This window comes from Carcharodon carcharias, chromosome 2, assembly GCF_017639515.1.
Source record: "Carcharodon carcharias isolate sCarCar2 chromosome 2, sCarCar2.pri, whole genome shotgun sequence".
NCBI classification, from domain to species: Eukaryota; Metazoa; Chordata; class Chondrichthyes; order Lamniformes; family Lamnidae; genus Carcharodon; species Carcharodon carcharias.
In genome coordinates, this window is record NC_054468.1 from 223,240,837 (window position 1) to 223,385,015 (window position 144,179).

The 144,179-nt window shown below is 44.9% G+C and overlaps 2 protein-coding genes across 6 annotated transcripts; one reads left to right on the forward strand and one right to left on the reverse strand.

Annotated features, from left to right (window-relative positions):
- Window positions 1-22,612: 22,612 nt before the first annotated feature.
- On the reverse strand, window positions 22,613-80,409 carry fam120b (family with sequence similarity 120B). 5 transcript variants are annotated; one of them, XM_041217279.1, is made up of 11 exons: window positions 80,343-80,409; window positions 63,398-64,455; window positions 59,482-59,662; window positions 57,150-57,263; window positions 55,044-55,219; window positions 53,424-53,516; window positions 37,850-38,056; window positions 35,045-35,147; window positions 34,583-34,738; window positions 27,268-27,343; window positions 22,613-22,832 (listed from the first exon to the last, which is right to left on the reverse strand). In XM_041217279.1, the coding sequence occupies exons 2-11, from the start codon at window positions 64,409-64,411 to the stop codon at window positions 22,829-22,831; spliced, it is 2,124 nt and encodes a 707-aa protein (XP_041073213.1). In that variant the 5' UTR covers window positions 64,412-64,455; window positions 80,343-80,409; the 3' UTR covers window positions 22,613-22,828. The 5 variants fall into 5 exon arrangements, 4 of the variants coding, with proteins under 4 accessions (XP_041073213.1, XP_041073231.1, XP_041073222.1 ...); XM_041217297.1 differs by lacking the exon at window positions 80,343-80,409 and having other exon boundaries at window positions 27,268-27,325; XR_005946628.1 differs by lacking the exons at window positions 22,613-22,832; window positions 27,268-27,343; window positions 80,343-80,409 and adding exons at window positions 28,205-28,440; window positions 31,560-32,395.
- Window positions 80,410-95,633: 15,224 nt separating this feature from the next.
- dld (deltaD) lies at window positions 95,634-102,200 on the forward strand. The gene is made up of 11 exons (XM_041177598.1): window positions 95,634-95,746; window positions 95,921-96,214; window positions 96,709-96,769; window positions 96,895-97,152; window positions 98,152-98,212; window positions 99,240-99,370; window positions 99,500-99,669; window positions 99,781-99,997; window positions 100,481-101,273; window positions 101,384-101,498; window positions 101,683-102,200. Exons 1-11 carry the CDS (start codon window positions 95,672-95,674, stop codon window positions 101,686-101,688), a joined length of 2,181 nt encoding a protein of 726 aa, XP_041033532.1. The 5' UTR covers window positions 95,634-95,671; the 3' UTR covers window positions 101,689-102,200.
- The last annotated feature ends 41,979 nt before the right edge of the window (window positions 102,201-144,179 follow it).

Below are 144,179 nucleotides of genomic sequence, written 5' to 3' on the forward strand. Positions count from 1 at the left end.
GGCTGGGGCCTATACAGATTGGGAGTGAGTGATAGGCTGGTGCTGAGGCTGGTCAGAGAGTGAAAGGCTCAGGACATGAACAACAGGGAAGGCCAAGCTTCGCAGAGAAAGGCTCAGGTGGCCATGGTGACAATGGCCATGTACATCTTTCCTAGTTTCCTACTGGCTGTTTTTTATGAGGTATGATTGGAGGCATCAGAGCAAAGAAATTGCAAGAATCCCTTTTAGCGTCAATCAGAAACATAACATTCCTGTAGTCGCTTATTCTCGGTTCCAGGTTTGTCCTTGCCCTTAGCCTCTTAAAAGCTGCTGTTGTCTTACTTAAGTCCTGTATTACTGCCTGCTCCTATAAACACTATCAGTAGCAAGACATTTAGAGATTTCTGCACATCTCGTGAATAGGGTCCTTTCAGAACAGCATGCCAATGTTTATATAACACTTGCTGATTTGGTGGAGGATCTTGCCATGATACCTTCAGCATCAATAATAACTTGTGTTTATAATGTGAATTTATTGTATGGAGGCACTACAAGGAGGTGAAGCAAATATTGGGCAGTTGTAGGAGAGAAGGGAATTCACCTGACCTCAGCATTCATTCCTTTGGTATTCTACACTTGCCAATGAGACCAGTTACTTTTGTGTGGTTATTCCTGTTTGTTTCCAATGCGCTACAATCAATTTCACCCCTAGTTCTAGATTCCCCTATGAGATGAAACATCCTCATGGATCTACCCTGTCAAGCCCCATCAGAATCTCACATGTTTCAATAAGATAACCTCTCATTCTTCTTTTCTCCAATGAGTTTAGGCCCAACCTGCTCAATCTTTCCTCATAAGACAACCTCTTCATCCTAAGAATCAATCTATTGAATTTGAACTGCCTCCAATGCAAATATATCCCTCCTTAAATAAGGAGACCAAAACTGTACACAGTACTCTAGGTGTGGTCTCACCAAAGCCTTGTACAGTTTAACAAGACATCCCCACATTTAAACTCCATCCCCCTTGCAATAAAAGCCAACATTCCATTTGCTTTGTCTTTAGCCAGAGAGTGGTGAATCTATGGAATTCATTGCCACAGAAGGCTGTGGAGGCCAGGTCATTGAGTGTATTAAAGACCGAGATAGATAGGTTCTTGATTGGTAAGGGGATCAAAGGTTACGGAGAGAAGGCGGGAGAATGGGGTTGAGAAACTTATCAGCCATGATTGAATGGCGGAGCAGACTCGATGGGCCGATTGGCCTAATTTCTGCTCCTATGTCTTATGGTCTTATGCTTTCTGAAATACTTGCTATACCTGCACAAGGCTGACCCTGTCCTGATATTTTTACATGTGCAGGGATGACTGGACACTGATTATGAAATATGAAATATGATTGAGTGTTTCATTAGCCCAATGTTGTCCAATACATTAACTACTAGCCACATGTGGCTAATTGAAAACCTGGATGTGGCTAATCATAGTTCTCATTAGTAAACTGAAATGTTAGTAACTCCTGAGCTTGAGATCTCGATACTGATATTCATAGGGCACATGCGTGTGAATTTTAACCTTTTTGTGTGTTTGTTGGTAAGAGGAGAACCAGACTGTATGAGTCTTTTTTGATTGTTGTGTGCGATTTACAGCCTTGTTTACTGAATGCTGAAAGTTGTTTGTTCAGTTAATAGACATGTGAAGTACATTACCTCTCTAAATCCTGTGCTCCAATGTCCTATGTTCTTAAACTGGTTTAATCCACCAGGCCTCAATTTTAGTTTTAAAATTGCCCTCATTAACCCTCTCTGTTAACTCTTCAAAAATACTCCAGCAAGTTGAACAGATTTTTGATAGACAAGGGAGTCAAGGGTTGTGGGGGGCAGACAGGAAAGTGGAGTTGAGGCCACAACCAGATCAGCCATGATCTTATTACATGGCGGAGAAGGCTCAAAGGGCTGATTGTGTCTCTATTGTGTCTGTATTAAAGTGTCTTCTTGAAACTTAAATTAAGGCCTGTTAAGCTCTGACAGTTTAACCTAGGCCAGCCCCCGGTCTGACTCAGGCTCCTGACATCACCGTCCGAAGGAAGCCACATGTGATGAAAGTTTCTAGTTTTATTTTGAGTATTATTAATTTAGCAAATAGGTATGTGTGAAGTACATTACCTCCAATGTGTATTAAGGTGTATTTTAAAACTAAAATTGAGGCCTGGTGGATTAAACCAGTTTAAGAACATAGGACATTGGAGCACAGGATTTAGGAGCAGGAGTAGGCCATTCAGCCCTTTGAGCCTTCTCCGCCATGTAATAAGATCATGGCTGATCTGGTTGTGGCCTCAACTCCACTTTCCTGTCTGCCCCTTGACTCCCTTGTCTATCAAAAATCTGTTCAACTTGCTGGAGTTTTTTTGAAGAGTTAACAGAGAGGGTTAATGAGGGCAATGTAATTGATGTGGTGTACATGGACTTCCAAAAGGCTTTTGATACAGTGCACCAGAACAGATTTGGTGAGCAAAGTTATAGCTCATGGAATAAATAGAACAGTAGCAACACGGATATGGAATTGGCTGAGTGACAGGAATGTAGTCAATGGATCTTTTTTAGGCTGGAGGAAGTGGAGATCCCCAGGGGTCAGTGTTGGGACTCTTGCTTTTCCTTATATATATTAATGCCATGGACTTTGGTCTCCAGGGCACAGTTTCAAAGCTTGCGAATGATACAAAACTTGGAAGCCTTGTGAACTGTGATGAGGGTAGTGTAGAACTTCAAAAGGGCATCGATAATTTGGCGCAATGGGCAGACAGGTGGCAGATGGAGCTCAATGCGGAGAAATATGACATGCTTCATTTTGGTAGGAAGAACATGGGGAGACAATATAAAATAAAAAGTACAATTCTAAAGGGTGTGCAGGAGCAGGGGGTTCTGGGTGTATATGTGCATAAGTCATTGAAGGTGACAGGACAGGTTGAGAACACAGTTAATAAAGCATACAGTATCCTAAGCTTTATTAATAGGGACATTGAGTACAAGAGCAAGGAAGTTATGCTGAACTTGTATAAGGCACTAGTTTGGCCTCAGCTGGAGCACTGCATCCAGTTCTGGTCACCGCGCTTTCGGTAGATTGTGAAGGCATTGGAGAGAGTGCAGAAAGGATTCACGAGAATGTTTCCAGGGATGAGGAACTTCGGTTATAAAGATAGATTGGAGAAGTTGGGACCGTTCTCTGTAGAGAAAAGAAAGCTGAGAGGAGATTTCATAGAAGTATTCAAAATGATGAGGGATCTGGTCAAAGTAGATGGGGAGAAACTGTTCCCACTCGTGAAAGGATCGAAAATGAGGCCAATGTTTTCTGTCCGACATGTAAAATGGCGAGCAGTGACATCGGGCGTGCGTCCCGACATCGCTGCGTGTCATTCCGATCTTTCATTTGGCGGGCATGGACCGGAATGGGCTGAGTGCCCACTGAACTGTCAAAGGCCTGTCAAGGCCATTTAAAAACCAATTCGCCTTATTGAGGAAGCTGCCCGTCTGACCTTAAGGTTGGCGGGGGTGGGGGGCAGGTGAAGAGCCCAGGCAGCCTTCACATTTTTCATGGAACCTCATCCATGGGGGGGATGAGGTTTCATGAAGGTTTTATAAATTAAAGAAAACTTTTAATGAAAATTCATAAACATGTCCCAGCTCATGTGACACTGTTGCATGAGGGGACACGTCTAAATAATTTTATTTTTTAAATTTTTTGCAGCTTTAAAACTGAACTTAATCTCCCTGAGGCATGCGCGAGAAAGCACAGGCCCCGGCTCTCCCTCCCCTCCCCCCCCACCGCCCACACAGGTAGCGCTGAACGCTACCGGGCGCCTGTTATGCTGGGCAGGCATGGTGGTATGCAGCCAATCGCGGGCAGCAATTGGCTCTGCACCCGCCCCTTCCCAACCAGCCCGCCCGACAGGGACAAAATTCTCCCCCGAGAGGGCACAGATTGAAAGTTATCGGCAAGAGAGGCAAAAGCGATATGAGAAAAAAACCTTTCAGTTGAAGCATTCAAAGGGGAATTAGACTGCGATCTGAAATGGAATGTGCAGGGGCTATGGGGGAATGGCGCTGGGGGAATTGCTCATTTGGAGAGCAGGTGCAGACACGATGGGCCGAATGGCCTTCTTCTGCACTGTGACAATTCTGTGATTCTGTGGATTAAAATGGCATTGTCATAGCCACACCCTGTGGCCTCATCAGCAATTTGATTGGGCAACACAAGTCAGGGGCACTGAGGCCAATTGTCTTGCTCCTACTGACACTACAGCTGGATCCAGAAAAAAAAATCTGACTCAGAATTGAACCTGGGACTTGTTGCTCCATAAAGTGCAGTGTTACATTAGGGAAGTTATTTAGCTTCCTAAGCCATTGGGAGAACTCATGCTCCTTACGTGTTTGGGATTTATCATAAACAATTTGGCACTGTATCCTATTTCTGGTCAACTTTATTCAGCATACTCACAAAATAATTGATATACCTTTATTAGGATAGAGTATGGTAATGAACTCACTGAAACTTTCAGTCACATGGTATCAACTGCTAACCAACACAAACCAAAACAGATTTTCCAATCTTTGCTTCATCTTACTGCGAAATACTGGAGCGTGTAAGGATTGACATCCTTGTTCATTAGCATTCAGGTTTTGTGGGAAATTTAAGATCAGGAGCTGGCCATTCAGCCCCGTCTTTCAGTTAGATCAAGGCTGATCTGTATTTTAACTCCGCCTACCCATCTTGGTTCCATAGCGATTAATGCCCCTGCCTCGCAAAAAAAAAAATCAATCTCAGTTTTGAAATTTTCAATTGACATCAATGGCCGGGTTGTTTTTGGAGGCTGTGGGAAGGTCGAAACAGGAACCTTCCTGACCTGGCAGATCCTCTCCGCCATATATTTTTGTTGGGGAGGTGGGATGGAGACGGGCTCACCATCAGGTCAGTTGGCTAGAACATCGGTGTCCATTTACTGGAGCATCAGCCCAGTTTTAATGATGAATGTCAGGCCCTCAGATTCCCACTGCTCACCCCTTCCCACCCCCACATGCCCCTCTGTGCCCTCTCGTATTCCCCATGTCCCCTCCTTGCCCCTTCCTACTCCCACGCCCCTGCCATGCCCCCTCATATTCCCCATGGCACCTCCAATGACCTCCATGTATCCTCCATAGCCACTCAGCCAGTATCCACAATGGGAAGACTACGGGATCCATGTCTTTGAAACGGACGTGAAAGGAATTAAACTTCTAACAATTTAATAGAGCTCCCAATCAAACACATTTCATACTGAAGAAACTCTCTTTCATGAAACCCATTCAATAAATTTAAATCCCCTCAAGTGGCCAATCTGTTGTAAAAATAAGCATCTACTACACTAACCACATCAAGGACATATAATCCTTTAATAACCTCTTAAAACTGTCAATCAAAATGTGAACACAGGCCCCTGCTGAAATAAATGGTTCTGGACCTTTTGAAACTCTGCCAAGCATTCATAACCAGCTCAGCTATAAAAACAACCCTTGGTAAATGTAGACAATGGAGTCTGTTGAAAGTGAAAAAACCCTAAGCTACACCAGATGTCTTGTTAAGCTAAGCAGTCCAGAAACAGGTAGAGGCGTTTTTGTTCTCTTAAGCGAAAGCTGCAAAAGTTTGCTTCATTTTAGAAGGACTCCAAGAATTTAAATCACTTCAGAATATTACGTCAGAGATGCCAAGCAGTGTTTAGCCATATAATCAGCTACTTTGGTAAAAAAAAACCTAATTTACAATACAGCATCCAACTATTCAAACTGAAAGAACAGAATTTTTTTTGTATTTCAAAGCCTGCCAATGAAAGAATTCCAGGAGCAGGTGGCTGTTTTTTTCTGTTTGATGCTCCTTCACGGTTCACAGCTCCTCTGAGGTGCCGTGAAACACGTCTCCTAACAAAACGTGCCTGACTCCATGAAAATAGCAGTTGTCTAAAATGTCCACCTCTGCAACCGAGTAGGCAAGGGCGGGATTGCTGAGTGCGGGCTCACTATCTGCACCCTTATCATGGGAACATAAAAGTCCCACATGCTGGGAGTGTGGGGCTCAGGGTGGGGGTGTAGTCCTGGAATTGGGTCCCACCTGCTATTTTTAAACACCCTCCCCCACCACCACCCCCCACCCCATGCTCGCCTCCGTTCTGACATGGACAGAGACATGGAAATCCAGGCACCTCAATAGTGTCAACAACTTTTGGTGGGGGAGGATTCCAGAGAGTTCCACTAGCCTTCACGTAAAGAGGTGCTTCCTGACATCACCCCTGAAAGGCCTAAGCTCTCATTTTAATGTTACGGCCTGAAGTAAGATATTTTTCTGAGAGGTTTGATGGATTGCAACCTGTCACCACGCAAACTAGCATGTTTCACTCGAGAGTACAGTCTCAATGATGGCGGGCGCTACGCATTAAATTGTTTTAAACGTGCCCCATGCTATCTGCCTCACCATTCTGTATGACAGCCAGTTTCACATCCGGTGAATCATATGGTATCAGCCCATTGGAAACCATTGAGTTGTATGCTTTGTGACTCAGGGAACCTGTTTCAGTAAGTGCTGCGATCTGATTATCATGTTTACATCCTATTAAGCAATTGAGTCTCTGCCTGAGTGCTTCCCTGAGGCACGCCAGTCCTGGCTTGAGAGGGAAAAGAAAGCAAAGAGGGCAATGCACGGAGATCAGCATCCTTCTTTGGGACCATTCGGAAGAAGTCCTGGAAAAGCGTCTGTAGACGGTTCGGAGGAGCTGAATTTCCCCTCCGTAATGTTCATTATCGGCAAGGGACGGTGCAGCCTTGTAGAGAGGGTTAGATACATATGCGGCTTGTCATTGTGTTGTTTGAGAGCAAACACTAGAGGGGATGTTCCTACCGCACAAAAAAAAATGATATAATTTACTGTCATTCCGCTGCACTGAATGAGAAAAAGTGAAATCTGACCATAAAATGCTTTCAGTGCCATTGCACTCGGCGGCTCAGTTCCCATAGCAACCAGAGCACTTAATCAACTTGGTAAACAGATGGTCAGTGTGCAACAGGCAGCATATGTGACAATAAAGGCCTGACATCACCACAGATGGAGGGTGGAGAGAAGGCTGGTGCAGAAACATAACCTGATATTTCCTCCTCATTTGGTGCTGCATTGTAATCTCTCACACATGTAGATTAGCAGGGCCTTTTCATGCAGAAAGAGAGAAGGGAGAATGCAGCAGAAAATCTGCTTTTATAAACAGACTTCCACCAACTCACTGTTCACAGCAATTACTTAACCACGTTAAGGGGAGAGGGGGAGACCACGGGCCACTGACCCTGGACACAGGGCACTTGGGTCACTGAAAACCTTTCTGCTATCAAAAATATTATAAACATGATCAAGGCTCTGAACCTTTGGTCCCCTTTTCCAATTCCCCATTTCCCTCACCTCCTCCAAAGGCAACTGGTCTTTCGCTGAAGTGTTAATAGGAACTTGACTTGACTTCGCTGCATGTCAAACCGAGGACCTTCCTCATCTCCGATGTCCTTGACCCTCGCTAAATTTTTTAGTCTCTCCCATCTTTGACATTCCCCCCTCGCTTCTCTGTTTCGGGACCAACCCCGTCGCTCCCTAGTTCTGGAATCCCCTACAGCCCCACTGCTAGCCCACAAACCCTCCGTTCCTCTCAATCTGTTCTTCCCCATTTCCCTCACTTCACCTTGAGGTGTCTCAGTCTGAAGCTCTGGAATTCCCTCCCTATAAATCTCTCTGCTTCTACATCTTCCCATCGTCCTCGAGACCCTCCTCGAAACCAATGTCTTTGACGAAGCTTTTGTCACCATTCCTAACACCTCCTCCTTTGGGCTCGGCATCAATTGTTTTCCTGATGCTTTGTGGAGGTCAAATGTCAGCCATGGCTCCATGGGCCGCACTCCATCAGGTTGAAGATGCTGCCTTTCAGGTGAGGTGTTAAAATGTTACCCTCTCAGCCGGATGTAAAAACGTCCCTCGGCACTATTTGAAGGATAGCGGAGGAGTTCTCCCCAGTGTCCTCGCTGATATTTATCTCTGAACAACAAACCGCTACCCAATCAAGGGAGGGAATTCTGAGCCATAGGGCCTTTGCTGCTGAAGGCACAGCGCATTGATGTGAGATTTTAACTGGCATTTTTGTCACATTCATTTTATTGTGCACAGGCCATTAGAGTCCGTACCAGTCCTTTCCTTTCTCACTGTGAATGGTTACATAGTGCGGTGGTACCGGCGCACCCCCACTCCTCTCCTCAGAACCTTGAGCCGTTTTTGACAGGGCCAGTCTACCCCTGCGCGTGTATTTGCACACAGGGAGGGGGAAACCTTGTTACCTGATGTCAATGAAAGGTTTTTATTTATACATCACCTTTCCCGCAGCTTCAGGATAACCCAAGGCGATTTAGTCAATTTAGTTTTTTTTTGGAAGCGTGTTGTAGTGTAGAAAACACAGCAGCCAATTTACTCACAGCAAGCTCCTAGCAACATAATGGCCAGATAAGAGGAATAAATATTGGTCAGGACACTGGGAAGAACTTGCCTGTTCTTCTTCAAAGTAACACCAAGGAATCTTTTAACATTCACCTAAGGAGGCAGATGGTTTAACATCTCTTTAAGTCGTAACTCCAGCTGTGTACTGCACCCTCAGTTCTACGCGGGGAGTGTCAGTCTAGAGTTGGCGATCAAGTTTCTGGAACTTTCACATCTTCTGCCTCAGCAGCAAGTGTCCTACCCACTGAGCTACAGCTGGACAATGGATACCTTGTGCCGTTCACCTTGTCCAGTTCTCCGTCTGTACTCCAGTACCAGTTAACCAGAAGTGCGTTTACATGATCTGGGCTGTGACAACGATTTCTTTATTTGTTAAAAGCCAACAGCTGCCACCATGTCGTGTGTGTTATACTGATGTAAAGACACCAATTGCTCATCAGGGATTGGGTAAACACGTTTGGGTTCGCTTATTAAGAACAGGCACATGTGAACAGATCTACACAGACAGAAAGCTTGAGGACATCAGAGCTGCAGAGCTGTGTGTCTGTGCTCCGTCCAGGACAAAGTGAGACTGAGATCACATGACACACTTCCCTGAAAGTGATGGCATGCTGCTATCCCTTAAAGGCATATTACAACGAAAGGGGAATGTATGTGAGGGGCGGTGGGACACAGGAATGAAGTGTTCGCGATACTCTGCACCTCAAAGTGGTGAAGGTGTTAACTGGAAATCTGGAGCTTGTCTACTTGAAAGAAGCGAGAATTTCACCTCTGACTGCTCCGACAGTGCTGCTCTGAAACCAACCATTTACCTGGCTTTTCACTTCTAGATGTTAGTGCCTAGGGAACCAATATAGAAAGAGATTAGAGAATTTATCTCAATATTGGCCAAGTGCAAATAATCACACTTCACCTGCTCTATATCTAGAGCTCTGAACTGATAAGTTTTTTTACTCTCAATTTTTATCTGTTCTCACCTTAAGGCACTGACATTTTGGTGGGTATTAGTTCAATGGCAGCGAGTTACAGTTTGGTGCTTTGCCCAAATGGCCATTCATCATGGATGAACGTTGGTAAGGAGTGCCATTAGAGAATTTCTGGAGGCTTTATAATCTCACCTTCTCCTGTTCTTACTCCATGCCTGCACAAGTATATCTTTGCAGCAAAAGATACTGCGGGTGACTGGGGAGAAGGGGAGAACTGGGTGATTTTCAACTCCCTATGTCTAAGTGCATAGTGAACACTTGCAGGTCCTCATAACCACTGCACATCTAAGATGAGGCTAACTCAGTAAGGACTGAGAGTTACAGCTTGTACCGGTTAATCCATGTAGCTATGTGTTACTGCCTTCTTAACCAGTTGAGGCAGCAGGGGGCTTGACTTCAGTTTTTTTAAATAAACTTCACAAAGTTGAAGGTGTCTAACAGAGGCTTTTATTCTGCCATGCAATGTTACTACATTTCTCGGTTCACAAACCTCCACTGGGTCAACAATGGCCCTTTTAAGCCTTCTCTGGATGACTGATGAACAGACTGCTGGCTGTACAACTGAGAACAGGCTCAAATCCTGGCCCTGCATTCAATTAAAAGCTTGCCAGTGCTGCTGGGGGTGGAGGGGGAAGAGACTTTAATTGGATGCCTGTCTCGGTCAGTTCCCTGCGTTTCGTTAAGAGATGATGCAGAGCACGTCGCAAGCAAGGCTAATTTAGGATCTTCCACTTTTCTCCAACACACACACACGCACGCAAAGATCCACTTTTCCACTAAAATAATGAACACACGTCCGTCAATAAGGAAACATTTCAACTCCCCCTTGGCTGGAAAAGCTGTGCAGCATATAATTAGAGAAAAGCACTGAAGCGCAGGATAAAGTGTAAACACTTTACATTAGCAGTTGTAAATGTGTACACATTGTGACTGTGTGCTTAATACAATACTGCCATGGAAACCTGCACCTGTTTTCTGGGAGATCTGTATTATGTGCACTGACTATAGTGCTCATTAATCCCTGATAAGATAATGATAGGAATGAAATTTCTGGCTGCTGCTCTGGCTGTTGCAGTAGAACCCCTTTAGGAAGCTGGCACACACACACAGCTTTGCCCTCCAACTTGATTTCTGCTGAGGCGTACTGCATTGTAAAAGCCTCCTTCTGGGTTTTTGTTTTCTTCTTCCACACATGTCGATGCCTTCGCCTAACTCGACGAGGTTTAAAGTTAAGGGACCACCGTCCTGCCAAAGCGCCTCGAAAACCTGTCAAGCCCTCTAATTGCTGTAAATGAAAGGCCTCCTGCGGCTCTGGGTTATTTATCATGGTTGTGCCAAAGGTGATACGTGTGTGGAATATGCCCCGCTTTCTGTAGGCCCTTGACACATACTGCTTTAGTATGGAGGCGTTACTTCCATAATTTGAATATGAACTGGAAGTGGCAAAGTAGCACCTACACGCTTTCATCTTGCACCATCCTGTGGGAAACCTTCTTCACTATTAATCTGTGAAGACCATAAACTTGTTCCAAAAGGCATCTGTGGCCTCTACCATCCGGGTTTTGAAATAGGCACATTTGTTCACTAACTGTTTCTCCAAACCCTGGAAAAATTCACTTAGAATTGAACCTCGCCATTTCAGTGAGACCTTTGCACACCCGGGAAGATGTTTCTTTTTGTTAATTCTTGCATGGGATGTGGGAGTCACCGAGGACAGCATTTATTGCCCGTCCCTAATTACCCTTGAGCCTTTTGAACCGCTGCTGCAGTCCATGTGATGTAGGTACACCCACAGTGCCGTTAAGAAGGGAGTTTGATGATTTTGACCCAGCGGCAGTGAAGAAACGTGCCAGGATGGTGTACGGCTTGGAGGGGAACTTTGCAGCTGGTGATGTTCCCGTGTACCTGCTGCCCTTGTCCTTCTAGGTGGTAGAGGTTGAAGGTTTAGAAGGTGTTGCTGAAGGAGCCTTGACAAGTTGCTGCAGTGGATTTTATATATGGTGCATTTAGTATAAGGCTCTGACACAGGAAGGGTTAATGTGGGACTTGGTACAGCAGCACCCACAGTGTGATGTAAAGGAACACATGAACCAAGTCTAGAGGGCAGGGTACTGGACAGAGATGTGTGTAGATGCAAGCATGGAGGCAGCTCCTAGCTTAGAACTTATACTGTATATAGTTACAAGTAGTTAACTTATTACTTATTACTGTTAAACTATACAAGACTCAGAATCTCTTCATGAGACCTACCAAGCTACACAAAGCTTACAACAGTTCACACTCCTGCCACAAAGCGTCGATGGTGGAGGGAGGGAATGTTTAGAATGGTGGATGTAGTGCCAATCAAGCGGGCTGCTTTGAGCTGGACCGTGTCAAGCTTCTTGACTGTTGTTGAAGCTGCACTGATCCAGGCAAGTGGAGAGTATTCCATCACACTCCTGACTTGTGCCTTGTAGATTGTGGACAGGCTGTGGGAAGTCAGGAAATGAGTTACTCATCTCAGAATTCCCTCTCTCTGACCTGCTCTTATAGCCACAGTATTTATATTAGCTGGTCCAGTTCAGTTTCTGGTTACTGATGACCCTCAGGATGTTGATGATGGGGTATTCAGCGATGATAATGCTGTTACTGTGAAATGGAAATTGTTAGGTTCTCTCTTGTTGGAGATGGTCATTGCTGGGCACTTGAGTGGCACAGTTGCCGCTTATCAGCGCAAGTCTGACTGTTGTCCAGGTCTTGCTGCATGTGAACACTAGAAACAAAATACTTACAAGTCATACAGCACAGAGGAGGTCATTTGACCCATCATGCCGATACCAGCCCTCTAAAAGAGGGCTACTCAATTAATTCCACTCTCCTGCTTTTTCCACATAGCCCTGCACTTGTTTCATTTTTAAGTATACATTTAATTCGCAGAATCACAGTGCAGAAGAGGCCCTTCAGCCCATCGAGTCTGCGCTGACCCGTGAGAAATACCTGACCTACCTACCTAATCCCATTTACCAGCACTTGGCCCATAGCCTTGAACGTTATGAAGTGCCAAGTGCTCATCCATGTACTTTTTAAAGGATGTGAGGCAACCTGCCTCCACCACCGTCCCAGGCAGTGCATTCCAGACCATCATCACCCTCTGGGTAAAAAGTTTATCCTCACATCCCCCCTAAACCTCCTGCCCCTCACCTTGAACTCATGTCCCCTTGTGACTGACCCTTCAACTAAGGGGAACAGCTGCTCCCTATCCACCTTGTCCATGCCCCTCAAAATCTTGTACACCTCGATCAGGTCACCCCTCAGTCTTCTCTGCTCCAACGAAAACAACCTAAGACTATCCAACCTCTCTTCATAACTTAAATGTTTCATCCCAGGCAACATCCTGGTGAATCTCCTCTGCACCCCCTCCAGTGCAAACACATCCTTCCTCAATGTGTGGACAGAACTGCACACAGTACTCCAGCTGTGGCCTCACCAAGGTTTTATACAACTCCAACATTACCTCCCTACTTTTGTAATCTATGCCTCGATTGATAAAGGCAAGTGTCCCTTATGCCTTTTTCACCATCCCACAAACATGCCCCTCCACCTTCAGAGATCTATGGACACACATGCCAAGGTCCCTTTGTTCCTCAGAACTTCCTAGTGCCTTGCCGTTCATTGAATACTTGCTTGTCAAATTACTCCTTCCAAAGTGTGTCACCTCACACTTTTCAGGGTTAAATTCCATCTGCCATTTATCTGCGCATTTGACTATCCCATCTATATCTTCCTTTGGCCCAAGACACTCAACCTCACTGTTAACCACCCGGCCAATCTTTGTGTCATCCACAAACTTACTAATCCTACCCCCAACATAGTCTTCTATGTTGTTTATATAAATGACAAATAATAGGGGACCCAGCACAGATCCCTGTGGTAGGCCACTGGACACTGGCTTCCAGTCATTAAAGCATCCTTCTGTCATCACCCTCTACCTCCTACAACTAAGCCAATTTTGAATCCACCTTATCAAATTATCCTGTATCCCACGTGCATTTGCCTTCTTTATAAGTCTCCCATGTGGGACCTTGTCAAAGGCTTTGCTGAAATCCACATAAACTACATCAACTGCACTACCCTCATCTACACACCTGGTCACCTCCTCAAAAAATTCAATCAAATTCGTTAGGCATGACCTCCCTCTGATAAAGCCATGCTGATTATCCCTGATCAAACCTTACTTCTCCAAGTGGAGCTAGATTCTCTCCTTCAGAACTTTCTCCAATAGTTTCCCTGCCACTGACGTGAGACTCACTGGCCTGTAGTTCCCTGGCTTATCTCTACAACCCTTCTTAAACAGCGGAACCACATCAACTGTTCTCCAGTCCTCTGGCACCTCCTCCGTGGCCAGAGAGGAATTAAAAATTTGGGTCAGAGCCCCTGCGATCTCCTCCCTTGCCTCCCTCAGCAGTCTGGGACACAAATCATCCAGACCTGGAGATTTGTCCATTTTAAAGCCTGCCAACACCTCCAATACCTTGACCCTCCCTATATCAATTTGCTCAAGAACCTCGCAGTTTCTCTCTTCCCTTTTGGAAATTACCATTACATCTGTTTCTGCCACCCTTGCAAGGCAGTGTATTTCTGATCATAAGTGCTCCCTGAACAAAAACATTTTCATCTCCCTCCTGGCTTCTTTGCCAAATTGCTTAAACATAAGAAGCACCGTTGGGAGTTTATTTCTGTTATGCCGCTGCGCTTGAAGTATTGAATTGAACAAGAAGCATTTCGGAAAGCTGACAAAGGCTGACTCCTCTAGTTAAGTGTCTTTTGCACCATCAAACTTTCAGGATATGACTAACCGAGACATTACAAGAGGAATTCCAGTATTTCCGAAATTTCTCAAAATGAACTTGCCAGATTTTTATCTATATTATAAATGATTGTTAACAGACTCACTCTTTTGGAAATAGACTCATTCACTTTAAGATCTCTAAAAAGATCTAGGAGTAAATATTGGTCTGGGCCTGTTTCTGGCAATTGAGTCAAGGCAGCAGACTCCTGAGCCAAGAGGGCTGTGGGTTTAACGTGCCTCATCCATATACGTTGGGGCAAGCTGTTGGTGTCTGTCACTCCATGAGAGAAACTAACAATTTTCTGGGTTACATGCCTTGCTAACAGTGGCCCATCAGGGGGTCTAGGACTGATGTGGGAAGCTGGACGTTAATTGGTCAGCCAGCATGAAGTCATGGGCGGGGCCCCATCGTGAGCGGCAGACAGTTTTGCGGCCGCTCCCAGGCCTGCCCGATGAGGGCAAAATCCTCCCCATACTGTTGGCCCCACCCCTCCCGCTCCCTCCACCATCAGCCCCCCCCCACCCCCCCACCGATCCTCTAACCCACTCCCCACTGCGAGTCAAACCCGACCCTGCCCTCAGCCACAGTCCATGACAAGAGTAGTTTGAACATAAGAAATAGGAGCAGGAATAGACCACATGGCCCATCGAGCCTGTTTCACGTTCAATACGATCCTGGATGATCTTGCGATTCGGCTCCATTTTCCTCTCAGCAAGTCAATCTTTGTGATAAACTTTGACTGTCCCACTTTCTCAATGCAATCTTCCAACTGTGGAATAGGAGATGAATCCGCTTTTGTCACTGCATTCATTTTTCAATAATCCACACAGAGTCTTTGTGTTTCATCCAGCTTCTGTGCCATCACAATAGGTGAACTCCAGTTACTGCAACTAGACTCAATGATGTCACTTTGAAGCATGAATTCAATTTCTTTCTGTACTTGTGATAATTTTGCTGGATTTAGCCTATCAGGATGTTGCCTTATTGAAACTGAATCATCCGCATTTACGTCATGTGTAGCTAAATTTGTCCTCCCTAGCTGATTCCCACAAATAGCTTTATGTGACTGCAATAGCTTCTCCAAATCATTTTGACACTTGTCTGGAAGGTAACTCAATATTACATTTAAGTTTTTAAGTGCCCTCTCATTATCTTATTTGATTAGAGGAAAATCAATTTTGGAATCCTTCATTTCTACCTCTTTCTCGTTATCTACCACCACCTTTTAGTCATCTTCCCTGGCAAAGTACTTTTTAAGTATATTTACCTGACACACCCTCTGCTGCTTTCTTCTGTCTGGAGTAATTACTAAATAATTTACTTCACTCAGTTTCTTTTCAATCCTGTAAGGTCCACTAAATCTTGCCTTTAATGGTTCATCCAATACTGGAAATAAAACCAGCAAAAAAATTACAAGCTATGGCCCTATTATCAGCCTTCACCTTCATTAGCTGCTGTGATCTCTTTAAATGGTCCTTAGCTAATTAACATGCTCTATTTAATCTTTCTCTGAAGTTTGTCATGTAATCCAGGAGAGTAGTTTCCAAATTTTGATCCACTAATTTCTCCTGAATCAACTTCAGTGGTCCCCTTACCTCATGACCATAGACTAATTCAAAAGGACTAAATCCTGTTGATTCATTAGGAGCATCCCTAATAGCAAATAAAAAGAATGGAATTTCCCTATCCCCTATGCGCTCTCATCATGGTTTTTAAAGTTTGATGCCAACTTTTCAAAGCACCCTGTGATTCAGGGTGATAAGCTGTTGTCTTGAACTGTTATATCCCCAAGCTGTTCAGTACTTCCTTAAACAGCTGTTACTTGAAATTTGAACCCTGATCAGATTGTATTTCTTTTGGCAAACCATATCTGGTAAAGAATTTAGTCAACTCTTCCACAATTCTCTTTGCCGTAATATTTCGCAAAGGTGTCGCTTCCAGAAATCTTGTAGACACATCTATTATTGTCAGCAAGTACTGATTTCCACTTTTAGTCTTAGGGAGGGTCCTACACAATCAGTCAGTATCCTAGTAAAAGACTCTTCAAATGCTTGAATCAGAATTAAAGGTGCCAATTTAATCACTGCTTGAGGTTTATCTGTCACTTGACATGTGTGACATGTTCTACAGAATTTAACTACATCCTTATTCCTAAATGTCCAGCTACTGGAATTTCATGAGCGGCTGTCAATATCTCCTTTCTGTATGCAGATCTGATGCACGACCATCCATTTTTCAACGCTGAAACATGAGATGGTCTCCACTTCCTCATTAGCACATTACCTTTAAGGTAATAACATTCTGGAATATATTCTGCCTGTTTCTGAGTAAGCTTTCTGATATAACTGCTTTATTTGTGGATCTTCTGCTTATAACTCTACAAATTAAACGAAACTATACACTTCAGCTTCATTCTCCTCCATTCCATCTCCCTGAATAATCTTATCATAGGTAGTATCAGCTAATTGAATATCAGCATCTTTGCCCTGCCTTTTAAATTCCCCCTCTTACTGTTTTAACCTGTGAGTTTGTGATCTCATTACTACACAGTCTGGAAACAATCCAGGTTACTCTTTCTGCAACACCTCTGTTGAACGCACCTTCACAGGCTGCTTGACTACAACAGGCATAACCAACATCTGTGACCCAGCTATACCTAAAGTAAACTGAACTCCTGCAATGGGCAATTTTTCCACCACTCTAACAATCACCTCACCTATTTTCCACTTACTCTTTAAATTCACCTTCCACAATGGAATAGCTTTAGCATCTCCATAAATCCATATTATCACTTTTTCCTGCAATACTCCCTCTATACAACAAATATCACTATCCCATAACAATGAGGATTGACTAGCTCCTGTGCCCCTTAAAATTATATCTTTCCCTGCTCCACCCTGTACATATGGAAAGACTTTCCCTTCACATACAAAACATGTCTGTAACCTGTCCTTCAGAACTCCCTTGGGTAAATTGTGAACACATTCCCACTTGTTTACTGATCACTGATTCTTCTTGCTTTGCCTGTACACAACCTACTGGTTTTTCCTGTGGTTGGGTCTCAGAACCCACAGTACTCTTACTTCCAAGACATTTCTCGTTCCAACTACTGCAACAGATTTTCCCTGTAACCTCCAGCACATTAACTTTGTATGTCCAACCTTATTACAACGTTAACAGCTTAGTTTTCAGGTGTCACTTCTACCCTCAGCACCTTCCTTTTTGGTCTGAGAAAAAGCTTCCTGGGAATTTCCACCTATCCCTCTTCCCTGAATACCCACCTCCGTTTCACCTTCCCACTTTCTATCCTTTTCAGATTAAAAAGGGCGATGAAAAATAAGTTTAGATCTATGAACTAACTCATAATCATCAGCTATTTCTGCTGCTTACCTTGCCATTTTAACTCTCTGTTCTTCCACTGGAGTTCTCGTTATTGAAGGAATTGAATCTTTAAAATTTTCCAAAAGAATTACTTCTCTCAGAGCTGCATATGTTGTCTCTACCTTTAATGCCTGTATCGACCAGTCAAAATTACTTTGTTTTACTTACTCAAACTCAGTATAAGTTTAGCCAGGCTGTTTCCTTATATTTCTAAATTTCTGACTGCCTGCCTCAGGAACTAACACACATGCACTCAAAGTAGCTTTTTTTTACTGCATCATAATCCACCAATACTTCTTCTGACAGTGAAGCCTAAACCTCATGAGATCTACCTACCAATCTGCACTGTAAAAGCAATGTCCAGATTTCTTGCAGCTATTTCATCTGCTAGCTATCTTCTCAAATGAAATGAAGAACGCCTCTACCTCCTTTTCCTCAAACTTTGGAAGAACCTGCACAAATTTAAACATCTCCCCACTGGGCTTTACATTGGAAGTGATCATTTCACCCTCAGAACCTCCCTCAGCCTCTGAGATCTCTTTTTTAACTTCTAGCTTTTTAAGCTGATATTCTCTCTCCCTTTCTCTCTTTCCCCCATTGTTAATTTATTCAGTGCCAATTCCCTTTCCTGTTTTCTTTCTCTCCCCTGCCTTTCTCCTTGCTCCCTTTGAAATGCCCGTTTACCTTTTCCTCTGTCTCTAATTCCAGTTTTTTTCATTTCCATTGCTTGTTCCTGTTCAAGATTCTTCATTTGTAACTGAAGTCTCACTACCTCCAGCTGTGACTCACTAGTTTCAGGCACCCCTTCCAATTTCAAATGCTGTGTTATCACTTCAATCATGTTTGCTTTTTTTGCACCTACAGTTAACCTCAACTGCAACTCATCCACCAATTCTGCTAATTTACCCTTAGATACTTTTTGTAAACCAATCAATTGCCTCTTCTACTCCAAGAAAAGTCTTAGCTATGGATAAAGCCATTTTTGCAGTCTCACCACTTTAAAATCCCTCACACCAACTCCTGAGTTCAATGTGCATCTCGTACCCGTTGCCTTAAGATTCACCAACTCCAAGCCAAAAATCCCACAAAGAGCCTCCAATTTTGTTATGATGTGGCAGGTGGTATGTGCCAGGCAGACCGAATCCACAAGGGAAACTTGGCCACGCTATCACAATAGTTTTGCAATTTGTATTTATTATGAGAAGATTTGCGTACTGACTTCAGGAGTAATGAATCCATTAACACCTTTAGAGATTTTAAAAGCTAAATTAAAACATTTATTAACAGAAGAAAAAATTTCAAGCACATATATAAGATTACAGTTATTTAATACTATAATAAATCTCCAAATCCCAAATTAACCTGACTCCCAACCTCACACTCCCTTTAAAGCAGCAGTCCAAAATAGATTTAAATTTAAACAATCAAGCCAGCAAGTTTACCACAGCACCCACTCGACAGTGGAATTCCATAGGCTTTCCTCCACCTTTGGTTATTGAACAGAACAGGCTTCTGCAAAGTGGCTGGAGGTTTCCCCAAGGCTGTTTTATATGGTCCTCTTAGGTCTTCCTTCACACCTTATATGCTAAGCCCTCATCCATGTTTGCTCATTAGCATTTCAAATGCTTTTTACCCCTAACTTCTTTTGATAATTTCAAGCTTGCAGTCTATCTGACTCTACTTCAATTAAATCAGCTACACAACCATCCACACTCACACTCATAAACCTACTTTACAATAAACCTCAATATAATGAAAAATGTTAGTTTCACTCTCCATACCCCTTAACTCCCTGAAAGACCAAAAATCTGCACATTCCAGTCTTGAATATATTCAATGATGGAGCAACCACAACCCTCAGGGGTAGAGAATTCCAAAGATTCACAATGCTTTGAGTAAGGAAATTTCTCCTCATCTATGTCCTAAATGATCGGCCCCTTATCCTGAGACGGTGCCCTCGTGTGTTAGATTCCCTGACAAGTGGAAACAATCTCTCAGCATCCACCCTATTAAGACCCTTGAGAATTTTGTAGGTTTTAATGCCTCTCATTCTTCTTAACTCTAAAAAAGAGAAGCCCAATTTGCTCAGCCTCTCATTGTAGGGCAACCTTCACCCCAAGGGCTAACTTATTGAACCTTTGCTGTACTGCCTTCAATGAAAGCATATCCTTTTATAAACATGGAGACAAAACTGCACACTGCTCCAGATGTGGTCTCACCAAAACCTTGTACAACCGTAGAAAGAAGTCTTGCTTTTTGTACTCCCCTTGCAATAAAGGTCAACATGCCATTTACCTTCCGAGTTACTTGCTGCACCTGCATTCCTTGTACAAAAACACCCAAATCTCTTTGAACATCAACACTTAAGTTTCTCACTTTAGAAAAAAAATCTGCTTTTTTATTCTTACAACCAAAGTGAATAACTTCACACTTCCCTGTATTCTACTCCATCTGCCATCTTTTTGTTCACTCACCTAACCTGTTGATATCTCTTTGCTGCCTCTGTGTCCTCCCCACTACTTGACTTTCCACCTAGCTTGGTATCAAGAGCAAATTTAAATACATTACTGTCTTTTCATCTGTCAGTAATATAGATTATAAATAGCTGAGGCCCGAGCCCTGATCCTTGCGGCACTGCACTATTCACTGCCTGCCAACTTGAAAAAGCCGACTCTCAGTTTTCTATCAGTTAACCAATCCTCTATCCATGCTAATATACTACCCTCAACTGCATGAGCCCTTATTTTGTCTATTAACCTTTGGTATTGCGTCTTATCGAATGCCTTTTGGAAATCCAGGTATACCCCATCTACCGGTTCCCCTTTATCCACCCTACTAGTTACATCCTCAAAAAACTGTAATAATTTTGTCAAACAGGATTTTCCTTGTTGGTAAAACCATGTTGACTCGTTCTAATCATACTATGCTTTTCTAAGTGCTTTGTTAAGACTTCCTCTATAAAAGATTCCAGCATTTTCCCAGCAACTGATGTTAGGCTAACTGGCCTGTAGTCCACTGTTTTCTCTCTCCCTCCTTTCCTGAAAAGTAGTGTTACATTTACCAACGTCCAGTCTAGTGGGACCGTTCCTGAATCTAAGGAATTTTGGAAAATCATTGCCAGTGTACCCACTATCTTTGCGGCTGCATAGCATTCGTGAGTGAGAACCCTGGCTGACTGACAAGAGTGGGACGTCACCTAAAATAATTATTGGTGCAGTTCAGGGAATTGAGCCTTCTGCTAGAAATTAAATTGGATTTGTAATTTCCATCCAGAAATTTTGGCCAGTCCCGCAGGAAATGAGAAATCCCTGGGCTGCTGCACATTTCCAGTAGACAACCTAGGCAGTCAGATATATATCCTCTTATGTAGGCTGATGTACTCCTGTACCAAATACAGACCCTTTGCTGTGCTACTGTGTGCTCTGACCAGATTTGCTCTCTTATTTTCATTTTGTCCTAAACAGGTTCCACGAACATGTTGCACTAATATTGAATGATGCGGCCATAGATTTCCTTTGCACATTTGAAATAATTGCATCAAACTAGCTGTTAGTCTTCCATGTTTCGAATCCCAGTCAAACACTTGAGTAAAAAGCTATTAACCTTATGCCCAGCCAGCAGCATTCAAAGTGTGTCTGAGTGCCACTCTGGGGCTGAAGAATTCTCCACACATTTTCCAAGCCTCCAACTTGGGACCCATGAAAAAAAAATCACAGAATTTACATCACACAAACAGGCCATTCATCCCGACTGCTCTATACCAGTGTTTATTGCTCTACATACGTCTCCTCCTGCCCCACTTCATCTAATGTTATAAGTATATCCTGTATTCCCGTCTCCCTCAAACCTCCCATTAAATGTGTAAATGCTATGCACCTCAACTATTTGATATGGTAGTGAGCTCCATAATCAAACCATTCTCTATGGTTCGATGCCATGGTATGAGGCACAGAGTTAACCTTTATCTTTCTAGGTGCCCATCGGATTATTGCACTCCTGTCATGCCTGCTGCACAGTAACTCCATATTGAGGGCTCCCCTCTGCCCTACAATCGGCTACTTTTCCCTTCCAATAGGACTCCAAGTTCTCTTCGGTGAATGAGGCCATCCTTGCAGTTCCCCCAGCCAACTACCATACCCACAGGGTAGCTTCTGCCCAAAGTTACGCACAGCCCTCGAAGAGCTGGTGCATTTTTGGACACCCTGTTCTCTCACTCAACTGAACTCAATGCTTGGTCAAATTAATCAACTCCGAAGAATCTGTGTGGGTCAAACATCACAGGTGAACAATCGCAGAACTGGCTCTAATGAGCCAATCTGTATCATTAATATATACTAATTCTCAGCTTGCTGACCTACACTGGTAGTATCCTGGTCCTCCAATTTCATCTTGTGTTCAGTCCAAATCTCTTCATGGTCTCGACCCTTCCTAACTCTGTAACGCTCTGGTCAGCTTTACAACCCTCTGACAACTCTGCAATCTCCGGCCTCTTGTGCATCACCCGCTTCCTTTGATTCACCACTGGTGGCTGTGCTATCAGCTGTCCAGGCTCCGCTCGCTGGGATTCCTTCCCTGCGGTATCTTGTCCAAATGGTCGCTATTTATCTGCAAACCCCGACAGTGAGCATTGGTGGGGGAGGGGGTGCTATTTCACCACGTGGGGCATCACAGTTAAATCCCATCATATTCTCAATTTTCACATACACACTTTCCCAGCAGGGTCACTGGATTGCTATTGAAACTGCCAACGCTGGACAATTTACCTGTGGCAGCTGTAGAGCTGTTGAAACTATTTCCTGGGGTCAGCTGACTCCGCAATAACTGGGAATCAAACCGGGGACTTTCCTGACATGACTCAGATGGATAGACTTGCAGAGATATCAGCGATGTCCATATTATGTTTTATAAATCGTATTTAATATTCTGCTGTGCGTACATAACAAAGTATTTCAAATACAAAGTCAAGAGTTGGAGGGATGTTTCCAGTAATTTTGCTGTGGAACACACAGAAATCAATGCTGATTCGTCCTTCAGATCAAATGGCATTTTCAACCCTTTAAAATTCCACAATCCAACTAATTCCAGCCAGAATGAGGACCTTGAAATCTAGGTCACCTAAAAATACAAATGTAAACACAAAATAACAGTTAGACCTTTAAACAGAAAGAAAGATCTTGTATAAACAGATATGATTATGAGTTATTTTAGACAAGATTAGCTCAGTTAGCTTTATTCATCCAGTTCAAAATATTAGGAAAAGCACTTTGATTGTGTCAATGCTGCGGACACCAACATTAATGAGGTGATGCATTCTTGATGCCAGCCCGCAGGCATGAACACAAGTTCATGATGGGTGAACCTGGTACCGGCTGGTATGGGTGTGTGTGAGGAGGGCCTTGCAGGACACGGCTCATACTGTCACGACAGATATGGTGTGCACCGTTACATGTAGGCAACACAGTGCCCTAAACATCAGCTGCATGGTTATTGAGTGTTAACAGAACACTCCAGTAGGCTGTACACTCGCAGAAATCATACGCGTCAAACTCCAATTATTTTCTTAAACCACTGAGGTCTCTTCTCATGGTGAGGTAAAACGGGGGGCGTCACAACATTTATATTAATGCACGGGATCTGCATATAGCAAGGAAAGTTCAAAATATTGATACCGGTTGGTAGACCAGTCTTGCAGCAAAGCTGTACAAGCCAGAGGGTCCCAGCTTTGATCCCCAGTTCATGCTGAGTTAACTGACTGAGGAGCCCCTGGGTTGGGGAGGGAGGAACAATTGAAACAGGGTTCCTGTTGCTGACAATTATCCAGCGACCTTTGCTAGAAACTGCGTCATGTATGGATGTGGGGTGCACCCTGCAGTTGAATAGCCAACTTGTACTGAAGTCTTGGGAGTGATTTAAATGATGGCCTTTGACTTCAATGGGGAAGAAAGTCATGCATGGTGCAGAGCGACCAGCCAGCTCATCATGTGCTATTAGTGAAGACCAATTTCACGACCCTCATCTCTGGACTGTCTAGACTCAAAGATGAAGTGACTTGGGCAAGCCATGAGAGGAAGAGTATTTGGAGAACCATTCTGTAGTGGGGAAAGGAGGATGGCAGAAAACAGGCAGAGAAACCTTCACATGCAAGAATGGAATCATAAAGAGAAAGCTGATCTGGTGCTTCTGTCTGATGACGTTGTTATAGGCAATTTGTAAGGAGAATACGAACAGCACACACCCTTGGATTCACACCTGGGGCAACAGCACAGGAGTCGAGAGCTCGGTGTCTCCTCTGGGTGAACACACTTTAACATCAAGGACACGTAAACTGAAGGATGGCGATCCTCTTGACCTTAACTGGAGTTAGGAAAGAGCCTTGAAGGCACTGGCGATTTCCTGGAGGGGCAGCAGGTATAAGGAGCGGTGAAGCAAAATGTATTTCTCAAATTGGAACTGGCTTCATACAAGGATGGGCATTAACTTTACACAGATCCAGATTCTTGTCCATTTGAAGAATCTGCGACTATATATGCTCTATGCCACCTTCACTGGAGTGAAAATCCATGCAGGGATATCAGAATGATCTGTGTGGGAGCTTTTTGGTGGAATGTGGTCACTTATCCCTGTACCATCAAATTTGATGGCAATGCCTGTGTGTGAATCTTCACACCAGCAGAGATGAGGGCCATGAAATTGGTCTTCACTAATAGTACATGATGAGCTGGCTGGTCGCTCTGCACCATGCACGACTTTCTCTCCCACTGAAGTCAAAGGCCATCATTTAAATCACTCCCAAGATTTCAAGAAATTTTTGCACATCTTAATACAATCCAATTTGATCTTAGTGAGTTACTTGACCAGTTACCCCAGACACACCTTGAGTAATTCCAGAAGAGATTCCAATTAGGCACTACAAAGGTGAGAATTGCAAATCTGCAAAAATGCCTTGGTAAGAGATTCCACCTTTGACAATCAGAAGAGAATTTCAAACATGTGAGTGGACTGCAAGGTATGTCCATAATCACAACCATGTGAAAGATGCAGAGTCTAGCTAAAAGTGACCCTTCACTGGACAGAGTACTTCAAAATGGAGCATGAGCTTTCTACCGACTGTAGATTGTGCTCGGCAATTATTTTAAAACAAGTCTCTCCAACATTTACTTTTTCACACTGCAGACTGAGTGCAGAAATAAAAATATGGAGGGGTTATTAGTATAAAACCATTAGCAATAGCTCCAATAGGGAAATCACAAGAAACATCTTTACCTGGAATGTGGAACTCGTGACCACTAGGACGAGTTGGGAAGTGGAATGCCTCCAGTGGTGCCAGACACTGGTGAGTCATCAAGACCCCCTCGCCCACTGCCAACTGCTGCTCTGAAAACGTTCGAGTGCTGTGCTGCTCCTGCCACCCAAAAACGCCCCTCTCTTCTCGACAAATTTTTATCTTTAATTTGAATGCCTCGATTGAACCTGCCTCCCACAGACTCTCTGGCAGTGCATTGCAGACCTTAACCACTCGGTGCGAGAAAAAGCATTTTTTTCATGTTGCTATTCACATCACCTGTAGACGTGTGTAAGACTGCCCAATATGATTCCCCAAACTATTTATCTGATAAAATGTTAGGAATACATTTCACTTGGTCCTGAACCATTCGAAGGAAAACTGAGCAGGTTCCATTACAGGAGTACACTATGACCTGCTTGATTTTCCAATATTAGCTGCGCCGAGTTGATCAAGTGCATCTGGGAGCAGACCTGGGAAAATCTCTCCTAACACTGATGCCAATTAATAGATGCAAAGGGTTTTGTATAAACCACAACACATCATGGGAGGGGAAATATGAAAAAAACATGGCTGAAATATGTGTAGCAGACTTTTCAGAACCCATCATTTCCTGTTGTGTACTCTTATTTCTCTTTTCTTTCCCAACTCTCTCCCCTCCTCTTCTGAACCTAGTGATTCCTTGCTATGTTTGCACAGTCAGTCATTCTCTGGTACCTCACCCATGCAGCCATTCCTTGTGTGTGAGCCCTGACACTGAATGTTGTCAGGATATTCAACTACAGAAGCCATCACAACTGACTCCGATCTTGTAGTTGCAAACCCGAAATGTCCAGCAGGGAGCATCAGATAGCGATCACAGAGTTGAGAACCCTGGATGACTTTCCATTTCCCAATCCAGGGCACTGGGTCCATTGTTGCATCCGTAATACCACCTCAGCTGAGATCAGCTAACTCAGCACTGAATGAGGATTGATTCTAGTCATCTTTCTGGTCTGTGTGCCTCAACTATTCACCAGATAAACTTGCTCAGCTATGGAGGGCATGTTCTCTTTTTATGAAGTGGACATGAGTAAATCAATTAATACCGAGGAAAAGTGCATAAGAAAGTTAGAAATGTAATAGGTTTTGAGCAAGGAGCGAGTGGGAAAAGGGACAAAAGGAAGGTCTGTGATATGGTGGAAGACAGGAGAAATTAAATGACAGAAGAGGTAGTTTTGCGGGGCTAAAGAGGCATCTTTTGCTTTTTTGTTTCTTTCCTTGCCTCATCACTATTCCCGTTAGGAGGCGAATGATAACATCAGTTAGATTACAAAGCACTTGGGAGCAAACACAGAAAAAGAATTACGAGAGCTGGTGCATGGCTCAGGCAAAAGCTGTGGAATGAAAGTGAACATCAGCAAAACCAAAGTGACGCATATCTCAAAATCACCGAGAAATATTCATAGTCGTGGAAGGAAAAGAACCAGAGCCGGTGCGAGAATTCAAGTATTTAGGAAGCATATCTGCAAATGGAAGAATAAGAAGAACAGGATAGCAATGGGAAAGGCCATATTTGGTAAGAGATAGCTGTTAACCAGAAAGTGAATAAACAATTCAAGAAGTGACTTGTAAAGAGCTTGATTTGGAGTGTTGTTTTGTATGGATGAAAAGCTTGGACCTTACAGAGGGCTGTAGAGGCTGGGTTGTTGGGTATATTCAAGGCTGAGGTAGACAGATTTTTATCAGTAAGGGAATCAAGGGTTATGGGGAAAAGGTAGGAAAGTGGGGTTGAAGATTGTCAGATCAGCCATGATCTCACTGAATGGCGGAGCAGGCTCGATGGGTTGAATGGCCTACTTCTGCTCCTATGCCTTATGGTCTTATGGAAAGGGGAGGCCAACTTGCTCAATGACACTATGAATGTCACAAAAGAAACTTTGGTGAGAGAAACCATTCACCACATCTTAGCTTGTCCATCCAGATGATCTACATTTCCTCTGTCCTAGAGTCTTGCCCCATGAATGAGTGTAAGGTCCAGTACCCTACACAAAATACCATTCCCAGTGTTGATCACCCTCTGAATGAAATTCTACTGATGTATCTTCTGAACTCTCCTCTTACCAGTTTTGATCCATGTCTCTTGCTTCGAGTAGCCTGACAGCTTAAAGTACTCCATATCTCAGCCATATCTATGTAATTTACTAACTTGTACATGCTTAAAGAATAGAACGATTGAGCCTTACATAAAGAGTGTGCCACTTTCAAGTAGAAACTACATCTACTCACCGCATATTGGGCCGTGGTCTCCTGTTGTGAGGTCCTGATCTTGGTTGAGGTCCTCTACCTGAGATAAATAAACAGGCTACATAAAAGTCAACAACAAGTGTGCCTGTTTCCCATGATTGGTATCTGCAGCTTCTTAAAATTACTGTATTCAATCAGTACAAAAGTAAAAGACTTATAGTTATGCAGTTATTCTCACAACCTCAGGACGTCCCCAAATTATCTTACAGCTAAAGAAATACAGTGGGCTTTTTGCAACTTGAACCAACAACAGCTCCAATACTACCGGCTGACAGTGCAAGTGATTTGCTGGCACTTATCCTGGCGTTTACTTTCGAATTTTCAAAATTTGGATGGAAATTAAAGGTAAAAATTTGTCGAGAAAAGAGAAAGAATTCCAATCTGCAAGTCACAGGAAAAGGTTAATGCATCTCACATAAACTCCTTATCACAATCCTTTCGGGACATAACTGGATGACAGCAGGTTTCTTGGAAGCCACATTTCTAGTTCAAATTAGTAGGAAACCGCTCCACCCACCCCCACGTGGAATTATCAAAGAATTCTAAAAAGCAAAATGTAACAGTTGAAAATGTGAAACAAAACCCAATGCCTTGAAGGGAAGAGTTAACATGATTATCTTTTTGAATTAAAAAGTACCAGCTGTGAAAATCTATCACAATGACGGCTAAAATCTTTAAAAATGAAGCACAGAATCAAATTAGATTTATAGGTTTAGATACTAAAACAGAAAGTGCTGGAAACACTCAGTAGGTCAGGAAGTATATTCAAATTATGTTGTTAGATTGGAAAATAGGCTATACAACAAGTTCGTTCAAGAACGGAGGAAAAGATAAACCAGGTGACTGTTAATTTACTGGGTGACTGTTAGTCATCATGTAAAAATGTGTGGACTAATCAATGACAGCCAGCACAGACTGATTAAAGGCAAGTCATGTTTAATAATTTTTTAAAAAAATGCAGACATGACAACATTGGATAAACAAAGAAAATACAGTAGATTTAGTTAATGTAGATTTTTGGGAAACAATCCATAAGGTTTCAAGGTTTCTAGTGCTGGAAAATGGGATTAGAATAGTTAGGTACTTGTTTGACTGGTGCACTCGATGGGCCGAAGGGCCTTTTTCTGCGCTGTAGACCTCTATGACTCTAAGTATCTGTGGAGAGATGTGAAAACAGGTTCCAAGTGGGTGCTGTGCTAATAAGACACGTCTGTTTGAGAGTCTGGACACAATTTTGGCCCTAATTGCCAATTACCATAATTTGAATTTGCATGCAGGTACTAAACAGACACGGCTTGGCCTAAATAGCCAAGTGGTTATGGTACTGGGTTTGTAACCCTAAGATCAAGAGTTCAAATCTCACAATGGCAAACTATGAAACAATGTAACTTCATCTGAAACAGGTTTGTGCTCGAAAGAGTTACTAAACAGACACCTGCAAGTTTAGCACTCAAGTGCTGATTAGAAGCAATTTTTTATGGAGAAGTATATGTGGGCTCCACGCACTCACTTCCATTGAAAGGTGTGGCGTACTCTAGTTGTCACACAGTAGCACAGGTTGGCTCAGAGACCAAGGAGAGGACGCTCAGGTTCTGGAAAGCGGCCCTGGGGGTACTGATGGAGGAGCTCCAGAGGGAGAGGAATGCCCTGTAGGTGAGAGGGAGCCAGGATACCCCCTCGCTCTTCTCTCCTGCAGCAGTTGGTGCTACTCTGCCTGGCCTCACATCCTCCTCCCATTCCCCGGCCAGACCAAGGGAAACCCTGGCAAGATGCTCGTGACCAAACACTCCCTTTCTCCTGGTGACACCTTAGTAGGGTAAGAATAACACAGCACTCATTCTTTTTAGGTGAAATCCTCAGAGAATTTCCAGAATAAATGTTACTTAAGTGTTGGTAAAGTCTTGACATAGTGTCCAAGTAAGTCTGCTGATGTGTGTCAGAGGGCCACTTCACAGCTCCACCATCAATGGCTATGAAACAATGACTATGACTGCCAGAGGTGTTGGCGTAAAAATTGGCCACTGAAGCCTTGAAAAATCTGTTGCAAAACAGGGGTTGACTTATGTGCTGAGTATCAAAGTGAACCAATGGTGTGGGTGTGGGCGATCGCCATTTTGAAATGAAATTGACACAAAGAGCTGGCATGTCTTAAACCCCTGTGCAACTTCGCAATACTCCCCATATCGCCTGTTTGATCCCTAGCATCCAGTTATGAGGTACTGGTAAGTAAAACATGCATTTTTGGAGTGAAAAATTGAAGCTGACTACTCTTACAAGTATAGCACAACATGGCTGGAAAGAGGAAGTCAATTTATATGCTGCGTATATGCAAAAACATGATTTTTGGGGCTGGAAAATGGGGTTGTCTTATATGCCAGGGTACCACTGATGCTTGAGCAGCTGGTCTGGCTCATTGATGGGGCTCAGAAAGGATAAGATGCATCACAAGGACTTGGATTTTTACACTACATAATCAAGGAAAGTAATAACCTACTGGGTGAGGTGGTTTGAGCATGGCAAGTAATGAGAAGCTTACCAATTCTCTGTGCTGGGTAAGTTGCAAATGCTCAATGAATTGAACTTCAGCAATATCCTTGCACATACCTAGGAGTTCTCTAAGTCTTCATTCTTGTCAACTTTCACCTCAGTTGTTTAGATTCAAGTGGTGGCTATGTACCTAAGTAGAGAGCATATGCACCCTACACTGGGTGAATGTAAGATGGGGAGATGGTAATGTCACTACATTAGTAATTCAGAGACCCAGGTTAATGCTTTGGGGCCCAAGGCTTCAAATCCCACCACAGCAGCTGGTGGAATTTAAATTTATTTAATAAATCTAGAATATAAAGCTAGTCTCAGCAATGGTGACCATGACGATTGTTTTTTGCTGTAAAAACTTATCTGGCTCACTAATGTCCTTTAGGGAATGAAATCTGCCATCCTTACCTAGTCTGGCCTACATGTGACTCCAGACCCACAGCAATGTGCTTGACTCTGAAATGGCCTAGCAAACCACACAGTTCAAGGGCAATTAGGGATGGGCATCAAATGCTGGCCTTGCCAGTGATGCCCAAATCCCATGAAAGGATAAAGCAAAAAACACTCTTCCATTTCACAGCAGATGGCTTTGACAGTTCTTAAACACAGTGATGAGTTTCCACATACACCATTTAGCTGACTGAATACAAGAGTTCATTTCTGGCCAATCGTGACCACTTTTTCTCTCCATTTCATTAATTCTACTATAGTTAGCACTCCGCTGGAATTCCCTCTCCTGTTCTATGTTGTAAATAAACCATTCAACACAATCGTCTTCCTCCTTATGTCCCACTTTGTGACATTAGTTTTAAACTTGAATTCACTCTTTTTCAGCAGCTGAAAACTGATGAACTCCTTGTCCTCTCTTCTCGTTACTACCTACAGGTCTTGAAAAACATGAATCACTGCCAAATTGCCAACTCTTTGTATGGACCTGAGCCTAGGTTTCTTGATAATAAAAAAGGAATTTGCATTTGGGAAAGTTGTCGCAGTTTGTGTGGAGGTGGAAGAATTTAATACAAGGCTTTATTCAGTGGTAAGAATAAAGAGCCAGTTGAAACATGCAGCACTAATACAGTCAAGAATTTTTGGTCCACAATTTGCTATTTTTACGAGGTGTGAAGGCGGGAAATTTTTAAAAACCTCAATTTACTCAGCACATGTGGTGTAACACATCAAAAACACATAAAAATTTAATAAATCAAACACAATACCCCATCCCATTCGATCTTCACATGTGTGTCAGCTCGGGCTCAGTTGGTGGTACTCTCTGAGTCACATGGTTCCAGGTTCAAGCCCTATCCCAGAGCATGAGCCCAAAAATCAAGGCTGACACTCTTGTGCAGTGCAGGTGGTATGATGCACTCTCAAAGGTGCTGTCTTTCAGATGAGAAGTTAAACCATGGTCCCACCTGCCCACTCTGGTGGACGTAAAAGATCCCATGGCACTATTTCAAAGAAGAGCAAGGGAGTTTTCCCCAGTGTCCTGGCCAATATTTATCCCTCAATCAGCATCACAAAACAGGTTATCTGGTCATTATCACATTGTTGACCGTGGGAGTTTGCTGTGTGCAAAATTGACTGCTGTGTTTCTTATATTACACAGTGGGTACCCTTCAAAGGAAGTACGTCATTGGCTGTAAAGCTCTTTGAGATGACCGGCGGTCATGAAAAGCAGTGCAAATCTATCTTTTTTTCCGAGTAGAGTAGTTTTAACAATGATCTCTGGTACTTACCTAAATGGCTGGAATTCAGCCTGAACTTGTCAATGTTTGCTGGCGAACTCTTTCAGACTACGTGAGAGCAAAGAACCATCCCGCAAACAGGACGTACAAGCGGAAAGGAACTCGCCAATCTTGCAACAATTATAAAGACGCCTTCCACCTCTCCATTGCTGGCACAATCTTCGCCAGAAACCACTTGAGCTGCTTAGTGCAACATCTTGACCAGGATCTGCTGCCAGAGAGTCAGTGTGGTTTCAGGAAAGGCTGAAGAATCACTGATATGGTGTTTGCAGTCAGACAGCTCCATGAGAAATGTCAAGAACAGAACATGGGCCTCTACACCATGTTTGTTGACCTGACCAAGGCCTTTGACACAGTCAGGGAAAAGGGCCTTTGGGAGGTCATCACAATGTTCAGCAGCTCCATGACAGCACACTCACGCATGTCCTGGATGATGGTGAGTCTTCTGGCCCATTCCTGTTAAACAGCGCTGCGTGCTAGCACCAATCCTCTTCAGAATGTTTTCCTCCACCATGCTCTCCAATACTTTCAGTGATGGTGATCCTGGCATCAAAATCAGATATCGCATGGATGGGAAGCTGCTCAATCTGAGGTGATTCTAGGCAAAGACTAAGGTCTCCGAGGACCTGCTTCACGGTTTCCGGTTTGCTGATGATGATGCACCAGCTGCCGGTTCAGAGCCGGACATGCAATGTAACATGGACTTGTTTTCCAATGCAGGTGACAACTTCGGCCTTACGATCAGCGCGATGAAACATGAGGTAATGTACTGGCCTGCTCCAAGAAAGCTCCATCTCAAGCCCAAGGTTTCAATCCATGACCAGAACCTGTCAACAGTGGATAAGTTTACTTATCTTGACAGTTCTCGTGAGCTGTCTACATTGATGACAAGACACGTGCAAGAATTGCCAAAGCAAGTGTAGCCTTCAGCAGACTTCGAACATCTGTCTGGGAATGAAGAGGAGTAAGTGTGCCTATCAAACTGAAAGTGTATGGAGCAATAGTCCTGTCCACTCTACTCTATGGATGCGAAACTTGGACTCATACCAAGAAGCTCAACCACTTTCACTTGGACTGCTTTGGAACATTCTGAAGATCAGATGGCAGGATGAAATACCAGATACTGAGGTGCTCATTCAGGCTGGCAGGCCAAGCATCTACATGGTATTGAAACAGTCACAACTGAGTTAGGTGACCATATAGCCAGAATGCCTGACACTCACATACTAAATCAAATCTTCTATGGAGCGCTTGAGTTTGGGGTGCGCTCTCATGGTGCTCAAAGAGAATGCTGCAAGGACACTCACTTAGGAGTTTTGATATCGACTTCAAGTCCTGGGAGTAGCTTGACAGGATTGTTGCACTTGGCACAAGCCAATAAAAAATAGTGCATCCTCCTTTGAAAGCAAGTGCAGAGACCGACAGAAAATGCAAAGAGGGGAAATCCCGCACCAGCAATTCATCCAGAACCCAACCATCTGCGGCATCCTGACCTGTTTGCAGCAGGAGCTTTCAGGCACAGATCAGCCTTAACCCGCATACCCATCAGAACCCCACTGAACACCCTGGACGATGAACGTGGTCATCATCACCTCGAAGGATGACAAGAGAGAGGATAAGTTTAATCACAAGGGTGCGCATGACAGTTGAACCTAATAATGCTGCACGGATCATTGAGCGAGAGCAGGAATCCTAGCCGCTTTTACCTCTCCCTAACCTGGTGACACCGAGGTCAACTGCAGGACTTCCAAGGCTTACAAGTGGGGATTAACTAACTCAGGAGAATCTGAGGTCAGGTGTGGGGACATAGTAGCAATGCATGTAGCATATTAAATCATTGGGGAAGCTGGTACTTTCAATTACAAACAGGCAGTTACTGTGTCAAACCATATGCTTTACTTGTGGACTCCACTACCCAGAAAAACAAAGGCAGGGGGTGCAAGGGAACATCACCGCCTCCAATTTCCTCTCCAAGTCACATACCATCCCGACTTGGAAATATAACACCGTTCCTTCATCATAACTAGGTCAAATTCCTGGAACTCCCTACCTCACAGCCCTGTGTGGATATCTTCATCACGTGGACTGCAGCGGTTCAGGAAGAACTTTCTCAAGGGGAACTAGGTTTGGGCAATAAATGCCAGACTGGCCAACAATGCTCATAGCCAGAGAATTAAAAAAAACTCTTTCACAGGATGTGGGTGTCACTGGCTGGGTCAGCGTTTATTGCCCATCCCTAATTGCCCTTGAGAAATGGTGGAGAGCCGCCTTCTCGAACTGCTGCTGTCCATGTGGTGTAGATACACCCTGTTAGGAAGGGATTTTGACCCAGCAACAGTGAAGGAACAGTGATATAGTTCCAAGTCAGGATGGTGTGCGGCTTGGAGGGGAACTTGCAGGTGGTGATGTTCCCATGCATTTGCTGCCCTTGTCCTTCTAGCTGGTAGAGGTTATGGGTTTGGGAGGTGCTGTGGAAGGAGCCTTGGTGAATTGTTGCAGTGTATCTTGTAGATGGTACACACTGCTGCCACTGTGCATCGGTGGCATAGGAAGTGAATATTTGTGGAAGGGGTGCCAATCAAGGGGGCTGCTTTGTCCAGGGTGGTGTCAAGCTTCTTGAGTGTTGTTGCAGCTGCACTCATCCAGGCAAATGGAGAGATTTCCATCACACTCCTGACTTGTGCCTTGTAGATGGTGGACAGGCTTTGGAGAGTCAGAAGGTGAGTAACCCGCCACAGAATGCCAGCCTCTGACCTGCTCTTGTAGTCACAGGATTTATATGGCTAGTCCAGTTCAATTTCCTGTCATGGTAACCCTAGGATGTTGATGGTAGGTGATTCAGTGAAGGAAATATCATTGAATGTCAAGGGAAAATGGTTAGATTCTCTCATGTTGAATAGATCAACAAAATCACCAGAGGATGTCAGATTTTTTTTCTGGGGGGGGAGGAGTTACTTTTTAATTAAGCACCAGAATGTAATAGGTGATGATCATATAAATGATTTTTAGCATACCTGTTTGTGCTACATTGGTAGGACCAGGCTGTGGATATCTTCCCTGATAACTCTGGCGATGGCTGAGATATGGAGGATAATCATGTGGCTGTTGCTCATGATGGGCCAAGTGATGACTGCCTCCTCTACCATGGGGACCAGGCCTTTCACAGTTCTCTAGTGATGCAGAACACATGACAGATCAATTTTACTCAATACATTGCTCATTAGTGAAACAGTCAACAAGTGAGTTTTACTAAACTATCGCTCTCACCCACAACACGAGAAAACCTTGTGTAGTTTTCCAAGAAACCTTTAATAGTTTTTAACCTCACTTATTCTGCTAATTTTTTCCTGTTCCTCACTTAAAAGCATTGACAAAGATCATTATTAATCAGATGTGTCGTTCCATCTCTGGGGTCTGTCCAATGCAGGAAAGGCAGTGAACAATAAAACTATTAAAATTCAGCCTTGGCCACTGACCTGTTACAAGTGGCTGGGGGCTGCTCTGTACATTTCTATTCTTCCTCACACAAATACTGTTGATGAGGGACTTCAGCTTCTGAAATTCCTGTAGTAGAACATCCTACATCAGGAACAAAAATGATCAGCAATCTGACAAAAAAAAACCAAAATCATCACATAACATTGCACATTTTGCGGCAGCCATTGCTTCAACAACGACGACAACTTGCATTTGTATAGCACCTTTAACATAGTAAAATGTCCCACGGTGCTTCATAGGGGCATAAGTAAACAAAATTTGACTCCAATGCACACCAGGACAGATGATCAAAAACTTAGTCGAAGAGGTTTCATAGAAGCCTTAAGGGAGGAGAGAGAGACAGAGAGATAGAGAGGTGAGGAGGTAGGGAGTGGGAGGAGAGGGAATTCCATGACTTGGGGTCTTGGCAGCGGAAGGTATGCCTAGCAATGACGGGAATGATTAAAATTGGGGGTGTCCAAGAGGCCAGAATTGGAACAGCCCATAGGTCTTGTAGGGTTCTAGGGCTAGAGGAGGTTACAGAGATAGGGAGGGCCAAGACGCTGGAGGGATTTGAAAACAAGAGTGAGAATTTTAAAATCGAGGAGCTGGTGAACCAGAGCCAATGTAGGTCAGGGAGCACAAGGGTACTGGGCAAACGGAACTCAGGGTACGGGCAGCTGAGTTTTGGATAAACCAATTTTATGGAGGGCAGAAAGAAGGAGGCCGGCTAGGAGAGCATTGGAATAGTCAAATTTAAAGATAACAATGCAGTTAATGAGGCATTCTATAGAAGAGCTGATGCAGGATCAGAGAAGGGTGACATTATGGAGATGGAAGTGGGCGACTTTGGTGATTGACTGGATATGTGGTCGGGAGCTCATCTTGGGGTCAAATACAATAGCAAGGTTGCAGCTTTAGACAGTGGCCCAAGGAGGGGGTTGGAGTTGATGGCTAGGGAAGATTTTGGTCTTCCCAATATTTGGTTGAAGAAAATTTCTGCTCATCCAGTAGTGGAATTGGACAAATAGTGTGACAAATCAGGTGCAGTTCCGGAAGGTTCATGCGAGGAGGTGGTGTGGTCAAGTAGGAGGAGAAAGGATAGCTTACCATCATTACAGTTGCATAGCATGTCATTTGTGATTTTGGTGAGGGCCATTTCAGCAGTGGCAAGGGCGGATACCTAACTGGGGGGAGTTCTGGGAAAGATGGGCATGCATTTGGGAGGGAACAAAATATTCAAGGACTTTGGAAAGGAAAGGAAGGTTGGAGATGGAGCAGTAGTTTGCAAGGAATTTGAGGGTCAAGACTTGGGTTTTCACAAGGAGAGGAATGATGACAGCAGATTTGAAGAATGAGAGAGAGAGAGAGAGAGAGAGAAAGAGAAAGAGACTGTCCTTGAGGAGAGAAAATTATTAACAATATCAGCAATTGAGGCCAGGAAGGGAAGTTAGGTGGTCAGCAGTTCAATGGGAACAAGGGCGAAGGGGTAAGGGGTGGGTCTCAGGGACAAGATGAGCTCGGACACGAGATGAAAGGACATAGGAGAGAAACTAGAGAAGGATACAAGTTCAAGGCTGGGGCAAAGGGCACCTTAGAGGAGGTTTGGCTAGTGGGCTAGGGAAAGGGAGAGAAGTGGCAGAAGCAGCTGATGGCCTCAATCTTGGTGATAAAGAAGTCCATGAGTTCTTCACTTGTTGGAGGTGAGGGTGGAGGATGCAGGGGAGAAAGGTTTAAGAAGGCTGTTTGCAGTACAGAGGAGAAGTCGGGAGTTAGCTTTGCATTCCAGGATGATCTTAGAATGATAAGCAGTTTTAGCAGAGAACAGCAGGACGGGTTTCTGCTTTATGTGGTCCAGCCACATTTGGCAATGATTGACTGAACCAACTCTAATCCATTAACATTCAAGTCCCTTGGACCTAAGAGAGAGGAGATGAAGGAGAAAGGCCAGGCTGTGGAAGATTTTTAATGGGGCTAAGGTCAAGAAAGATATAGGTGAATGTGTGATTGAGCAGATTGGTAGCTGCAGAAATGTTGTGATGAATGGAGGGCCAAAAGCTAGACAGTTGGGAATTAATGATGGGGAACAAGGTACACGCACAATTGCCAAACTAACTTGACAGCCCTAGGTGACAAGCACACAGATGAAGCAGGCAGAGTGATTGAATTGGTATCTGGACAAACCACTGCGTGCACCCCACTTCCCCCAGCCCGATCTCTAGGCTAGGGAAACTGCTATCCAGTGACCCTGCTGGAAAGTGCACACGTCAATGGCGGGTGAGAACTGGATGTGATGCCCTGCTTGGTCAAATAGTTTGCTGACAAACACGGTTGACACTGATTTGTGAAGAATGAGTGTTTGGGTGAAGCAACATCTGTAAAACTTTCCTCTTGTGCCTTCAGAGGATGAAGGGAGAAAGTTGAAAAAATAAAATCGCACACTGCAGTAAGAATCCTTGTTATTAGCAATGCTGCCTTTTGATCAGATTTTGGAACACACAGAAACCTTACTAAAGGCTCCTGAGTAAAGTGAACTTCGAACCTTTTTTAAAACATTAGTCCTATCTAAGAACATATTTATATTAAATACACACAGTGAGTGAAAAGTTTATTTCCTCACAAATGTAGATAGAAGCTGGCCTTATTTGTACCATCGAGATTAATCATTTAGTTCACCTCGTTTGTGATAACTGGTTTTGCATGCACGTTACCAGATGGTATTTGCTTTGGAAAACAATCTACTGTAAACCACCATCATTAGTTGAGAAACACCTCAAGCATGCACACTCCATCTGTAGACCTACATTCTTTTCTAGAAGGTCCTCCATTGTACAGCCACTGTGAGACTGCAGGTACTTTGTGTGGAAAAGCTTCCCATCAAACACCTCCCACGGCATCAGGTCGACCATTTTAAATGGAAACCCACAGGCACTATTAGCTGAAACGAGCACGGACAGGCCCCGAACAAAGAGAGAGGCCAGGTGCACAGCCCGAGAGTCAACACAGGGCACCTGAGAAAGAGAGTCAAAGATTAATGGCTGGACAATGACGGCAAATTATTCACTCGCTGCACTTACTGTGCGAAACAGTGGCTACCAGCAAGAGGTCCATCTGGTAGCATCTATACTAACAGAATGGTCAAAGTAGGTTTGAGCAGCACAGCCAGAAAGGCACACAAAACAATTTGCAAAGATATTTTGTGTCTCAGTGAGGTAAAATCAAGGACTAAACTTCATAAAACGCAATGTTTTGCCCCCCTAGCTTATTTAAGTACAGTAATGTAGTCTTGTGCTTACACCTGTAATTGCAACTTAGCACAACAGGAGGGCGAAACAGTCATTTTACTGTTGCTTATGAAAGATATAGGGTAAAGGAGAGCTGTACATGCTGTTGGTTAAAGGGAAACACTTGGTGCAGAAATTGATCTCAGTAAGCCTGGCTGAGGGATTACTGAGTTCTCTCTTTGGAAGCAACACAATCACTTTTCTTATTAATTAACTCTTTGAGTTTGCGGCTCTCTCTGGCAAGGCAGGCATTTATTTATGCGTCTCCAGCTGCCCTGAGAAGCTGGTATCGATAGGCCATATCAGAGAGAAGTCTGACAATGCAAACTAGGTCGGGGTAAGGATTGCAGGTATCCTGCCCTAAAGAACATGAGTTATTTTGATATTTTTATGGTCACTTTGATTCATATCAGCTTTACATTTCAATATTTGTTTTAAATGAACTTCAAATTCTCAAACCAGCATGGTGGGATTTGAACTCTCGTTCCTTAGATTATTAGTCCCGCTCCCTGGATTAACATGGTAACATATCTTGATGAACACAGCCGGCTGATTCAAGTGCTTTTTTCTCCCCATCCAAATCACTACCCTTCTCTCCTAAGATGCTGGTTTCTTGGTGGATTGCACAAGGTGACCATGGGTTGGGATTTCCAGCCCCAGGATCTGCCCGTCCAGCCCAAGTCAAGGGAGATTTGAATGGCTTACCACATCCATCGCGGGGGAAGCTGCAGTGATGGGGCCTGGAAAATCCCGGCCCACATGTCACATTCTGCAGGTAACAACCCTGCAACAATACTTAACGGTCCCGCTGGTTGTTTCTTTCATGTCAGAGTGGACAGCACCAATCAGGGAAGGAAACCTGGAAAAAACTCAGCAGGTCCGACAGCATCTGCAGAGAGGAAAACAGTTAACGTTTCGAGTCTGTATGACCCTTCATCTGGTGAAGAGTCATACGGACTTGAAACGTTAACTGTATCCCTCTCCGCAGATGCTGTCAGACCTGCTGAGTTTTTCCAGGTATTTCTGTTTTTGTTTCGGATTTCCAGCAACCGCAGTTTTGTGCTTTTAGGGAAGGAAATCTGCTGTCCTTACCCAGTCTGGCTTATCTTTGACCTGGTAGGGTCCAATGTGGTTCAGCGGGTAGCTCTCTCAATTGCCCCTGCGTTGGAGGTCATTGTTCAAGTCGCGCTCCAGAAACTGCACTGAGAGACTGCTGCACTGTCTTTCAGGTGAGACTTTAAACTGAGGCCCCTGCCTCAGGTAGGCATAAAGTATCCCATGGTGTTATTTCGAAGAAGAAACAGAGACGCTTGCCCTGGTGCCCTGGCCAATATTCATAAAGCCTAGGATTTAGAGCAAGGAGGTTATGTTGAACTTGTGTAAGACACTGGTTCCGCCTCAGCTGGAGCACTGCATCCAATTCTGAGCGCTGCACTTTAGGATGAGTGTGAAGGCATTGGTGCAGAAAAGATTCACAAGAATGGTTCCAGGGATGAGGGACTTCAGTTATAAAGACAGACTGGAGAAGTTAGGACTGTTTTCTTTGGAGATGAGAAAACTCAGAGGAGATCTGATTGAGGTTTTCAAGAGCATGAAGGTTCTGGACAGATTAGATAGGGAGAAACTGTTCCCGCTCCGAAAGGATCAAGAACGAGATGGCACGGATTTAAAGTAATTGGCAAAAGAAGCAAAAGCGATATGAGAAAATAACTTTCTCACACAGCGAGTGGAATGTACTGCTTCAGGGTGTGGTGGGAGGCAGGTTCAATCGAAACATTCAAATGGGAATTAGATTTATATGAATAGGAACAATGTGCAGAGTTACAGGGAGAAGGCAGGAGAATAGCACTAAATGAATTGCTCATTTGGAGAGCTGGTGCAGACATGATGGGCCAAATGGCCTCCTTCTGCACTGTAACAATTCTGTGATTCTGTGACTAAAACCAACATCTGGTCATTATCACACTGCTGTGTGCAATTGGCTGCTGTTTCCTACATAACAACAGTGACTGCACTTCAACAATACCCAATGGGCTACAAAGTGCTTCAAGGTGTCCTGAGGTCTTGAAAGGCGCAATGCAAATAAAGTCTTTTTTTTCTCCTTTATCCCAAGAGCAGAATCATAGGCACAGCATAGACCAGTCTCCGCACTATAAATGCAAGAAGCAGAAATACAGGCACAGACCCCCACAATTTGAACAAGAACCTGAGAATACTGATAGCAATCTCCACCTAGAATTACTGCTTCATTTTGAACAGTCCTACCTCAAGGCTCTCTGTAGAGAAATTATATTTTGCAAATTGAAGCCAAGAAGGGGGGAATAATAAAAGGGGGGAACCCAGCTCTCAAAGTGAGGCAAAAGAAAAAAATGGATTAAGTTACTATTACTATGGTTAATAAATCAACAGGCAGAGAGTGCAAGCATCTGGACAGGAAGGGGATTTCGAAAGAGTCAGCTCAGGAATTTGTGGGTGCGTAAGGCAAAACAAAATGTTGGAGAGGTTATTTTTTTGGAGGAGCCAGTGACCGAGTCCCATGGCCGGGATTTCCACGTGGCTCCAGTGAAGTTCACAACCCAAGTCTATTCTTCTCTCCCAGCAGAAGAAGCAAGTGCAGCTGAGAGAAAAATAAAGGAACAAAGGATGAAAAGCCAGAACCCCAGTAAAACCGAGCATTCCCCGCACGTGGGCAGAGAAAGGGGCTGATCCGCAGAAGGCTAAAGACAATAGGCCGAATGCAAGGCATCTAACGTTACATTGAAATGAAGGGATTCTGTCGGCTGGGTTATAGATAACAGACAGTAGGGCTTTGTGAGCTCCAACTGACAGCAGTTAAAACAATACCAGTGTCCTAACAAATTTGCTACAAAACCCATTGCCAGTTTCTAAACATGAACTGTATTTCAATTAGGTTCCTCATTGACCTGTACAGTATGGGAAGCCAATAGGGATGGGAAAAATCAGTGGAAAAGTCTGTGCCATGTAATCAGCATCAGGTCTACAAAATTCACGTGAAATACCATAGGCACTGCACAATGCCCTTAAGCTTTATTTTTAAATAACTTTTTCTTTCCTAATTTCTCATTCCCTCAAGCGGCCATTCATTCTTCACAGGCTAATCTGGACAACAGAGAGCGTGTCGGTCAGCTATTCACCACGGTGGGGCTTCATGACTCAGCCCGATCCCATTCCCATCAGCCGTCCACTTGTCTGTATTTTCTACTGGAGGTCACTGGGGAAAGGGACCCTCAATTAGGGATTCCCTCTTCCTGGTCTGCGTGCGCTGAGCCTAATGGTATTATGGCATACTGCTGCCCCAGAGTTAGCTGATTCAGCACGGACCAGGGATTAAAACCTGGGGCTTCCCGGGGCTGGGTTTTACACTTTCGGCAGGGTGAGGGAGATGGGTTGGGACAATGAGCGGTCTGCTCGCTCCTGCTCCCACTGTCTGAGCTCATTGAATCAAACTTCGGATGACCAGTTAGTGGCCATTCAGGGGGCTCTGTGCCCAATCGGGAGTCAAGGCCGGGATGTCATACGGCAGAGCGATTGTGCCGTTAACAAGAAGTCGGCCGTGGCTACAAATTTAAAGGCCCCCTGCTCTCTCGATTTCCCCTTTTTTGATAATGGCAGGCTGCAAAAGTTAAAAAATGAGTTTGAAAAAAATCATGCAGGTGCTGCCACTTTCCCCAGCAGGATCTGCTGCTACATTCAGCCAGGGCCTCGGTGACACGCCCTTTCTTCCACCCTTGTGCCGCCTCATCACGGCTCCGCAAGACACTTCCAAACCTTTCCACGTCCGGTGCCCGAAAGATGCAGCGGGCAACAAGAAATTGCAGGTGATTGGGTTGTTAACCATCTTAATAGTTTGTTAATTCGTATTTTCAGAACAAAGGGAGGGGCACCAAGTTACCTTCCGTAATTTCAGAGACTGGCGTGATGGCATTGTACTGATAACCCAACGTCATCAAGCCCTATTTTACATTGGCGCTGGGGAGCGGCCTGCCTGATTTGAGGCCGTAAAATCCAGACCCCAGCATGGAGGCTTCATTTTTAGATTGAATATTGTCTTTACCCATGAGGTCCCAGGGAAGTCAATATAAGTCCATCACAAAGCCACTAGTCAGCCTGTGTATCAACCAACTACATGCAACTTGAGAGCCGTTTGCCACACACTCCTAAATTAATGAATCAAAGCGCTCTTCTACATTTAGTCACAACTTTTACTAATATTTTTCTTTGCAAGCTCATTGTTTTTCCACACAAAACTTCAGCCACTTCATTTTGCTTAAAGCAGTTAGCGTAGTGAAATACACGTGTCAGGTTTCTATTCATTCTCAGTTTACCATTTAATCCCAGGAGCCAGCCCCTGACATGCTAGTCACTGGATTCCTTTACACACAGGCTTCATTCTAATAAAAACTGCCGCTCGCATTTTCTTTGAAAGGTTTAAAGCTTTCATTTTCAATTGGGATTTCCTTCTCCTTTTATGTGTGTTCAGAAATGCTCCTATCACAGCACATGATAGGTAAGTGGTAGTAAGTAGTGAGGAGCGCATAACAAAAGTGTAATACATATCGATGGGATGGAGGGGAAGAATCAAACAGCATCACGAAGCACAACAGCAAAGCTCAAAACTACTTATGCTCCTGACCTCCAGATACATTCCTGCCTTGAAAGAGATGTGAGATATTTGTTACTCTATAAACACAAAATATGAGATGGGCTTAATGGCCCTTCTTGTTTCAGAATGATGCTTTGTAGATTGTGGAAGGGGTTGTACAAGTATAACGCACAATTGACACTGAATGACCTGGAGCTTTTATTTCACAGTCTGGCACTGGGGATTGCAATGATTTGTATGGATATCTGGGAATAAAAATCATGCAATCCGCCACTCGCAATCCTGATGTGGGCTCGAGGACTTTGCCATGGCAGTTCCAGCTCAGGAGCTGGTGTTCAATCACCTGTTTTTAAACCAGGTCTTTCAAAGTCAGGAGGATTAGCGAAATCTGGCAAGATTACCGCCAGACTGTAGCTGGCTATCAGGCCAGCCGGCGTGCAGCCTTAGGATAATGGAGAAGCAGAAAATGCTTGAAATACACAGGACCACCAGCATGTGAATATTTTAAGTTTCATGGAGTTTATATTAAAGATAGGTGGATGTTGTGAAATTGAGAAAAGACAGCTTTTAACTTTATGAGTGAAGACTTATTTTAGCCCTGACTGATCACAAGATAAACCAATGGGGAAGGCCATTTGCCTCATCTTAGCCCATCGTTCCAGAAAGGCTCTAACATTCTTCCCAATTCAGCATCAAATTATTCCTTAAATGATTCCAGGGTTTTTAACTCCACTACTCCATCCAGAAGCTTAATCCAAACATTAGTAGCTCCAAGTATGTAAACTTCCTGACATTCACAGAATCACAAAATCACAGTGCAAAAGAGGCCCTTTGGCCCATTGAGTCTGCACTGACATGTGAAAAACACCTGACCTACCTACCTAATCCCATTTACCAGCACTTGGCCCATAGCCTTGAATGTTATCAGGTGCCAAGTGCTCTTCCAGGTACTTTTTAAAGGATGTGAGGCAACCCTCCTCCACCACCCTCCCAGGCAGCGTATTCCAGACCGTCACCACCCTCTGGGTGAAAAAATTTTTCCTCACAACCCCCCTAAACCTCCTGCCCCTCACCTTGAACTTATGTCCCCTTGTGACTGACCCTTCAACTAAGGGGAACAGCTGCTCCCTACCCACCCTGTTCATGCCCCTCATAATCTTGTACACCTCGATCAGGTTGCCCCTCAGTCTTTTCTGCTCCAACGAAAACAACCCAAGTCTATCCAACCTCTCTTCATAACTTAAATGTTTCATCCTAGGCAACATCCTGGTGAATCTCCTCTGCACCCCTTACATCCTTCCTATAATGTGGCGACCAGAAATGCACACAGTACTTTAGCTGTGGCCTCACCAAGGTTCTATACAACTCCAACATGACATCCCTACTTTTGTAATCTATGCCTCGATTGATAAAGGTAAGTGTCCCATATGCCTTTTTCACCATCCCACTAACATACCCCTCCACCTTCGGAGATCTATGGACACACATGCCAAGGTCCCTTTGTTCCTCAGAACTTCCTAGTGCCTTGCCGTTCATTGAATACTTGCTTGTCAAATTACTCCTTCCAAAGTGTGTTACCTCACACTTTTCAGGGTTAAATTCCATCTGCCACTTTTCTGCCCATTTGACCATCCCGTCTATATCTTCCTGTAGCCCAAGACACTCAACCTCACTGTTAACCACCTGGCCAATCTTTGTGTCATCCGCAAACTTACGAATCCTACCGCCCACATAGTCATCTATGTCGTTTATATAAATGACGGATAATAGGGGACCCAGCACAGATCCCTGTGGTACGCCACTGGACACTGGCTTCCAGTCACTAAAGCAGCCATCTGTCATCACCCTCTGTCTCCTACAACTAAGCCAGTTTTGAATCCACCTTATCAAATTATCCTGTACCCCATGTGCATTTGCCTTCTTTATAAGTCTCCCATGTGGGACCTTGTCAAAGGCTTTGCTGAACTCCATATAAACTACATCAACTACACTACCCTCATCTACACACCTGGTCACCTCCTGAAAAAATTCAATCAAATTTGTTAGGCATGACCTCCCTCTGACAAAGCCATGCTGACTATCCTTGATCAAACCTTGCCTCTCCAAGTGGAGATAGATACTCTCCTTCAGAATTTTCTCCAGTAGTTTTCCGACCACTGATGTGAGACTCACTAGCCTGTAGTTCCCTGCTTATCTCTACAACCCTTCTTAAATAGCAGAACCACATTAGCTGTTCTCCAGTCCTCTGGCACCTCCCCCATGGTCAGAGAGGAATTAAAAATTTGGATCAGAGCCCCTGCGATCTCCTCCCTTGCCTCCCTCAGCAGTCTGGGACACAAATCATCTGGACCTGGAGATTTGTCCACTTTTAAGCCTGTCAACACCTCCAATACCACCTCACTCCCTATATCAACTTGCTCAAGAACCTTGCAATCTCTCTCCCCAAGTTCGATACCTTCACCGTCATTCTTTTGGGTGAACACGGATGTGAAATATTCGTTCAACACTCTACCGATGTCCTCTGGCTCCACCCATAGATTGCCCTAATGGGCCCTACTCTTTCCCTGGTTATCCTCTTCCTATTGATATACTTATAGAATATCTTGGGATTTTCCCTACTTTTACCAGCCAGAGCTTTCTCATATCCTCTCTTTGCTCTCTTAATTGCTTTCTTAAGCTCCACCCTGCACTTTCTGTACTCCACTAATGCCTTTGCTGATTTGCTTCCCTTGTACCTGCTAAAAGCCTTTCTTTTCCTTCTCATCATATCCTGAATATCTCTGGTCATCCATGGTTCTCTGGGCTTGTTACTCCTTCCTATCCCCTAGAGGGAACATGTTGAGCCTGTATCCTCCCGATTTCCTTTTTGAACACCCCCCACTGCTCTTCTGTAGATTTCCCCACAAGTAGCTGTTCCCAGTCTACCATGGCCAGGTCCTGCCTTATTTTACTAAAATCCGCTCTCCCCAATCCAAAACATTTTTTTGCAACTTGTCTATTTCTTTGTCCATAACAAGCTTAAACTGTACCATATTGTGGTCACTATCACTAAAATGCTCCCCGATCACCACCTCAGCCACCTGTCCAGCTTCATTCCCCAGAATTAGGTCCAGCACTGCGCCATCCCTTGTTGGACCCTCTACATATTGACCTAAAAAGTTCTCCTGTACACATTTGAAGAAATCCACTCCATCCAAGCCCTTAACACTATGTCTATCCCAATTAATGTTGGGAAAGTTGAAATCACCTAATATAATTACCCTATTGTTATTGTTTTTACACATCTCTGCAAATTGTGCACATTTTTGCTCCTCAATTTCCCGCTATCTGGGGGTCTATAATAATCACCTAACAATGTGACTGCCCCTTTTTTATTCTTAAGCTCTACCCACAAAGCTCCAAGATATCATCTCTCCTTACTGCAGTAACTGACTCCTTAACTAATAATGCGATGCATCCTCCTCTTTTACCCCCTCCCCGTCTCGCCTGAAGATTCTATATCCCAGAATGTTGAGCTGCCAATCCTGCCCCTCCCTCAACCACATCTCATTGATGGCTACTATGTCACAATTCCACGTGTCAATCCTCATCCTTAACTCATCCGTTTTACCTGTAATACTCCTGGCATTAAAGTAGAGGCCATCCAGCCTTGCCTTACTCCCTTGAAACTTAATGCAGCTATACTCCCTCTGACTTGATTGCTTTACTGACATTAGCCTTAAATTTTGCTAGTTTCAAGCTTTCTCTCTTTCATTCTCTTGCAACTTAATTTAAAGGAATTTTCAGAGCTTATCGTTTCCATTCCTCTATCACATTTACCTCAATGGGATCACCTTTCAGATTTGTTAGAAAGGTACCAGGGATAAGGGGCCTTAACTATCTGAAGAGACTGGAAAAGCTGAGATTGTTCTCCTTACAGTAGAGAAGGGTAAGAGAGGATCTAGTAGAGCTGTTCATAAATCATGAATGGCCTTTTTTTTTTACAGTGTAACCAAAGGACACAGATTTAGGGTAATTGGCAAAAGAACCAGAGGCAATATGAGCAAACCTTTTTAAAAAAAAACACCTCTGGAAGGCACTGCCTGAAAAGGGTAGCGGAAGCAGATTCAATTGCAACTTTCAAAAGGAGATACTTGAAGGGAAGAAGTTGTGGGGTCATGGGGAAAGATCAGGGGGGTGGGACTAATTGGATACCTCTACCAAAGAGCTGGCACAGCAATGATGGGCTGAATGGCTTCCTGCTGTGTTCCATCATTCTATCATTCTTGCCTCCTTTGCAAGCTAAAATAAAACCCCAGTCTATCTTCATACCTCACATTCCAATGCAAGATCAGCCCCATAGCTCCTCTCTGAGCTGCCTCCAACATTTCAATGTTTCCCCTAAGCCTTGATAACCAGAACTGGAATGTTACTCAAGGTACAGCCTATCCACATTCCCATACAGTTTAAACAGGGCCTGCTCTGACGTATACTCTACTACTTTAGTTATGGTGAAGAGGCTCCTCTCGGACCATTGAATAGTTTACTGAACTCCCGCTTCCAGTGTTAAAACACCTGCTATGCATTTCCAAAATTGTTTTATTTCCAGGATACAGTTATCCTTTTCAGCTCTGCTTTATTCACTGCCTTAACTTTCCTAAGTACAAGAGACCGTGGGCCTAATTTTAACTCCGCATAACTGAACGAATTTTGAGTGAGTTAAAATTGGGCCCACCTGATTTCTACAGTTGATGCTGTTGGCAGTATAACTGTTCACATTGTGATTTTAAGTCCAACAATCTGACAAATAAAACTATCAGCATGTAAATGTGTATATATTATATATATATTAATATTATTGCTGTCGCAGTAAAGATGCCATTGTTCACACAAGTGGGCTGAATAGATCGCAGCTGCACAGCCACAAACGCCAGAATCGGGATATTGAGACAGGAGAGTAACATTCCAGCTTTGAGCAATGAGCAGGGAAACTCACCCCACGGTATACACATTAGAGACATGGATTAGCTCTGTGCATGATCATTGACTTGAATTCAAATGCACCAGAATTTCCGCTTTGTGCTCCCATGTGGTGCGGCTCCTTGCCGGATGACAGGATTGGAATATCGCCTGCAAGGTCGGAGCAGATTACTGCCTTGGTTCCAACCAAATCGCCCGCAAACACTCTTATCTGGAAAAGGTTATATTTTAGCCTGGGACAAAGTAATGGTTAAATCCAGATCTTTACAGCTCAATTGTTAGCATACCAGGGCAGCAAGCCATATACGTGGGCTGGACTAGGCACTTCAAATAATATGAGTTTGAAAAACCAGTTTAACCCCATTCAATAAATGTTTTATGGTAAATAGCCCTGTTTATGTTTATACTGCTGGACTTTCAGGTTGTGTGATTGGTTGAGCAAATGTAAGCAGGCACTAATCTTAAGGAGTTTGTTTTGTAACCAGCCCTGCATTCGTCAGCTTACAGAGTTTATCAGGATGGCCAGTCAAGGCCCTGCTGTTGCCAATATTTAGAGTAAATAAGTTAACGTATAAATACTTCTACTGCATAGGGGAGATTTATTAGAACTGTCCCAAGTTACGTGGGGATTTGGTTAAGAGCTTCCACTGGCAAAAGGATTGGTAAGTTTTAAGAGAGTTTAAAGGTAACTGGCAGAAGAGCTGGGGGGATATAAAGAAAAATGTTTTTACCTAGGGAGTTGCATAATCTGGGAAGGAGGGTGGAAGCAGATTCAGTAGTAACTCTCAAAACAAAACTAGATAAGTACTTGAAGGAGTAAGGTTTTGCAAGATTATGGGAAAACAGTAAGTGCGGGGAGGAGAAAGAACGGGATTAATTCGAGAGACCTTTCAAAGAGCTGGCACAGGCACGATAGACTGAATGGCCTCCTCCTGTGCTGCATGTTTTAGTCTTTAGGTGATTTTTCAATTTATGACAAATCGCTCACCCAGGCTGAACTGGGGTTAACTTTGTTTTACTCACCATCTTCAGCCTTAATGCACCTTTTATTTTGGTAGAAGGGTGGTGCAGAATTGTTGCAACAATATCCACTGATAATATAGTGATTAGGACAAAAGGCCATCACTTTCTATTAAGGCTTTCTCTCGTTTACCAAAGTCATTAATAATTAAGTCCCTAGGACTGTTTATGTAGGTCTAATCCAGGAGCTGGGAACTGTGTTCATGATCGGCAGCAGGTTAGATACTGACAGAGCTCGCAGCATCCCCTGAACTGCAGCCCAGCTGTCTCTCCCGAGCTGGAAATAGCACAAACCCCTGGCAGATGCAACACTTACCAGGAGTGCAAACAATGACTGGATCTCCCACCCCGACAGGTGCACCAGACCTGCGGCAGATGTAACACTGTTGTTGCTGCATTCCAGACCACCTGCAACAATGGTCACCCACTCCCCCACCCCCACTGGCAGGTGCCCGAGACCAGTGGCAGATGACAGGCAGGTGTCCTGGGACACTTACCTCCCCCCCCACCCACGGTTTACTGCAAGACTGCGCCCTTCCTCAGGCAACACCTGCCGCTGCAGACACAGGCCTGCTCCAAAGAGCAATCCGATGCTTGTCTCACTGACTGCCAGCCCCACCCATGCAACACAAGCAGCCCTTCCGAGCCTCTTTAATCATTCACTGGGACTACTTAAGTATTATTTAACTATTGTTTTACAGAAGTTCTTCGAAGAGGATCAGGTTTTTTGTTTTGCAGGTACTGCCAATAGCCAGTCCTGGTGCATCCAGATCTGTCCAGCCACTGTCAGATTCTTTAATGAGAAGCATTTCCCTTAAACAGCAGGATGTCCTCATTATAAATTACCCACTCTAGCACGATGGAATGTGTGCAGTTCAAATGAGGGATTGCAAGGGGCAAATTTTGCTAATGAAAGGATTTGCTTTTTTCTTAAATTAAAGTGGGGGTTGGGGGAAGGAAAATCTACATTTTCAGTTCTAAAAACAGCCAATTAAATGCACCTTAATAATAAAAAAAAGATGCAGAATCCAAAATGGACACAACGGAAACATTACATAGCCTGAACGCAGTGTCGGTATCTTAAAGCACATTTCACAAGCAGGTTCAAAACTACATTCTGCTGTTCCACTGCCGTATTTGGTATGTACAATGGATGTACAGCGTTTGCTGTTCATCTGTCTTCACTCCAACAGCAACAGTCCTCTGGAGGCAAGCATTGTGTGTGTTATAATGAGTCGTGTGCGCTATAGCAACTGCCCTGTAACACAGTATGAGGAAAGGAGTCAGGAGTCAAAGTTCAGCTGCCTTACAACAAAAACCACACTCTTAACTGCAGGCCTTTTAATGAGGGCCTGGCGTATATCTTAGAAGTTTGGGATAATTAACCAACTCTGCTAGTTACACCTTTAAAACAGCCGCTTTTCATCTTCCAGTTCCCCTGACTGCCTCAGCACAAGAAAAATGGTCGACCTTCCAAAGTCCAGGATGGAGGCAGTGGGAAATAAATTAGAAGATATTTGCAGTATTCTGTTCACATTTGCATCCATTTGTCCACAACAACCACACACAACCGCCAGATTTAGATGGTGTCGACAAGTTTTATTAACGGGTCTTGGGTATTTTGGGGTTTCTCAGTGCTGTTTGTGATACTCAGAGCCATCTAGTTTGAAACGAGTCAGATTCTTTTGGGTTCCTGCACGGCCAGGAGATGTCTGAGATATCTTAACTTACCCAGGCTGAAACAGGTTAACAATCCATGAAGCAGCTCTTACATTTTCAAAATTCCAGTAACAACACTTTACCTAATGATTAGCAATGACAGCTGAAGCATAGCTTATTGACTCAATCACTGCTAACTGCGAAGGCATTTCGAAAGTGTGCTGAATGACCGCCCAGTGACTGATTTGCAAAGTATCCACTCATTCTGCAGCACTCCTGTGTCAGACTAGTATTCTGTTTGCAGCCTCAAAACTGTGTAGCCCCAATTCCACATCGAGCTCCCGCAAACTGGTGGGGCAGGTACAAGCTCTGTTGTACAGCAATTTCACATCATCAAGAGCAGAAAGTGGTCATTCAGCCTGTCATGCCTCTTTGAAAGAGCTATCCAGTTAGTTCCATTACCTTGCTGTTGCGCCATAGCCCTGCCATTTACCCTCCACATGAGTCCGCAGACAACATGGGAGTCTAGATTGCCAAGTGAATACAATCTCCTGGCTCTGCGGCTGCAATTCAGAGGTCTGAAGTCTAGCACAATGTGAACAGGAGGCATTGCAAGTCTGCAACGAGCAGACACCAAGCGCTGTGCTAACATTTTGAGACATGCATTGACCTCTCCAGTCCCAATTTTCTCATTAAATCCATATCAGGTTGATGAAGTTGCACTTTATGGTCACAGAAAAAGGATACATAAAGCCCCCAGGGTTGGACAGATGGGACTAGCAGCATTACACCCTACTCCCAATTTGTTCCTACGTGTTGTAAATACTGGGATGAGGGGAGAAAGACAGCACTCAATGCAGAACAATGAGCACTTGGTACGGCATGTTCTTCATTTGGTCACCGGATATAGCCAACATGAGCAAAGCTGCATTTATTGCCCAGCCCTACAAATGCAACTTGGATTTATATAGCATCTTTAACATATTGAAACGTCCCAAAGCTCTTCACTGGGGCATTATCAAACAAGATTTGATATCACGTCATATAAGGTGATTTTAGGTCAGATGAGGAATTTAAGAGGTAGGTTTTAAGGATTGTCTTAAGGTGGAAAAAGGAAGCAATCCTACCATGATTGTTGTGTGAGTGGCTTGCTAATCTATTTCAATGGGTTTTCAGTCAACTATATGGAGTGGGTCTGCAGACCAGAACTCAGTTTCTGTTCACGGAAGAGCTTGGTGAACCAGTTAGGTTTTAACAACAATCATTCTTCTATGGTCAGTTACAAGAAGGATTTGCTCTTTATATTCCAATTTTACCTCCTCCAAAGTTCTCCTTCCTTTACTGAAGGTGGTGAATATGTGCTGGGATATGAATCCAAGTATGATATTGGCGCCTCATTGGAGGTGTCAATCTTGCACAGAATACACAACACAGAAACAGGCCATTCAGCCAACCGGGCATGCTGACATTCAGGCTCCACTCAAGTCTTCTCCCATACTTCCTCATATAACTCCAAAAAAATTTCCATCTATTTCTTTCTCCCTCGTGCGCTTATTTAGCTTCCCCTGAAATTCACCTCAACTACTTACTGTGCTAGTGAATTCCACATTCTCATCATTCCTTCCCAATTTCTTACAGGATTTCTTGCTGACTATCTTATATCAATATAAGATAGTCTTTAGTTTTGCTCTTCCCCAATAGTGGAAACATTTTATCTGCATCTACTCAATTAAAGGGATCCATTCCGTCCAACCTCTCCTGATAGTTAGAGCCTCGTGGTTCTGGTAGCACCTGTATAAATCTTTTCTGTACACTCTCCAGTGCTTCTATTTTCTTCTTATAAATATGGTGATTGGAATTGTACACAGTACAACACAGTGCATGGTCTAACCAAAGATTCATAGAGGTTTAACATAACTTCTCTACTTTTCAATTCTATCCTCTAGAAATAAACCCTAGTGTTTTGTTTGGTTTTTTTAATGGCCTTTTTAGCCAGTGCTGTTTCTTTTATTGATCGGTGTATTTGTAGTCCCAAATGTTTTTGCTCCTCTACCCCATTTAAATTCTTATTCTTTTACCAAACTTCTAGTGGAGGTTTGGCCAATGAGTAGACAGTCTTTCAAAGACCAATCTTAGTAGCCATTAAGTATAGCTGTGAAAATGGATTGTAATGTAACAAGCTAAGTGGGTAGTCATGGAAATGAAGCGGATTCAATGGAAAAGCTTGCAAACCTGATTGGAAATCATTTTGTCCATTGGTCAGTGTCTATCCTCAATCATGGTCTGTGCTACTGCTGATAGGCAATAAGATGCCAGTCTCTTCAACAGCTTGTTGAGAGAGTAGCATACAGGGATGTTATCTAATCCAATAAGTTGATGTAGGGGATCCAGATGTCTAGAGGTGGGGAAGGCCAGATGGGTCTGTTGTCTTAACTTCACTGGGAGGAAGTGAACCCTGCAATGAATTCCCCAGTTAATGGTAAGAGGTGTCAACAGTATTCATGCCAAATATTTAGAAGATATGCACTAATTCCTTTTGAACAGCCTAGCATGCTAACAGTGCCAGTAACTCATTTATACTGTTCCTTAGTTAAATGGCACTATTTGCTGTGTCACAGATAACAAGTCTATAACAAAGGCTAGGTTTAACTGTAGTTTTAGTTTGACATAAAATTTTCTTTTGTTATTGGAATATTAAAAAGGTAGATATAGAAATAAATGTATGTACTTGGTGATGGTACAGTCTCTAGGCTCTTTGCTATGCCCTAAGAACCAGGAAAGATGTATTCAAAGTTACCAGAGTCAAGTAGATGAGCAGAGCAAATCACTTACCTGTATCTGAGCGAGGTGGTCAGCTGGCTTGTCCTGGATACAGACAGCCTGAGCTAAATATGCATCCAGATCCTCCCGACAGATTGTGCTTACCTGAAGCAAACAATAAAACACCTTTTGAACATCGGGTTCAAGTCCCACTCCAGGGTTTGAGCACAAAAATCAAAGCTGACTCTGCAGTGCGGTTCCCAGGAAGTGGTGCACTGTCAGATGCCACTTTCAGATGAGACATCAAACCGAGGCCCCATTTACCCTCTTTGGTGGATGTAAAAGATACCATGGCACTATTTTGAACAACAGCAGGGGAGTTCTCCCTGGTGGTCCTGGCCAAAATTTATCCCTCAATCAACATCATAAAAAAGATGAACTGATCATTATCACATTGCTATTTGTGGGAGTTTGCTGGGCACACAATTGGCTGCCACATCTCCTACAATACAACAGTGACTACACTTCAACAGTACTTCATTGGCTCTGAGGAGCTCTGAGACAGCTGATGTCATGAAAAGCGCTATATAAATGCAAGTCTTTCTTTCATAGGCATCTGGCTGAGCTATTTCTAATCTACCACAGGATGGTGCTGAATCTGATCATCCTGTGGTTACTATCTCCCAAGGGCGCTATGAATTCCATTTCCATATCTGGATCGCTCAACATCAACAAGTTAAGGTTCACACCACCTCTTCAGACTTCCCCAACACATGACTCATGAATTAATTTTCTGTTATGTTTACCAACTCTGTCTCCAGACCATTTATGGATTCTCAGTTTATATTTAATTGACTGAAATTCCATTAAATTAACCTTCATGTTTTCATATACTCCTCCATCTCTTCATACAAGCTCCCTTTTTATACCAACCCACGGTGTGCAGCATACTCCAATCTCTCAGACATTCACATTCATTTCAATTCTATCAGGTGTTTCCCTTCTAAATTTTATTGTACTTATCTTCTATAAAATGTTATTTTGTCAGGTTCTTAATTTTTCTACTACCCTTTACAAATTATCTGATCTTCACTGCTGCCTCGTGCCAAGGATTCTAAAGGGTGGAGTTCTCCCTGCACATAGTTCAAAACCTTTTGTTTTATGTTTAAATACTGACAGCTCCTGGTGCTGTTTGTCTCTCTCTACTTATATTTACTTCTAGTTTCTTGTTTTGTTGCCATTGATGAACCTCGATACTGCAACAGAATGCTATGGTGAAGCTGTTGAGAAAGCTATCATGTTGGTCAACCAGAAGTACATCCTTCCTGAAAGAGTGTCCTCCTTCCCATTAGCTGATCATGAGCTATTTTCCTTCTTTTCACCTTGTACTCATGAGGTAGCTCTATCCCTCATGTCCAGACTCACTCTCACCCTCCCCAGTCTCTCTGTTCCCACTAGTCTAAATCTCCTCTTTTAGTCTCTCTCTCTCCCTCCCTCCCTGCCAAGTCTAACTCTTACACCCCCTCTCCCCCTCTCTCTCCCACCCACCCCCGCCACCCCCCACCAATCTGATTTGCAGACTGCATTTTTATTTTGTTATTGGGGTTGCGGGATTTTCAACGACGTTTAGGGACTCATATCCTGTCCATTACATCACGAAGGCGACAAAAAGGAGCAAACATTTCTCCCTACCTGCAGCGTAACATAGGTCAGCAGGCAGCAAGCAGCAGCAGCAGTGGGAAGTTCTAGAGGAAGAAACTCCTCAGCAAAATCTTGTAAGCCAAAACATGCAAGAAATGTGCAGTAACGTAACTTCTTAACCTCCGGCCCTTCTGTCAGCCACAAGGTTCGTAGGGCTGGAGTTCCTCCTGCAAATAAAATATTTGGTTTAGGTTGCCAACTGCTTCACCAGGTTTAAACATTCTTTAATCTAGCACCATCACGGTGCAGCTAGACAGCTTTAAGGCAGCAGTTAAACTCCTGCATTAGAAATAATGATTCCCCTCTCTTTAAATTAAGGAATGGTGCAAAAGTGAGGATGGGAGCTGCCCTGATGCAGGCAGACCAGAAGACTCTGCCAACTCCTGCTCTGTGCCAAGTTAACTGACCACAGCCCGATTATTAGTAAGGCCACTACAATTAGCCTCAGCGCCCCTGTTGCAGAGAAGGAAAAATCATTCAGGGCTCCCGCTATCCTTTGAGGCCCTGCAGGAGACTGCACACGTGCAGGCGTCTGCTTGTGAACTCCCCCACTGCCAAACGGAGCAGAATTTTCCTAGCTTACAAAGGTCAGTGATGAGGGCAACATCTCAAAAAGCTCTTTTTATTTGATAATTAGAGAACATACTCACTAGGAGCATTCAGATGAAAACAGTGTGCCGGAAATACACAGCAGGTCTGTCAGCATCTGTAAACTGAAAAGACGGGTTAACATTCAGCAATGGGACCCCTGGGATCTGACCATGGATCTCAGCCCAGAAAGGTTAGCTTTTTATTAAAACCCCGCTTTCCTTTCAGAAGCTGTCAGACCTGCAGCTTATTTCCAACATTATTTGCTTTCATTTTAGGTTTCCAAAGCTGCAATTTTTCTTTCTCATCTCAATTGTCAGGTTTCCTTTCTAGAAACTGGAGAGAAGTTACAATGTATGGATTATAATTAATATTGTTGGAAGTGCTGAAAATAAGATGATTTATTATTTACGCACAGTGACCCACAAAAATCCCCCTCCCCGTGCCATTTCACGCCCATCCCAATTATGTGTGCATCCGTTTAAGGGATACCAGTGCTGGAAAATGGCTACATTTCTCCAGGTTCTGCAGTCAGTGTTGGCATCGAGCATTCCCAGGTCAGGTTCAGCACAGCTAGATGTGTCTGTTAATGTGCAATCCTGTCAGAAGGAAGGGCAAGCCCTAGTTGTGAGGGAGAGCAGCGGTTACTACTTGGTGAAAGCTTAAGGCATTATTCTTAAGTATATATAAGAACTGGTTTCCACCTGAGAGGAGGGGGGAGGAAAAGGGGGTCTGTACCTGTGTTTTCTAGATTTTGTGAATAATCTATGTTCAGGAAAGACTAACTTCAGATTCCTCCTTTACTCAGCAAATGAGCAGCGATTTATAACAGTGTCAACAATCCCTCAACCAATGCCACTAAAACGTTAGCTGATCATTAATCTCCTTGTAGTTTGTGGGATTTTATTGGGCAGAATATTGCGTATGTTGGAAGGCGCGCACCTGACCTGAAGGAGTGTAAAATGAAGCGTGATGTCGGACAAGCGGACACGATATTTCGGTCAGCGAGTACGCAGGAGTCGGCAGCACACCTGCCGACAATTAACAGACCTATCAAGGCCATTAAAGTCCTAATTAAACCGGCAGGATGAGGTTTCGATCAGTGATTAAAAAAAAATAAACATTTTTCAAACTAATTTCTAACATGTCAATTTCTAACATGCTCTGTGCCTCAGGGAGCTTGTTCTGCGCGCACCCCCGCTCCCACCCTGGCAGCGCTGAGCTGCCGTTACTTAGCCAGCCAACATGAAATCCACGTTGGGGCCCGATCGCGGGCGGCAGTCGGCCTGCCCACCATGCCTGCCCAACATGGGCAAAATACTGCTCATTGTGTGTAAATTCGTCACTGCGTTTCCTTACATAACAACACGGACTGTAATTCAAAAGCACTTTGTTGATTCTAAAATGCGGTGTGCTGTCCTGAAGACACAAAAGGCGCTACACCAATGCAAACCTTTTCTATTTGTTTGCCAAATCTGTTGAATCGCATAAAGGTAATGAGGGTGGTACCTGGTAGCTCTGGTGGTAAAGCTGGCACAAGATCTGGCTGCTGGAGCGTGTTACCCGGATATACAAACCACTCCTTTACTGTGGAGCACAGTTTGGCAGCTTCAGGTTGACCATCTAGATGCAAAGAAATTCAAGCAGGATTATCAAGTGTCACAGGATGTCCTCTCTTAGTTGACCTGAACACATCTTCATAGAATTTTATGATCTGGAAGGAAGTCATCCAGCCTTACGTGCCTGTGCCAATTCTCTGAAAGAGCAATCCTAATAATCCCATTCCTGAGCCACAAAGTGTGCTGGGACCACAGGAGGTTGAATCAAAACAGCAATGCCTATTCTACTCAAGTGGGTTAATCATAGGAGGAGGCTGTTCTGCCCATCAAGCCTGTGCTGATTCTTTGAAAGAGCTATCCAAAGAGGCACTGATCCTTCTCTTCCCCATTGCCCTGCAAATTTTGAAGCCTATGTCAGTAATCAGAAACTGCATTAGAATGATCACTCTTGAAGCTTCCCTGATGGCTCAACTAGTTAGGGCACTGAGTCAAATAGGCCGAAAGAGAGGAAAATAAGCCAGGAATGCTCCACCAACTGATTACCATTCAACAAGTGCATATGGAGTAGAATGATGATAAATAGGAGGATCCAGGACTGGGAAACAAGCCAGTCCCCACATAGACAAGGCAATGGAGGATACCTGATGCCCATTGATCCATACTTGATCAATGAGTCAATGGCTTCTGACGAGGAGGAAGACCAGGAGGGAGGAAATGAGAAATAGTTTTCAACATTCAGTTTTGATAGTACTTCAGCAACAGGCCTCTGAAATCACTATGAAATAGCAATTAGGACTCAATAATTGGTCCCAGCTCCACCAGCAAAGGAGGGGTTTTCACTCCAAATTGGTATCCTGTGGCGAATAGTTACGCTGCTGCCAAGTGAGATTACGGCTGGGCTAGGTCATGATGCCAAGTAGCCTGCTGATGCACAGTGCATGGGCTTACACATGAAGCATGTCAGGGTTTTGGACAGGGTTCAGAGGAGATTTATTAGAATAGTACCATGGATGAGGGACTATCCAATGTCTTTGCTGCCTTTAGACTTGATTATTCCAGTGCTGTCCTGGCTAACCTCCCAACCTTTTTCTTATTAATTGGATGTGCATCATCTGGCTGGGCCATCCCTAATTGCCCTTGTTCAGAGGGCATTTAAGTCTGGAGTCACATGTAGGCTAGACCAGGTAAGGTCACATTAGTGAACCAGATGGGTTTTTATGACAATTGGTCATCATCAGACTTTTAATTCCAGATTTTTTATTGAATTCAATTTAATTTGCACCAAGTCCTGTTCGCCCATCATCCCTGTGCCTGCTGATCTACACTAGCTTCCTCTCACCCTTGTTTTCAAACACCTCCATGGCCTCGCTGCTTCCTATCTCTGTAACAATCTCTGTAACAAACCTGCAAGATGTCTATGCTCCTCCAATTCTGGCTTCTTTCTGATTTTAATCACCCCAATAATGGTGGTCATACTTTCAGCTGCCTTGGTTCTATTCTGTGGAGTTCCCATCCTAAACCTCACTCTGAAATGGCCTAGCAAGCCACTCAGTTCAAGGGCAATTAGGGATGGGCAACAAATGCTGGCCTTGCCAGCGATGCCTGCATCCCATGAAAGAATAAATTTTTAAAAAGGAGGATATATAATCGAAAAATACAAGGCCGCAATGACTTCTGCAGATTTATTTTTACAACAATCTGTACATGGTTTTGTAGAAGAGCAGTGCACAAAGACCTGGCTTACATGTGCAAACCTTGAAATTTTGTACAAGGTAAGAAATTAAAAAGATGGCGCATTCGAGAAGCTTAACCCTCTTCTTCAAACCACTAAGTACACCATGGTTATTTAGATTCTGAGCATTTATTTCCTTGGTTTTCTTAGTGGTCTATTGAAATGAGAAAGTGACATCAGGGGAACTGGCATGGTGGGATTGTGCATGAAAAGCAAACTAATTTCAGCTCCCCTGATGTCTTCAATGATAAAACTGACCCCATTTAATGATCAAATTCCCCTAAGAGCTGCACATTGAAGATTCATCCCACAGTTATTAACCTGAGGGTTCAGATTGATGTATATATGTGTGTGTGTGTGTGTGCCCGCGCGCGCAATAATTCAACATCTTCGCATTGTCAGGCTTAGTAACTTCACTAGGGTTCACTGGGACTGTTATTTCAATCAGTAGGTATAAATACAAGTGTGCTAATGCTCAAAAGCTCACTTCTCTACATGAAAAAGCGTCACCTGCCTTTAGAACACGCAAAACATTGATAGAAATCCTTACTTAGTTCAGTTGCTAGAAGAATGCCATAAATGGACTGTCGAGCAGGACGGTAAACGATGGCTTGACCAGGAAGTTCAGTATCTAACTCATCCTCCAGAGTGTTGCTGCACTCTACCTCCCCAGCATTCAGGACATTGTAAACTGTGTAGCTTTCTGCTTTGATATGCTGCTCCCTTGCAACCTTTTTACATTAAAAAAACAGATGTAATGAGAATATGAATGTGCATGTGGGAATTATTGTTAAGGCTGGCATTTATTGCCCATTCCTAATTGTCCTCGAGAGGTTGGTGGTGAATGGCCCTCCTGAACTGCTGCAGTCCATGTGACATAGGTTCACCCACAGTGCTGTTAAGGAGAAAAATCCAGCGATAGTGAAGGAACGGCTATATGGTTCCAAGTCAGGATGATGAGTGGCTTGGAGGGGAACTTCCTGGTGGTGGTGTTCCCTTGTATCCACTGCCCTTGTCCTTTCAGGTGATAGAGGTCACAGGTTTGGAAGGTGCTGTCTAAGGAGCCTTTCTGAATTCCTGCAGTGCATCTTGTAGATGGTACACACTGCTGCTACTGTGCATCAGTGGTGGAGGGAGTGAATGTTTGTGGAAGGGGTGCCAATCAAATGGGCTGTTTTGTCAGGCTTGGTGTCACGCTTCTTGAGTGTTGTTGGAGCTGCACATATCCAGGCAAGTGGAGAGTATTCCATCACAGTCCTGACTTGTGCCTTGTTGATGGTGGACAGGCTTTGAAGAGTCAGGAGGTGAGTTACTCGCTGCAGGATTCCCAGCCTCTGACCTGCTCTTGTAGCCACAGTATTTATATGTATATTGATATCAACTACTGCAGCCTGTGGGGTGAAGGCTATTTGGGAGGGTGTTCCAGGATTTTGGCCCAGCGACAGTGAAGGAACGGCGATATATGTCCAAGTCAGAATGGTGTGTGCCTTGGGTGAAGATGTCTCCATGAACCTGCTCTCCTTGTCCTTCCAGGTGGCAGAGGTAGTGAGGCTGGAAGGTGAAAGTGGTGAACACCTATCCAGTGTTAAATTATGATCATAAATGAAGTTGTTCCTAAATGGTTTCATAAGAATACAACAGTAACATGGGAAGAAAACTCTGGATCACTTTGTTCAGTGACGTCGTAAATTATTTTTATTCATTTGTGGGATGTGGGCGTCGCTGGCTGGGCCAGCATTTATTGCCCATTCCTAGTTGCCCTTGAGAAGGTGGTGGTGAGCCGCCATCTTGAACTTCTGCAGTCCATGTGGTGTAGGAACATCCACAGCGCTGTTAGGGAGGGAGTTCCAGGGTTTCATGTGGCTAGTGGTTTGGGAAAAAAAATTGAAATACATACATATATCACTGGAAAAACCAATGACTTAGAAAAAGATTTTAAGGTTTAAACAATCCTGCTCCTTTTCATAAATCAATCCTACCTGCCAGCTTGCTCATCACAGCGCTTCTCTTTCTGTGGTTAAGGCAAAGGATAAAGTAAATAATTTGTATTTATATAGCACCTTTCATGGTCTCAGGACATTCCAAAGCACTTTACAACCAATCACATACTCTTGAAGTGTAGTCACTGTTGTAATGGAGGAAACAGAGCAGAGCAAGATCTCACTGTACAAGAGCTGTTTTCAGGTGATGTTGGTTGAGGGATGGATAAAATTTTTCCCTAGCTGTGCACTGAAAAGTTAACCTAGATTATGACTCAAGTCTCTAGAGTGAGATTTCAACCCATGAACTTCTGGCTCTGGAGCTGAGAGTGCTATGACTGAGCTAAAGCTGATCCCTTAAAAGTGCACACACTAATAAATGCTAACTGAAAGGCTACAATCAAGATCTGCATTTCTTAGACCGAGCACCAACAGTGCAAAGAGAAATATGGATTCAGTCCACTTCATCACATTTTGTTTAACACTGATATGTATGACTACAGGATCCCAACAAACAAATGCAATTTACTTCTAATTTTAGCAGTTTAAAAATAAAAATCAGTTGACAAAATCATATTGGTTAACCAACTAATATTGTTACTGCCCACTGAGGGTCTTTGGTTACTGGTGGTCCACTTGAACAAGCCATTCCTTTTAAATCACCGTACTCCATTGAAAATATTCTTCCACCAACAGCTCAGTCCTAGTTTTATACCCAATACACAGAAGTGATTAACAGAAAATCTGATTAGGTGGTGCCTTTTCCGAGGTTTAACTGCAAATCCTGTTGACTCTTGCTAGATGTGAGGGTTTTCTATCAAGTGAATTTGAACAGTTCTGAGTGGGTGTGGTCCAGTAATTTGGCAATCTCATTCAGAGAGGCGTGGGAAAAGGCAGACAGTTGGGGTGCTCTTTTAAGTCTGATACTGAGGCACTTTGTTGAGGGAACTTAGTTTGCCGTGCCTGACTTGGGAGTGCCAGCATTAAGCCTTTGCAGCTCACAGATACCATGGGTTATATATAGATCTATGTCTGCACTCTGCCTGCCAATTTTCTCCCAGTGGAGGAAGCAGTTTTGCATCAATGCAACATCACCACTTCCCACATTAACCATCCTCGTCAAGTAGGCTTTTTGACCATAATTTTAAAATCCGTTAACAGGATGTGGGCAAAGCTTGCATATATTTCCCATCCCCAGCTGGGAAAGATGGTGGACTGTCTCCTTAATCCATTGCAGTTCCTTGTGGTGATGATGCTCCCATGATAGTGTTAAGTAGGGAATTATTCAGGATATTGACCCAGTGACAACAGAAGAATGGTGATACATACCCAAGTTGAGGATTGTGTGCAACTTTAAAGGGAACCTGGAAGTTACCAAGTTCCCACAGCATTGCTAGTCTAGATTTTCCCAGTAGTAGAGATCATGGAGCAGGGAACTATTACTGAGGTAATATTGGTGAGTTGCTGCAGTGCAAACCCTCCATCTTTCAGATTCATCATTAAAACGAGGCCCTGGTTACCCTCTCAGGTGGACGTAAAAGATCTCATGGTACTACTTGAAGAAGAGCAGGGGGGTTATCGCTAGTGTCCTGGCAAGTATTTAGCTCTCAACCAACAAGACTAAAGCAGGTTATCTGACTTTGACCTCATTGCTGTTTGTGGAACCTTGCTGTGCACAAATTGACCGCTGCTTTTCCTACTTTACAACCATGACTGCACTTCAAAAGGACTTTATTGGCTCTAAAGCAGTTTGGGACATCCTAAAGTCATGAAAGGTGCTATATAAATGCATGAGGTGTTAATGTTGAATTTGTGCTGCAATAGAATAAGTGCTTTAAATTGGTAATTAAGCACAAATCCATCTCCAATTGGGAAAGGATTAGGGAATCTTTGCAAGAGTAAATAAACCAGTTCACTTGGGGTGTCTGGGAAGAACTGTGAGAACCTGTGACTTTACTTTGCTGTCTTGGAAATAAACCTGTTTTAAGGTACAGGCTAGCTTCAGACTCATTCTTCCTCAACATACAATTATTGGAATTAACATGAGGGTGGATACTGAGTCCACTGTGTCAAAGTGAAGCTAGTTTGTACTGTGGACTCTCAGCTAGTTACAACAAGGTTGTAACTGCCCAACTCATTTCGGTTAGGGCAATCAGAGCCTTGACTTTGACCTGGATATAATCCTGGGTCCCAGAGGTGAAATGGCATTGTACTAATTCATTATTAAACTGTCTCCAACTAAACATCTCAAAATTAAAACACCGTTGGTTAAAAACGTTCCTTAGCTCTCGGGTTTTTTTTCCTGTTTCTCTACTATGTTACAAAAATGGTTTGGAGTAATAATAGTGGGCAGTTTCTCTACACTTGTTACCCTAATAGCTTAGGTACTGCCAGCACACAATCAATCACAATCAGCATCATCAATGCTTTCCATTGAGTATATGTTACCAACCTTACTAAAATTGAGATGGCGAGTTATATACACACCTCCAAAATCTTTTGGTCTTGGTAGGTGGCATTTTCACGTTGACCTGCCACTGGAGATGTTTTGTTGTGAGGAAGCCAGGGCGAGCACTGACCAGGCAGTAAATAGGATCTCACACCCATCTCCAGCAAACTTCCAGGTGAAGCGTGTTGCAGATTTCTTTCCACCTCCCTCAAACCGTCGTGCGAATGGGAAACACCGGAGATGTAACGTGCCATTGCCGCGACCACCTCCTTCTTCTGTCTCACTCTTGAGTCACTTGGTGTATATCTAGCCAAGCATTGGCGCTTCAGTTGTTCCACTGCCTTTTCTGGCACCACATCGTTGCCAAGAAGACAGGCCAAAAGTGGCAGGTCTGTCTGCTGCAGGCTGAGAGTGTGGCAGAGCTTTTCTCGAGAGTACATGACAGTCGTCAACTTGTCTAGTCGCAGCTTGCTAACTGAGAGATATGGCACAGTGTCGTAAATGAGGTAATCAGTGTCCTGACCCAGGATTGCCATACAACCATTTAACGTGGCATAGCTGGCAACTTCATAATCTGCCTCCTGCAGGGAACACATGGTGTTTAAGCCCATGGATTTCAAGGCAAAGCGAGTGAATGTAGCCAGCCCAGAGGGAATGAAGAACATGTCTCTTGCTGGTTGGCAGGTCTTTGCTTTAATATACTGAAAGATTTTTGCTATTTCTCTGTTGTTCCTCAGCCGCCGCTTGACCCATTCATCCCTTTTCTTCTGTTCTATCACCCCATCAAAGAAAAACACCAGCCTGATGTCAATGGCTAAAAACGAACTCACAAAGGTGTTGAGGCTCTGCAAGTACTCGCGCCACTGCCCGCCATGCACCCAGGCCTCTGGGGTGTACCAGTACCGGAGACATGCCATTGCATCCACCACCACAACAGGAGAATGTCCAGGATGGGAATGCCGGTACTGCTCTGCCATCTCCTTCAAATCCACCCACACGCTCGTTTGTGGACAGGCGTGATCCACGAACCCCTGGAGACCCTTCACACCCATTGCCGCTGTTGGTTAATAAACCCTAAAAAAATAACATCAGCAGTCTGGAGAAAAAGGAAGGGAAATAACAAACCATCAATTGTGTGGAAAGAAGACTTGCATTAGTGTCTCACCCTTCAGATCCCAAAGTGTTTCACAGCAAGACCCCACAAATAACAGAGATGAGTGACCCACATTTGCAGTGTTAGCTGAGGGGTAAATGTTAACAGACACAAAGAGAAGCCCCCTATTCATCTTTGGAAAAAAAGTGCCATAAGATCTTTTATGTCTGGCAGAGGGAGACCTTAGTTCAATGTCTTGTAAGACTATTAGGGGTACTAACAGAATACTAATTGTTAAAATATAACTTGTATAAAAACATCTAACTTTATTAGAAGCTAACATTTTATGACATACTCTTCTTTGTAGGATAATAAAGTGGCAAATAGGGCATAGTATGGAAAAGATGCCAAAGTGGTGCGACAATGGGAAAATAATGCCAAGGAGTTTACTCATAGCAAAAATTCTGGGACCTTGAGGCTGTCTGAGATCGAGAGAGAGAGAGAGAGAGAAAAAGAGAGAGATTTGAAGACCAGAAGACCAAAGCTGTGAGAGAGACCATTCATGTACCCTACAGTCCAGATCTTGACATGGGTAGTATAATACTCATTAAACTGTAAATCACTGCCTGAGTTTATTCCTAGTTTATCTGAGAACTTGAATAAATTCATCCTTTGTCCTAATATAGTCAATTCAAAACCAAGCTTTGCTGCCAAGTCCATTTCTGCCTAAAAGGGGGTGCAAAGACTTTAAAATCTGACAAATGGCATGTGAAATAAGCACCTCTGCACCTGTGATACCCCTTAGTACTGCACTGACTTGTCAGTCTAAATTGTGCACTCAAATTCCATTGCAAAATGTATCCCACAGCCATATGACTCAGAGATGACAGTGTTCCCAATGAGCTGAGCTGACGGCAACTTCCCAGAGAATGGCTCGATATCCTGGAACACATACCGACTGAGAATTGGCTCAGATGCAGGCGAGCGCAGGGATCAATCCTGCGCCACAATTGGTAAGCCCGAGGCCCACCCGAAATAGGACCATGGGCTTCATTTGCGTCATACCAGCAACTTGCAGACACCTGCTGGGTGTCCTCATGTAGAATGTCTGTCCTTTTTTTAAATCGTTCATGGGTTATGGGAGCTGCTGGCTAGACCAGCATTTATTGCCCATCCCTAATTGCCCTTGAGAAGGTGGTGGTGAGCAGCCTTCTTGAACCGCTGCAGTCCATGTGTTGTAGGTACACCCAGTGCTGTTAGGGAGGATTTAGACCCAGAGACAGTGAAGGAATGGCGATATAGTTCCAAGTCAGGATGGTGTGTGGCTTGGAGAGGAACTTCCAGGTGGTGGTGTTCCCATGCATCTGCTGCCCTTGTCCTTCTAGATGGTAGCGGTTATGGGTTTGGAAGGTGCTGTCAAAGGAGCCTTGGTGAGTTCCTGTAGTGCACCTTGTAGATGGTGTGCACTGATGCCAGTGCGTCAGAGGTGGAAGGAGTAGATGTTTGTGGATGAGGTGCCAAACAAGCAGACTGCTTTGTCCTGGATGGTTTTGAGCTTCTTGAGTGTTGTTGGAGCTGCAGACATCCAGGCAAGTAGAGAGTATTCCATCACATTCCTGACTTGTGCCTTGTAGATGGTGGACAGGCTTTGGGAAGTCAGGAGATGAGTTACTTGCCAAAGGATTCCTAGCCTCTGATATGCTCTTGTAGTTACAGTATTTTATATGACTAGTCCAGTTCAGTTTCTGGTCAATGGTAACCCTCAGGATGTTGATAGTGGGACATTCAGCGATGGTAATGTCGATGATGTCAAGGGGCGATGTCCTGCTGCTACCAACTCCATAATCAGGCAAGCATATTTTACAGAACTTAAACTTTTCACATGACTGCCTGTGGCTCTGCCTTTAAGGACAAGTGTAGAATCATTCAATGAAACAGAAGGAGGCTATTCAGCCCATTGTGCCTGGTAGAGCTATTCAATTAATCTCACTTCCCTGCTCTTTCCTTATGGTCCTGTAAATTATTCCCCTTTGAGTTTTCATCCAACTCTCTTTCCAATATCATTGCTGAATCTGTACCCTACAAAAGGTGTAGACAACATTTTACTGGACATAGCCAGTCATGGCAAACCAATTTGGTATAGGGGATATGAAAGAAGTGCTAGTGCAAAGGGCCTAATGCCTGCTTTAGCTGAGGGGCTTGGATACCCCTCTTGATGCCTATGCAGGGTGGGGTGTCAGTACACTTCTGGCTGAGCAAGTGTGTGCCATATTGAATGCTCTTGCACCAATTTTATGCCCAGAAAAAGGAGGGCATTGTCATTAAATGTCTAGACCATTTTGTTGTGGCAGTATATGTACTCTTACTGCTATTTTATTTGGTTGTTTCAGGTGAACATATTAACATGTTTTCAGGCAACAACTAATTCAAAGCCAATCTTTTACAACAATTTCAGTTTGGAATAGCCATACCTCATAGCACTCAATATTATAAACCTTAGAAGACTAATGTTCGGATTCCGAATATTTGAATGCCTAAACATTCTGTGTCTGTAACATCAATTCCTGATATGACATACCTAGAGCATGACTATATAGTTAGATCTAGGGCACACTTCTAGCGGAAGGTCTCATCCATTAATTGTGCTGCCAACAACACTTTAAGCTGTGACTTATGTATTACATTACACAGCAGGGCTGTAACAAGGGAATTTTCAGTATGTGTGCTGCAGACCAATTTTACTGATTGCTTGGCAGTCAGAGTTTACTCTCTATATAACCACCACGAACTAGGGATGGGATGAGAGGGGGAGGAGAGGAGACATCCACTTTGGGTAACATAGGGACAATTATTGTATTATGTTTCATGCATTCAGTCAAATTCTCAAGAGTACAGAAATTTCCATGAAAGTGCTCGCTGTAAATCACCTGCTGTTCGCCAAAATTGCTCTCACCAGGAAGTCCCATTTGCACTGTCACTAACCTGATCCCCAAACTAATTATCAAAGTCGGAGAAAGGCATCAATGCCTGCTATCACCTCCTGTTAGCTATATGAACAATGCAAAACAAGAGATGACAAATGTAAGGAATGCATCCTTTTCGGCCTTTGGAAGAGTTCGGAGCCAAAGGTGCTCAGAAACTCACTGGCAGCATACGTGTGAAGCTGGACCTCCGGCCTCACATTATGCATTGCTCTGACAGTGTCCAATTTTGGTTATTGACGAGAGAAAGTGGACCTTGCCTCTGACCTGCAGCGAGAAATTGGCTACATCAAGACCTGACTTCAGATAAGGTGGTGCCACAAAGCAAGCTGCCTAGATTAGAGAGTGCAACAGTAAGAAATTGGCCCACCCTGATTTGAAGCTTGTTTCCATAAACATAAGCTCATCCAAAACTCTGCCACCTATTCCAAACTTGCACCAAATCCCATTCGCCCATTAACCCTTGGCTGCACTTGCTCCGAATTGAGTAATACCTGTTTTAAAATTCTAATCCTTGTTTTCGAATCCCTTGCATGGCCTTGCAACCACCTGCCTCCCCCCACCCCCCACCAACCTAGTTCAGCCTCATAACCCTGCGAGATCTCTGCACTCCTTCAATTCTGGCCTCTTAAGCATCCCCAGTTTTAATTGCTCCACCACTGGTGGCCATGCCTTCAGCTGCTGAAGCCTTAAGCTCTGGAAACCCCCTCACTAAAACTCTCCACCTCTCTTCCCCCTTAGGACAGTCATTAATACATACCACTTTGGTCATTTTGCCCTGTAATCTTCTTATGTGGGTCAGTGTCAAATTTTATTTGATAATGCTCCTGTGAAGTGCCTTGAGGCATTTTACTATATCAAAGGCGCTATATAAATGCCACCTGCTGTAACTATCTTGAAAGCTGTATTGCTGCAGCCTCTGTGAACATAGAAAACTGCCAAACTGGCCATTGGGCTTACAGTTTTCTCCCTATGCATTTCTGACTTATTGGAACATTCTGCACATTAGTGAAAGCTCCATTTTTGCTTATTTGTTGTGGGGGTGGGGGAAGGAGAGGGGCTGGAATGGGACTCCTGGATGACACTGTGTCCCATTTCATCCCCTGCTTGCTTAATGTTTGTGACTCCAAACACACAATCTTGAGATTGATGGAAGAAGTTATTTCCATTACAATGGAACCAAAACTGTACACAAAGATGATAGGAGTACTTGGTAGCAAGGCAACAACACACACAGGAGAAGTGTGAGGTCAAACAGTTATAGGGATTACACAATAAATGGGAATATACTAAGAGGGGTAGATGAAGTGTGAGATCTTAGTGTACAAGTACACAGGTCCCTGAAGGCAGCAGTTCAAGTAGACAAGATAGTACGGAAGGCATATGGAATGCTCTCCTTCATTGGCAGAGGTACAGAACATAAAAGTAAGGATATAATGTTGGAATTGTATAAAACACTGGTGAGGCCACAACTGGTGTATTGTGTGCAGTTCTGGTCACCACATTACAGGAAGGACATAATTGCTCTGGAGAGAGTGCAGAGGTTTACAAGAATGTTGCCAGGGTTAGAAAAGTGTAGCTACGAGGAGAGATTGGAAAGGTTGGGGTTATTTTTCTTAGAACAAAGAAGGCTGAGAGGTGACTTGATTGAGGTGTACAAAATTATGAGGGGAATACATAGAATGGATAGGATAAAATTGTTGCCCTTGGTGGAGAATTCTAGAACCAGGGGACATAGATTCAAGATAAGTGGCAGAAGGTGTAGGGGGGACATGAGGAAGAACTTTTTTATGCAGAGGGTAGTGGGTGTCTGGAATTCGCTGCCCAAGTTGGTGGTACAGGCAGAAACTCTAAACTCTTAAAAAGTACCTGGATCTGCACCTTAAGTGCTGTAAGCTGCAGGGCTATGGGCCGGGTGCAGGAAGGTGGGATTAGAAAGGGCACCTGGGTGTCCTCGGGCTGGCAAGGACAAGATGGGCTGTAACTTTTCTATCGTTCTATGGCTCTATTTCACTGAGGAAAAGAATATACATCATATCGGAGGGAAATGTTATCACTTTGAGGATGCAAGGTAAAAAAGACCATTTGCTCTGAGTGAGTCTCATTCAGTGGTGGCAAGGCTGCTTTCTTCAACCGTATTTACACTGTAGTGGATTAGGGTTGTCTTGAATATCATTTTGCACTGGTACAGCTTCCACTACTGCAATATCACATCACCACACTGACAAAGGACAATACTGAGAAGTGAATTATTTGCAGGATTCTGGGTTTGCAGGAATCCCAGGGAACTGGGTGGTACAGTTGATTAAAACACTCTTTTGTCTTTGGGACCAGAGTTCAAATTCATTCCCCTCGGCCTAAGTGGCGTGAGTTGGATTCTCAGTGGGCACGAGTCCAAAGCACAAAAAATGCTTCAGAACACTGGCGTAAGTTGCTTCTATTTGGGTTGAATCTCATCTGGCAGACTAAACTATTTAAAGGTTTAGAATTCAGTCATGTTATGTGTTTACTGTTGATTGGGCCAATTCTGTCAGAGGCCCAAACAAAATCCTGTGTTAAGTAGGGGGAATTGGGTGGTACAGTGACTAGACACTGATCCTTTACTTTTAGGATTTTGAGCTGGACTAAAGAATGAAAGTTTCCCTTGTCTCCTGGCTGCAGCAGACTAATGTGAATGGAGTTTGGGTTACCACAATCCATTGCCTACATTGCACAGTAAAAACACAGCAGGAAACTGCTCCTAATTTAAAGCCGATTGCTAAACTCTCTCTTGGAGGTCAGGCAATGTCCTCTGTGAACATAGAAAACTGCCAAACTGGCCATTGGGCTTACAGTTTTAGTATCTCCCATGTTCATACAGTTCAAGCCAAATACTCGGGGCTTTCTGATCATCTAAACTTTGGCTTCAGAGAACTGAAACCAATCCAAATAATCTGAAATTCAATCCATGATTTAGCTGTGGTCCATTCAAGTAAGAGTTCAGAAGCTCACCTCCGTGACTCACTCAAGAGCAAAGGTGGAAAACAAGCAAGAGTATATTGCAAGCATTTCCCCACTTTAAACCATGGAAAAGTGTGCAAAGGTGTCATAAGGTGCTGCATGAAATGGGGTCAGCAGGTGAGGGGCAGCAGCATGGTATTATATTTAGGAAGAGAGAGAGGAATAAAAATAGCCAGGGTTCCAAGATAGGGAATCCCAGCGCTTAGGTTTAGACTACTGCTGTAGGCACAATCACCAATGGTGGTACAAAGGAGGTGGAAGATGCACGAGGGCAGAGCTGGAAGAACACAGTTCTCGGATGGTTGTAGGAGGTTACAGAGGTAGGGAGGGGCAAGGTAATTCAAATACAGCCCACTCTTAAATTGAAATTGTGAGAATAATACCTCCTGTGCGGTGTTTAAATGGATTCATCTGAATATTTCTACAAGAAACCCATTGAATTAACAGAAGTAGACTGTACTGAAAAGTGTATGGACGGATTTGAGAATTCCCATGATATCTCCATTGAACAACGCTGTAAAATCCACTTGCATTATATTAAAATGGACTCAATATTGACTCTTCATGTGCTGCCAGCTGTTTCCATGGAGTAGCTGTCATCAAGAATTTCACGGTCAGTCCTGCTGGTATCGCTCATTTCCATGGATTCCTTTCAAATGCTTTTACAAATTTTGCTATAAACCCTGAAACAGGTATCAGGCAATCGAGTTGTGGTTTAACCCGAATCATCACAGCATTGTGCTTTTTGATCATCTGATTTTCTATAATACCAGAAGTATGCCATGTTATTTTCAGCTGGTCAGGGATAGTGTTATACTGATAGTGCCTGCTAGGAAAGGAAGAAGTAAGCCAGTCAACCACACATTGTGAACAGCATACACATAGTAAGAAAAACCAAACCCTGAGCCAACAAAAGCAAATTAAAAACAAAAACAGAATTACTCAGCAGGTCTGGCAGCATCAGCGGAGAAGAAAAGAGTTGACATTTCGAGTCCTCATGATCCTTCAACAGAACTGAGTGAATATTAGGAGAGGGGTGAAATATAAACTGGTTTAAGGTGGGGGGAGAGAAGTGGAGGGGGTGGTGTGGTTGTAGGGACAAGCAAGCAGTGATAGGAGCAGATAATCAAAAGATGTCACAGACAGAAGAACAAAGAGGTGTTGAAGTTGGTGATATTATCTAAACGAATGTGCTAATTAAGAATGGATGGCAGGACACTCAAGGTACAGCTCTAGTGGGGGTGGGGTGGAAAGACTAACAGGGCATAAAAGATATAGATTTAAAAATAATGGAAATAGGTGGGAAAAGAAAAATCTATATAAATTATTGGAAAAAATAAAGGGAAGGGGGAAGAAACGGAAAGGGGGTGGGGATGGAGGAGGGAGTTCAAGATCTAAAGTTGTTGAACTCAGTATTCAGTCCGGAAGGCTGTAAAGTGCCTAGTTGGAGGATGAGGTGCTGTTCCTCCAGTTTGCGTTGGGCTTCACTGGAACAATGCAGCAGGCCAAGGACAGACATGTGGGCATGAGAGCAGGGTGGAGTGTTAATTAAACTGGTTTAATGCCTTTACCAAGGGTCTATTTCCCCTCCCAATCCTTTCAAAATTACTGCGACCATCAGCTTCTTACCCCCATCCTCTCCAAATCCACACTACCCTCTCTCAGATGGTGGAGTGTGTTGTTGCATCAAATCCTGTGTCCGTCCCTTCCTATGTGAATCCCTTCAGGCTGGTTTTTGCCTCATCCACAGCATTAAGACTAACTGATAAATCTCACTCAACATTAATCATGGTGCAACACCCTTTCTCATCCACCTCAAATCGCTTTGTGGCTTTCAGGATGGTTAACTACACCAATCCACAAGTACTTGTTAGAGGAGGTATACTGGATGGGAAAAGGGGGCATTTCTGAGCAAAGTATATCAGTCTTAGGGCTTCTAATTTACCCAATTACCTTAATTGTGATGAAAATTGGCCAAATTTGGTGAAACCAAACTAGAATGGCAGTAGAATTGGAGGAGGCACCTCAGAAATTATAGAAAATGTTGGACAAAAAAGCATATGTGGATAGAACACTGGTAGATAATATTTAATATAGGGAGGGCAAAGTACTACACCTAGAAAGGAAACTGAGGACCACAAAGACTCTATAAGTGGCACAGATAAAGTCAGAAAAAGCACAAGAGCCCCAACACTCAACATGGCCAACCAATGTTAAGCAGCAATCAACAGAGCCAAGGAAATGTTGAAATCTACAGCCAAAAGGGCAGAGTAGCAATCACAGCAGGCAGGAAGGTAGATCTGGAATATTATAGGGGTAGTGCTGGGTAACATTGCAGGAGCAGGACTGCGTAAGCATTTAAAAAGTAGAGATAAATAAGGAAGAATTTAGAACTGATATCAGCTTCACACAATAATGACCAACACTTGGTCTGGACTTTCAGAAGTAGACACAAGGCCTGGTTGAACACGTAGGTTTTAAAGATACCAAATGCACTTTTTCAGGTCCCACTCGGGAAGTTCAGGGCTCGAACACAAAAATCAAGACTGACACTCCTAGTGCAGTATTGAGGGAGTGCATTCTTGGAGGTGTCGTCTTTCGGATGAGACATTAAACTGAGACCCCATCTGCCTGCTCGGGTGGATGTAAAAGATCCCAACATTTTGAAGAAGAGCAGGGGAGTTATCCCTGGTGTCCCAGACAATATTTAGCCCTCAGTCAACATCAGTAAAACAAATTACCTACTCGTTATTAGAGTACTGTTTGTGGGAGCTTGCTGTGTGCAGATTGGCTGCTGTGTTTCCGACGACAGTAGCTACACTTCAAAAAGTATATAATTGGTTGTAAAGTGTTTTGAGAAGTCCGGTGTTTGTGAAAAGCATTACATAAATGCAAGTCTTTCTTTTTTTATTAAATTGAGAATATACCTAGCCTCCCTAATCTCTTTTTATATCGCAGTCATTTAATACCTGGATTATCCTTTTCACTCTCTTGCTCTTTCTATGTGCACTGACCTTTGCTGGAAATAATACTCCTTGTGTTTGTTTCATATGGATGGAGGATCCCATCTATGAATTTGTATTATATGGATCTACTCACACACCCCAAATGCTGTCACTGGCATTTGAGTGAAGTTTAATGGTTGTCTGTGCAACATTGGCACACTACATCTCCCTTATCCACTTGACCTGTGAGAAAGGCCCAGTAGTCCAATTATAGTATTGCCCCAATCTTTTCATGTGCCTGCAGAGAGCAATTTTAAGCTGTATGACACAAAGATGGTTGTGGGTCTCTCATGAGCAATGACAACAGCAGCAGTAGCAGTAATTTGAGCTGATGAATTAAAAACTTCACACAAAAAGCTTCCAGTGTGATCCTCCCCGTTACTTATTGGCACCAATTAAACCTGGTGGTAGCATTGCGTCAATATCTCACGCACCTTAGGTAACCATCCCCTTACACCACAATGACGCTTCAATGTTTCAGCAATTATCATGGCTGGGAGAGGAAAAAAATATTTAAAAATGAAACGGTTGGGATAGGGCATTGCATAAATTTAAGATATGCAGCAAAATGAGGAGTCAGCCAAGATCCCTGGGGAGGGCAGCCTGGGTTTGATGTTCAAAATAGCAGCCCTAATTCAGAAAAGATTACAGCACTGCAGATAAAACCTTTGACCCCGAGGAAGATTTTAAAATTGTCCCAGCAAACGTGAGCAAAAAAATTATGTAAATTCTGTAATATATATGCACCCAGTGTAGACTCCCCTCCGGGGTTTCTTTTTTGTTAAACAAGATGCTTTTCATGGCAGATGTTCCAGTGACAATAACTACCTATTTTAATAAGGACTAGGACTACATTTTATTGCCCAAAATTGAGCTACATGTGTGAGATTTTGTCTGCTGGATCTTCACCATCTTAGGTACAAGCAACATTATGCCATACAGCTCCTACAGCTGTACACTGCAGCTAGTGATGCTTAATATAGATACTGTTTCAGAGTTGGAGTGGGGTTGCAGAGTTGTCCTTTTCTCCTCAGCTTCTTTGCGGAAGGACTTGACTCCTTGATAAGGTACAATTCTGCTGGCACAAGGCAACCTCTTGTACCCCATTCAAGGGACCGTTTGTGTGTGTACTTACTTAGCGAGCGCTGATAAGCTGTTCATCCAAGGAGAAGCATGTCCTTCCTTCAGTTGATGTCCACACAGGTACACTCCTAGCAGGAGTGGTAACCCTGGTTGACTAGACACAATTATGTTGGGTATTTATGGGTGTGCATGTTTGTTTACCACATAAGCCTGGCATGAAGAAGTAGTTACGATCTGGAATGCACAGCCTGAAAGGGTGGTGGAGGCAGATTCAATTGTGGCTTTCAGAGGGGAATTGGATAAGCTCAAGAGGGAAAAGTAAAATAAGGGTAATGGGAGAAGGCCAGAGAGTGCAACTACTAACTTACTCTTGCAGTGAGCTAGCACATACTTGACAGGCCAAAGGGCCTCCTTTTGTGCTGTAATCACTCTATGATTCCGTAAGAAGGGAGGCCATTTTGAATTGGGTTAAACTAGGAATGCAGCCTAGTCCTGAAGTATGGTTCAACCCCATTTAGAGAACTGCATTTAATTCTGAGTACTGCATTCTAGATATAGAGAAGATGTTTTCACTTGTCGGGAGACCAAAACCAGCTTCCATAAACTAATAAAGACAATAGGGAATTCAGGAGAACTTCTTTACTTATAGAATGGTTAAAAATGTGGAATACACAAGGAAGAAAGGAATAGAAGGGCATGCTCACAGGGTTAGATGAAATAGGGTGGGAGGAGATTCAAGTGGAACATGAATGGTTGGCACCAACCAGGTGAGCCGAAGTCCTGTTTCTATACTGTGAATATTATGTAATTTTCTCTGCTTTAGATCTGGGGATGCTGAAGCTAATTGTGGATTTCTCCTCCCCTATGCCATGCTGACAAAGATCAAACCAGAAATTAAACCCAGTTACATACTGTGTTTGCCGAATGAGCCATTATGAGAGCTGAACAAGTGATTTAAAGCATTTCCTTAGCGTCTAATCTACTTTCAGATCATTAAGTGGTGGCCCTGGAATTTGTCTTAGCTGAAATAAATAAACCCAAACCTAAATGGAAGTTAAACAGTGGCACGAGGCCAAGTTTAGGCCATTGAATCCTGTGCCAATCACCTGGATTGTGTCTCCAGCAATTTCTTGTCATGAGATGTGCATCAACCATTTATCAGGGGCCACTGCCTCTCAGAGCAAGCAGAAGTGTAAGATCATGAATCAAGACATTAATACCAATGATTTGTAAATTTGACTTGCAGCTTTTTGCCACTAATACTCAAAACCATTGGGCCCTCCTCAAATATCAGTGCAGTGCCCTAACAACAGATAAAACTGTGCATTCTGCAAGTTATGTCTACAAATTGAGGGCAGTGCAAATGCAGTCCTGGCTCAACCATAGGAAATAACAAGAATAATGCAGTAACTGTGATTTAAAAAAAGCACTGATGTCACATTCAGCCATGATCTGGCGCAAATTTAATCCAGAGTTTATTAAATTCTGTTCCACTTACTATTCCTCAGAGTGCAATCCATCCGTAGTGCAGATTGACACTTTCCTGCACAGACTAAACCCTCTTGCCTGTAACAAAGCAATAGGACTGAAAAATACTGTATTGTAGAGGGAGCAACTGATCCTAACTAAACCAAAACTAATAGGATAAGTTTGCTGCTTAGGATCACATTGCCAGAAGTCATTTTGAAATGCGGAAGGACTGCAGTTCAATAATTTAATCTAAATATTCTTTCTGTGGATAAGAAAATGCTGTAAATTCTGGTTAGCCTAAAGTCTCTTCTCTGTGCTCCCTGCGTGATAAATGGACAGGTGGAGGGTGTATAAAATACCTGTGGTTTATTGCCAATAAGTAGTTAGAAACAGTTGTCCTGAGCATGGACAGTACTGGGGGAGGGGGTCTCGGAATAGCCTGGAAGGGGCTCCTGTTCTCTTGCTAAAAAGATGTGGCTAATAATTTAACAGTTTTGCAAGCTTCCATCATCTTGTCATGGTTGCAACAGGAGAGCCAAGCCCCATCATCGACTGCAGAATCCACTGTGGTAAGTGGCAGAAGCTATGGATGAGAGGAGCCTTGTTCCGGCACTGTTGGGAAGTTTGGGGTAGTCAAATAGAGAAACTGCCATCTCCTAGCCAATTCCATCAAATTTCTGGTTGAGAATGCTTGCTTTCATTAGGGCACTTTCTGATTTGGAAAAAAGGAGCTGTCTAGGTGCTGAAGTTACTTGACTTCCAACTTCACAGCTAGTCTTTAGTTTGCAATTATTGCTATCGGCAAGAGGAAAACTGGTTAATCGCAGGAAAATGAGATGCATGTTCTCTGGAGGTATGCTTAGGTCCTTGGATTTTCATTGACTCTTCATTTATGTGCCTCTCAAAATAAAGAAGAATTCATTGTGTTGTGCTGCCTGTGAAATACCAATGTGAGTCCAGTGACTATGTAACAAAATTATATATTTGTGGTTCAGTGAGTAAATGCATTGTCCACTGTTTGAGAATCACAACTGCTGACCTGATCATCTTCCATCTCAGGGAAATCCCACAAGGGTGGAAATTTGAATTCAGATAACACTCAAAAGTCTGGGACCCAATTAAAAGCTACATCTGTAGATGAACACCAAACAGAATGTGCCAGAAGTCTTTGCTTTTATTTTTCAAAATTCACTTTGCAAAATTACTCATAGTAGCATTTCACCTTGCCTTATTTTAATTTACTCACTAATTCCACCAATCAGGTGGCCCGGGAATGCTACTTAAAAATTTATGAACGGTCATATTTTCATAAATGAGCACATCAATATTCTTAACAAGAATCATTGAATGGTTATTGCACAGGAGGCCATTCAGCCCATTGACTCCATGCTGACTCTATGAAAGACCACCTTACCTAGTCCCATTGCCCCGTCTTTGCCACATAGCCTTGCAATTTTTTTTCTTCAGATAGTTATCCAATTCCCTTTTGAAAACCATGTTTGAATCTACCTCCACCATCTCTCAGGCAGTTCATTCCAGATCCTAATCACTCGCTGTGTAAAAGTTTTTCCTCATGTTGCCTTTGGTTCTTTTGCCAATCACCTTAAAGCTGTGTCCTCTCTTTCTCGATCCTTCTACCAATGGGAACAGTTTCTCCTTATCTACTCTGCCAAGACCCCTCATGACTCTGAAAATCTCTATCAAATTTCCTCTCAACCTTTGCTTCTCTAAGGAGAACAACCTCAACTTCTCCAATCTATCCATGTCACTGAAGCCTCTCATCCCCAGAGCTATTCCCATGAATCTGTTCTGCACCCTCTCTTGAGCGTTCAAGTCCTTCCTAAAATGTGGTGCCCAGAACTGGACACAATACTCCATTTGAGGTCAAAGCAGTGTTTAATAAAGGTTCTTCTAACAACTTTTAATAAATTTTCATCTGTAATGCCACATTCTTTTAAATGCCATTATCACTTCTGATCCTCTTTTATATTTGCCTTTGTTGTAGAAAACATAGAATCATCAGGCAAAGACTCTCCAGCTGCTTATCCATGTTTTGAGCTTTGATGCAGGTAGATGGTGCCTGCTGACTCAATCGAAGCTTTCCGCAATGGGTGGTTGCTGAATGAGGTGGATTACTTCTTTCAACCACTTGTTATTTTAATTGTTTTATTATTAAAGGATATATTAGTGTTGGCATTGTTAGTAGTATCTTCTCTGGTTTTGAAGGAGGTGGGATGAGGTGTGTGGGCATTTGTAGATGGTCAAAGCCCAAAGCCACCTGTTATTGGCCCGTAGTAAAACAGTACAGCTTCCCATACCATGCAGCATAGTCTATGCAAGGATGGACAGTGTGCAACCTGTACTGCTGAGCTGAGCAAGACCCCTCTACTTAGAGAAGGATGATACTCACTAGAACCTGCACATCAAGTGATCCATTTTTTTTCTCTACATTTTTCACTGACCAAACTCATCCATCCTGTATCCATACAAAAACGGGATAGTGATAGTCACCTTTTCCCGCAGCACTGTCACCAGAATTCCAACAAAGCCCAGTGATGGTACTGTGGCACTTTTGCACAATGACAATTTGGGGAATGAAAATCAGTCAGCATAGAATGGTTAGGGCACAGTGAAGGTTATTCAGCCCATCATGTCCATGCCAGCTCACCTTAGCTCATCCCACACCTGCACCATTTCCTCCACAGCCCTGCAATTTGTCTCCCTTCAGATAAAGTTTTTCCTCATGCTGGTTCTTTTGCCTTAAACCTGTATCCTCCAATTCTCCATCCATCCACCAATGGAAATAGTTTCTCTCTCTACTCCCATCATGATTTTGAAACTCTCTATCAAATCTCCTCTCAACCTTCCCTTCTTTAAGGAAAACAACCACAGCTTCTCCACTTGATCCACGTAACTGAAGTTCCTCATCCCTGGAGCCATTCCTGTCAATCTCTTCTGCACCTTCTCTAAAGACTTCATATCCTTAAAACCTTCAATGACCAGAATTTATTATACTCCAAATGAAGCGAAATCAACAATTTTTCAACATAGCTTCCTTGCCTCTTTTTATGAAGCCCAAGATCCTGTTTGCCCTTTTAACTGCTTCAACTGTTGGGCAATTATAAATTTTCCTAACTATATAATTTTTCCTTTACAGCAAAAAGTACCATCTCACAGCTTTGCAGATAGAACTAACCAGCATTTATAACACCTTTGACAGCTTCCATAAGCACTTTACAGCCAATTAAGTACTTTTGAAATGGTCTCTGTTGCAATGCAGAAAACACAGCAGCCAGTTTACAAACAGCAATGTGATAATGAACAGATAATCAATTTTAGTAATGTTGGTTGAGAATAGCGAACAGCAAGGAAGAACAGATCAGAGAACCAAAGGGGGGGGGGGGGGGGGGGGGGGTCAGGGATGTGCTCAAAACACACATGAGCAGATGGAGAGGCTTTACCTGATGATTCTATGCTTTCTACAACATTAGCAAATATAAAAGGGGACCAGAAGCGATAATGGCATTTAAAAGAATGTGGCAATACAGGTGAAAATTTATTAAAAAGTAGTTAGAAAGAAGTTATGGTAAATCTTCCAGAGAAGGGACCGGAGGAGGGTTTTGAAGAGAGGGAGGGACATAAGGCAGATGCAAAGGAGAGTGTTCCAGAGAGTAAGGGCAGGATGGCTAGACAAGATGCCTCAACTGGCTGAAGAAACACCAGTAGTAACAGATCCATCGCTGGGTGAGGGTAACCTGACACAAAACATCAAAATGACCACAAACATTGGCATAAAGCATATATTCCACCCCCCCCCCCCCCCCCCCCCCCCACCCCCAAGGCACATTATCACCAACACTCAAGCAGACTCGAGCTCAGCAGGGGACTTACAAATAAAACGCACCGTGATGAAATCCAACTCCAACCACACTGAAGGAGGTCTGATTTGGAACAAAAATATTTGCAACTTTAAAAGTGGTTGCTAGCCAGGCACAAATGGCCAGACTCCCAACTGTCAAACACCAGGGGTGACCGGGGGGAACTCCCCACACTGCTGAAAGGATGGAGCTTGCTTTAAATCCGAATTCCTGCTCTAGTTTCAATGGAGCCGTGACTCCCCCGCCCGGGGTAACGGGTGTCCATAGGCGGCCATGACTTAACTCGAGGCCGGGGATGAGTGCGGCCTAAAGCCGATTCCCTCTTCAGCGCCGAAAGCGGCGGCTCGGGGGTGAGGGGGGCGGATTTAAAACACCCGGGCCCCGCAGAGGAGCTCAGGGAGGTCTAAATTCCCACCTTCAGGAGGTTAAGGCGGACGGAAATCCATCAAAGGTGCCTCTAAATCGCTGCTTACCTGGGCTCGTCACCATCCCTGCGCGCGCCCCCGGGCTGGCACGCGCGCGCGCGCTCCCAACGCAGCGCCCCCTAGTGGTAGTCTTCCCAGCGCCGGTCAATTCATTCATTCTCCTCCTCAGCCTTGGCTCAGTGGCCGGCACCTGAAGCTCAATGCTGTTTTGTAGGGCTACAAAATGATAGTCATCCAACCCTGGGCAAAGGGGGGGAAAGGTACACTGCCCATTCATACTGCCACAAACTCTGTCCCCCAGGCACAGACTCCATCCCGCTCCTTGGCTGCTGCCTGAGGCTGAACCAGTCCCTTTGCTTCCTTGCCTTCTTACCTGGCTCTGAGATGAGCTTCCCACCCCATATCTGCTCCGTCACCAAGGGCACCTACTTCCACCTCCATGACATTGCCCCCCTCCCCCCCCTACAGCCCTGCCTCAGCTAATCTGCTGTGAAAACCCTCATCCGAGCCTTTGTTTGAACCAATCAGCTTGCAAACTTGGTGACGTATTTAATCCCCAGGTGAGTTTTCAACCACATACCCATAGCATCATTAAGACTGCCTATTTCCACCTCTGTAACATTGTCCACCCTTGCCTCATCCCTGATCCATGCCTTAGTTACCTCTAGGCTTGATGATTCTAATGCATTCCTGGCTGGCATCCTACATTCTTCCTTACGTAAATTTGAGGTCATTCAAAACTCTGCTTCCTGTGTCCTAAATTGCACCAAGAGCAGTTCACCCATCACCCCTGTGCTCACTGACCTACACTGGCTCCTGGTCTGACAATGCCTCGATTTTAAAATTCACATCCTCAATTTCATCCAGCGATGGCCTCCCCAATACCTCTCTCTGTATTCACCTCCAGCTGCACAACTCTCCAAGATACCTGTACTCCTCCCAATTCTGGCCTCTTGCATGGCCCCGACATTCATCAGTCCACCATTGGTGACTGTGAGTTCAGTTATGCTATTCCCTCCTAAACTCTCTACATCACTTTTGTCCTTTAAGACGCTCCTTAAATCTTACCTTTTTGACCAACCTTTTGACTACCCAATACATTGCTACATGGCTCAGTGTCAAACCTGGTTTGATAATTGCTCCTTGTGAATCAACTTGAGATATTTTCCAGGTTGAATGTGTTACATAAATTCAAGCTGTGAATGATGCTGTTGCTCCCACCTCTCTTTACTCTGAATTTTGGATCTTTCACTAATCATACAAAATAATAGCTTGACAGTTTTGTTTACATCTGGAGGCAAACTTGCAAATGTTGTGGCTTTGCACAGATGGTATTGTTACAGTTGGATAGGAACCAACTAAATGTTAGTCACCTTTACGGCAATGTCAGACTTCCTACCCCAGTGCCAGCGTATGAACCCTTTCACATTGGAAAGAGATAAAAGGTAAGACTGGAACTCTTTCTCTAAGGCAGTGCAGGGAAAATTTGAAATGCCAGGTATTTCTCCAGGTATAGAAAATTAAAATGCATGCGTTTAAGGCATATTCTTGGGGAAAGCATGGGGTGGGGTGGGGGGACTTTAGAATTCTGCACCCAGTCAGTCACGTACCTGCTTTGTTAGCTCATAAAGTTAACTTTGAGTGACAAAAGTGGAAAATATCCCATTTCCAAGCTCACATCAATGATCACAGGGTGAAAATAAATCAAATGATATGGTGATTTCAAACTAAATTGAAAACTTGGTACAATTACAGGCATTCAAAACTTCTGTTCTGTTAGATTTGTAGAATCATTATTTGAGTTTAGAAGATTGAGAGTGATCTTATTGAAACATATAAGATCCATAGGGGACTTGACAGGGTGGATGCTGAGAGGATGCTTCCCCTGTGGGAAAGAACTCGAGGACACAGTTTAAAAATAAGGGGTCTCCCATTTAAAATGGTGTTGAGAAGAATTTTTTTCACTCAGAGGGTCATGAATCTTTGGAACTTTCTTCCCCAGAGGACAGTGGTGGCAGGGTCAATGAATATTTTTAAGGCAGGGGTTTCTTTTTTTTTATTCATTCACGGGATGTGGGCTTTGCTGCCTGGACCAGCATTTATTGCCCATCCCTAATTGCCCTTGAGAAGGTGGTGGTGAGCTGCCTTCTTGAACCGCTTCAGTCCATGTGGTGTAGGTACACCCACAATGCTGTTTGGGAGAGAGTTCCAGGATTTTGACCCAGTGACAGTGAAGGAACTTTGATATTTTTCCAAGTCAGGATGTTGAGTGGCTTGAATGGGAACTTCCAGGTGTTGATGTTCCCATTTGTCTGCTGCCCTTGTCCTTCTACATGGTAGTGGTCATGGATTTGGAAGGTGCTGTCTAAGGAGTCTTGGTGATATATTCTTGACTAACAAGGGAGTCAAGTTATTGGGGGTAGGTGGGGATGTGGAGTTGAGGCCACAACCAGATCAGCCATGATCTTATTGAATGATGGAGCAGGCTTGAGGGGCTGAATGGGCGATGGGGTGCCAGTCAAGTGGATTGATTTGTCATGGATGGTGTCGAGTTTCTTGGTGCTATTGGAGCTGCACTCCTTCAGGCAAGTGGAGAGTATTCCATCATAGTTGAGCAAGATATGAAAGAATAATTATTTTTATGGGGATACAAGCCTCCAAAGGAAGTTTTCAAAATATTCAATAAACTCAAACCTGAAGGATCCCTTGGGTCGCAGAGTCTATGGACACTTTACTTATAATTGCAATTCGTATACTGGAATGATTGTTAAACACCAAGATAAAGCTCAAGATAAAATACAAATATAGTTAAGGCAGATCAACTCAATCAACACTAAAACACTAATTTAGATCAAACTGTCCCAAAAGGAATGCAAAACCCAGTGACTGGATGCTCCTCAGGTAAATGCACAACATGAAGCTAAATTACTAAAGACACAATGAAAACGGACAATAAGGCTGTACTGTGAGGTGACCCATGAACCATAATTGAAGGAATGGCGATGAAGAATAATATTTGTGAATAAGCAGGATTGAAGGTGACTAGAGACTGGTTTATCAAGGAACATTACCCCATTTTTTAACAGTTGGCCAGTAACTTTAAACACCCAAACATTCTTTTTTTTCTAATCTTAACTTTAGACCAATCTTGATGCTCCATCACCTTGAATAGCTTCACTAAAACTGGTCCAAGATCAAAGTTATAACATTGCGATTGGCAAAGAAATATAACATAGGAGAGGCTGTTCTGAAGTTGTGAAGATATGCAACTGATTTGAGGTATGAACGTCTTCTGAGAGGAAGACAGGGACCAAGGGGAAACACATAGTGTCAATTTGAAACAATCCTAGTTTTAAAATCCATCCAGGTGTGAATTTAACAACAGTTTCTGCAAAATTAATTGAATGTGTAAAGATACTCCAAAATGTGATCAGGTGCTATATGAATACAAAGATTATATTGCAGTGGTTCAAGAAAGCAGCTCACCACCACTTTCTCAAGGGTAATTAGGGATGAGCAATAAATGCTGGCCTAGGCAGCTACACCCACATCTCATGAAAGAAGAAAAAATATCTTACCAGAATCAGTGCTGTCCCTGATCTGGAGTTTGCTGACCTTTGTACTGAAGTTTTCCTCAATAGTATTTTGCCACTGAGATTTACTAGGGAATAAAATCTATAGTGAGTTCCCTGAATCCATTGTCGATGCTGGTGGCCTTTATCCAGATTACAGAAAACTAATGTGCCACCACAGAATGACTGCAGGTAGTGTTTCAAAGATGCAGATTTGATCTGTATGATGCAGGCGAGCTCAATTATTCTAGTTTTGGGAAGGTCAGAGAAAAGATCTCAACCTGCAATTATTAGGCATTTCAGGGAACATCAGAAGAGGAGTGGGCCATTCAGCCCCTCAAATCTATTCCGCCATTCAATGAGGTCATGGCTGACCTATACCGCCTTTGACCCACAACCCTGGATGCTCTCACCTAACATGGATCTATCGAGCTCAGTCTTGAAAGCTTCCACTGAGATAGCACCCACATTATTTTGGGGGAGAGAATTCCAAATATCTGCTGCCCTTTGGGTGAAGTGTTTCCTGATTTCACACCTAAATGGCCTAGCTCTATTTCTCAGGTCGCACCCTCTTGTTTTGGATTCCTGCTTCAAAGGAAATAAGATTCTTTTCAGCTAACCTATCCAATTCTTTTATCATGTTAAGCTCTTCCATCAGATCATCTCTCAGTTTTCTAGGCCTGCAAGAGGAGAGGGATTATCCCTGCCCCCAATCACCTCTTGATTGCAGTGACTTGCAGTGCATGACCCTGTCCTTGGTACTTTCCAATAAATGGTTGTTGCTGATGTGTAAACCTGAGTGACCATGAGAATTGCACTCAAATTCTATTCTGCCCTTCACTAAGGTTACCAACCATGATTAAATATATTCCTGGAGCTTTCATCACATGACTTGCCCCCATGCTCCAGCCATTTGTCAGCCAACACATCCATCCTTGTGATGCACTGCCTTCCTACGCCATTTGGAAAGCATAAAGACCCATTAATCAATTGGACAATGCTTGACTGTCAGCCAAACAGCCTTTCCCACCCCCCCCCACCCCCCCATTTTCAATAGCTTTACATCTGGTGAAGAGAAATGTTCAAAGAAAATGACAAAAACACAATATTTTTTAATGCTTTGATGCTTTTTCTCCAGGGTTGCACACTGCAGTGCCCTGGAGATTGATGTTCAATTTCTGGAGACTCCAGGCCAATCCGAGGTGGGGTGGGCAGGGGTGGGGGGGGGGGGGGGGGGGGGGGGGGGGGTTGTGTGTTGATAACCCAACCCTTCACTGACCTCAGTGATCCAGAAGGAATGGTTAGTGATGATCAGGAGTATGAACCTTGGCTGAATCCCCCTTTCCCTGTATCAGTGGTGTTGAGATTAATGACAATGAATCTTTTTTGTTATCTAAGGTGAAACCAGGGAGAAAATGTGGCACCTTCCTGGTTTCTATAGCTTCCTGGGAGCCCACGTCACTCTCCCAACCAACTGAGAGACCATTCCCAGTGAATATTCCTGGCATATTCAACTCATAAAAGTGATCCCTTGCCAGTGGATGATACTTAGGGAATGAAGCTTTTTTCCTTACTTGTAGTTGATAGTTGGTTTGAAGTGTACAGAAAGATGAATGGTTTGATGATGAAGAACAAAGGGTGGTCACTGATGGAATGGCTCCTTTACTGAGGTCGGATGGAATGGCAGAGACTTAGTGGCAACCAGTGGAAACTGAATTTAACCATAGCCCAACCAGCCACTAACCTGGGTTTGGGATAACCAGTGCTCACTCAGTGGAGGTGGTGGTTTAGTGGTCATGTCACTGAGCTAGTTAATCCAGTTGGCCCAGGCTAATGCTTCGGGACCTGGGTTCAGATCCCACTATGGCAGCTGGTGGAATGTGACTTTAATTAAATAAATCTGCAGTTGAAAATTAGTCTCTGCAATAGTGATCATGAAGTTATTGCTGATTTTCTTTTTGGTGTCAAAACCCATCTGGTTCACTAATGCCCTTTAGGGAAGGAAATCTGCCTTCCTTACCCAGTCTGGCCTACAAGTGACTCCAGACCCACAGCAATGTGGTTGACTCTTAATTGCCCTCTGAAATGGCCTAGCAAGCCACTCAGTTCAAGGGCAGTTAGGGATGGGCAACAAATGTTGGCCTTGCCAATGATGCCCACGTCCCATGAAAGAATAAAGGGGAAACAATGGTGCCCCAATTGGACATCCACAAACCCATTCCTGCTATTACTGTCACCATCCCCTCCCACCCCATTTCTCATGCCTAAAGGTGAGGCAGTTGTGCGTGCGAACTAATAGACAAGCGCACTTTTTAAACGGGTCCCATACTCACCCAGTGCATCGCTGTTTTTTTCCCCCATGAATCGAAATACTTAGCAGAACTGACGAGCGATGCATTTTCATTTCATGAATGAGAATTGTAAAGTCTCGTGCAAATCGGAATTACACACTTACATATTTCATTGGTACTCAGGTATGCCTTGATGTGCATGCATACAGTCACAGGCATAGCTAGAGATAGGGTTACTCATATACGGACCCAAAACAGGCACAGCTATGCAGCCACATACCTGGGTAAGTAGCATCACGATAAATGAGCTGGAAAGGACACATAATGAACTGTGCTCCACATGCAGCCGCATAATACACATATCGTGGAATCACAGGCCGCTGAAAGAGACCATTCAGCCCATCGTGCCTCTGCCGGCATCCACAGGAACTTCAGGTACATACGTACCCCAGAGTCCTTTGACTAACTAGCGACAAGGCCGCCCAGATACACTAACACACACACACATACAGACAGAGGCCCACATAAAAGGAGCACAAACAGTAATACAGGCAGAAAATGGACAAGGAATTTTCTCAGCAAAGAAATGCTGCCTGAAAAGAGAGAGAATGTGCAAAGTTACTGGCATAAGGCAGGGGGGTGGGACCAGGTGGAATGCTCTTTCAGAGAGCCAGTGCAGCCTCGATGGGCCGAATGGCCTCCTTCTGCACTGTAAAGATACTGTGATAGATTGAGCATCTTCTATCGATCAGTGTGTTAAGATTTTGAACGTTTTGTTTTATCTCCGCGTCCCACTTGGGGGAGTTTTTTTTTAAAAAAAGATTTTTATTAACAGGATTCATTAAATGAATCGGTTATTACGGGTTATTACTTTTTCAGTTCCAAGTCGGCAATTCCACGATTGCCCCATTAACTTATAGCTGCTTCACTCCATGGCATCAGTACCGCTGGTCTCGAACGCTTCAGTCTCCTCCAGGCCAGTGTTTACCTCCAGTTGACTGCAATAAACAGACAAAACACCGGACACCCATAGCCTCAACCAAGCCTTTTAATGCGTCATTTTTATTTTCTCTCCCTCTCTCTCTCTCTTGTCTGCTCTTCCTTGGACGTTTCCCCCCACCCTTTTCATTAATGCTCTCTTCCATTGATTTCACATGGGTCACTCTGCGGCCAGGCTGCCTTTATTCAGGGACAGGAAGAGTTCCCATTTAAAGACCCCAGCGCTGGTGTGTGTGTGTGCGTGTGCAGGGAGACCCAGGAATCACAACACACAATGCAACTTTCTCGGATGTTAACGGAAGTGTTTACAGGGGGTGGGGGGGAAATAAAAACAAGTCTGGATCCGTGGATTCCCTTTGCACTGCTCCCAGACACGCACTTCATGGGAAATGTTCTAGCTGGTATAGTTAAAAAACCGAACGATGGGCGTTTATCGAAATAAGTGCAAATTGCGGCAATATTGAGTATTTATTAGAGAATCGCGACATTTTACAGTGCAGAGGGAGGCCTTTCGGCCCATCATGTCACGCCGGCCTGAAAAGAGCTGTTCAGCCTAATCCCATTTTTCCAGCCCTGGGTCCCTAGCCCTGTAGGTTAGTGCGCCTCCAGTGCATATCCTTTAAAAAGGGTGCTGAGGGTTTCTGCCTGCGGTGAATCCCGCACATCCCACCCCTCTGGTGAAAAGAAATTTTCCTCAGCTCCTTTCAAATCTTTCTACAAATTATTTTAAATCTTTGCCCCCTGGTTATTGACCTCACTGCTAAGGGAAATAGCTTCTTCTTATCAGCTCTATTCAAGTCCTTCATTTGTTATACACCCCGATTAAAACTTCCCTCAGCCTTCCCTATTCCAAAAGAAAAAAAACATCCAGCCAATCAAATCTTTCTTTGTAACTAAAATTCTCCAGTCCTGGCAACAGCCTGGTGAATCTCCTCTATATCCTCTCTAGTGCAATCACATCCAACCTTTAGTGTGGTGACCAGAAGCACACAGTACTCAACTGTGACCTAACTAGTGTTTTACACAGTTCTAACATAACCTCCCTGCTCTTATATATTCTGTGCCTTGGCCCTATATGCCTTCTTTACCACTCCATTTATCTGTCCTGCTACCTTCAGGGATCTGTAGACACGCATTCCTCTGTTCCTCTATACTTGTTTATTGTGCATAAGAGGCTTCGCCCTCTTGGCAACATCCTCAATAATCTCCTCTGCTCCTGTGTGTCTGTCTGTGTGTATATGTGTGTATTTATATGTATGTATGTATTTGTGTGTATGCATGTGTGTATGTACGTTCATAAATGCGTATGTATGTGTATGTGTATACGTATGTGTGTTTGTATGTGTCTGTGAGTATGTATATGTGGGTTTGTGCGTATGTGTGTTTGTGTGAATGGATGTGTGTGCACATGTGTGTTTCTGTGTACGTATGCGTTTATGTGTGTGTATTTGTTCTCATGTGTATGTATGTGTATGTATGTATATGTGTATGTATGTGTGTTTATGTGTATGCATGTCTGTTTATGTGTATGTATGTGTTTATGTGTGTGTATTTGTTCTCATGTGTATGTATGTGTATGTATGTATATGTGTATGTATGTGTGTTTATGTGTATGCATGTCTGTTTATGTGTATGTATGTGTTTATGTGTGTGTATTTGTTCTCGTGTATGTATGTATATGTGTATGTATGTGTGTTTATGTGTATGCATGTCTGTTTATGTGTATGTATGTGTGTTTATGTGTATGCATGTCTGTTTATGTGTATGTGTGCGTGTATGCATGTGCTAGGATGGACTATCGCATACACGTTGCAATGCGACAGTCCCCAGGCTTAAGAAGTTTAATGCTTTCCCATTCTGCATTTTGGAAACGTCAAGAAGAAGCTCTTTCTCTCTGGAATCTCAATGCTACAAGGTGCTGATCCAGATTATGACTTTAGTTTCAGTGCCTGTTTAAAACATCCACAGGACCATGTGGCATGGACTGGCACCAGTCTGTGTGGTAACTTCTATCTCCTCCCTTCTTTCATGAACAATATATCTTTAATTAGGCGGAACTAGGCAAAGCTATTCCCTGAAGTGTATGCAAAGAGAGGAACAACTGAATCACCTACCAGAACTTTAGCACTGTGTTTAACTGAAAGGGCAACAGGTGGAAGTTAAATAACTTTACAGGTTGGGTAAAGGACCTTTTAAGAGGAGATTTAAGGATTAGTCAGATGTTATTGCTGGTATAAAATTAAACAGTGCAGAGCTCTGGGGAGTGTAGCTATCTGAGAGATTAATATATTGTGGAATTGTGCACACAAAGCCTATCCATTGTGGTGATGTATGAGTGAGCAGTGAATGGGATGAAACATATGCAGCCTGTCACCGCAGGTGCCGACATCTGTTCATCTTGAGGCAGATGCTTATAGAAAGCCGATCGAGCCTCTGCAACCCTGCTCCGCTCCATTCAGAGCCCATGCTCAATACCTAGCGTAATAAATCAGATCACATTGCACAGCAATGTTAAATCACTGGTGCAAAGGAAAGCCCTGGAAACTATCGGAATTCAATGCTGATTTTAAAGTGTCGCCGTTGCCAATATTTTGGTTGTATTATTGAGAGCAAGGAGGTGGGATATGTACCATGCTGGGGGGGGGGGGGGGGACAAGAGTATGGCGGGCACATTTGGAGAAAGTTGATAAATACGCCTGGTTTTGGTGACAGAAGATTCGTCGATACTAAAGCGCATTAGGGCATCGGCGCAGAAAAAGCACCGAGTTACCATTGACACCTGGAAACCCGATTGATCCAAAAAAAATCAAACCAGTTAGATTCTGGGATTAAACAGGCCACTTCCTCGGCAGTGTCACCAAACATTGCATAATTAGTGGACAATTTCCAACAGTGCACGCAAACCATGGTCACAGAGAGGAAAATATTGAATACGTGGTATTGATAAATCGATGCTTGTTTGCCGCGGTTCAAACAGGTTCGGTGCTGAGGTGGTGGGGGTTGTTTAGCGACACGGTCCCTGCACCTTTCTACCGAGATTTAAAAATGTACAAGTCAAAAGATGGTGTGAAAATCACCGGAGGCGAATTGATGGCTAAGTGGCTATCTTGCCAAGTTGCATTATTGACCTGTGCTCAAGCGAGTGATTTTTTTTATCCAGAGCGGTTTATTGATCCCGATTGAGGATGGTGGGGTCGGGGGAACGTTTAATGGCATTAACGGTTCTATTTCTATTTCCTGGTGGGGACGGAGCCTTTTTCGCCCTTGCAAGAAATCGAGCTGCAATTTTCTCTCTTTTTTTTGGTGGAGGGGAGAGATAACACACGCTTCTCAACAATGCGAAAATGCGATAGCCTCCCCTGGCGCTGGCAGCCTGTTCGTCCGGGGCTCTGCAATGGCCATTGTGCGATTCATAGCCTGAAGTTATGTGTAATCCTCTGTCACAAGTCGAAGGCTTCTCTACAATCACGTTGGTAATTAGTCCCGGCGCCGGCAGATGTTCCTGAGCAGACATCGGCACGCGACTGGCCTCAGCCCCACAAGAATATTCAACAAATAATCTCTCCTATTCTACCCCCCATCCCCCCTCCTCCTCCCCCTCCGAGAGAGAGAGAGAGTGGACAAACTCCCTCACTCTTCACCTCCTACCCTCCTCCACTCCTTCCACTACACTTTAAACCCAGCAACAAGGGAGGGGGAGAGACAGAGAGAGAGAGAGAGAGAGGTGGGGGGGGGGGGGGGGGTGGCGGAGGTAGAGAGAGAGAGAGAAAAGATCAGGAACACTAGGAGAATGGGCAGAGTGCAGTATAAAGACACGCAGAGAGCAGCTGGTCCTAGTAATCTGATCTGGAGTCAAAAGGAATGCCCCCTCGGTTCTAAGATCACAGGTAAACATCCCAGTTTTGTTATGAAAATGAGGGCTGAGACCAGCCGTAGCAGATGATTTTCGGCCGATTGTAGTGTTTGAAAAGGGAGACGAGAGGGCCCCGTATCCATCAGCTGCTACCCTTTGGACTGGGTGAACCACGCGACTGACGCTTTCTCATTCGAATGCAGCACATACCTCTGCACCAGGCCCTGCGGCTCTCTGCTTCTGAGAATCTTCAAAACTTTTATTTTCATTTTTTTTGGGGGGGGGGGGGGTGGGGGGTGGTGGGAAGGGTAGGGTAGGAGGTCGGGAGGAGTGAGGGCGATGAGGGGAGAATTCAAATTTTTAAAAATCCAAGCTTCTCACATTTACCTGCACCAACGACCCCCACCCCCAACCCCTTCCCACCACCCCGCCTCCTTGCCCGACCCCCCCCCCCCAAAAAAAACCACACACAACACATTGAATCATCCCGGCTTCATCGCTATAAACTGACAATGTCCACAGAACCTTCAGAGCAGTTTAGACCAATTGGCTCTCGTTTCTAGCGAGTTCAACCAGTGGTTTGAGATGCTCGCATTTCTTCTGAAAAAAAATTCGAGTCGGGTTTATGTCATTCAAATCTCTGATTCCCGTATCATTATCAGTTAACCCTGACATTAAATTTAATTGGCATGCTAAAGCCCTGATTCCTTTTATACCATGTAAGTCTTCCTTTCCAGTATTGTATTGCAATATGAAATCTCTGATCCCAGTTTTATACCGCCAGTTTAAACCTTTGACCGTATTATATCCCATACCGTCACAACTTTCATTCAAACTTGCCAAACTCACAAGCCAATATCTTGCAGTCAACATTATCCTCCCCAATCCCTTTTTGTAACACGTATCAAGTGCATAAGACAATATCCTTTTTTACAGAATTGCGATCCATTCCAGTGCACTTTTCTCCCCTATCTCATTCGCTTTCCATCTATATGTATATATACATATGAAATAGGCTGCAATATATTCAGGTTTGTTACAGGGCTCCACAACACTGCATCTGCGAAGGGGCAGATTACACTTTGCTTCCTTGCAAATGACCGAAACTTTGAGATTCAGTTAGATGACGAGGTGCTGAATAAAGTAAGCGAGCCGATGAGACAGCGTTAAAAAGGTGTGCCTTATTCAATGAATCATACGAGTTTGATATTCTTGTAAAACCACGTGCTGTAACCAATAAACGTACTTTCGCCTGTATAGATTTGTTCTCCTGATACATCATTAGGGGAGGGAGAGGGAGTGTAGGGGTGGGGGGTGGGGGGGAATCCCTTAGTAATGGACCTGGTAAGCCACATGTCATTCGTCATACCGTTACAGGTTCTTAGCGCTTTGCTTTGTGTAACTGGGATCGGAGGACCGCTTATTGTAAGTAAAGTCATACAGAGACATGCCATTTTTAGTGGGATAACGCCATTTGGTAGGAACAGATGGCCGACTAGCGGCTGACCGCATTTGAGGCGTGTCGTACCCCCTTTAGATCGAATCCCCCAAGGGCTCCTCTTGTCTTGATAATCAATGAAAATTAAACTGGGAAAAAAAAAGCGCCTGAATAGTTGGACCTCGAGTCCCCAACGATGTGTCCTCTTTGTTTCCTTAGTTACTGGTGGGCAGGAGTTAAACTGCAGCAGGCTCCAACACAACCGCTTAAGTTAAACAGTCTCTCTGTCTCATTCCAGCCCCAACCACCCACCACCCACCCCTCCCTCCTCCACCCCTCCTGGAACCCAGGCTTAAGCCAACTACAAGGAGGAGGAGGAGAGAGAGAGAGAAAGGGGTGCTTTCTGCCTGATTTCACGAAAACAGAATCGCGTGGCATAAATTAAGTCTGAATAGAATAAGTACAGTGCGAAGAATTGCCATGTTTTAGTATGCTTTTCAGTTACGCTTTGCTGCAGAATCGAAAAATCTGTATCATGTCACTTCAACAAACGCATGCTGGGGGGAGAGGGGTGAGGGGGGAGGGGGGTGGTGGGGGGCGGTGCGGTTGAGAAAGGCATAACTTTTTTTTTGTACGTTTAAACCCATGCGCGTGGAACTTATTTACACTTGTATATTTAACGAAAATTCCAATGCATTAAGGCTTTTTTTTTGTAACAACGCGTTGAGCTGCAAGCCATGACTTCGACGTGTGCGCATTGTAAATAAAGATTTTTTTTCATATAGAGAAAAGCAAAATCTCTTCGCAAGGCACCGATTGGGGGAGGAAAGAGCATCATCTGAATCACTTGTTGCATCCTTTTTCTGAGTGCACACCCATCCAGGAAGGTTCCATCACACCCCTGTGTTTTTTTTTAACTTTCATTAACTTCTCTCCCCAAAGTCAATTTTCTGCCTTCGGCCATCGATAAAGGCAGTTGTGGGGGGGGGGGGGGGGGAGGGGGGGGTGTCTCTCAAACCGCCCCCCCCCCCCCCCCCCTTTGCATGTCCCGGGGATCAGAAATCCCGTCGGACGAGCCTCGTCTAATGCGGCGCTTCCACATGCACATGAACTTTCATTGTCACCCAACACACACACAGTGTATTTATTTAATATCTGAGGGAAATGTTCCCCGGGGTAATTGAAAAGTGAGCAACACCGAGAGATCACTGCAAACCCTTTTGACAGTTTGATGATTTCCCTGCTCTCAGCTGTTTATAAGCGATGTTGGACGAGACAGCTCCGTTTACAATAAAGGAATTTTTTTTTGTCCTGATAGTTGGATGAGTAAAGTTCTCTTTATAATATTAAACGGTCGCGTGTGTGTGTTGGTGTCTGTGATAGTTTTGTAACATTTAGAGAGTGAGAGATAATGAGCTGGCGGTTGGTCAGTTGGTCAGTCTGTGTGTAAGTGTGTGTATGTGTGTGTTGGTGTCTGTGATAGTTTTGTAACATTTAGAGAGAGAGAGATAATGAGCTGGCGGTTGGTCAGTTGGTCAGTCTGTGTGTAAGTGTGTGTTGGTGTCTGTGATAGTTTTGTAACCTTTAGAGACATATATAATGAGCTGGCGGTTGGTCAGTTGGTCAGTGTGTGTGTGTGTATGTGTGTTTGTGTGTATGTGTGTGTGTATGCGTGTGTGTATGTGTGTGTTGGTGTCTATGTTAGTTTTGTAACATTTAGAGAGAGAGAGAGATATAATGAGCTGGCGGTTGGTCAGTTGGTCAGTGTGTGTGTGTGTGTGTATATGTGTGTGTTTGTGTGTGTTGGCTGGATTCAGTACAGGGCCAGGGCGCAGATATTGTTGCAGGAGGGGAAGACTGCGTGCGCCAAGGGGAGCTGTTCCATTGTAGGGAGCAGGTGCTTGTGAGTATTAACATACAGCTGAGAGAACACAATGAGCCGCCTTCAGCTGAACAATACCAACTGCCGTAATGACAGCCACGCGAACGACACACACCCACCAACTTTTTTTTTTGAAAAAAGCCACAGCTTTATAGAAACACGCACTCCCCCCACCCCCAAACACACACACACACAAAATCCACAAATTGTCCTAACTTTTGTAGGATGACTTCAAGTTTCACCTCCCCCCCACACCCCCACTCCACCCACCCCCTCAAAATTTCTGTTGACAAAATATAATAAAACTCGCGGGAAAAGTCAGGCTAGGGAAGACTTTCTAACTCGCCTTCCCTTAGTACGTGTGTAGCTATTCGGTGTTAAGTGATACATGGTTAAAGAAAGGGGAGATGCTTGCGCGTGGGTTTTTATTTGTATATATCTATATTTTACTGGAATTTAAATGAGATTTTAGTGTGTGTGTATGTGTGTGTGTGTGTAGCGGGTGCATTGCCCATTTTACAGTTCAGTGATCATTTGGCGATCTATTGAGGAGGGTGAAACGGCCCCTTTTGTGACAGCTCGCCAGATTGGGGGGTCGAACAATCTGCATATCATTAGGAATGCAGAGCCGCTGCGATATATAAAGGCCAGGTTAAGCGCCCGGTGCATCAGAAGTTGTGCTGCAGATCCCAGTTGAAGTGAGTTAGAGGAGGCGCGCGTGTGTATGTATATATATATGTGTGTGTGTGTGTGTGTGTGTGTGTGTGAGAGAGAGAGAGAGAGAGAGAGAGAGGTAAACCAACAAGATAAAACAACCCGAGAGGACAAACAGGACCTGACTTCCTACAACAAGCAGCCTAGAACACCAGGGTCCTCGCCCTGTCTGTTGGGCACCTATCAGTTTAAACAGGAGCAAGAATTCCCAGACCGTCCCTAAATAATAATAAAAAAAAAATCCTGGGATCGTCTCGTTTTACGAGTTCTGTTTGGAATTAAAACCCCGAGCATCTGGCACAGAGCGAGAGAGAGAAAAAAAAAACCACACGAGAGAGGGGGAGCGAGCGAGAGAGAGAGAGAGGGAGCGAGAGAGAAAGAGAGAGAGAGAGAGAGAGGTGTTAGAACAGCGCCCAGTAACCCCACCAGTGTTTCGACCGATCTCTCGGCTGGTTTCAACCTCTTCCGAGCAAGCGACCCTCATTGAAAAGAGCTGTCAGTCATTAAGGGAAGGGCGGTTCTCTGTGGACGAGGAGCAATCAAAGGATTTGAGAGAGCAAAACAGAAACATTCTCAGTGGAGTTCGGAGCGGTGCGGTTCGGCCGGCGCTTCATTCAACAGAAGCTTGATGAGAATCCTCCACCTAGCCATGGCACACCGCAGCCTCTGTCTGTTCATCACACAGCTTGCTATACTCCAGCAGGTAAGCAGAGCTGGGATTTGTTTCCATTTGTACAATTTAAAAACGATTATCCACTTCTGAATCTGGCTGCATTATTATTCCAACTGTCGTTTTCTCCCTCGCTTCCACACTCTCTCTCTCACCCCCTCACCTCCCCTATATATATATATATAATATATGTGTGTTTTTTAACAGGCCTTTTCCTCTGGGGTATTTGAGCTGAAGTTACAGGAATTTAATAACCGCAAAGGACTGAGTGGTAATGCGAATTGCTGCAAAGGCGGATCGGCCTCGAACTACGGCTTGCCTTGCGAATGCAAGACCTTCTTCCGCGTGTGCCTCAAACATTACCAGGCGAACATTTCCCCCGAGCCGCCGTGCACTTACGGGAGCGCCCTCACCCCCGTCCTCGGCTCCAACTCCTTCTCCATCCCGGACGCTGAAGCCTTCAACAACCCCATGCGATTCCCCTTCGCTTTCACCTGGCCGGTAAGTTGCGCGGTCTCATTGTCAGGGATGGTAAAGAGTTGAATGGCGGTGTTTGGGGGGGGGGGGGGGGGGGGGGGCGCGGGGAGAGGGAGAGAGAGAGAGAGAGAGAGAGAAGTGGAGGGCGGAGGCTGGTGGGCGTTGAGGGGCGGCTTTCAGCCCTTCAGGGAGAAACGCCATACACTCTGGGGGTGGTGGAGGGGGGAAACTTAAATGATGTGGGAAACTTCACAGACCCTAACTGGGAATTTTCAGCTCAGCGTGAGATTCCAAACGGCCTCATCTTACAATGTTGAGTGTGAAAGCAGTGGAATTAAGCGTCAAGACGGATGACAACTGCAGTCTCTGCTAATATCCTACACTGAGATTATGGGGACACGAGAGGATCTTTTAACCTTTGCGACACAGAGATAGTGTGTGTGTGTCAGTTAACTTGATCTCAATTACTTTTTTTAACCTATTTGACTGGGTTTCAATGATTTTTTTCTTTTAAACAGGGGACTTTCTCTCTGATTATTGAAGCTCTGCATGCGGAACCCACTGATGACTTGAGTACAGGTAATTCCCTCCCTCCTCCTCCCTCTCTCTCTCTCTCTCTCCATCCCAGTTAACCCCCTCTCTGCTTTACTAAAGCTTCCCTTGAAAGTGTTTCTCTAACTGCCTGTGTGTTTCCTGACATCCAGACAACCCTGATCGGCTCATCAGCCGCCTGGCGACACAGCGGCACCTGACTGTGGGAGACGAATGGTCCCAGGACGTGCACATCAGCAGCCGGACCGAGCTCAAGTACTCGTATCGCTTCGTCTGCGATGAGCACTACTACGGGGAGGGTTGCTCCGTCTTCTGCCGGCCCCGGGACGATGCCTTCGGCCACTTCAGCTGCGGCGAGAAGGGTGAAAAGCTGTGCAACCCGGGCTGGGAGGGACCCTACTGCACCGAATGTGAGTCCACCCTTCCCCGCTTGACCACGCTGCAGAATCCAGGAGCTGGGCTATTTTCAATGCAAATGCCAATGAGCAGCATTTAATCTGGTGTAAACACTCGTGCGGGTTTTTGTATTTAAAAGAAAAACGTTTTCTAATTACGTGTTAGAAATAAAAAGAGAGTTAGGGTTAGTGGGCAGCTTGTCTGAAACCATATAATATGTTTGAACATAAAAGTGGCCCGGCCCCTTGTTCCTGGGCTGCATTTCATGGTGGATGTGTTTTCCTTTGACTCTTGGGGAAAAAAAGTAGCCAGTGGAAATGGCAGACCCGGGGCACAAACCCCAAACCAACCCCCAAACCCTCCCGCCCCACTCCCCTTAATTCCCAGCCCCCTTCACTCGCTCATTGGGCCATCTCATATGGGTGCCGTTAGAACTGGGCGGGCGCTGGGTCATGGTGTGGATTGGCGGGGCCGGCCAGGCTTGCTGGCGGTGGCGTGTATTGTTGAGCGCTCACAGGTCCACGGGGCAGCTGCGTTCTCAAGCTGAGAGGCAGCAAAACAATGGAGCAGCTGTCCTACCATAGCCAGCCTGCAAGCCAGCTGTCCACTCTTATCTACACACACACACACACACACACACAGCTAGATATGAAGGGGTGGAGTTGGGCTAAAAAAAAGGACTTCTGACCAACAAGGGGGGGTGGTGGTGGAAGCCAAAAAAAAAAGGCTTTGTGCATTCCCTTTTGTGTATGTGTGTGTTAAGCAGAATCCTTAGTGAGGAGTAAAACACTCAATTACTGGGCAAACTTATCACTTTCCACACACCCCGCTCGCTCGCCCAAGAAAACCAATCACGCACTTGTAAAACTTACCGCTCCTCAGGGGTTTTTTTTTTCTTCCCCCCCCCGGAAACAAAGTTATGGTCTAAGATTTGTCAGGTGTGACTGGAGTGTTGTGATTTATATGATATATAACACACAGTCGATCTTAACCCTGTATTCTTCCCTCTCCAGCGATCTGTCTCCCTGGCTGTGATGAGCAGCACGGATACTGCGATAGGCCTGGGGAATGCAAGTAAGTAATGAGAGCTTTTTTTCTTGTTAGTTAAAGTTAACAGTACATAAAAGAGTCGGTAAATGATCTCTATCAGAAGGTGCGTGGGAATGGAAGGCATCTTCTAGAGTTCAAAGCGGCTCATCTCCTGGTAGCTGTTAGGTACATTTTGGAAGCCTGGGAAACTCGGTCTTTGGGGATCATGTAGCAAAAGGAAAACACGGCTGTTAACTTAAGTTTACAGTGCCCTAGTGGGAAGTAAATTTACTATAATTACCAGGTTAAACGAGTGGATAGACCAATTATAGCAGTTCACTATCTTTCTGCTGCTCAGCAGCCGGTAGGAGCGCCCTCTGCTGGCGTCCGTTTCATTATCTGCAGAAACTTTTCATCGTGTGTGTGTGTATACTTGCCTTGGGCATTATTGCACCCAGAAGGGACTGAGAAATCCTTTCTGATCCCTTTTCTCTAGTGAATGGACTTCCATTTCCAGAAACTATGTGGCGATCGAAATGTGTTGCAAATGACGTCACTGTCTTAGAACCCCCCGCCTCCCCAAGAAAATAAACATTTGCTTTCATCTTAAATGTTCCCCAAAATTGCATTATATCACAAAATTGCAAACAATCTTTTAGCTCTTCAACCCCTAGCGATTCAGTTAAATCAGCACAATCTTTACAATCAAACTGTTGAACAAGCCTAACTATTTCTATTGGCCTCCTAAAGGGTGCTGTGCACCCTAGAGGGTGGCTGCCTGACTTTTTGTGTTTTTAAAATCTCTAATTTAGGTTTTTAAGTGGTGCATTTTACTCTCTGCCAGAATCGTTTGGGTGCATTATTATCATCGCAACAGCAAGATGGCACAGTTGTGGTTGTGGTAGAAATGTGCTGGGGTTTTTGGGGGGGGGGGTGGGGCAGGGGGAATGGAAATTCTACAGTTTGGGGAAGATTTTTGTTTGCTTTTAATTCTCTTAAAATTTTTGCATCTTTTTCATAGAAAAAGCTGACCAAAGGTATTAAGCGATTCTCCTTTTTGTTCAATTTCCAGGTGTAGGGTGGGGTGGCAAGGGCGCTACTGTGATGAATGTATTCGTTATCCAGGGTGTCTTCATGGGACATGTCAGCAGCCTTGGCAGTGTAACTGCCAGGAAGGATGGGGTGGTCTCTTCTGTAACCAGGGTAAGCTGTTATGTCCTTCCTGCTCCTTTTATAAAGGCCATTTATTTTGGTTGATATTTTGTCTTCATACTGCTATTCTTGCCACTGACTGATTTCCCCGCCCCCTTTTTTTTTCTCCTCTTCCTCCAGACTTGAACTATTGTACTCATCACAAGCCTTGTAAGAATGGAGCTACTTGCACCAATACTGGTCAAGGAAGTTACACTTGTACCTGTCGTCCTGGCTACACTGGCTCCAACTGTGAAATCGAGATCAATGAGTGCGATGCCAATCCCTGTAAAAATGATGGGACCTGCACGGTAAGTGGGACAGAACCATTAAAGATAACAGTTAAAAACAAAATATAGGTATTCCTGATGTACAGCCAGTGTGCCTGGATAACTGACCAATGGACTGAAATCTTGCCTTAGGACCTGGAGAATCACTACTCTTGTACCTGCCCACCGGGCTTCCATGGTCGAAATTGTGAACTGAGTGCCATGACGTGTGCAGATGGGCCCTGCTTTAATGGTGGAAGGTGCACAGACAAACCTACTGGTGGCTACAGCTGCCATTGCCCTGCTAGTTACTCCGGCTTCAACTGTGAGAAGAAAATTGATCACTGCAGTTCCAACCCATGCACCAATGGTAAGCAGTAATATGAATATTCAGATGAACTCTAGGGTTTTGTGTATATCCCCCTCTGACCTTACCCCAATGCCACCCACCCCATCATCACTCTAACTTCTTCATGCCCAACAACATCCGAGATCTCTATGCTCCTCAAATTCTAACTCCTTGGGCATTCCTAATTTTAATTGCTCCACCATTGGCAGCCCTACCTTCAGCTGTCTAGGTCCGAAGCTCTGGAATTCCTACCCTGAACCTCTCTGCCCTCTTCCTCACTCTCTTCCTTTAAGATGCTCCACCTCTTTGACCAGGCTTTTGGTCACCTGCCTTCAAATCTGTCAACTTTTGTCTGATTACACTGCTGTGAGGAGCCTCAGGACATGTAACCATGTTAGAGGTGCTATATAAGTGCAAGTTGTTGTTGTTGTTGTAAAAGTCTCACCATTATAGAATTGAAGCTCGCTGTTGGTTAAGTTTATATTTTCCTTTCTCCTTGTTCAGGTGCCCAGTGTGTCGATATTGGGAATTCCTACATATGCCAATGCCGTGCTGGCTTCACAGGAAGACACTGCGACATTGACACGGATAACTGTGCAATCATGCCCTGTCTTAATGGAGGAACATGTCAAGATGGAGTTAATGATCACACCTGCACCTGCCTGCCTGGATTTAGTGGAAAGAATTGCAGCATCTCCATCAGTAAATGTGTGAACAACCCTTGCCACAATGGCGCCACCTGCCATGAGAGGAACAGCCATTACGTCTGCCAGTGCGCCCGTGGATACGGTGGGCTTAACTGCCAGTTCCTGCTGCCAGAGCAGCCTCAGGGTCAAACCGTTATCATAGACGTTAAGGATAAATACACAGAAGCTGAGAACAAGGGGCAGTTTCCATGGGTCGCTGTGTGTGCTGGGGTTATTCTGGTCCTAATGCTGCTCCTGGGATGTGCAGCAGTCGTCGTCTGTGTGCGAGTGAAGCTGCAGAAGGGGCGGCAGCAGCAGCCTGACATCTCCAAGAGCGAGATAGAGACGATGAACAACCTCACCGACTGCCATCGTGAGAAAGACATCTCCATCAGCATCATTGCTGCCACTCAAATCAAAAACACCAACAAGAAAGTAGACTTGCAAAGTGACAGCTCTGCTGAGAGAAATGGCTATAGGGTCAAATACCCTTCAGTGGATTATAATCTGGTACACGAGTTAAAGAATGAAGATTTACTTAAAGCTGAAAATGAGCGGGGAGATGCTAGTAGCCTGGAAGCAGAGCAAAAGAGTGCCACACAGCATAATGGGTAATTAAGTAAACCAATCTGCTATTTATTTGTTATTGTAAATGCAGAATGTTGTTTTTATCAGTCGACTGAGTACCAACCTAACTCATGTTTTTTTTTCAACCCAATAGTGAACCCTCAGAAAGAAAACGGCCAGAGTCCACATACTCAGCCTCAAAAGACACCAAGTATCAGTCAGTGTACGTCATATCTGAAGAGAAGGACGAATGTATAATAGCAACTGAGGTTTGTACATCTTTTGACTTCACTTTCCCTTTTCACCTCCTCCATACATGAAGATGTCAATATCAGGAGTGTAACAAATTCCCTTTTCCGTAGCAATCCCTCGTTATTCAGCTATGACCTTGTTTTGAGAGTTTCACTACCCAAATCCATAGACTGATGGTAGCTGTGCTTGATTCCTTCATAGGTGTAAAATGGAAGAGCCACGATGGAAATATAGTTGCCTTGCCAAGAAGAGATTTGCTCCAGTAAACTGCTGCTCAGATTAAACTGGTTATCTGCTGAAATTGGCAAGAAGACTCAAAAGGACAGACAGTAAGGCAGGACCTGTAACCCATGGACACCTGTTGCACTGCCTTTTCGTGGGCTTTTTGAAAGAAGAAAAGTCCATTGCACTACAGACAAACAGTTGCTTCCTGTATTCTTTACGTGGGCTTAACGCTTGACTAGAAAGCCTGCACTGCCTTGAGTGTGAACTCAGGTGCAGTAAGAGACAATGTTCTTGTACTGGAGATGCAAATACTGCCTCTGATGCCTTTTTTGGACAGAAAATGTTTTCTAATTGATCAGGAGTGAGAAGGAAAACAAAAAAAGTATTGTTTCAAGCGCTGAAATATTTTTCAAACGTATTTGTGCAGTCGATGGTTCTTGAAGTTCATTTCACATAATTTAAAATTCTGGTAAATATGTAAAAAAAAAAAGGCACTTCGGTTCTATGTCTATATTTTGTACATAATCGTATTTATAGAAACAGGTGCAAAAATTATTTGAGTTGTTTGTATTGTTTTTTTTGTTACTGAAGAAAAGTGTTTTATAAATATTTTTTCTAAATAAATGAAATTGGTTATAATTTTCTGATGTTTTACCCTGTTCTCTTTTATCAGTATCTTTGATACTGAGAACAAAGTTGACAGCTTTGCTCCAATTTTCTGTTAAACCAATTTTTCCTCATTAGTCTGAAAAATCCAGGATCAATTTATAAATACTTGCCTATCCCAGTGTTGAATTAAAAGACCTCTAGCCATTGCTTTAATTTAAGGCTATTTAATCCTTTCAATTTGGATCAATTGTAGTAGAATTTCCAACTTCCAAATTCATATATTATCCGGTAACATTTGCGATTGGCATCTCGGTTATTTCAAATAAAAAGAAATGGTATAATATAACCTACTGTTTTTTGTATCCAAAACTAGAAATTCTGCACAGCATAAAACAAAATACAATTGATAAGTTCCTCGAATGATTTCCACCAGCAGCACCCCCCCCCTCCCCCAGTACTTATTTCCCAGTGGAGCATCTAGTTTCGTATAGTTTATAGATCCGAGAGCTCCAGTAAAAAATAATTGGTAAGGTTGTATAATGTCAAAGCTGGGAAGAGGAAGTGTGGACAGGTGTAACCTTTTCATTTGAAGTGTAATATTGCTGAAGACTAAATGAGCAGTGAAGGCCATTCAAAACAGACAATATAAATGGAGACACTTGTTTTGTGTTTGGAGATGAAGTAGATGACCTCAATTTCTGATAAAGAGGTAGGGCTGTTTGCCCCAACCTTTTTTTAAAATTCATTTATGGGTTGTGGGCTTTGCTGGCCAGGTCAGCATTTATTGCCCATCCCTAATTGCCCTTGAGAAGGTGATGGTGAGCTGCCTTCTTGAACCACTGCAGTCCATGTGGTGTAGGTACACCCACAGTGCTGTTAGGAAGGGAGTTCCAGGATTTTGACCCAGCGACAGTGAAGGAACAGCAATACATTTCCAAGTCAGGATGGTGAGTGACTTGGAGGGGAACTTCCAGGTGGTGGTGTTCCCATCTATCTGCTGCCCTTGTCCTTCTAGATGGTAGTGGTCGTGGGTTTGGAAGGTGCTGCCTAAGGAGCCTTGGTGAATCCCTGCAGTGCATCTTGTAGATGGTACACACTGCTGCCATAGTGCATCGGTGGTGGAGAGTGAATGTTTGTGGATGTGTTTGCACCGGGGATATTTGACCCTTGAACCTGTGTTGGCTTGATGTTTTATTTCTTTATAAATGAGGTTTTCCTGTTTAAAGTGACTGTGTTGTGCACTTGTGATTAGTAGCTTTGATTTGAATGTATACCAGCTGTACTTTTACTTTCCAGTGTAAACAGGATTTGAGTTTTGGCTAGAACACGATCATTCTTTTTGTCATACTGAAAATGGTGTTCATACTCCTCTTTATTTGCTCTTTCATATGTTTTCTTCTACCCGCTCCTCTGCCCCACTCCAGCCCCCACTTCACTCCAAAATTATGTCCTTGTATCTGTGCTATTCTTAGGCAAATGGTACAGGAGGGTTTGCAGATAATTTGATAAATATTGCTGAATGATGCTTCGTCAAACAGGAAGGTACAGAGCTTCTGCCGGTCTTCAGATTCCTTCCTCTCCATCCCACCCTATCCTATCACATGAGCGTCGTAAACTGAGGACTAAGTCAAAACCAACAAACATTTTCCTTATGGGAAGTTTAAGTGCAATTGGTAATTATTTGACCGATGTATGAACCTCGGCTTTCTAAGTCTTAAAAACACAAGGGATTTAGATTGTTCCTAAGCTATCCTGGGAGAATGGATTTATAAACTCTTTAGCGTGACCAAACCTAAATTTCAACCAGCAGATTCTAATTCCTGGTGCAGCAACCAAAATGTAATTTGAGGATCAATGGTTTCACTTTCATATTATTTAGGCGATAGGATGTAGCTAGTTAGAATCTTACAGTTTGAATAGAAATGAAAGTTACGCTGATTTTGTCATTAATCCATTTTAGTAGCTATGATTTTCTGTTATATCCATGAATATTCAATGATTTTAAAAAAAATTAAGATCAATGTTATATTTTCTTTAAAAACTCTACGCTTCAGATTTATTTTGAGGTGAATATTAGGTTACATGCCACCCATTTGGAATTGTGGGGAGGAAATATGGTGGATATAACTGGGTAGTTGATGAGCTAAATGACTTCTCAATTTCTTTATCCAAGACTGAGATTACCTTAATTCAATCCTGGCAACACCTCTTACCCCTATTCTATTACTGCCCTACAACCATCACCCCTCCAACCCCTACCCTCTCCAGACACTATCTCAAGCTATGTCAGGAAATGCAGAATTCTGGTGACCTGTTGACCCAGAGGTTAACTTCCTCCTCTCCTTTTGGCTGCTGTTACCACGGCTGCTTTATTTCCTCCTCGATTATTGTCTGTCTCCTCCCCTTGCCCCCATCTTTCCTGAAACTGTCAACCATCCTTTCATTTGCTCTGAGGTTTGACTTCTTCAATACCCTCCTATCTGGCTTCCCTGCATCAGCCCAGCTCAAGCCAAAATACTGCAGCTCATTCCCTCACCAGCTCTTAACCCCACACTTCCGTTACCCTGCTCTCTCCGAGTCCAAAGATTTCCAGCATGTCAAAGTCAAAATTCTTACCCTTGTTTTCAATTTGCACCATATTGTCACACCATCCAGCTTCCTTTGTGTTTCTCCAGGCTTTCCTGACTTCACATCCCTCCTTTTCTAAAACTCTCTCCTTTGTCTACACCTTCAATTCTCCAAATGCAGCTTCTTCGATTATCTCCCCTTTTCCAGTCTTCAGTACCTGCTGTATCCCTTCATTCACAATAATGATTTGGAGGTTTATCCTGCACTGGTGCTCTATATGAGAAATAAAGAATGTACCTGCAGTTACACACTGCATTTAAAACCTCAGGATTCCCCAAGGCAATTCACAACCAGTTAGGTACCTTGGTAGGGCAGCTACTGTTCTAATGCAGGCAATCCCAGTAGCCAATTTGCACAAATTAGGATGCTACTAGCCAGATAATTCATTTCTTTTAGTGATATTGGATGAATATTGGCCAAACGCTGAGAGAGCTGTTCTGCTTTTCCTCAAATAATGCTAAGGGATCTTTTATGTTCACGGCTGAGGGGTTTTGTTTTAATGTCTCTTCAAAAGATGACACCTCCGACAGTGCAGCACTCCCCCAGTATTTCACGGAAATGTCAGCCTAGATTAAGGCTCATCTCTGGTCAACTTGCTGCCTCTGAGGTGCGACTGTTGCAAAGGCTGTAACCTTGGTCAGGATATAACGTTTGTCAGGTGGGCCTGCGCCTGACCGGAACGAGTGTTAAATGACATGCGATGACATCAGGCAAGCGTCCCGACATCATCGCGCACTTGCACGATATTCCGGTCAGTGGGCTGGTGACAATTTTAGGGCCTGTTAAAGCCATTGAATTATGATTGAAAGAATTTTTTTTGCTGCCTGCTCAACCTCACAGTTGTCGGGCAGGTGAAAAGGCCAAGGAGCCTTTGCATTTTTTAGGAAACCTCATCCACGGATGGGATGAGGTTTCCAACAGCAAATAAGAATGTAAACATTTCATTAAGAACGTTCCCCGACGCACAGGTAGCGCTGAGCGCTGAAGCGCGTGTATCACGCTGGGTGGACCTTAATTGGCCTGTCAGCGTGAAATTGCAGTCTGGCCCCAACCGCTCTCGCCCAGCCCCCATGAACCCACCCGACAAAGGAAAAGTCCTGGCCCATAAATGCAAGTTGCTAATGACTCCACATCCTATGTTGATTAGAAATAATCCTTCTAAAATAAATGTTGAGTTGCTGTTTCTGAAATATATTTTCATCAAAACTGACTCGATGTTATATGCCCTCAGTAAAACAGGATCCCAGGATCACAAAAACATCGCCGTGCAGAAGGAGGCCATTTGGCCCATTGTGTCTGCACTGGCTCTCCAAATGAGCAACCCACTTAGTGCCATTCTCCTGCCTTCTCCCCATTACCCTACACATTCTTTCTTTTCAAATAAAGCTCTAATTCCCTTTTGAATGCTTCAATTGAGTCTGCCTCCACCACACTCTCAGGCAGTGCGTTCCAGACCCTAACTGCTTGCAGTATGAAAAAGTTTTACTTCATATTACTATTGCTTCTTTTACTAATTACTTTAAATCAGTGCCCTCCTGGTCTCGATCCTTTTATGAGTGGAAACACTTTCTCCCTATCTACTCTGTCCAGACCCTCATGATTTTGCATACTTCTATCAAATCTCCACTCAGCCTTTCTTTCTCTAAGGACAACTGTCCTAACTTCTCCGGTCTATCTTCATAAGTGAAGCTCCTCAACCTTGTGAATCTTTTCTGCATCCTCTCCAATGCCTTCACATCTTTCCTAAAGTGTGGCATCAAGAACTGGACACAATACTCCAGCTGAGGCCGAACCAGTGACTTATACAATTTCAACATAACCTCTTTGCTGTTGCATTCTGAGCCCAAGATACTGTAAGCTTTATTAACTACTTTCTCAACCTGCCCTGCCACCTTCAATGACTTATTCCCATATCTACCCAGGTCCCTCTGCTTCTGCACCTACTTTAGAGTTGTATCCCTTATCTTATATTGTTTCTCCATGTTCTTTTTACCAAAATGAATCACTTCACATTTCTCTGCATTGAACTTCATTTGCCACCTATCTGCCCACTCCACCAACTTGTCTATTTCCTTTTGAAGTTCTACACTATCCTCCTCGCAGTTCACAATGCTCCTGAGTTTTGTATCATCCGCAAGCTTTGAAATTGTACCCTGTACGCCAAGATCTAGGTCATTAATATGTATCAGGAAAAGCAAGGGTCCCAACACTGGGGAACTTCACTACAAACCTTCCTCCAGCCTGAAAAACATTCATTAGCCACTACTCTCTATTTGCTACTCAGCAAACTCTGTATCCATGTGTTGCTACTGTCCCTTTTATTCCATGCGCTATAACTTTGCTCACAAATCTGTTGTGTGGCACTGTATCAAATGCCTTTTGGAAGTCTCTCCTCCTGCTACAAACAATGGGCGGAATTTTACGCCAGTGGGATTTTATGGTCCCGCCAAAATAAACGGAGTTTTCGAATCGTTCGCTGCATTTTATGGCCCTGTCCCTGTGCCCCTCCCCCCCATCACCAGCGAGGAGTGCAAAATTCCAGCCAATGATATTTGTTCAGAATAACATTCCCTCAATGCTAAGGCTTTGGAAACAGCTTGAAGACAGTGTTATTTGATGGCATGATGGCAGTCACAAATTGTATCTGAATACTCAATTAATTTCATCGTAATAAAATTCTACAGAAGGCCACAACTCGGGATGGATGTCAATTTATTTCAAAGTTTCGTACTGTTGGAATCGTTATGGTTGTTATTCAAATATTGGGATTTATTGAAAATTTGCAAGCATATAAACATATTGGAGAGGTGGTAGCACAATGGTGTTGTCAATGGAGTCTAAGGACTAGGGTTTGAAACACACCATGGTGGAATTTGAATCCAATAAAAATCTGGAATTAAAAGTCTAATGATGACCATGGGCAGAATCTTCAGCTTCGCGAGTGGAGGTGGGGTCCGCTCGCCGAGGCTTAAAATGACGCATGGTGATGTTGGGCATGCTTCCTGATGTCACCGTGCATCATTCAGACGTTCAGTTTGGTGGGTGTGCATCTGAGTCGGCTGCGCGTCTGCTGAACTGTCAAAGGCCTATTAAGGCCAGTTAACTATCAATTGAAATAATTAACTGAGCTGCCCGTCCAACCTCAAGGTTGGCAGGCGGGCAGGTGAGGAGCCCAGGCGGCCTTCGCATTTATCATGAAACCTCACCCATGGGCGGGATGAGGTTTCATGGAGGTTTTTAAAGTCTTGTAAAAATTTGTAATAAAGTTAACAGACATTTCCCAGCTCATGTGACAGTTTCACATGAGGGGACATGTCTTAAAATTTTTTTTTCCCCGTTATTAAAGTTTTTTGAACTTAAACTAATCTCAGTGAGGCAGCTCTGTTCCTCAGGGAGATTTCTGCACTCGTTCGTGTGCATGTGTGGAAGAGCCCAGACTCCGACTCAGGCAACCCCCCCGCCACCCCACGCATACAGGGAGCACTCAGCACTTCCGGGCGCGTGTCACGTACGACATAAAATGGCGGTGACCAGCCAATCGCGGGTGGCGATCGGCTGTGCCCACTCCTGCCCAACACCCCCCCCTCCCCCCGCCCCGATGAGAAAACTCTCCGCCATGAAACCATTGCTGTAAAAACCCACGTAGAAGGAAATCTGCCATCCTTACCTGGTCTGGCCTACATGGATTCATGGAACTGTGGTTGACTCTGAAATGGCCTAGCAGGCCACTCAGTTGTATCAAACCGTTACGAAGTCTATAAGAAAGGAAACCGGATGGGACTGACCACTTGGCATCGACTTAGGCACCAGAAACGAAAATGGGGGTGGCAACTCTAACCTCATGAAAGGTGGTGGACAGTTAAGGAACTCACCGGAGGAGGATGCTCCACAAATATCCCCGTCCTGAATGATGGGGGAAACACAGCACCTCAGTGCAAAAGACATTTGCAATAAACTTCAACCAAGGTGGAAGATCCATCTAGGCCTCCTCCGGAGGATCACAGATACCTGTCTTCAGACAATTCAATTTATTCCACGTGATATCAAGAAACAGCTGGAGGCACTGGATACTGAAAAGGCTATGGAGTCTGACAATATTCCGACAATAGTGCTGAGGACTTGTGCTCCAGAATTTGCTGCGCCCCTAGCCAAGTTGTTCCAATTCAGCTACAACACTGGCATCTACCCAGCAATGTGCAAAATTGCCCAGTTATGTCCTGTACACAAAAAGCAGGACAAATCCAACATACCAGTTACCACCCCATCAGTCTACTCTCCATCATCAGTAATGTAATGGAAGGGGTCATCAACAGTGCTATCAAGCAGAACTTGCTTAGCATTAACCTGTTCACTGATGCTTAGTTTGGGTTCCATCAGGGTCATTCAGCTCCTGGCCTCATTACAGCCTTGGTCCAAACATGGATAAAAGAGCTGAACTCCTGAGGCAAGGTGAGAGTGACTGCCCTTGAAATGAAGGCAGCTTTTGACCGAGTGTGGCATCAAGGAGCCCAAACAAAACTGGAGTCAATGGGAATCAGGGGGAAAACTCTCCACTGATTGGAATCATACCTAGCACAATGGAAAGTGGTTGTGATTGTTGGAGGTCAGTCCTCTCAGTTCCAGGACATCACTGCAGGAGTTCCTCAGGGCAGTGTCCTAGGCCCAACCATCTTTAGCTGCCTCATCAATTACCTTCCTTCCATCATAAGGTTAGAAGTGGGAGTGTTTGCTGATGATAGCACAAGGTTCAGCACCATTCATGACTCCTCAGATAATGAAGCAGTCCATGTCCAAATGACCTGGACAATATCCAGGTTTGGGCTGATAACTGGCAAATAACATTCGTGCTACACAAGTGCCAAGCAATGACCATCGCCAACAAGAGAGAATCTAGCCATCGCCCCTTGGCATTCAATGGCATTACCATTGCTGAATCCCCCACTATCAACAATCTGGGGGGTTACCATTGACCAGAAATTGAACTGGACTTGCCATAAAAATATTGTAGCTACAAGAGCAGGTTAGAGGCTAGGAATCCTGCAGTGAGTAACTCACCTCCTGACTACCCAAAATCTGTCCACCATCTAAAGAAACAAGTCAGGAGTGTGATTGAGTGCAGCTCCAATAACACTCAAGAAGCTTGACATTTTCCGGGACAGAGCAGTCCATTTGATTGGCACCCCATCCACAAACATTCCCTCCACCACCGACGCACATTGGCAGCAGTGTATACCATCTACAAGATGCACTGCAAGAACTCATTAAGGCTCCTTAGACAGCACCTTCCAAACCCACGATCGCTACCACCTAGAAGGACAAGGGCAGCAGACACATGGGAACACCATCACCTGGAAGTTCCCCTCCAAGTCACTCACCTTCCTGACTTGGAAATATATTGCCGTTCTTTCACTGTCACTGGGTCAAAATCCTGGAACACCCTCCCTAACAGCACTGTGGTTGTACCTACACCACAGGGACTGCAGCGGCTCAAGAAGGCAGCTCACCACCACCTTCTCAAGGTGCAGTTAGGGATTGGCAATAAATTCTGACCTTACCAGGGATGCCCACATCCCATGAATGAATAAAAAAAATCAACACGACACAACAAATGCCTACAGTTGAGTACTTCCTTAACTCCAAACATCCTGCAATCAGTTTTACAGATGCCTGTTCTGATGGATGCCCATGAAAGGCACGAATGTGCAGTTTTCCATTCCATATCCGCAGGTAAAAACTGCACTTCTAAAAGAATATAACCAAAAAAATTCATTTTTAATCAGGAAACATTAGAAGAGAAAAAAAAGACTTGAACAATAAGAGGTCTTTAAGTTTATGAAAGGTTCGATGGAGGAGATTGATCCACTTGCTGGGAGGCCAGAGCTAGGGGCCATAAATATAAGGCAGTTGCTAATAAATCCAAAGTGGATTTTAGGAGAAATTTCTTTACTCAGTGAGTGATTAGAATGTGGAGCTTACTACCTCAAGGAGTAGTTGAGGCAACATGTTCCTCATTTAAGGGAAGGCTAGCTAAAGGTTTGAAGGAGAAAGGAGTAGGGAAATATGTTGATGGGGTTATGTGTGGAAGAGTGGGAGGAGGTTCATTTGGGGACGCCTTAACGGGTTTGTTGTGCTGAATGGCCTATATCTGTGCGGCAGCTACAATGTAATTCTATGTAATACTATGTCAGCAACATAGGGGGAAGAGTTAACATCAGCTTGCCTTCATGTATGTCCATTCACATGCAGGAAAACACCTCAAGAGCACTCTACATAAGGAGGACCAGCATGTTCTCAGCCCTCCAAGCACCTGTGCATTGTACATATCTTCAAGTATAGTTATGCAGCTGCCTGATGCTCATTACAAAGTAGCTCACTATGTATATTTTTTTGCATTTAAGCAGTAATTGAGAAGTAGCACACTCCTAATCGAGGGTTGTGACTACAGGCCAGCTCTTTCCATCCAGCTGTCTATTCTTAATTGCAACTTACTGTACTCTCAAGTGATTTACTATTCTATTCAGTTAGATCTCAATGCGGTTCACATTTTCAGTCCAGATTTTAAGCTTTGTTATTTTCGTGCCAAATGCTTTTTTTTTAAACACAGCTTCTGTGATATCACAATGTGAACATCAAATGAGAGCAACTCACTTACCTAAACTGGGAGAACAGCAAGCAAGCCGTTAGAGCTCAATTTAAATCAAGTATGATTGTATCGAAAATGGTACAGCATTTATTTATTTTTTATTCATCTTAGGACATGAGTGTCACTGGCAAGGCCGCCAACTGTTGCCTGTCTCTGATGACTCTTGAACAGTGGGTATTGAGCCTCATGCAACTGAGTGACTTGCTCGGCCATTTCAGAGGGCAGTTAAGAGTCAACCATATCGCTGTGGGTCTGGAGTCACGTGTAGGCCAGACCAGCTAAGGATGGCAAAGTTCCTGAAGGCCAACCTGTGAACGAAGTGGGTTTTTGCAAAAATCCAATAAATTCATGATCATGATAAGTGAGGCTATTTATTAATTAATTGAGTTTAAATTCCCCCAGCCACCATGGTGGGATAATGATTTCATTAGTCCAGGCTTCTGCATTACTTGTCCAGTAATATTGTAATGCTCTCCATGCATCCCCCCTGAATGTGTAATTCAGGTTACACACTGTTTGATGAATTAGAATGGACATCTTGTTATTAAAATGAGTGTGATATACATTTTATCTAGGCTTCACATCTCTATATTTTGAGGATTTTTATAAATGGCTTATAAAATGATGATGTTGTGCTTGTATTAACGACAACTGAGCCATTGTGACTGAAGCAGTTTCCAACTGGATGCTGTCATTAACCTTCCTTACGTTCAAGATTACATCTCACCTCAGTGGAATGGGTCCTTAAACATCCAAGGCTCCAAATCAATCTGTTTAGAAGCTTCTTCATTGAGTTTATCTGATAGAAATCAAAGGCGGTGGTGGGGGGGCGGGGGGGTTGGTCTCTGCTGGGAAAAGTGCATTTAACGAATGCATTGCATCTGTGGGTGTACCTACCCCACAGGGACTGCTCCGGTTCAAGAAGGCAGCTCACCACCACCTTCTCAAGGGCAATTAGTGATGGGTAACAAATGCTGGCCTAGTCAGCAATGCCCACAACCCGTGTAGTGACAAATTTTGAGGTGCCGGAACTCAAAGAAAATATGTTGCTATATCATTTCTAAATCCACTGTTACGGAGTTTTGAATTTTATGTACTAATCCTTTAAGTTCACAAAAGTCAGTAAAACGATGCTTTTTCAGTGAAAAATATTAGAGTCCACACTACCATCAGCCACTTTTTCACCCCTCCCTCCAATAACCTCCCCCAACCCCCAACCCCCAACCCCCAACCACCCAACCCCCTCAACCACCGCACAGCCCCCGACCCCTCCCCCTCTGCCCCTCCATCCCAACCCCTCCAACCTCCCCCAACCTCCCCCAACCCCTTCCCCCAACCCCCCCACTCCCCCCAATGCGCCGTCCTCCCTCCCCACCCCCCAACTCCCCTCTCAACCCCCGCCCCTCCCTCCCATGCCCTCTCCCCATCCCCCCACTAACACCCACCTGCCCACTCTTCTCAAACTCCCCAGCCCCCCAACCCCCGCAGCAGCAGTGCAGCAACGAATTAAGTCGACCAAACAGACCGGCTTCGAAATCTCAGAACTCTCAGCCTGAGAGCTCTGCTGTTCTTCAAGGCGATCTGGCTGCTCAATGTGGATGACGAGAACCCCCATTTAAAACAGGCTTGTCCAACCTTTCCGCTCTGGGTGGGAGGGGGTGGTGGGGGGGGTGGGGTGGCGGTGGTGGGGGGAGTGGTGGGGGTGAACGGTGGTGGGAGGGGCAGTGGTGGGGGGGGTGGTGGGGGGGTGGTGGTGGGTGGGTTGGGGGGGCGGTGGTGGGGGTGGGGGGCATGGTGTTGGGAGGGAGCAGTGGTGGGGGGCTGGTGGGGGGGGCGGCGGTTGTGGGGGGGGGCGGTGGTGCGAGGGTGAGGTGGTAGGGGTGGTGGTGATGGTGAGGGAAGGCGGTGGTGGGGGTGGGGTGGTGGGGGAGGGCGGTGGTTGGTGTGGGGTGGTGGTGGGGGTGGTGGTGATGGTGAGGGAGGGCGGTGGTGGGGGTGGGGTGGTGGGGGAGGGCGGTGATGGGTGTGGGGTGGTGGTGGGGGCGGTGGTTGGGGAGAGCGGTGGTGGGAGTGGGGTGGTGGTGGGGGGCGGTGGTGGGGGAGGGCGGTGGTGGGTGTGGGGTGGTGGTGGGGGGGCGCCGGGTGGGGGAGGGCGGTGGTGAGGGGGTGGTGGGGGGGCGGTGGTGGAGGAGGGCGGGTGTGGTGGTTGGGGAGGGTGGTGGTGGGAGTGGGTTAGTGGGAGGGGGGCGGTGGTGGGGGAGGGCGATGGTGGGGGAGGGCGGTGGTGGGGGGGTGGTGGGGGGGCAGTGGTGGGGGAGGGCGGTGGTGAGGGGGTGGTGGGGGGGCAGTGGTGGAGGAGGGCGGGTGTGGTGGTGGGGGAGGGTGGTGGTGGGAGTGGGTTAGTGGGAGGGAGGCGGTGGTGGGGGAGGGCGATGGTGGGGGAGGGCGGTGGTGGGTGTGGGGTGGTGGTGGGGGGGGGCAGTTGTGGGGGAGGGCGGTGGTGGGGGTGGGGTGGTGGTGGGTTTGGTGGTGGGGGAGGGCGGTGGTGGGTGTGGGGTGGTGGTGGGGGGGGCAGTGGTGGGGGAGGGTGGTGGTGGGGGAGGGTGGGTGTGGTGGTGGGGGAGGGCGGTGGTGGGGGAGGGCGGGTGTGGTGGTGGGAGGGGGCAGTGGTGGGGGAGGGCAGTGGTGGGTGAGGGGTGGTGGTGGGGGAGGGCGGTGGTGGGGGAGGGCAGTGGTGGTGGTGGGGTGGTGGTGGGGGAGGGTGGGTGTGGTGGTGGGGGAGGGCGGTGGTGGGGGGGCAGTGGTGGGGGAGGGTGGTGGTGGGGGGGCCGGTGGTGGGGGAGGGTGGTGGTAGGGGGCCGGTGGTGGGGGAGGGCGATGGTGGGGGAGGGTGGTGGTGGTGGGTGTGGTGGTGGGGGAGGGTGGGTGTGGTGGTGGGGGAGGGCGGTGGTGGGGGGGCAGTGGTGGGGGAGGGTGGTGGTGGGGGGCCGGTGGTGGGGGAGGGTGGTGGTAGGGGGCCGGTGGTGGGGGAGGGCGATGGTGGGGGAGGGTGGTGGTGGTGGGTGTGGTGGTGGGGGAGGGTGGGTGTGGTGGTGGGGGAGGGTGGTGGGGGAGGGTGGGTGTGGTGGTGGGGGGGGCAGTGGTGGGGGGAGGGGGGGGTGGGGGGGGGGGGGGGGGTGGGGGGGGGGGGGGGGGGGGGGGGGGGGGGGGGGGGGGGGGGGGGGGGGGGGGGGGGGGGGGGGGGGGGGGGGGGGGTGGGGGGGGGGGGGGGGGGGGGGGGGGGGGGGGGGGGGGGGGGGGGGGGGGGGGGGGGGGGGGGGGGGTGGGGGGGGGGGGGGGGGGGGGGGGGGGGGGGGGGGGGGGGGGGGGGGGGGTGGGGGGGGGGGGGGGGGGGGGGGGGGGGGGGGGGGGGGGGGGGGGGGGGGGGGGGGGGGGGGGGGGGGTGGGGGGGGGGGGGGGGGGGGGGGGGGGGGGGGGGGGGGGGGGGGGGGGGGGGGGGGGGGGGGGGGGGGGGGGGGGGGGGGGGGGGGGGGGGGGGGGGGGGGGGGGGGGGGGGGGGGGGGGGGGGGGGGGGGGGGGGGGGGGGGGGGGGGGGGGGGGGGGGGGGGGGGGGGGGGGGGGGGGGGGGGGGTGGGGGGGGGGGGTGGGGGGGGGGGGGGGGGGGGGGGGGGGGGGGGGGGGGGGGGGGGGGGGGGGGGGGGGGGTGGGGGGGGGGGGGGGGGGGGGGGGGGGGGGGGGGGGGGGGGGGGGGGGGGGGGGGGGGGGGGGGGGGGGGGGGGGGGGGGGGGGGTGGGGGGGGGGGGGGGGGGGGGGGGGGTGGGGGGGGGGGGGGGGGGGGGGGGGTGGGGGTGGGGGGGGGGGGGGGGGGGGGGGGGGGGTGGGGGGGGGGGGGGGGGGGGGGTGGGGGGGGGGGGGGGGGGGGGGGGGGGGGGGGGGGGGGGGGGGGGGGGGGGGGGGGGGGGGGGGGGGGGGGGGGGGGGGGGGGGGGGGGGGGGGGGGGGGGGGGGGGGGGGGGGGGGGGGGGGGGGGGGGGGGGGGGGGGGGGGGGGGGGGGGGGGGGGGGGGTGGGGGGGGGGGGGGGGGGGGGGGGGGGGGGGGGGGGGGGGGCGGGGGTGGTGGTGGGGGAGGGTGGTGGTGGGGGTGGGGTGGTGGGGGGGCGTGGTGTTGGGGGAGGGTGGTGGTGGGGGTTGGCGGTGGTGGGGGGGGCGGTGTAGGGGGAGGGCGGGGGTGGTGGTGGGGGAGGGCAGTGGTGGGGTGGGGTGGTGGTGGGGGTTGGCGGTGGTGGGGGGGGCGGTGTTGGGGGGTTTGTGGTGGGGGTGCGGTGGTGGGGGAGGGCGGTGGTGGGGGAGGGCGGGGGTGGTGGTGGGGGAGGGTGGTGGTGGGGGTGGGGTGGTGGGGGGGTGTGGTGGTGGGGGAGGGTGGTGGTTGGGGGTTTGTGGTGGGGGTGCGGTGGTGGGGGAGGGCGGTGGTGGGGTGGGGTGGTGGTGGGGGTTGGCGGTGGTGGGGGGGGGCGGTGTTGGGGGAGGGCGGGGGTGGTGGTGGGGGAGGGTGGTGGTGGGGGAGGGTGGTGGCGGGGGGATGGGGGGGTCACGCTTCCATCTTTTTCTCCCTCAAGGGGCCAATGAGCAAATTTGGGAAAGATAAGGCTCTGCAAAACTTTAAAGTGAATTTCAAAACAGCTGAGATGCTGTGCAGAAAGAAAGCAGTGTCATAGTAATAAGTTGTTATGTTAAAAACAGAGTAATTAATAAAAAGGACCAGAGTGTGAGAGGGTTGGTGTGTGTGCCAGGCTCTCTCCCAGTCTCAGTGTGCTCACTCACTCATCCTCACCTACTGTGAGCAGGTGTGTATGTGTTGGTGTGTGGTGGTGAGGGTAAGGGAGGAACCTAAGACTGGGAGTAAGATAGACATACAATCTCACTCTGTCTCAATCCCACTCACACACTCTCTCACTCACACACACTCTCTCACTCACCCACATACATACACACACACTCACTCACTTTCTCACTCACACACTCCCTCACTCCCACAGACACACACACTCACTCTCTCACTCCCCTGCGCACACGCGCACGCACACTCACTCACTCTCTCACATCCTCACTCTCTCACATCCCCACACACACACACTCACTCCCTATTATTCCCACACACACTCACTCACTTTCTCATACCCCCACACACAGACACACACACACTTACTCTCTATTACTCCCACACTCACTCACTCTCTCACATCCTCACTCTCTCACATCCCCACACACAGACACACACACACTCACTTTCTCACTCACACACTCCGTCACTCCCACAGACCCACACACTCACTCTCTCACATCCCCACACACATACACACACACACACACACTCATTCTCTATTACTCCCACACACACTCACTTTCTCACATCCCCACACACAGACACACACACACTTACTCTCCATTACTCCCACACACACTCACTCTCTCACACCCCCACACACAGACACATACACACTCACTCTCTATTACCCCCACGCACTCGCTCACACACACACACACACACACATGCTCACACCAACCTCTCACTCATGCAAATACACACACACACACAGACTCTCAATCTTCCACACACAGCAGTCAGCCTCTTCCCCTTCCCCACCTCTTCCACCCCACCCTGCCCCCCATGACCTGGGGCTCTGCAGTATCTCACCCCTGGACTACAATATATAATATGTATATGTTTATATATCTGACTCCAGAATTTTATTCATGGTTTGGTTGAATGGGCGGAAAAGTGGCAAATGGGATTCAATCCAGAGAAGTGTGAGGAAATTAATTTGGGGAGAACAAACAAAGCAAGGGAATACTCAATAAATAGGAGAGGGGTTGAGGAAGTGAGAGACCTTGGAGTGCATGGTCACAGGTCCCTGAAAGTAGCAGGACAGGTGGATGAGGTGGTAAAGAAAGCAAATGGAACGTTTTCCTTTATTGGATGAGGTACTGAATACAAAAGCAGGGGTGTAATGATGGAACTGCATAAAACGCTGGCTAGGCCTCACCTGGAATTTTCTGTACAGTTCTGGTTGCCGCATTACAGGAAGGACATAATTGCTCTGGAGAGAGTGCGGAAGAAATTTACAAGACTGTTGCCAGGGCTGGAAAATTGCAGCTGTAGGGAAGGATTGGATAGGCTGGGATTGTTTTCCTTAGAACTGAGGAGGCTGAGGGGTGACCTAATTGAGGTGTACAAAATTATGAGGGGCCTAGATAGGGCAGACAGGAATGACCTGTTTCTCTTAGCTGAAGGATCAATTACCAGGGGGGGGCATAGATTTCAGGTGATTGGTAGGAGGATTAAAGAGGACATGAGGAAAAACTTCTTCACCCAGAGAGTGGTGGTCATCAGGAAATCGCTGCTTGGTTTGGTGGTGGAAGCAGAAACCCTCAATGCATTTAAACGGTACCTGGGATAAGCATCTGAAATGCTGTAACCTGCAAGGCTGCGGACCAGGTGCTGGAAGGTGGGATTAGAATGGACGGCTAGTCTTTTTGTTCTTTCTTTTGCGGCCAGCACAGACAGGATAGGCTGAATGGCCTTTTTCTATACCATAACCTTTCTGTGGTTCTGTGGATAAACCTAGTGAGGGAGAAAATATTAAGATGTTTAACATCCTTGAAATTGTATAAACCATCAGACCCGGATAAAATGACCATGACATGATGGCTTCAATTTTACGGGACAGAAATTAAGAAACCTGGCATTTTAATACTGCCTTATCACATCCCACTCAATTGTCTCGAAGTTCTTCACATACAATGAACTCATTTTTCATAATTGTCATGCAGGCAGATGAGTCAGCCAAAACAAAAACAGAATTACCTGGAAAAACTCAGCAGGTCTGGCAGCATCGGTGGAGAAGAAAAGAGTTGACGCTTCGAGTCCTCATGACCCTTCGACAGAACTCAGATGAGTCAGCCATTTTGTACACAAGAAGGTGCTATAGACAATGGTGATGAATCTGTGATTGAAACAGTGGAATGATTCTCTTAATGAGCTGTCCAAAGTTAGACCTTCTCAGCTTTGTACTTTAAGTGGGGGATGACATCTTCACATAACAATGATGGGGTATATTTGCTGAAGTGATGGATGCACAATGTCTTCAAAGTGTGCTAAAGCATTCCATGATGAATTGGGTTCTTCTTGCAAGAGCACAATGCAGAGACCTCTTGAGGAAACAAGCTTGGGGTTGTTGTATCTCATAGTATCACAGTAGTATCTAGAAGGAGGCCATTTGTCCCATCTTACCAGCTCTTTGACAGAGTTATTCAATTAGCCCTGCTTCCCTGCTGTTTCCCCCACAGGCCTTTAATATTTTTTCCTTTCATCTCGTTTGCTTCTGAAAGTTGCCATTGAGTCTGATTCCACAGACCTTTCAGACAGCGCAATCCAGATTATTAAAAAATCGCTGCATTAAAAAACTGCTTCTGGTCCTTTAGCCAATCACCTTAAATTAGGTTCTTCTGAAAGAAGCTCAATGCAGTCACCTTGTTCATCAAAAACTTAGTAGATGTCATCAAAAGGTGATATTGTTCTCCTGGTTGATGACACCACTCCTGGGAGAGCAGTTGACTTTGCATCTGAAAGATGAATGAGATTGTGATAGACCTGAGGCAACATTACATTGTGATAAGTAAATGATGTGTCACCAGTTGTGCTGAAGAAATCAAGTCAACAGCCAGACAACAGATACTATAGCCTGCCATAAGTGAGTGTCTTCAAGAGAGAAGTGGAGAAAATTGGAACAGGAGATCTTCAGGTCTCAAATGTTGTGCATTTGCATGATGATTTTTAACATTTTCATTGAATAGATTTTTAAAAATTATCCCTGGGATGTGGGCATTGCTGGCAATGCTGACATCTATTGCCCATTGCTAGTTGCCCTTGCGAAGATGGTTAGTCAGCTTTCTCCTTGAAACAACTGATAGGATTACAAGGCCGCTTCAGGGGGCAGTAAAGGGTCGTTGTAAGGCTGCAATCATACTTAGCCAGACCATGTAATTACAGCAGCTTTCCTTCCCTAAAGGGCATTAGTGAACCTGTCACAGCAATCTGACAATTTTATTGCCGCATTTACCGATACCAACTTTTTATCTGCAGGTCTTGTAAACTGAATTCAAATTCTTAAAATTGTCATGGTGGGATTTGAACTTTCATTCTCTAGGTGATTAGTGCATTAGTGCATCCTGTGTATTGTTTGGGAGTTGCATAAAAATATATTTAGTAGGCGTTTGGTAGTACAGAACTTGAGTATTGCTGAAGAAAGAGACAAAGCTTTTCATCTTGCACTCATCAGGATAGCTTGTAAAAAATTACCAACTACTACAGGGAACAAAACAATTTATACTGCATGGGAAGAGCAGCTCTTCTCGTGCAGTATAAATTGTTGTTACCCCATTGCTGTTGGTAATTTCCCGTGAGCTGTCCTGATGAGTGCATGATAAGAAGCTTTGATAGCATGTCTCTTTTCTCAACAACATTCAAAAATATATTTATATGTAAAAATTTTGCATTTAGCACGAGACCAGTGTCACTAGCATGTGCTGAGATGGAACTTCACAGGTGTCAAACATGCTCTTAAGCCGCTCCCATCTGGTTAAAGTAGCAGGTTCAAAATCCCTCCTTTACCAAAAAATGCTCTGGCGGTCATTACTTAAGGAGGAAAAACTGCTAAGTTCCCATTTTTCATTAAAAGGGAAATTTCATCCACCTTAAATATTCAGCATAATATTGTTGGAGTGTAAGGAGCAGGGTCTTGTGGCAGAGACAGCAGCGACCCTGCCTTTGGGCCAGAATGCTCTGCGTTCAAATCCCATACCAGGCATATTGCCCATGGAAAATCTCAGCCACTGATGCAGGCAAGCTAGCATGTACTGTTGGCAGTCCCCAGCCTGGATGAATGGGGAGGGTTAGAGACAGGAAGGGTAGCTGCTTGTAACTACCTGCCGCATCCATAAATGATGGTTGATATGAATGGAGATGGAGAAGGGTGATCAACCAGCATTGTGGCCACTCCATGTCACACAGGGAACGCTGAGAGAGAGATTGTTGCAGCTTAAGGGCGGACTGCAGCCGGATTGGTTACTATTGAGCCACGGATAATTGGAGGGACAACTCAAGCAAGTTGGGACACAATAAAAGACTTGCAGAGGGTCATGGGTGTGAGAGCCCTTCCAGCACTGCAACAGATGAGCCCTGCGGGATGCTAGGGAGTCCAGCACTCAACCAAGCAGACGATCATGCTATTGTACAGAGGTCAAAGGTGCAACAAGTCATGAGGCAGTGCAAAGGTGAGGCCTTCATCTCAAAAGCCTTAAAGAGTAGTGACCATGTAAGGAGTAACATATTTTCTCCATTACTGGAACCTCCCACAGGAAACCTATTCCATTTATTAATCATTAACCACACTCTGTCACTGTCTGCATTCATTGTGGCCAGCCTGCACATGTGTCTGAATGTAAGTTAAGCATGAAGTGACACCTACTATTTACAACTCCTTCTGAATGAAACCCAAAGTGCTTTAGGTGAAGATATTTAAACAGTGAAATGGGAAAATAGAAACTCTGGCAAACCGGATTATTAAACTTACCAGAGTTTGTGACTGGAGGGAAAATAAAATTTCTGACAAAGAAGCATATTCAAGAGATCAGTTCAATACCATTCAAGGGTTTTTAAAAAATCTTTTCAACCCCCCTCTTTTTTCAAGTCACAAACTAATGCTTGGGTAGGGTCTCAATCCAGAGAATTGAGCACTAAATCTGAGCTGCATGTCAGTGAAGCACTGACAGACTGCTGCACTGTTGAAAATGCCTTCTTTTGAATGAGCCACCTGTCCTCTCAGGTCAATGTAAAAGATTACAGAGCATGATTTTGAAGAAGAGCAGGATAGTTCTCCCTGGCGTCCAGGTTAATATTTATCCCACAAGACAGCATCACTAAAACAGGCTATCCAGTCATTATCACATTGCTGTTTGTGGGAGCTTGCTGTGTGCAAATTGGCTGCTGTGTTTCCTGCTTTACAACAGCAACTACTCTTCAAAAATATATCATTGTTGAAAGCATTTCAGCTACGGTGCATCAATGTGCAATACATCATACTTGTTTGTGGGATGTGCATATCATTGGCAAGGCTAGCATTTCTTGCCCATCCCTAATTGCCCTTGAAAGCAGTCAAGAGTCAACCTCATGGCTGTGGTTCTGGAGTCACATGTAGGCCAGACCGGGTAAGGGCAGCAGATTTCCTTCCCTAAGGGACATTAGTGAACCAGATGGGTTTTACAACAATCGATGATAGTTTCATGGACACCATTACTGAGGTTAGTTTCCAATTCCAGATTTTTAAAAAAGGAATTGAATTTAAATTGCACCAGCTGCTATGGTGGGATTGAAACCCACGTCCCCAGCACATTAACCTGAGTCACTGGATTGCTAGTTCAGTGACAATGCCACTACGTCACCATCTCTCCCTGTAAAGCTCTTTGAAGCATCCTGAGATTGTGGAATACTCTTTCTTTCTCTGATCCCTCCTAAGTGACCATTCCTTATGTGACAAAGGTTTTCGACAGGTATCACAGCAAAGACAGAATCTACCATCGCTTAACGGCCACGTATGAGTGCTTTGCAGTGAGCTTCCTGGATGGGCGTCAGCTACACGAATCCTGTCTGACTCTTTCTGGCCTTTTGCTCACTAAGACCAACAGTAAAGCTCCTACTTTCACCCCAGCTGAGATTTTACTCAGAATGGACTGTGGATCAAATGTCTGCCTGCTTCACTGTACAAGCCATAGACCACACCGAAACACTGGGCATTATACATGGTAAACAGGAATAGGTTATTATGTGGCATGAGTTATAGACTAGTTAGGAGGTAGGTCAAAAAATTTGGTTTGTGCCTTTTGTTTTGTTGTCTTCCTGGCCAATTTCCGTGCAAGACCACTTCTGATCTGAGCAGAAACCTGCTCTACGCCTAGTATTGCAAACCCCCTGTCTCATTATTTGCGATTGTGCAGAATTGCTGATCCAAGCATAATGTTCAAACACAAAATCGTCAACCAAGCAGAAAATGTGCACCAATTAGCCTTTTTTTAAAAAAAATGTTCAGCATGTTAAATATAGCCAGCACAGTGCCAACTCTCACCTAACAGCATCCTTCTTTTAAGAAACCTGGCCACTTTTGTGTGAAATATATATTGTTTTTTGCCCTTGTGCTTTTCTTTAGACTGAATTGCTGAATGGGTGATTTATTTTAGCTGTGGCGCATCAATTTGCAAATGAGCTACTTTTAGGGACAATTTATACAGTTTCTTATCCAGGTCTAGTGTTTCTTTTTTTGGCAAACAGGCTATGTGTTTACCAAGTTTCAATCACCGGACCAGCAATGTTTATCAGTTTATCTTCTTCGTTTTTGTGGAATCAACTGGGAGAGGAAGAGGGTGAAATGTTTCTGCTCACAGACAGCTCCCCACAACAAAAACAACAGCTTGCATTTATATAGCACCTTTAACACAGTAAAATGTCCCGGGTTGTGAAATCAGGCCAAAAAACTGATACTGAGCCAAAGACAGGTTAGGACAGGTGACCAGGCGCTTAGACTACGTTCAGCTCTCAAGAAGAGTCATATGGACTCGAAACGTTAACTCTGTTTCTCTCTCCACAGATGCTGTCAGACCTGCTGAGTTTTTCCAGCATTTTCCGTTTTTGTTTCAGATTTCCAGCATCCGCAGTATTTTGCTTTTCGCTTAGACTACAATTGCATTGTCCTGGGGAGAACAAATTATATTGTCGCACTTTAGTAAAACAGTAACATCTGTATAAGCAGCCAGACAAACACAATCTCGGAATGGTAGCGTGAAGGGAGCTGGGCTGGCGACGATGAGTGAAATGACCTTGCAGATTGCAGCACGCAGCCCCCATGAAAAGGGAACTGCGCTAATGGAGCCATTGAGCTAGGAGCACTGACTAAACAACATTATGATAGACATATAGTGGGAATGACACCCCATTCCTCTCTGTGTGGTTATTGTTTTGCCAGTAGAAAATCAAATAGGCACCAAAAAAACAGATAAGAAAAGAGAACAGATTGTTGTCACTTTGCATTCACTGCAGACTTTTTTTCTCTGCCTGTGGTTTGTGTGCCAACCACAATTGCAATGTGTTGGAGCATTAGGAAAGGTACTGTAATACAATTTCTCCATGCAATGTATGCACTGCTCCGACTGTCTCTGAGGTAATGCCTAGCATATGTAGATTGTTTTGAATTAATTGGCCTGTTCAGTGGAGAAGGAATGAGTTTTGCACTAATCTGCATTAGCATAACAAGGGAACTCTTGGAGCAGTTGTTAACACAGCAAAGAGGTTGTTTAAGTCAAGCATGTGTTTCAGCTCCACAGGCTGATTAATCTTGTCACTGATTTTCTGAAGACTTTTCACTGGAGGCATAGAGAAAGAGAATAGTTGTGTCCCGCCTTCGAACCTGTCTCTGTGTGTACTTTTATTTCTGCCTGGATTAGTCAATATAAAGCTGTTTTCTGCAGCTAAGATCCTCAATGGCGAGTTAAATTTGGACAGATTGTGAGGAGTGAAGAACATGAAGCTGAGAAAAGAGATCTGGCTCCAGCTATGACCCACTCTTTGTGCTGTCATACTGGTCACCTGTCAGAATGTACAATGCCGGACCCCACCCCTTCTTGTGCTGCTGCAGCCTGACCCCCTCGGCCCCTCCTGATTGGGCGAGGGATCCGGTTAAGGTTGTTGCTGGGGGAGTCTTGGGAAAAACAATTAGAATTCAGCACAATTAAAATGCACCGATTTTTTTTTTGACAAAAGGAGGGTGATAGTAGGGGAGCTTCGGCCAAATTGTGAGAAGACCACATGCTGCAGCCTCAACAATGAACACAAGCAAACAAAGCTGCCAAAACGCAGACACTATTAAGTGTATTCTTTTACAGGGAAAACCCTCTGGCTTTAAATGGAACATGGATTCTCAAGAAAGCTGGGCCCAATTCCTTTAATTTTGATTGGAGTTTAGTTCCTTACTTTTAAAAGGTGAAGCACTAAGGATATCTGGGTTCGCTATTAAGTAGTTGAAATAGAACCTTATCCTTAGCTGCTAGACTTTACCAAGCCAAAACTATATATTTATATAGATAAATGGCAACACAATATTTATAGTAATTTTAATGTAACCAAGAGAAACTTTTGCCTCCTCCCTCCACTTGCCTGAGAATTCCATAACTGCTCCAGAAAGGTATATGAAGCAGCAACATCTTAGAATGTAAACAGGGAGGGTTTATCACCAACATCTGCTGTGTATTCCCTATCTTACCCCATGGGGTGGGCTATTCTGTGCTGACACTGAGGATATTGCCCTGATTTAAATGTAGCTCTCTGGAGACCCGGTGCTTTCTGCTTGGAAACTCTGATGCTGAAAGTTCCCAGGAGAAGCTCTGTACAAACTCACAACATTGACATAAGGACAAGGCAGGATGACAGCTGAGGACACCCATGTCCATCAGGAGCCTGTGGTGAAGGTATTTAAAAATCAGTCAAATAAATCATGGCTTGCAATGGTTAAAGGCAGCCCTTAATGATCACTTCAAGAAACCGAGATATAATGACACTTATCTTTTGATTGTTTTGCATTTGAATTCTGAGCAGAATAGCTCAAATTCGCTACAATTGCACAGAACCTTTTTCACGTTGTAATAATCGCTAATACCTTTGCCACAACTTTTCAAATCAATATGAGAGTTTATAGGAATGCAAAGTTGATAGCAACCCAACAGGAGCAATCATATAAACTAGCGCTACTGTGTGTTGTGATTCTGGTATGATCCATGTATATGTGAGATTTATTTGTCAGTGTGTATTAGTAACACTATGGTGTAATAGGGAACAGCCTGCAGTCCACAATGATGGAATTAACAATTGCAGATACAAAGGCACCTTTGGATGAAGCCATATCTTATGGTACGCTGGGAGTGGAAAGCAATAGCAGCAGATGCTTTCATGTCCTGACTGCAACAGATGCTTCCTGGCCAGCGTTCAGCCAGTGAGATCTGAGCACATCATTCATGCGCAGCACTGAAAGAAACATAATTTTGGCATGGGTGGACCATGGCGGTGGGGGTGGGGGGTTTTGGGGGGGGGGTGCAGGCGGAGGCTGGGGGGTGTGGGAGGGGGGGTGGGTGGTTGTGGGGGTTGGTGGAAACAAGCACATCGATAGACAGAAGTTAAGGACAGCAGATGGTGGTGGCTCCAGGATTTGATCAGATCGGGGTCAGTTATGAGTGCTCGGTCTGTAGCTGTGCTGTTCAGGCTGCTTTTGGGTTCGAATATTTAAGACATATGCTTTCAAGTTCATTTTCAAAAATGCATTGAAATGTTTGTGAGACTGCAATATGCATTGTTAATTTATGAAGCTTTCCTTTGCCTCCAGTTGCTCTTTAAAAATTGCTTCTCAGCTTTTCATTATGGTAATAACACTTGCAATTATATAATATTTTCCCACATTGAAATATCCCCGATCCCTTTCCACAGAGTTCTGTCGGCAAGAATTGACAACCATTTAGCGGAGGGACTTTCTCAAATATCAATGAGATTAATTAATATGTTTGTGCTGGCATTGCTTGAGAGAGGCATCTGGGTCAGGACGCTGGGAAAACTCCCTATCCCTTCTTTGGAAAAATGCCATGGATTCTTTAACATCTACCTGAATCACCAGGCACAGGCAGGAAGGACTTCGGGGCAAAATCCCATCCAAAAGATGGCACTGCAGGCAATGCAGCACTCCCTTAGTACTGCATTGAAGTGTCAGTGAAGAACATGAGCTCAATCCCACAAGACCTAGAAGCTTTCCATTCATCACAAAAACAGAATTACCTGGAAAAACTCAGCAGGTCTGGCAGCATCGGCGGAGAAGAAAAGAGTTGACGTTTCAAGTCCGAATGACCCTTCAACAGAACTAACATGTCTAATGATTGATATGCATATTCAAAGAAGGTGAGAAAATAGTCACAGCTAGCAACATACCCATTAGTCAAACCTCAATACCATCTCTGGCAGACCCATCACTGCGACTACACTGAAATTCCTGAACATCCAAACTTATTCCAGCTTTCTCCATTTAAATGGATCACCCCTAATTCTATCTGGCTTCATCACCTCAAAAAATCTATTTACTTACATGTTACTAATACCCTTAACACTTCTAGACATCTGAATTGGATCCCCTCTAATTCTATGCCTCTTACCCATATCAAAATTGAACCCACAACGACTATTGTCATAACTCAATGAATTTAGCCTGGTGATCATAACTGTTGCTCATTTCAGTACCTTCTCTAGAGCCAAAATGGCCAAAAATAAAAAAAGAATTGCCATCACATAACACCTTTCACAACCACAGAATGTCCCAAAGTGCTTTAAATCCAATGAAGTACTTTTTGAAGTAGAGTCACTGCTGTGGTGTAGAAATGGGAGGGCCAAAATGATGATTGTTACTTCAAATAAAGATTCACTAATATCTTATATAACCCTATTATCAGGTCCATAAGTTTGTATTGTGATGCACCCAGACCTTCAAAAGACTTTTAGTGAAGTTACACTCAATAGATTAGTAGTTACATTCAAAGCTGCTGGGATTCAAAATAAATCTTGGGAACGGATAAGAAATTAGTTGAAAAATATGGTAGAAAATAACAGATACTCGTTAGATAAGTTAGAGTGAGATGGGGAATGTATTGAGCAAAGTTCTTGAGTGCTCAGCATTGGGATCTCTACAGTTTCTCATTTATATCAATGACTTAGGGGGGAAGTTTGACCAGGAATCTTACAGCTGGACATCCTGTGGACAAAGTAATGCTTTTACCTCCAATGTGGAAATGGGTGTCATCATCAGGATATGAGTAGTCTCAGCAGCGCCAGGACGCTGTAGTGGTCGCTGCTGGGACTACAAGGGAATCCCAAGAAAAAGACAACATGCCTATGGGATTTTGGAAAGACCAGGGTTTTTGGTCAGGGAGGGATCAGGGAAAATAGCAAGGGAGAGAAAAGGCGTAAGGGTCAGGTTCGAGAAGCCGATGGGGGGAGGCACAAAGGGAAGGTGGTGTTGGCACAGGGGTCCCCCAAAAGGAGTACCCCCATCTTCCTACATTTTAGCCCGAGTTGGAAAAATAGCAGGCTGGCCTCCTTCATTCCACCTACTCCTGTCCACCATTTTATGGCGGCGGAGGTAGAAACTGGCCCTTAAGTCGCCTTTAATTGGCAACTTAAGGGCCTCAATAGGTCTGTGGGTGGGTGGGCTGGCTGATGACTTACCTGCCCACCATAATATGGGGGACAGCTCGCAGAGTGTGCAGGAAGATGGTGTGTTTTATTGTACATGAGCCCCCCCCCCCGCCACGCCCCTTGCCTGCAAATATGCTGGCGGTGGTGGGGGGGGGGGGGATCACAAACTAGGAGGAGGCAGCTCAGAAATTACAAAGTGACCCGGACAAACAAGAGCAGGTGAAGATGCAATGCTTCAGGAGGGAAGTAGTGCAAAGAGGAGGGGAAACTAGACAATGCAGCCACTCCATGGGTGGTGCTGAAATAGCCAGGGACCAAACTGGAAGAGAGGTAGACTCGATGGGGGAGATTTTCAACAGCTGGCTGCCCGTTTCACCTCTGAAAGATGTGAGACAAAAAAAACACAACAAATAACTGTTGTAGGATGAGGAGACCGACTTTCATAGAGAATTGAGCCAAGCATGCGAAGGCTTTGAGAGGCCTAACTAACCAGCGTTAAAAAGACAACTGGAAACCTCTCTCAAAAAATAAATTCCTCGCCTTTTTTCTTTTGAAGATTTGCGTGTGGGAGCACGAGCAGCAGCAATGTTGAGCCAAAAACAGAAAACGCTGGAAATACTCAGCAGATCAAACAGTATCCACAGAGAGAGAAAAACAGAGGCCCGGATTTTCGTGAGGTGAAAATGGTGGACGAGCCTGGAAATCCTAAGTTCCGCCCCCAAACACGGCGCTTCCTATTTTCACGGGGGGTGGGGGGGGAGCGGGACAGGAGTTGGACCGGGGTTTATGGAGGCAGCTGACCATTGGTAGGCCGGGAGTGTGAAGCCCAGGGCCTGAATTTTATGTTTGGCAGGCCCGCCCGATTGTCGGGCCCAGGAGCAGTCGGGAAATGGACAGCTGACCGCGATTGGCACCCCCCCCCCACCCCGCATCGACTGTGATTTCACGTTGCCTGGCCAATTAAAGCCCAGCAAGCATGAAACACACGCTGAAAGTCTCAGAGCTGCTGGGGTGGAGGCAGGAAGAGGGCGGGCGATGATGTTTCTGTGGGCATGGGTGAGCGCTGCGATAAAGCTCCCTGAAGGCAGACAGCTGGAGACCTGAAAAATAAAGGTTTTAAAAGCTGAAGAAAGTATCCATGCATCATAATCATAAAAATATAGCTGGTGAAAATGCTGTCCACAGAAATTTTTAAAAAATTTTATTTCATCACAGAAATTTCACCCCGCCCTTGGATGAGTTTTGGTGAAAATGCAAAGGCCGCCTGGTCAAGTTGTCTGTCGCGCCCCCCCCCCCCCCACCACCGACTGTAAGTTTGGATGGGCAATGAAAAATCAGAGTCAGTTGCGCCGTTAATCGGTTTAATTGCCGTCTTAATTGTCGGCAGGCGCGCTTCTGACTTTTGTGTGCACCCACTGAGCGAAGTATCTTGCGAGTGCACGATGATTTTGGGACACTCGCCCTGACATCTTCTTGCACATTTTTACAGCCAACTGGGTTGGGTGCACGCTCGCCAGTGGGACATAAAATTCTGCCCCGGATGTGCAGATTAGACCAAGTAAGACCTGGTCTGAACTTGGTGGATTCATTTGGGTAGCCAGGGTACCTCTTTGGAGAGGTATGGTATCCCTTTGGATATGGCTTTGGGATACCTTTGGGAGAGGTACCACAACCATTAGGAGAGGTATAGCACCCTTTGGGATTGTTGAAAGTAAACATGATAGTGTGTAAAAAGTGCATAAACTCATTCGAATTGTCAAAGGTGTCAAAGAACTGTCAAAACTGCCCAAGAACTGTCAAACCTCATTGGAACTATCAAAACTCATTGGAACTGTCAAACCTGACCTTGGATTTAATTCTGCTGAGCTTTAAATTAAAAAAAACAGTCTGGAGTTCAAAAAAAATTAGTGTTTGATATTTCATTCTATGTATTAATGTAAGCCTGATGGTTATCATTATACAATTTGTGCTGCAATGACTGATTTTACAAACTAACATTATCACAGTAGGGTGCCTGTTAAGTAAGAATTTGATTGAAAGCTCCAGGTGGTTATAGAATAGAGATGTTTGTTTTCATAAGAGATTAGTTGAAGGAGTTTCAATGTATTGCAATCCATGAGAGGGGTTTTTTAAGTAGTGATGTCATTGATAGGCACATAACTTTATTTTATGTCAGTATGGGTCCTGAGGTTTTCCCATGCTGGATACTAGGTGAGTTGGCATGGAGAGGGTAAGGGCAAAGGGTAGTGGATAGGGAGTATGGGCTGGCATAAGTTGGCACTAAGTTGGCATAGGGGCTATAAAAGGCCCTGGAGATGTTGGGGGGGGGGCACAGGGGTATGAGGAGCCATAGGGGTTTTTAGAGGGGCATGGGTTGGCTAGGCAGTATGAGGGGCCATGGGATTGGGATTGGGTGGAGAGGCATGGGTTTGCAGAGGGGGTTGGGTGGAAAGGCATGGGTTGACATAGTGGGTATGAGGGCCCATGGGGGTTTGTAGAGAAGCATGTGTTGGCATTGAGGGTATGAAGGGCCATAGGGGTGGATAGAGGGGTGGGGCTGACATTGGGGGCATAAGGGTCCCTGGGGGTGGATCAAGGGCACGAGGTGGCATAGGTTGGCATGGATGGGGCTTGGGGAGCGTGGGGAGCGTGCAGAGGTTGAGGGGCTGAAGGGGTGGGGACTGTTTTTTGTCTTAATCATTTTTTCATTGAATTCAACAAAGTGCCAGAGTACAGAGGCAGGCCTTCTGTCCGCACCCAGCAGCCTCCAAACTCATTGTGGGAGCGGTGGGCCCGACTTCTGACCCAGCCTGCCCCCTGACACCTGCACCACCACCACTTCCTTCCCCCACCCACCCCCTCCCTAGAATAAAAATCAGAACAGCGGGTGGCCAATTTTAAAGGTTGGATTTGCAGAGCCAGAAATTCTCCCATCTCTGCGCCGTGGGCTAGCGAGCGAAAATCTAGGCCAGAGTTAACGTTTCAGGTCACGGCCTCTCATCAAAACTCAGGGGCTTTTGGCTGGAAGGCACTTCCTGTTTTTATTTCAGATTTCCAGTGTCCGCAGCATTTTGCTTTTGTACAGGACAAGACGAATGATTGGCCACGAGCGAGTCAATGCGTTGGGCTGCCTGTCGAGGAGGCTGAGAGAAGGTTAGGGAGAGGTTGGAGGAACCAGCCTCCAGCTTGCGCGGAGCATGGAAACAATACAACGGGGCACATGTTTTCTGAGAGGAGCTCCAGGCGCAGGGCAGGGGTGGTATATCCTGCTGTCGCACAGCCTTGGCCCAGCAGGCAGAATTGGTGGCCCGCGCCCTCCCTCAGCTCCCCAGTGGTCTCCTAGCTGCTGCCTCCTTTCTTCCACCCGCTACAGGGCAAAGTTGTGAAGTGTGCAGCAAATGGCAACAGATTTTGAAGACTGTCTTCGGGCAGCGTTAGGAGACCCTCTGGAATCTCTCCAGACAGCGAAACCTTTCTTTCAGTTTAACTGCTTGGAAACAGACACCCAGCAGCAGCAGCAGGTAGGGGTAGCAGCGCCCCCCTGGCAGGCCTGCAGATCCTCCCTGACTGCCTGGGTGCGGGTGCAGTCAAAGGCCGTCCTGTGGAAGGATTTCCCCCACCAACCCCCGCCCGCTCCTTCACAACCCTCCCCCCCTCCCCCCCACCCTCGCCACCCTGCCCCATTTAAGGCAGGGGGACCACCGGAAACATCCCAGGTCAGTGACTGTTTCCTCCGACCCCACCCTTGCTGAGGGGGGATTTGAAACCAGGAAACAGTCCTGTCTCCTGTTTCCTGCCTCAGTCTGTAGGGGTATCCTGGCAGTTGCCATGATGCCTTCGTCCTGTGCCAATCCTCATTCCTCCCCTCTCTTTCACCCAGATGATCGGGTCAGAGGGTGGTTGTCCTGGTCAAAAATTCTCCTTTGCAAAAATCAGGCCTGTGTACATAAGTTACATGTGTTGCAGTATGTTTGATGTATAGAACATTCCAGGCGAAAAGATTTTGGAGATTACAGAATTGAATCGGGCCTATACTTAAATATAGTAGCAGAGTTTGAGATTCAGTACAATAGCAGTGAATGGGGTGTGCCATGCTGAGATAAGATTAGATGCTTAGATGAGGAATATGATTACCTAGACAGCTGGACATCCTATGGACATGCTACATCTAGCGTGGAAATTGGTGTCATCTTAAGGATATGAATCTATCATTTTATCCCTGGCTTTGAGAAAATGATCCCCTTCAGAAGGAATTTTTTTTTTAGACGCAGTAGAAATATTTTGTTGCTGCCTCTCCTGCCCATATCTATACCCATTCAGCTTGGAGACCGGGGACAGTAACTTGCCCCCATTCACTTACTTCAGCCCTTTTGCGCACAGCTTGCCTAAGAAAACCTGAGGAATTAAAGGAGCTAAACAAGAAAACAGGAAAGAAAATAGTGTTGGATGCAGAGCAAGTGCCGTGCATGTCTGATGGCCACTTGCCACATTAGTAGTGTATTAAAGTGCTTCCCAGGCCGGTGTCTGAACAAGGTAAAGCCTTATAGAGAAAGGACATTTAGCCTTCCAGTGTCTTCAGTTTTCCAGTAAGCACGTATTGGGTAAGTGACTCGGGTGTGGGAACGGCATGCCAGATTGCGGCAAGTGCCAGTGTCTGATTGATGGCGATTATTAAACCTTCCACTTAGTTTGCTCCAAACATGTTGCTTATTTCTCAATGGCAGATGGGAAAGTGGTGCAAGATCAGGTAATGTGTCACACAGTGTTCAAAGACATAAAGCCAAACTCATTGGAATGGTAATGACAGCGTCTGTGCTGGATTTCAATTGCAAATGAATGTGCTAATGCTTCCTAGAGGTATGTCTCTCTCTGTGCCACCCTGACTGCCCTTGACAGAAATCATCTGCGCAGTTATCTGCAACAAGCGCCATCAGTTGCAGTCAGGCCTCGCTTTCATTTTTCCTACTACCCATAATATTTGCTCTAAATTTGTGACCCCCTGACATTGTTTTTGAAAACGTTAGTGCTATTAGGCAGAGGAGCGACCTGTTCTGTACCAGACTGCTGCTCTATCTTTGCATCTGGGCAGGCTGATGTCTAGTCCCCGTGTTTGGTTCTGTAATTTAAGGAATGTGCCTGGAATATTGACGTGGGCATACTGCAGCCCAGAGGGTGGAGTGTTTTATGTAAACCCTCCTAAAAATACAAGGGAAAGAATTGCAGTTACAATTAAATCACCAGCCTAAAAGGGGATAACAGGAAACTTGGGAAGGGCGTTTAGCTATGGCCCGTTTTCAGGCCCACAACTGTTGGTCTGCATGGAACATGCGCCCCAACCGGCCCTCAGGCCTCACTTCAATTAAGTCACAAGGTTTCAGGTTCATGTCCCACTCCAGGGCTGGAGCACACAATTCTAGGCTGACACACCAGTGCAGCACTGAGGGATTGCTACACTGTCGGAGGTGCCATCTTTCAGGTGAGACATTAAACTGAAGCCACGTTTGCCTGCCCGGGTGGATGTAAAAGATACCACAGCACTATTTCGAAAAAAGAGCAGGGGTGTTCTCCCTGGAGTCCTGAGCAATATTTATCTCTTAATCAACAGTACAGAAACAGATTATATGGTCATTATCACTTTGCTGTTTGTGGGAGCTTGCTGTGCGCAAATTGGCTGCTTTCCTACATTACAACAGTGACTAAACTTCAAAAAGTACTTAATTGGCTGTAAAGCGCTTTGAGATGTCCAGCGGCTGTGAAAGACGCTATGTTAATGCAAGTCTTTCTTTTTTCTATAGTTTAAGTAAGCTGCTTATCTCTGTCATTACTACAGATGAAGCTTGCCTATTAGTTACAGATGAATTTCAGGTCACTTGCCTGGCTAGCAACAGCCTTCAGGTAAATTCTGGAGTTCTGGAGTGTGAGGATGAGTGAGTTGAGGGGGCAATGGGAAGGAGGCCAGTCACAATTGAGCAGTGGCCCCCCCCAGAGTGCTACCATGTTAGGAGGAAGGTCTCCTGCTCAGAGATAAAAACAAAAAACTGTGGATGCTGGAAATCCAAAACAAAAACAGAAACAGAAATACCTGGAAAAACTCAGCAGGTCTGGCAGCATCGGCGGAGAAGAGCACAGTTAATGTTTCGAGTCCTCATGACTCCTCAACACAACTAAGTAAAAATAGGAAAGGGGTGAAATATAAGCTGGTTTAAGGGGGGAGGGGGGGTTTGTTGGGACAAGCAGCCAGTAATAGGTGGAGATAACCAAAAGATGTCACAGACTAAAGAACAAAGAGGTGTTGAAGGTGGGGATATTATCTAAAGGAATGTGCTAATTAAGAGTAGAGAGCAGGACAGCCAAGGTACAGATAGCTCCAGTGGGGGTGGGGTAATACTAAAAGGTAGAGATAAACAATGGGTGGAAATACATTTAAAAATAATGGAATAGGTGGGAAAAGAAAAATTTATATAAATTATTGGAAAAAACAAAAAGCGGGGGAAGAAATGGGAAGGGGTGGGGATGGAGGAGCTGTACCTTGGCTATCCTGCTCTCTACTCTTAATTAGCACATTCCTTAGATAATATCACCACCTTCAACACCTCTTTGTTCTTTTGTCTGTGACATCTTTTGGTTATCTCCACCTATTACTGGCTTGCTTGTCCCAACAACCACCACCCACCACCAACTTAAACCAGCTTATATTTCACCCCTTTCCTATTTTTACTTAGTTGTGTTGAAGTGTCATGAGGACTTGAAACGTCAACTGTGCTCTTCTCCACCGATGCTGCCAGACTTGCTGAGTTTTTCCAGGTATTTCTGTTTCTGTTTTTGTTTTGGCTCTCCTGCTCCTCCTGACATCAGTCAACTGTCAAAGAAAAAAATTGTCAGTATTCTGTTGCTCAGCTGTTCTTGCACCTGGTAAAACCTGAGCGGCCTACCTGCTCCTCTCAGTGAAACTAAATCTATCAGAGATGATCTACAATAGATCATCTTATTAAACTATACAAGGGCTGAACATTTTAGGTGCCAATTTGGTGCTGGGTGTTTTTAAGAAGTTCCGGGGACTCAGGACATTGTTTCCTCTGTTGTATATTCTGTAAACTAACATAATGAAAAACAATTTCTGTCCATTGTATTTCTGATTTTGTATAATATCTTTTTCATACATTTAGCATTCTCATGGTGAACACCGATGGCCTTGAAATGCTGACACTTATCTCTTTCTAATTGTCTTTGTTGAATTTCTTTCTCTCTCTGTCCCTGTCTCTCTATATTTCTCTCTGTCTCATTGCCTTCCGGACCTGATCAATATTGCTGACGATAAATTAAAATTATCCAGTAGCAACATCACAAATATAGTGTGAAGGTTACCTGTGTTTTCTCAAGTCCAGCCAAATCATTACCATGTGACGGTCAAGGAAATCTTACTCAGCAAGCCCAAATGTGCTTTCACAAGCTCTTTAAAACCTGATTTGTTTTAGGTAGTTGTGATTGAGGAACAGGAGGGAAGCCATTCAGCCCGCTCAAACATATTCCACCACTTAATGAGATCGTGGCTGATCTGAATCTCAACTCCATCTACCCACATTAGCAACCGTGGTATCCTTTCAGCCCTAGTATGGCAAAAATATATCAATCTCAGATTTAAAATGATTAATTGAAGTGGCATCTACAGTTTTCTGGGGGGAGAGATTCCCACATTTCTACCATCATTTGAGTGAAGAAGTGTGTCCTAGCTTCTTAGCTCAATGGCCTACTCTGATTTTCAGGTTATGTTCCCTTCTCCTAGATTCTCCACCAGCAGAAAAAAGTTTCTCCCTAGCCACCCTGTAAATTTCTTTCAAAATCCTGAAAACCTCAATCCAACAACACCCCTCCCCCCTTAACCTTCTATATTCCAGGGAATACAGACCTGGTTTATGAAATGTCACCTCATAATTTTTTTAACATTCTTTCATGGGATGAGGGCATCACTGGCAAGGCCAGCATTTGTTGCCCATCTCTAATTGCCCTTGAACTGAATGGTTTGCTACGTCATTTCAGAGGGCAGTGAAGAGTCATTGCTCTGGATCTGGAGTCACGTGTAGGCCTGACTAAATAAAGATGGCAGATTCCCTTCCCTAAAGGACATTAGTGAACCAGATGGGTTTTTACAACAATCAATGTCAGTTTCTTGGTCACCATTACTGAGACTAGCTTCATATTCCATAGTTATTGATTGAGTTTAAATTCCACCAGTTGCTATGGTGGGATTTGAACCCATATCCCCAGAGCATTGGCCTGGGCCTCAGGATTGCTCATCCCATGACTTTACCACCATCCGTCCCTTAATCCCTCCACAATCTCCCCATAATCTAATCCTTGGAACTCTGATAGCATTCTGGTAAATCTGTGCTGCACTTCATCCAAGGCTACAATATCCTTTTTAAGGTTCTGTGACCAGAACTGTACAAAATATTTCAGATACAGTCTAGCCCTGAGCTTTGAATACCTCTAACAAAACTTCCTCCCCATTATATTGTGATTCTCTAGTTATAAAGTCTAATATTCTAGTAGCCATTTTGATTATTGTACCTGACTGTGACATTTTAGTGATCTGATAATCATGGACCTCGAAATCTCTTTAGACCTCTAGTGTTCCTACCTTTTCACAATTTAAAGAATATCTGGACCAATCAAAAGGGACGACCTCACACTTACAACAACAAAAACTTATATTTATATAGTGTCTTTAACATAATGACTATCCCAAGATGCTTTATGGAGCATTAGAAAACAAAGCATGAAACCAAACCGCATAAGAAGACGATCAAAAGCTTGGTCAAAGAGGTAGGTTTTAAGAGGCGTCTCAAAGGAAGCGGGGATAGAGAGGTGAGAGGTGTAGGGAGGGAATTCCAGAGCTTAGGGCCGAGGCAACTGAAGGCACGACCACCAATGGTAGAGCAATTATAATCAGGAAAGCACAAGAGGCCAGAATTAGAGGAGCACAGATATCTCAGGGGGTTGTGGGGCTGAAGGAAGGGAGGAACAAAGCCATGGAGGAATTTGAAAACAAGAATGAGAGTTTTAAAGTCAAAGCATTACTTGACTGGGAGCCAGTGTAGGCCATTGAGCACAGTGGGTGGTGGATAGGCGAAGAGGACTTGGTGTTAATTAAGGCACGTAGGCAGCAGGGTGACCTCAAGTTTATGGAGGGTAAAATATGGGAGACCAGGGCCTGGATTTTCACCATGATGGCCTCTCCGTCATGGTGAAAATGGCGTAAGAGGCCCGAACCTGGAAGTCCCATCCACCTGAACATGGCACCAACCATTTTCAAGGGGTTGGGTCAGGATTTGAGCATGCGTGCTTTGCAGAGGCAGCCCAGAAAAATCAGCAGCTACCTTCACTCATGTGTGATTTTGGGGTGAGTGGTGTCTGAAACCCACAGATTAGGCCCCATAAGAGCAGGTCTGAACTTTGTGGATTCATTTGGATTGCCAAGGCAGTCTTTGGAGAGGTAAGGTCCTGGGACTTCTTTGTGGCTCTATTGGAGAGGATAAGTGCCCTTTGGAAGAGGTAAGGGGCCCTTTAGGATTGCTAAAGGTGGCTATGGATGTGCATGTAAATTGTACAGTTTCGTTGGAACTATGAAGTTTATTGGAACTGTCAAAAGTGTCAAGAAGAACCATCAAAAGGAGCTTTTCAAAAGTGTCAAGAGAAGCTATCAAGAGGGGCTGTCAAAAATAACTGTCAAAAGTGTCAAGATGAGCTATCAAAGGGAGCTGTTGAGCAGCCAAGGCATTTAAAACTCCCACAGTTTAACATTTTGAAAAAACTGCCTAGTGCTTAAAAAAAAGATTGCTTGCTATTTCTGTATGTTGACATAGGCCTTAGGGCTGACGTTACTGGACTGATTATATGACTGATTTCACAACTGTCCATTATCACAGTAGGGTTCCTGCCATTTCAGAGTTTGATTGACAGCTCCAAGTGGTTATGGGCTCTTTGAAGCGGGATTATGAATTCCAATGCTTGCTTTTATAAGGGATTAGTCAATTGAATGAAATGTTTTTTGTTATGAGGGTTAATGTAGTTGAAGGAATGCAAATATAGTAAATGGATTTTTACCAATGAGGGTGTTTTTTAAATTAAGTCTGCCATAGACCCTTGGAACTTTGTTTTATTTAATCTCAACATGTGTTCTGAAGTCTGCCCATGGTGGATACTGGGTGAGTTGCCAGGTGTAAGGACAAAAGGTGGTGGGTGGGCAGCATGAGTTGGCATGAGTTGGCATAGGGATTTTAAAGGACCATGGGGATGGTGTGGGGGCATAGGTTGGCATGGAAGGTATGAAGGGCCCTGGTGGGTGGGTGGGTGGGTGGAAGGGAATAGGTTGGCATGAAGGGCATGAGGGTTCCTGGTGTGGGTGGGACGCATGAGGTGGCATGGTGTGGCATGGATGGGGCATGCAGGGTGTGTGGGGGGGTAAAGAAGGGCTGTGGGATGAGGGCTGGAGGGCTGTTGTTTGAATTTTCTTGAGCGTACGGGGCAGGCCCCATATGCGAAAAATGATGCGTGATGACGTCGGGCATGAGACCTGACATCACCACGTGTCATTCTGATATTCCATTCAGTGGGCGCGCGCTGGAGTCAGCTGCATGTCTGCCGAACTGCCAAAGGCCTGTTAAGGCCATGAGTGAACTAATTTAGGTGATTGACAAGGCCTCCTGTCCAACCTTAAGGTTGGTGGCGGGCAGGTGAAGAGCCCAGGCAGCCTTCACATTTTGCAAGAAACCTCATCCTTGGGCGGGATGAGGTTTCATGAAGGTTTTACTAAATAAATAAAAAAATTTTGACAATTCATAAACATGTCCCAGCTCATGTGACTCTGTCACATGTGGGGACATGTCTGAATAGTTTCCTTTTTTCTTATTTTCCAACTTTACAGAGATTTTGCGTGCATGCCCGAAAGAGCGCAGGCCCCAACTCTCCCTCCACACCGCCCCCCCGCCCCCCCGCCTGCACATGTAGCGCTGAGCGCGTCTGGGCACGTGTCACGCTGGGTGGGCCTTAATTGGCCCACCCACGTAACATGGCGGCGCACAGCCGGTTACGGGCGGCGATTGGCTCTGCGCCAGCCCATGCCAGCTCCCGACCAGCCCACCCGACAGGCAGAAGATCCTGCCCTCCGTGTTTTTTATTAAACTTCCACACAGTGGTGGGGCACCAAGGCTATTCCCTTCCACCCAGCCCGCCTCCACACACACTCATTCTGGGGTCATCCAGCCCGGCTCCCAGGGAACTCTGCTACCCCGGCACGAAAACCAGACCCACTTTCTCCTGGGTCGGTTTTGTAGAAAGGTGGGAAATGTCCCGACTCTGCAAAGTCCAGGCCCAGGAGTACATTGGAATAGTCGAGTCTCGAGGTAACAATGGCTTGGTGAGGTTTTCAGCAGTGTCTTGAAATGCATCTACCACAGTTTCCCCACTCACTTAACCATCAAAGTTGCTTTGCAATTTTACTCCCCCCGTCTACACTGCTCACTTTACCGCCAACCTTTGTGTCATTGGCAAACTTCAGTATATGGCTTTCTCTTGTCTTATCTAAGCCCCACATAAATACAGTGAATAATTGAGGGCCCAGCACAGTTCCTTTCGGGACCCCGCTGCTCACTTTCTTCCAATTTGAGTCCGTATCCATTATCCTCACTCCCTGGCTGGGATTTTCCTGTTCCACTGGCCGCAGAAATTGTCGAGCCGGGATGGAAAATTTGACGGACCAACCAAAGGTCTGTTGACTTCCGGTGGGAGTTTCCGGTCCCACGGTGGGAATCATTGTGGGCGGAACGGAGAAAATTCTGAGCTCTGTTTTCTAATTTCCTAACCAGGGCCAATAATTTTCCTTCAGTTCCGTGAGATTTTAATTTTAGCCAACAGTCTCTGAGGTGAAACATGATCAAGTGCCTTCTGAATGTCCATATAAAGTATATTCAGAGACCTTCCCCTGCCTATGCTAATTCTTTTCGTTTTCCAATTCAAGACTGGCTTGGTGCATGATCTTGAGATTTGCGTCCAATAGTAATGGTGAAATTTCTACATTTTCCAGAGAAATGTGGACATGGTTGCCAGTATGCTTGTAAAGAGGCCAAATACTAAATAGAATAGTTTTTGATGTAACCCCAATGAGGGAAATGGCAATGCACATTTGTCACAAAGTTAATACATCCCCCCACCGCAAAGCAAAAATGTTAAACTTTTTGGGGGGGAGTTTGTCATTATTCCACATTTCATGTCTATTCTGCATTCCACTATGTACGGTTCACATTCTACAATGTGCAAAAGTAACCACAAAGCTCTCAAATAGCCCGAAATATCCAACTGAATGTCCTAGGGTAGAGAACCTGCCCTTCCTGGTCTGACCTATATGTGACCCCCTCACCAACGTGGTTAATTATTAACTGCCTTCCCAAGTTTCCTCTCAGTGGCATCAAGCCACTATACAGTTCAAAGAGAATTTCCGATATGACTTCCAAAGGGCAAATAGGGGTGGATATTAAATGCAGGCCTGGTGCATCTATCCATCTTGCTGTTCATCCTTCTCCCCTTAGTTCTTTGGGGTAATGGGCATTGAAAACCATTTTGCGTCCTCAAAACATTTTCAGTGTCAGTACAGACTCTTCATGCACTGCTTAATTTTACATAGAATTGTATATAATTTTACAGCATAGAAGCAGGCCATTCAACCCATCTGGTGTAAAACTGGTGTTTTTTTAATTTATCTGTTCACAGGATGTGGGCTAAGCCAGCATTTGTTGTCCATCCCTAATTGCCCTTGAGAAGGTGGTGGCGAGCTGTCTTCTTGAACCACTGCAGAGCATTTGGTGTAGGTACACCCACAGTGCTGGTAGGTAGGGAGGTCCACGATATTGACCAGCGACAGTGAAGGAACGGTGATTTAGTTCCAAGTCAGGGTGGTGTGTGATTTGGAGGGGAACTTGCGGGTGGTGGTGTTCCCATGTGTCTGCTGCCCTTGTCCTTCTAGGTGGTAGAGGTCGCGGATTTTGAAGGTGCTGTTGAAGGAGCCACATAAGCTTTTTCCCACCTCACTTTACCTCATCCTAACACCATTTCCTTCTGTTCATTTCTCCATCATGTACTTGTTAGGTTTCCCTTAATTTGTTTATGTTAACCTCTTCAACCACTCCTGTGGTAGCAAGTTCCACATCTTAACTATGATATGAGGTAAAGAAGTGTCTGCTGAATTCCATATTGGATTTATTAGTGGCTATCTTACGTATGTATGGCCTCGGGTTTAAGAGTCCACTACAAGTGGAAACATCTTCTCTATGTTGACATTATCATGAAGTCTATTGCAGGTCTTCTCTTTTCTAGAGGTGTCCCAGCCTGTTTGGTCTTTACTGATAGTTGTACTGTCTCAATTCTGGTATAACCTTGTGTGCCGTCTTTTTGCAATTTCTCCAATGTTTTTATAACAATATTGAGACCAGTGCTGTGCACAATTGTCTATGTGCAGTCTAACAAAGGTCCAATTATCATTACTCCTCTGTCTTTGAGTTCTATTTCTGTATAAATGAACGCCAGTGCCTCGTTAACTGGCCTTACCACTTATAATGATTTGTGGATCTGTACCGTTTGCATGACCACTCCATTTAGACTGCTATTTTCCAAGAGGTGGATGGCTTCCTTATTCCTCCTGCCAAACTGTACCACCTTGCACTTAACGTGAAATGTATAACATATAATGCAAAACGTAGAAATTTGTGAAGCAATATTTTCAGAGGGTATGAAAGTTCAACCTCACAAATTCACACACCAATTTAAATGTGTTTTATTTCCCACTCCCTTTCTCCAACCAATATTCACTTACTGTTATGATTCAGTCCTGGGTACTATTCATCCTCCGATATCTTCTGATGTAATACAGAGGCTCAAGATAATGTCCTGGGGGCATGGATTCAAATCCCACCATGCCAGGTGATGGAATTTAAATTCAATTCATAAATCTGGAATATAAAACTAGCCTCAGTAATGGTGACCATGAAACTATCATCAATTTTTGTTCACTAATGTCATTTAGGGAAGGAAATCTGCCATCATTACCTGGTCTGGCCTACATGTGACTCCACAATATGGTTGACTCTTAACTGCCCTCAGGACTGGGCCCCTTAGCTACTTAGTTCAAGGGCAATTGGGGATGGGCAACAAATGCTGCCCTTGCCAGCTATGCCTACATCCCATGAAAGAGAAATAAAAATATCTCATTCCAGTAGACCTTCTTCCTGAGTGTGCCAACAGTTTGAGGAATCAATTTTATTGACTTCCCACTGCCCTAGTTGTTGCTGTCCTGGGTAATTAACCAAGTGGGCTAGGAAATGCAAGTGGAGCGAGGGCTTTAAAGAGGTCTGAAGACGATCAGGTGTAGAAGTTACACCAAGCCAGAATAGCTCAATGGACCAGTTGGCCTTTACCTGTCCTTCCTTTATTTATTCAAGCCATGTTTGCTGGCTACATTCAAAGTGAGATAAACAGATCTAGTGAATGCCTCTGATGGTTTACACAAAATGCTATGCATTTGATCACAACAGATTTTGCTTTATCATTAAAACTGCCTCTGTAGGTTTTATTTAGTGTGTAATGTATCTTTAAGAATAATACTTGTTAGGCAAGATCACACGATCTGAAGTAACCAATAGGAGAGTAGCGTGGGCTACCTCAGCAGTCAGTGTGGAGATAGAGTTGGAGTTGGAAGCACAATTGCAGTTACTGCTGAGTATATTGTAAATAAATTCAAAGTTTTCACCCAAGAAGTGTCTGCTGATCAACTCTATCATTAATAATACAACTCAGCCACCTCACAACAGCCTCTATAAGCAAACAGCAGAGAGTTAGGTGAACAAGGAACAGGTACAATGAATGAGACAAACCAAAAAGAGGTAAAAAAAATAGGGAAATGGGGTTATCTCCACAGTGGCTGTCAGAGGTCCATGGATGAGCTTGTGGAGTCTGGGGGATGTACATTAAGCAGGAATGGAATGGTTGACATCTGGCAGATGAAAGAACGGAAAATGGAATCATTTGATCCCTTTCTTCGTGGCACCAAATTTGGCTTTTGGATGAGCGTGTCCGTTGGACTAGACCGTGCCAGGAGAGCAGATGCAGAAAGGAAAGGCCCTTCCTTCCGAATGCAGGGTGAAAGGAAGAGAAGAGAAGCGTCTGTTTATATACAGCCAGCTTCAGGCAAATGACCCAAGCCTACCCCAATTAAAATTTCTAATTAAACTAGAAAACAACTCGCTATTTACGAACAGATGAGCCCATATCTGAGCGGCTGACAAAGATGTCCTCCATAAATTAGAAGTGGAGTAAGTTTGGGAAGATGCCAGGACTAGAAGGACCCACGGTCTGCATGGCCAGTGGCCAGGAGCTGCCAAAAGAGACATCAGAACTGCAGCTTCCCTGGAATGAGAATGAAACAGGCAGAGAAAGAGAAAGGAAGTCACAATGACAATGGCTGCAATTGTAGGGAATAAAGACAAGAAGGGGAGAGACAGACACATGTTGCTTGACAGAGAGAGATTGAGTCAAAGTTAAGAGTATCAATTCCAAAACTTTTCTATGTCTCTATGCCCCGACTTAATTATAGCTTTTGCACATTATGGTCCTATGTTGCAAATTCAATGATTTTGCTGTTAATCATGATATCCAGTTCAGGTTTCATGAAGAATATATGTGTTGATCTCATCAGTTGGTAGGGTTTATAGGTTTAAGGGTTATTGCCAAGATAATTCACTCTGAATGGATTACAATTGCTGATTAATATGTTGTTCCCCAGTTTTCTGTGTTTTCACCTATGGTGTAGAACCTTGATGATGAGTCTATATTGGAAAATCTGCCCTCTGATCTCACACGCTTTGACTTTTCAATGGGGTCCTCGTTTTTCTAAAATGCACTTTCCTGCAGTCCTGGCAGTTGAGTGATATAGTGCTAATGTGACTGGACTAGAAATCCAGAGGTCCAGGCTAATACTCTGGGGTACACAGGTTCAAATCCCACCATAGCAGTGTTGGAATTTATGTTCATTTAATAAATCTGGAATAGTTTCAATAATGGTGACCATGACAACTATCATCAATTGTTGTAAAAACCCATCTGGTTCATTAATTTCCTTTAGGGAAGGAAATCTGCCATCCTTACCTGGTCTGGCCTACATGTGAATCCAGGCTCACCGCAAGGTGGCTGACTCTTAACTGCCCTCTGAAATGTCCTA

Excerpts from the sequence above, each read along its gene's own strand:
- fam120b (XM_041217279.1), bottom strand. The coding sequence starts at position 64,411 with ATGGGTGTGAAGGGTCTCCAGGGGTTCGTGGATCACGCCTGTCCACAA. Across the intron at positions 38,057-53,423 it reads ACCACCTCGCTCAGATACAG|GTGCCCTGTGTTGACTCTCG; the intron begins GTAAGTGATTTG and ends TCTCTTTCTCAG. Across the intron at positions 34,739-35,044 it reads CCCCCAGCCACTTGTAACAG|AGAACTGTGAAAGGCCTGGT; the intron begins GTCAGTGGCCAA and ends CTGCATCACTAG.
- dld (XM_041177598.1), top strand. The coding sequence starts at position 95,672 with ATGAGAATCCTCCACCTAGCCATGGCACACCGCAGCCTCTGTCTGTTC. Across the intron at positions 96,215-96,708 it reads CCTTCGCTTTCACCTGGCCG|GGGACTTTCTCTCTGATTAT; the intron begins GTAAGTTGCGCG and ends TCTTTTAAACAG. Across the intron at positions 99,670-99,780 it reads AAAATGATGGGACCTGCACG|GACCTGGAGAATCACTACTC; the intron begins GTAAGTGGGACA and ends ATCTTGCCTTAG.